Here is a 144,179-nt window from a genome sequence, read left to right on the forward strand (position 1 = left end):
TACATTTCTGTTTTTACACATGTGAAAATAAAAAAAATGGTTCTGAATTAAGATGTTTGCAAAAAAAAGTTAAATGTTCATTTTTTCCTTCCACATTGTTTCAGTTCCTGTGAAGCACGTAAAGAGTTAATAAACTTCTTGAATGTGGTTTTGAGAACCTTGAGGGGTGTAGTTTTTAGAATGGTATCACACTTCGTTATTTTCTATCATATAGACCCCTCAAAATGACTTCAAATGTGATGTGGTCCCTAAAAAAAAATGGTGTTGTAAAAATGAGAAATTGCTGGTGAACTTTTAACTCTTATAACTCCCTAACAAAAAAAATTTTTGGTTCCAAAATTGTGCTGATGTAAAGTAGACATGTGGGAAATGTTATTTATTAACTATTTTTCGTGACATATCTCTCTGATTTAAGGGCATAAAAATACAAAGTTTGAAAATTGCAAAATTTTAAAAATTTTCGCCATATTTCCGCTTTTTTCATAAATAATCGCAAGTAATATCGAAGAAATGTTACCACTAACATGAAGTACAATATGTCACGAAAAAACAATCTCAGAATCAGCGGGATCCGTTGAAGCGTTCCAGAGTTATAACCTCATAAAGTGACAGTGGTCAGAATTGTAAAAATTGGCTTGTTCACTAAGTACCAAATTGGCTCTGTCACTAAGGGGTTAAATCCCTTAATCCCTTAAAAAAAAGCTAATGACTGCATTTGGGCATATAAAAAACCAAGAGTGGCTGGTAGGTTACTATATTATCCTTATGAATTTGGGGGCATGGGTGCCCCTAACTTACATGCTTATCATAAAGCGACGGTATTAACGGATATTAGAGACTGGTGGTTATTGGATAGGACACATAGGTGGCTTCAGATTGAGTCATTTTATTCTAAATTGACCTCGATGAGACTTACGTTGGAAATGGAAGCTATTACATTTAGTAACTACACCCCGTTTCTACCTACCGCATTAACAACATTACATTATTGGAGGAAATTAGCTTCAAGCCTTCTAAATATCCCTTTAACTAATATTCCCTTAAAAGCTTTGAAAATGCATATCCCCTTCATTAACTTGCAACGCTGGTCCACAGCAGGAATTAAATCTCTCCAAGACCTGATAGATGACTCTCTTGTTATCCCATTCGAGCAACTTTGTTCCAAATTCCCCGGTATTAGGCGTCTTTTTTACCAGTACCTACAGATCAGACATCTGCTCCAAACTATGCCAGGTGTTGTCCTATGCTTCTTAGTTACAGTGTAGGGAAATATTAATGCCTTAGCATTCTATGTAATTAAAAGTATTTATTGTTCTTGTTTCATACTATTTGGATCATATTTACAAGTAAAAGTGACGAGAAGGAGACTTGCAAACATAGTTCACAGCAATGTAACACTGGAGAAGATTTATTCGTTTTGTCTAATATTTACACAGCGTACCCAGCCAGTCTGCAGAAAAGCTGCATTTATAACATTCACTCACATTGTAGAATACATTTTATGTAACTTGCTAAACATTTTTGTCTATCTTTACCCCACTTATTGTTTGACTTAGTTTGTGCCTATAGTTTACACAATTTGTTGTGTTTTAGGCCACAAGAGAGGAGCAAAAAATGTCTGAAACACAAGAGAAGTGCAGTTTAAGGAATGTATGCCATATTTTGGGAGTACAAAATGAGACAGAATTTAGCCATATTTAGCTAGTACAGTTTCCTCCAATTGCACGTCATTCGTCTATACTGAAATACCATACACATTCCCATCTGAGTTTATGTGTATGTCTCATTACCGGCATTTAAAGGGATTTTGTCAGCAGGTTTTTACTAGGTAATCCAAGAGCAGCATAATGTAGGGCAAGAGATTCTGATTCCAACGATGTATCATTTATTCGACTGCTTGGTGTAGTTTTGATGGAATACCTTTTATTCAAGCCCACACCTCTGATTGGCAGCATCTTGTGTACAGAGTACATTGTCAGCAAGCTGCTAATCACTGTTGGAGGCGGGGTTACACAGACTAGCCTGACTGCTGTGCATGTGAGACCTAGTCAGGCTGTGATAATCTCCTCCTGATAAAACACTGATTGTATTGAAAATACAGCACACTGCTTAGTAATGGACACATCCTTGGAATCAGGCTCACTTGTCCTATATTATGCTAATCTCAGATTAAATTGGAAAAACCTGCTGACAGACTCCCTTCATAGGAAATCTACAACCAGGCTTTTGTTACCTATATGAGAGCAGCATGAAAAAGGGGCTGAGATCCTGATTTTAGTGATGTGTCATTTACTGGGCTGCTGATTACCACTGGTTGGCAGCTTTTTGTGTATACTGTACATAGGCAGAAAGCTGTCAGTGGTTGGGGGGGTTATAAAGAGTTCAGAAATATTGATGATTACATGGTGATAGGTTTACTAGTCCTCTACAGATAATCTTATGTTAATAAAATTGAGATTGTATCAAAAGGACAGCAGCTGGGATCTGGATCTCTGTCTCGTTAAAGGTATTAATGAGGTAGGATTAGGCACAAATGTCTAGTAATGCATTTAATAATATTGTCTCCCATTATGTTAATGAACTAAACACAGTAAACAGTTGAGTACATCAGTTCTGCACGTGTTTTCCATATTTCACGTCTGCACTGAAGCCTACAAAATACATAACATTAGAATTAATACCCAATGAAAATGGCTGTAGTCTCTTGTGGATGACTGTACACACCTAAGTTCAGCAAATGAAATATAATCCCGTGACAGTGCAGTCTGATTGTAAAAGGAGGTAGTACTTGAATTGGTGACAACAGGGAAATCAATTGAATGGTCGAGGCCGTCACATTATCGGTAGGTAAAATAGAGGCAAGGAGTGCAGGTGCTTTATTGTAAGAGTTATTCGGTGTGACTCACTTTGGCATCAGGAGGTAAGTGGTGTCGATACTTTACAGATATCTGCGGGGTCCGATGCGCGTCTGACGTATGCTACACCTGCCTTATAGTAATCACTAGAAAAAGATAGGGGCATGATACCGGCCAATATCAAATGGATCCCAGCAGGTATCTGTGGATGTGATGTCTTCGGTGCTCTCATCTGCTGCACCAGAATTCCCCAGTAAGCAGCCTAGTGAATACATGTAAGGTCTGATAAAGGCACAGGAAGGTACAAGTCTATAACACTCAGTTATTTTCAGTCTTCCGAATGAATGTAGTGCAGTTCCTTTTCAGAATGACGTGGAGCCAAAGGCATCTGATACCGGATATTTTTCCAGAACCTTGAGCTAGGTGAAAGAGCCGCTTCTGTTAGTCCTCCTTTCCATCGCACAACACCTTGCTTTTGCTTGATGTATTTTATAGATTCAGGCATGTTTGTGTAGTCTGTTATTTTCTGCATTTCAATCAATATTACTTTGACTTTATTCCGAATGAGAGCGTCATACATGGCTATTTTCTGTTCAAAGTCCTCACCGTGCTTTTCACAGAACACGTTACCCAAGACAATAATTACTCTTCTGCTTTGTGAAATGGTCTCATCGACAAGGTCTGCCATAGCTGAAAGCACATTAAAATAGAATTACATTTTCAAAGGTAAAAATTATATTCAAAGTTTGTTTTAGACATTTAGGTGGAAATTACACCACATTTTTACAACCTGTGGAACCTTTTTTTTTAATCAAAATTGCATTATGATTTCGTAATATATAGATTCTAGTTACTGTGCGATGTGCACAATGACAGTGCACGCTCTTGCTGGCGCTGATTATAAGTAAGGAGCCAGAAAGCACATTAAAATAAATTTACATTTTCAAAAGTAAAAATATATTAAAAGTTTGTTTTAGACATTTCGGTGGAAATTACACCAAATTTTTATAACCTGCTGAATCTTTTTTTTTTCCTTCCAAAATTGCATTATGATTTTGTAATATATAGATTCTAGTTACTGTGCAATGTGCACAATGACAGTGCACGCTCTTGCCGGCGCAGATCATAAGTAACGAGCCACAAACAAAGCGTACTGTCAGTGCTCATTGTAAGAGGATTACCAGGACAGCAGAGACCAGCGCCGTCTCCGCAGGTGACAGAATTGCACAATGATAAGAATCTACTGAACATCCATTGGAATTGAAAACCTAATAAATCAGCCCCTGAAACAGAGGTAACTGATGCTTTGTTTCAGGGAGGGGATGCACATTAAGACAGTGACCACAGCCCCTGCGCCTTCATGACACTTTGTTTGAGTATCCCAGTGTCAGAAAACCAAAACCTCAAAGGTTATAAAAATAAATTGATTGGTTTTATCCTAACATGACAAGATTATATGAAGAACATATGATGCATTGATTGTGTTTTATTTTTTTAAATAAACAGTTTTGCTATTTGAGTTTGGCCTCCTATCCAGAAGAGATTTACCCAGTGTATGTTAAAAGTTCCACATGATCTTTCATAATGATTAGTATGGATCTTTATAGCCAATACTGCCAAATATCATATTGTCTTGTTCACTGTAGCATCAACAAACTTTGTAGAAATCATTGACACTGTAAAAGTGAAAATAAGAAACTTTCAAGTAGCTTCTTCACAGTGGAAGAGGACGTGAACTGTAGTGACACCTAGTGGAAGAGACAGTATAGACCCTTTATCGAGACTTTCCACATGAGTTAAAGGGCCACTGTCACCCCCTCCAGCCGTTATAAACTAAAAGAGCCACCTTGTGCAGCAGTAATGCTGCATTCTAACAAGGTGGCTCTTTTAGTTTTAGGTTCAAGTATACCCCAAATAAAGTGTTTTTATACTTAGCTACAATTCCTGTCTCTAGCGAGGGAGGCGGGTCCTCACTCCCAAGCTCTAACCGCTCCTCTAAAGGCAGCCCCCCACATATATTGACTGTGAGTAAAGATGAAAGTCACAAACGCAGAAATGAAACAGGTTTCAGCAAAGGGAGGCCAGACTTACTAAATAGACAGAGGATAGGAAAGGTAGTTTTGCGATCAGCACAAAAAACTACAAAAGACCACGCAAAGTGTGCAAAAAAGACCTCCGCACCGACTAACGGTGCGGAGATCCCACTCTGCATCCCAGAGCTTCCAGCTAGCAAGACAAAATCATGATATCCAGCTGGACAAGAAAACAATGAACGAATTAGATACTATCAGGAACTTAGCTTCTGCTGGAGTAGACAGGTCACCAGAAAGATCCAAGAGCGAACTGAAGCAATGCAGAAACATTGACAGCTGGCATGGAGTAACGATCTAAGTGGAGTTAAATAGAGCAGCCAACCAAAGGATAAACCACGTCACCTGTGTAAGGAACCTCAGAAGCAGCAGCTCCACTCACAGCCACCAGAGGGAGCCCACGGACAGAACTCACAGAAGTACCATTCACGACCACAGGAGGGAGCTCGACAACAGAATTCACAACAGTACCCCCCCTTGAGGAGGGGTCACCGAACCCTCACCAGAGCCCCCAGGCCGATCAGGATGAGCCAAATGAAAGGCACGAACTAGATCGGCAGCATGAACATCAGAGGCAAAAACCCAGGAATTATCCTCCTGACCATAACTATTCCACTTGACCAGCTACTGGAGTTTCCGTCTTGAAACACGAGAATCCAAAATCTTCTCCACCACATACTCCAACTTCCCCTCGACCAACACCGGGGCAGGAGGATCAACAGAGGGAACCATAGGCGCCACGTATCTCCGCAACAACGACCTATGGAACAAATTATGGATGGCAAAAGAAGCTGGAAGGTCCAAACGAAATGACACAGGATTAAGAATTTCAGAAATCTTATATGGCCCAATGAAACGAGGCTTAAACTTAGGAGAGGAAACCTTCATAGGAACATGACGAGATGACAACCAAACCAAATCCCCAACCCGAAGTCGGGGACCAACACAGCGCCGGCGGTTAGCGAAACGTTGAGCCTTCTCCTGGGACAATGTCAAATTGTCCACCACATGAGTCCAAATCTGCAGCAACCTGTCCACCACAGTATCCACACCAGGACAGTCCGAAGGCTCAACCTGCCCTGAAGAGAAACGAGGATGGAAACCAGAATTGCAGAAAAAAGGAGAAACCAAAGTAGCCGAGCTGGCCCGATTATTAAGGGCGAACTCAGCCAAAGGCAAGAAGGACACCCAATCATCCTGATCAGCAGAAACAAAGCATCTCAGATATGTTTCCAAAGTCTGATTAGTTCGTTCGGTTTGGCCATTAGTCTGAGGATGGAAAGCCGAAGAAAAAGACAAATCAATGCCCGTCTTAGCACAAAAGGACCGCCAAAACCTTGAAACAAACTGGGAACCTCTGTCCGAGACGATGTTCTCCGGAATGCCATGCAAACGAACCACATGCTGGAAAAACAATGGCACCAAATCAGAGGAGGAAGGCAATTTAGACAAGGGTACCAAATGGACCATTTTAGAGAAGCGATCACAAACCACCCAAATGACCGACATCCTTTGAGAAACAGGGAGATCAGAAATAAAATCCATGGAAATGTGCGTCCAGGGCCTGTTCGGGACCGGCAAGGGCAAAAGCAACCCACTGGCACGAGAACAGCAGGGCTTAGCCCGAGCACAAGTCCCACAGGACTGCACAAAAGAACGCACATGCCGTGACAAAGAAGGCCACCAAAAGGATCTAGCCACCAAATCTCTGGTACCAAAGATTCCAGGATGACCAGCCAACACCGAACAATGAACCTCAGAGATAACACTACTAGTCCATCTATCAGGGACAAACAGTTTCTCCGTTGGACAACAGTCAGGTCTATCAGCCTGAAACTTCTACAGCACGCGCCGCAAATCAGGGGAGATGGCAGACAAAATTACCCCCTCTTTAAGAATACCCGCCGGCTCCGGAACACCCGGAGAGTCAGGCACAAAACTCCTTGACAGGGCATCAGCCTTCACATTCTTAGATCCCTTAAGGTATGAAACCACAAAATCAAAACGGGAGAAAAAGAGCGACCATCGAGCCTGTCTAGGATTCAACCGTTTGGCAGACTCGAGATAAGTCAAATTCTTGTGATCCGTCAAGACCACCACGCGATGTTTAGCTCCTTCAAGCCAATGTCGCCACTCCTCGAATGCCCACTTCATGGCCAACAACTCTCGATTGCCAACATCATAATTGCGCTCAGCAGGCGAGAATTTTCTAGAAAAGAAGGCACATGGTTTAATCACCGAGCCATCAGAACTTCTTTGCGACAAAACAGCACCTGCTCCAATCTCAGAAGCATCAACCTCGACCTGAAACGGGAGCGAAACATCTGGCTGGCACAGCACAGGGGTAGAAGAAAAATGACGCTTCAACTCCTGAAAAGCCTCTACAGCCGCAGAGGACCAATTGACCACATCAGCACCTTTCTTGGTCAAATCAGTCAACGGTTTAGCAATACTAGACAAATTAGCGATGAAGCGACGGTAAAAATTAGCAAAGCCCAGGAACTTCTGTAGGCTCTTCACAGATGTCGGCTGAGTCCAATCATAAATGGCTTGAACTTTAACAGGGTCCATCTCGATAGTAGAAGGGGAAAAAATGAAACCCAAAAATGAAACCTTCTGAATTCCAAAGAGACACTTAGACCCCTTCACAAACAAGGAATTCGCACGAAGGACCTGGAACACCATTCTGACCTGCTTCACATGAGACTCCCAATCATCCGAAAAGACCAAAATGTCATCCAAATATACAATCATGAATCTATCCAGGTACTCTCGGAAGATGTCATGCACAAAGGACTGAAACACAGATGGAGCATTAGAAAGCCCGAATGGCATAACCAGGTACTCAAAATGACCATTGGGCGTATTAAATGCTGTTTTCCATTCATCGCCCTGTTTAATTCGCACAAGATTATACGCCCCTCGAAGATCTATCTTGGTGAACCAACTAGCCCCCTTAATCCGAGCAAACAAATCAGACATCAGCGGCAAAGGATACTGAAATTTGACTGTGATCCTATTAAGAAGGCGGTAATCAATACAAGGTCTTAAAGAGCCATCCTTCTTGGCCACAAAAAAGAACCCTGCTCCCAATGGTGACGACGACGGGCGAATATGACCCTTCTCCAAGGATTCCTTTATATAACTCCGCATAGCAGCGTGCTCTGGCACAGATAAATTAAACAGTCGGCCCTCAGGAAACTTACTACCGGGAATCAAATTAATAGCACAATCGCAATACCTATGAGGAGGTAGGGCACCGGATTTGGGCTCCTCAAATACATCCCGGTAATCTGATAAAAACTCAGGGACTTCAGAAGGAGTGGAAGGCGAAATTGACAACAATGGAACATCACCATGTACCCCTTGACAACCCCAGCCGGAAACAGACATAGATTTCCAATCCAATACTGGATTATGGACCTGTAGCCATGGCAACCCCAAAACGACCACATCATGCAGATTATGCAACACCAAAAAGCGAATATCCTCCTGATGTGCAAGAGCCATGCACATGGTCAATTGCGTCCAGTATTGAGGTTTATTCTTGGCCAAAGGTGTAGCATCAATTCCTCTCAATGGAATAGGATACTGCAAGGGCTCCAAGGAAAAACCAAAGCGCCTGGCAAACTCCAAGTCCATCAAATTCAGGGCAGTGCCTGAATCCACAAATGCCATAACAGAATAGGACGACAGAGAGCAAATCAGAGTAACGGACAAAAGAAATTTAGACTGTACCGTACCAATGGTGGCAGACCTAGCGAACCGCTTAGTGCGCTTAGGACAATCGGAGATAGCATGAGTGGATTCACCACAGTAAACACACAGCCCATTCCGACGTCTGTGTTCTTGCCGTTCAGCTCTGGTCAAAGTCCTATCACACTGCATAGGCTCAGGCCTATTCTCAGAGAACACCGCCAAATGGTGCACAGCTTTGCGCTCACGCAAGCGCCGATCGATCTGAATGGCCAAGGACATGGACTCATTCAGACCAGCAGGCGTGGGAAATCCCACCATGACATCCTTAAGGGCTTCAGAAAGACCCTTTCTGAAAATTGCCGCCAGGGCACATTCATTCCACTGAGTAAGCACAGACCACTTTCTAAACTTCTGACAGTACACCTCCGCTTCATCCTGACCCTGACACAATGCCAGCAAGATTTTCTCTGCCTGATCCACGGAATTTGGTTCATCATAAAGCAATCCAAGCGCCAGAAAAAACGCATCAACATCACGCAATGCAGGATCTCCTGGCGCAAGGGAAAATGCCCAGTCTTGAGGGTCACCACGCAACAAAGAAATAATGATTTTTACTTGTTGAGCGGGGTCACCAGAGGAGCGGGGTTTCAAAACTAGAAACAGTTTACAATTATTTTTGAAATTCAGAAACTTAGATCTATTCCCAGAAAATAAATCAGGAGTAGGAATTCTAGGCTCTAACATCGGATTCTGAACACAAAATCTTGAATGTTTTGTACGCTTGCAGTGAGATGATCCACACAAGAGGACAGACCTTGAATGTCCATATCTACACCTGTGTCCTGAACCACCCAAAGGTTTAGGGGAAAAGAAAGACAAAACACAGTGCAAAGAAAAAAAAAAGGTCTCAGAACTTCTCTTATCCCTCTATTGAGATGCATTAATACTTTGGGCCAGCTGTACTGTTATAAAGGCACAGATGATTGGCCTCGGGGAGGGGGAGACCAAAACATCCAACACCGCGGAGACACCATCACGTGTTTCTCAACGCAGTGATTCCAGAACACTGCCCCCATCCCTTATGGGAAATATGCAGATGCATGTAAAGAAGCTGCGGAGACACCATCACGTGTTTCTCGACACAAGCAGTGAATAGCCAGGCCTTTCCCCGGGAAGGAACGACCACGGGAAGGGCAGCATCCTATGAAGGAAAGCCACCTATGCCAAGCATGGTATCCATCCACAGACAGCTGTTTCGGGGTTTTTGCCCCTCATCAGTGTGGAGTAGGAATCTGGCTATTAGGAGCAGTGCCTAGTAAAAAGGCTATAAAGGCACAGATGATTGGCCTCGGGGAGACCAAAACATCCAACACCGCGGAGACACCATCACGTGTTTCTCAACGCAGTGATTCCAGAACACTGCCCCCATCCCTTATGGGAAATATGCAGATGCATGTAAAGAAGCTGCGGAGACACCATCACGTGTTTCTCGACGCAAGCAGTGAATAGCCAGGCCTTTCCCCAGGAAGGAACAACCACGGGAAGGGCAGCATCCTATGAAGGAAAGCTGCTTTGGTCTCCCTGAGGCCAATCATCTGTACCTTTATAGCCTTTTTACTAGGCACTGCTCCTAATAGCCAGATTCCTACTCCACACTGATGAGGGGCAAAAACCCCGAAACAGCTGTCTGTGGATGGATACCATGCTTGGCATAGGTGGCTTTACTTCATAGGATGCTGCCCTTCCCGTGGTTGTTCCTTCCCGGGGAAAGGCCTGGCTATTCACTGCTTGCGTCGAGAAACACGTGATGGTGTCTCCGCAGCTTCTTTACATGCAGCTGTACTGTTATGACCTGGTGGTTAGGAGCACCAGGAATGACCTGATAGTTAAAACTCACACAGGACAAGCTCTGGGATGTGGGAGCTCTGCTGACCGCAATCCCTAATCCTATCACACACACTAGAAATAGCCGTGGAGCGCTACTGATGCTCCCTAGGTGCCTCGTCACAGGCTAAGAGCTAGCTAGCCCTAGAGATAGAAAATAAAGCCTACCTTGCCTCAGAGAAATTCCCCAAAGGAAAAGGCAGCCCCCCACATATATTGACTGTGAGTAAAGATGAAAGTCACAAACACAGAAATGAAACAGGTTTCAGCAAAGGGGGGCCAGACTTACTAAATAGACAGAGGATAGGAAAGGTAGCTTTGCGATCAGCACAAAAAACTACAAAAGACCACGCAGAGTGTGCAAAAAAGACCTCCGCACCGACTAACGGTGCGGAGATGCCACTCTGCATCCCAGAGCTTCCAGCTAGCAAGACAAAATCATGATATCCAGCTGGACAAGAAAACAATGAACGAATTAGATACTATCAGGAACTTAGCTTCTGCTGGAGTAGACAGGTCACCAGAAAGATCCAAGAGCGAACTGAAGCAATGCAGAAACATTGACAGCTGGCATGGAGTAACGATCTAAGTGGAGTTAAATAGAGCAGCCAACCAAAGGATAAACCACGTCACCTGTGTAAGGAACCTCAGAAGCAGCAGCTCCACTCACAGCCACCAGAGGGAGCCCACGGACAGAACTCACAGAAGTACCATTCACGACCACAGGAGGGAGCTCGACAACAGAATTCACAACACCCACCCTATAAAACTCTCCCACTAGTTAACCCCTTCAGTGAACACTGTAAAAAAAAAAACGAGGCAAAAAACAACGCTTTATTATCATACTGTAGAAAAAAAAATTGGAATAGCGCACGATCAAAAAGACGGATATAAATAACCATGGTACTGCTGAAAACGACATCTTGTCCCACAAAAAACGAGCCGTCATACAGCGTCATCACCAAAAAAATTAAAAAATTAAAGTCCTCAGAATAAAGCGATGCAAAAATAATTATTTTTTCTATAAAATAGTTTTTATCATATAAAAGCGCCAAAACATAAAAAAAAAGATATAAATGAGGTATCGCTGTTATCGTACTGACCCGAAGAATAAAACTGCTTTATCCATTTTACCAAACGCGGAACGGTATAAACGCCCCCCCCCAAAGAAATTCATGAATAGCTGTTTTTTGGTCATACTGCCTCACAAAAATCGGAATAAAAAGCAATAAAAAAAAGTCACGTGCCCGAAAATGTTACCAATAAAAACGTCATCTCGTCCCGCAAAAAACAAGACCACACATGACTCTGTGGACCAAAATATGGAAAAATTATAGCTCTTAAAATGTGGTAACGCAAAAAAATATTTTTTGCAATAAAAAGCGTATTTTAGTGTGTGACAGTTACCAGTCATAAACATCCGCTAAAAAACCCGCTATAAAAGTAAATCAAACCCCCCTTCATCACCCCCTTAGTTAGGGAAAAATAAAAAAATTTAAAAATGTATTTATTTCCATTTTCCCATTAGGGTTAGGGCTAGGGTAATGGTTAGGGCTAGGGTTAGGGCTAGGGTTATGGTTAGGGCTAGGGTTAGGCCTAAGGTTAGGATTTGGATTACAATTAGGGTTGGGATTAGGGTTAGGGGTGTGTCAGGGTTAGGGGTGTGGTTAGGGTTATGGTTGGGATTAGGGTAAGGGGTGTGTTGGAGTTGGGGTTAGGGGTGTGGTTGGGATTAGGGTTAGGGGAGTGTTTGGGTTAGGGTTTCAGTTAGAATTGGGGGTTTCCACTTTTTTTGGCACATCAGGGCTCTCCAAACGCGACATGGCGTCCGATCTCAATTCCAGCCAATTCTGCGTTGAAAAAGTAAAACAGTGCTCCTTCCATTCTGAGCTCTCCCATGTGCCCAAACAGGGGTTTACCCCAACATATGGGGTATCAGCGTACTCAGGACAAATTGGACAACAACTTCTGGGATCCAATTTCTCTTGTTACCCTTGGGAAAATAAAAATTTGGGGCACTGAAAAAACATTTTTGGAGGAAAAAAATGATTTTTTATTTTTATTTCACGGCTCTGCGTTATAAACTGTAGTGAAATACTTGGGGGTTCAAAGTTCTCACAACACATCTAGATAAGTTCCTTGGGGGGTCTAGGTTCCAATATGGGGTCACTTGTGGGGGGTTTCTAATGTTTAGGTACATCAGGGGCTCTGCAAATGCAACGTGACACCTGCAGACTAATCCATCTAAGTCTGCATTCCAAATGGCGCTCCTTCCCTTCCGAGCTCTGCCATGCGCCCAAACGGTGGTTCCCCCCCACATATGGGGTGTCAGCGTACTCAGGACAAATTGTCCAACAACTTTTCAGGACCAATATCTCCTGTTACCCTTGGGAAAATACAAAACTGGGTGTTAAAGATAATTTTTGTGTAAAAAAAAAATGATTTTTTATTTTCACAGATCTCCGTTATTAACTGTATTGAAACACTTGGGGGTTCAAAGTTCTAACAACACATCTAGATAAGTTCCTTGGGGGGTCTAGTTTCTAACATGGGGTAACTTGTGGGGAGTTTCTACTGTTTAGGTAAATCAGGGGTTCTGCAAATGCAATGTGACGCCTGCAGACCAATCCATCTAAGTTTGCATTCCAAATGGCACTCCTTCCCTTCCGAGCTCTGCCATGCACCCAAATGGTGGTTCCCCCCACATATGGGGTATCAACGTACTCAGGACAAATTGGACAACAACTTTTGGGGACCAATTTCTCCTGTTACCCTTGGGAAAATACAAAACTGGGTGTTAAAGATAATGTTTGTGGAAAAAAAATGATTTTTTATTTTCACGGCTCTGCGTTATTAACTGTAGTGAAACACTTGGGGGTTCAAAGTTCTCACAACACATCTAGGTAAGTTCTTTGGGGGGTCTAGTTTCCAATATGGGGTCACTTGTGGGGGTTTCTACTGTTTAGGTACATTAGGGGCTCTGCAAACGCAATGTGACGCCTGCAGACCATTCCATCTAAGTCTGCATTCCAAATGGCGCTCCTTCCTTTCTGAGCTCTGCCTTGTGCCCAAATGGTGGTTCCCCCCACATATGGGTTATCAACGTACTCAGGACTAATTGGACAACAACTTTTGGGGTCCAATTTCTCCTGTTACCCTTGGGAAAATACAAAACTGGGGGCTAAAAAATTAATTTTGTGGAAAAAAAAAGAATTTTTATTTTCCCGACACTGCGTCATAAACTGTAGTGAAACACTTGGGGGTTCAAAGCTCTCACAACAGATCTAGATAAGATCCTTAGGTGGTCTACTTTCCAAAATGGTGTCACTTGTGGGGGGTTTCAATGTTTAGGCACATCAGGGGCTCTCCAAATGCAACATGGCGTCCCATTTTAATTCCAGCCAATTTTGCATTGAAAAGTCAAACGGCGCTCCTTCCCTTCCGAGCTCTGCCATGCACCCAAACAGTGGTTTACCCCCACATATGAGGTATCAGCGTACTCAGGACAAATTGCACAACAACATTGGGTGTACAATTTCTTCTGGTAACCTTGGGAAAATAAAAAATTGGGGGCCAAAATTTCATTTTTGTGAAAAAATATTATATTTTATTTTTACGGCTCTACATTATGAATTTCTGTGAAGCACTTGGTGGGTCAAAGTGCTCACCACACATCTAGATAAGTTCTTTAGGGGGTCTACTTTCCAAAATAGTGTCACTTTTGGGTGTTTCAATGTTTAGGCACATCAGGGGCTCCCCAACGCAACATGGCGTCCCATCTCAATTCCAGCCAATTTTGCATTGAAAAGTCAAACGGTGCTCCTTCCCTTCTGAGCTCTGCCATGCATCCAAACAGTGGTTTACCCCCACATATGAGGTATCAGCGTACTCAGGACAAATTGCACAACAACATTGGGGGTACAATTTCTTATGGTAACCTTGGAAAAATAAAAAATTGGGGGCCAAAATTTCATTTTTGTGAAAAAATATTTTTTATTTTTACGGCTCTACATTATAAACCTCTGTGAAGCACTTGGTGGGTCAAAGTGCTCACCACACATCTAGATAAGTTCCTTAGGTGGTCTACTTTCTAAAATGGTGTCACTTGTGGGGGGTTTCAATGTTTAGGCACATTAGTGGCTCTCCAAACGCAACATGGCATCCCATCTCAATTCCAGCCAATTTTGCATTGAAAAGTCAAATGGCACTCCTTCCCTTCCGAGCTCTGCCATGCGCCCAAACAGTGGTTTACCCCCACATATGGGGTACTCAGGACAAATTGTACAACAACTTTTGGGGTCCATTTTCTCCTGTTACCCTTGGTAAAATACTGTAAAACAAATTGGAGCTGAAGTCAATTTTTTGTGAAAAAAATTAAATGTTCATTTTTTTTAAACATTCCAAAATTCCTGTGAAGCACCAGAAGGGTTAATAAACTTCTTGAATGTGGTTTTAAGCACCTTGAGGGGTGCAGTTTTCAGAATGGTGTCACACTTGGTTATTTTCTATCATATAGACCCCTCAAAATGACTTCAAAATTTTCGCTAAATTTCTGTTTTTTTCACAAATGAAAGCAGGTAATATCAAATTTTTTTACCACTATCATGAAGTACAATATGTCTTGAGAAAACAATGTCAGAATCACCGGGATCCGTTGAAGCGTTTCAGAGTAATAACCTCATAAAGGGGCAGTGGTCAGAATTGTAAAAATTGGCCCGGTCATTAACGTGCAAACCACCCTCGGGCTTAAGGGGTTAAGCTTTGATATTTATGAGTCTTTTGGGATTATTAAGAACATAGTTGTTGATCAATAATAAAAATAATCCTCTAAAATACAACTTGCCTAATAATTCTGCACACAGTGTATATATAGGAGAAATGTGCAGTTTACAAATTCTACAATTAAGAATAATTGCTGTGCCATTGAACATATATATATTTACCATATATACGTATATCAATGTATATGGAGCCTCACGTTTCTTATAACATTTTTTGTTTTTGTTGTACCTGTTCATGAGCATTATAGGCACATACGCTGTGGAAATACTTGCCTTGGCCTGGTAAATCATCCCGTCCAATTATGAACAAACGGTAAGAACACTGTTTCTCCAGAACTTCTGGCAGCACTTTCAGTACAAATATGTCCATTTCACATGAATTCGTTCCGGTGGAATTTTTTGGGTATATTATGTAAGCATCATACTGTTTCCCATCTGCATCTGTGTCAACATTGATATGAACAAAACTTTTAGACTGGGATATACGAGTCCTATATATTTCTACAAGTCGAGTATGACTGCAAAAACTGAAATAATTATCAATTGTTTGTCTAAGTATCATAAATCTGAAACAGCTAAACAGAAAATATTAAGATGTATACATAGTGTAGGGTCTACATAATTGCTAGACATTTCCATGCACCTTTGATTTGGCTGCAAACATCTGACTGATTTCTAGGCTATGTATTCCTTCCTTACAAAAATGATATTTGGCAATGAGACCTCAGCTAAAACATACCCAAGTCCAAAATGTTTCTTGACGCTGGGAACTTGGAAGGGTTTCAGTCACAAATATAATATAAAAAGGGGTTTTCTTAAGATTAATCTTCAGAAAAGCACCAACTCTGGCCCTCTGCCATTCTTGAGAACAGAGAACATTTTTAATAAGAAGAAAATTTAAAAGTTTCTTGTTTTTACAAGCACTTTGCAATTTTCGAAAAAAAGATGAGGAATCCAGCTCAACGAGGTAGTGAAAAAAAAACACCTTTCTTTATTCACTTCAAATCATGTTCAGTGGAGGATAAAACATCAGCAGCAACAAGGAATAAAATGAGATATCAACGCGTTTCTGGTGAACAAGCACCCTTAATCAAGACTAATCACTACCTCATTGAGCTGGATTCCTCATCTTTTTTTTCGATTCCTCCACGCCCTGACACAGCGGTTCCGTGCTCCGAGTTCATAAGGATGCCGATCATGGTGAGCTGGACTTTGTTTTACTTTGCAATTTTACCTACAGTTGTGCTCAAAAGTTTTCATACCCCAGCAGAATTACTGCTTTCTTGGCCTTTTTTCAGAGACTATGAATGATAACACCAAAACTTTTTCTCCACTCATGGTTAGTGGTTGGGTGAAGCTATTAATTGTCAAATTACTGCGTTTTCTCTTTTTAAATCATAATAACAACCCAAAACATCTAAATGACCCTGATCAAAAATTTACATACCCCATTTCTTAATACCGTCTATTGCCTCCTCTAATATCAATGACAGCTTGAAGTCTTTTGCGGCAGTTGTGGACGAGGTTCTTTATTTTCTCAGATGGTAAAGCTGCCCACTGTTCTTGGTAAAAAGCCTCCAGTTCCTGTAAATTCCTTGGCTGTCTAGCATGAACTGCGTGCCTGAGATCTCTCCAGAGTGGCTCAATGATATCGAGGTCAGGAGACTGAGATGGCCACTCCAGAACCTTCACTTTGTTCTGCTGTAGCCAATGACAGGTCGACTAGGCCTTGTGTTTTGGATCATTGTCATGTTGGAACGTCCACATACGTCCCATACGCAGCTTCTGGGCTGAGGAGTGCAAATTTGCCTCCAGTATTTGCTGATAACGTGATGCATTCATCTTACCATCAACTTTCAACAAGTTTCCTGTGCCTTTGTAGCTCACACATCCCCAAAACATCAGTGATCCACCACCATGTTTTACAGTAGGAATGGTGTTCCTTTCATCACAGGCCTTGTTGACCTCTCTCCAAATGTAACGTTTATGGTTGTGGACAAAAAGTTAAATTTTGGTCTCATCACTTCAAATTACCTCGTTCCAGAAGTGTTGAGGCTTGTCTCTGTGCTGTCTTGCGTATTGTAGGTGAGATAATTTGTGGCTTTTGCGCAGTAATGTCTATCTTCTGGTGACTTGACCATGCAGCCCATTTTTCTTCAAGTGCATCATAGTAACATAGTAACATAGTTATTATTAAGGTTGAAGGAAGACTTTAAGTCCATCTAGTTCAACCCATAGCCTAACCTAACATGCCCTAACATGTTGATCCAGAGGAAGGCAAAAAAAACCCATGTGGTAAAGAGTAAGCTCCACATTGGGGAAAAACAATCCTTCCCGACTCCACATACGGCAATCAGACTAGTTCCCTGGATCAATGCCCTATCAAGGAATCTAGTATATATAACCTGTAACATTATACTTTTCAAGAAAGGTATCCAGTCCCCTCTTAAATCTTAGTAATGAATCACTCATTACAACATCACACGGCAGAGAGTTCCATAGTCTCGCTGCTCTTACAGTAAAGAATCCGCGTGTTATTATGCTTAAACCTTCTTTCCTCTAGACATAGAGGATGCCCCCTTGTCCCTGTCTCAGGTCTATGATTAAAAAGATGATCAGAAAGGTCTTTGTACTGTCCCCTCCTATATTTATACATTAAAATAAGATCACCCCTTAGCCAAACTAAATAGCCCCAAGTGTAATAACCTATCTTGGTATTGCAGACCCCCAGTCCTCTAATAACCTTGGTCGCTCTTCTCTGCACCCGCTCCAGTTCAGCTATGTCTTTCTTATACACCGGAGACCAGAACTGTGCACAGTATTCTAAGTGTGGTCGAACTAGTGACTTGTATAGAGGTAAAATTATGTTCTCCTCATGAGCATCTGTGCCTCTTTGAATGCATCCCATTATTTTATTTGCCTTTGTAGCAGCTGCCTGACACTGGCCACTAAATGTGAGTTTGTCATCCACCCATACGCCCAGGTCTTTTTCATTGACGGTTTTGCCCAGCGTTTTAGAATTAAGCACATAGTTATACATCTTATTACTTCTACCCAAGTGCATGACCTTACATTTATCCCCATTAAAGCTCAATTGCCATTTATAAGCCCAAGCTTCTAGTTTACATAAATCATCCTGTAATATAAAATTGTCCTCCTCTGTATTGATTACCCTGCAGAGTTTAGCATCATCTGCAAATATTGAAATTCTACTCTGCATGCCCCCTACAAGGTCATTAATAAATGTTAAAAAGAAGAGGGCCCAATACTGACCCCTGTGGTACCCCACTGCTAACCGCTACCCAGTCTGAGTGTGCTCCATTAATAACCACCCTTTGTTTCCTATCCCTGAGCCAGCTCTTAACCCACTTACACATATTTTCCCCTATCCCCATTATTCTCATTTTATGTATCAACCTTTTGTGTGGCACCGTATCAAAAGCTTTTGAAAAGTCCATATACATTACGTCCACTGGGTTCACTTGGTCCAGTCCAGAACTTACCTCTTCATAGAAATTGATCAGATTAGTCTGACAGGAACGGTCCCTAGTAAACCCATGTTGATATTGGGTCATGAGGTTATTCCTCTTCAGATACTCCAGTATAGCATCCCTTACAATGCCCTCCAGGATTTTACCCACAGTAGAGGTTAAGCTTACTGGCCTATAATTTCCGAGTTCAGTTTTTGTCCCCTTTTTGAATATTGGCACCACATTTGCTATACGCCAGTCCTGTGGTAAAGACCCTGTTATTATGGAGTCTTAAAAGATTAAAAATAATGGTCTATCAATGACTGTATTTAATTCCTGCAGTACTCGGGGGTGTATCCCATCTGGGCCCGGAGATTTGTCAATTTTAGTGATTTTTAGACGCCGCCGTACTTCCTGCTGGGTTAAGTAGGTGACATTTAATGGGGAATTTTTGTTATCACTGATCATATTGTCTGCTATGTGATTTTCTTGTGTAAATACTGATGAAAAAAAGTCATTTATGAAAAAAAGTCACAATAGGCATCCTTATTGTGCATCTTGAAACAGCCACACCACTAGTTTTCAGAGAGTCCTGTATTTCAGCTGATGTTATTTGTGGGTTTTTCTTTGCATCCTGAACAATTTTCCTGGTAGTTGTGAATGACATTTTTGTTGCTCTACCTGACCGTGGTTTTGGTTTTACAGAGCCCCTGATTTTCCATTTGTTAATGACAGTTTGAACGCTGCTGACTGACATTATCAATTCTTTGGATATCTTTTTGTATCCCTTTCCTGTTTTATACAGTTCAACTACCTTTTCCTAAAGATTCGTTGACAATTCTTTTGCTTTCCCCATGACTCACAATCCAGAAATGTCAATGGCTAGATGAAAGATGCAAGAGTCTGTCTGGATCCCAGAAACTCACTCAGCTTTTATGCACACACACTGATTACAAGCAAACAGGTCACAGGTGAGGATGTTACCTTTAGTAGCCATGCAAACCCATTTGTGTCAACTTCTGTGCATGTTATCAGGCCAAAATCACCAGGGTATGTGAACTTTTGATCAGCGTCATTTGGATGTTTTGGGTTGTCATTATGATTTAAAAAGAGAAAATACAGTAGTTTGACAATAAATGGCTTCACCCAACCACTAACTATGAATGGAGAAAAGGTTTTGGTGTTATCATTCATATTCTCTGAAAAAAGCCAAGAAAGCAAAAATTCTGCCGGGGTATGTAAACTTTTGAGCACAACTGTATAGATGAACTTGAGACAAATCACTTCAAGTACGTTGACATAACCTTTTGCTTGCTTTATAATCTGAATAGCCAGGAAGCAAAACAGTATTGTATCTTGTATAATGTTCTTTACATTGGCCTCAGATACCATAGCTACTGTATGTTCTTGAAGACAAAGCACATACTAGATAATTGTAATATTAAATGTACTTGTGGCAAAGCTGATGAGTGGATGTTTGTGCTCAAAGGGGTTTTCCTGGCTTTAACGATAATTTGTGTGTGTACCTAGGCTGCAGAATGCTAACCATTTTCAATATACTCTTTGTCTGCATTCTGGATGGTGTCCCAGGTACACACACAGTCATGGGAGCAGCTCTCTCATGATTCTTGAGGAGCAGCTCACTCACCAACTAGAGCTTTCCAGTCTGGCAGCGACTGGTCCTAACCACCCCCAGTCTGAGCCAGACCCTCCCCTTCCTGCCCCAGCCTCCCCGCAGAGCACCCAGTGCAAGGAAGCAGGGGAATGTTTGCAGGCAGAAGGGGAATGTGTGCAGGCAGTGGGGAATGTGTGCAGGCAGCAGGGGAATGTGTGCAGGCAGAAGGGGAATGTGTGCAGGCAGAAGGGGAATGTGGACAGGCAGAAGGGGAATGTGTGCAGGCAGCAGGGGAATGTGTGCAGGCAGCAGGGGAATGTGTGCAGGCAGTGGGGAATGTGTGCAGGCAGCAGGGGAATGTGTGCAGGCAGAAGGGGAATGTGTGCAGGCAGAAGGGGAATGTGTGCAGGCAGCAGGGGAATGTGTGCAGGCAGAAGGGGAATGTGTGCAGGCAGAAGGGGAATGTGTGCAGGCAGCAGGGGAATGTGTGCAGGCAGCAGGGGAATGTGTGCAGGCAGCAGGGGAATGTGTGCAGGCAGCAGGGGAATGTGTGCAGGCAGTGGGGAATGTGTGCAGGCAGCGGGGAATGTGTGCAGGCAGAAGGGGAATGTGTGCAGGCAGTGGGGAATGTGTGCAGGCAGCAGGGGAATGTGTGCAGGCAGAAGGGGAATGTGTGCAGGCAGCAGGGGAATGTGTGCAGGCAGAAGGGGAATGTGTGCAGGCAGAAGGGGAATGTGTGCAGGCAGCAGGGGAATGTGTGCAGGCAGCAGGGGAATGTGTGCAGGCAGCAGGGGAATGTGTGCAGGCAGCAGGGGAATGTGTGCAGGCAGAAAGGGAATGTGTGCAGGCAGCAGGGGAATGTGTGCAGGCAGAAGGGGAATGTGTGCAGGCAGAAGGGGAATGTGTGCAGGCAGCAGGGGAATGTGTGCAGGCAGCAGGGGAATGTGTGCAGGCAGCAGGGGAATGTGTGCAGGCAGCAGGGGAATGTGTGCAGGCAGCAGGGGAATGTGTGCAGGCAGAAGGGGAATGTGGAGGCAGCAGGGGAATGTGTGCAGGCAGCAGGGGAATGTGTGCAGGCAGCAGGGGAATGTGTGCAGGCAGAAGGGGAATGTGTGCAGGCAGAAGGGGAATGTGTGCAGGCAGAAGGGGAATGTGTGCAGGCAGCAGGGGAATGTGTGCAGGCAGCAGGGGAATGTGTGCAGGCAGCAGGGGAATGTGTGCAGGCAGCAGGGGAATGTGTGCAGGCAGCAGGGGAATGTGTGCAGGCAGAAGGGGAATGTGGACAGGCAGCAGGGGAATGTGTGCAGGCAGCAGGGGAATGTTTGCAGGCAGAAGGGGAATGTGTGCAGGCAGCAGGGGAATGTGTGCAGGCAGAAGGGGAATGTGTACAGGCAGCAGGGGAATGTGTGCAGGCAGCAGGGGAATGTTTGCAGGCAGAAGGGGAATGTGTGCAGGCAGCAGGGGAATGTGGACAGGCAGCGGGGAATGTGTGCAGGCAGCAGGGAATGTTTGCAGCCAGAAGGGGAATGTGGACAGGCAGCGGGGAATGTGTGCAGGCAGAAGGGGAATGTGTGCAGGCAGAAGGGGAATGTGTGCAGGCAGCAGGGAATGTTTGCAGGCAGAAGGGGAATGTGGACAGGCAGCGGGGAATGTGTGCAGGCAGCAGGGGAATGTGTGCAGGCAGCAGGGGAATGTGTGCAGGCAGAAGGGGAATGTGGACAGGCAGAAGGGGAATGTGGACAGGCAGAAGGGGAATGTGTGCAGGCAGCAGGGGAATGTGTGCAGGCAGAAGGGGAATGTGGACAGGCAGCGGGGAATGTGTGCAGGCAGAAGGGGAATGTGTGCAGGCAGAAGGGGAATGTGGACAGGCAGAAGGGGAATGTGTGCAGGCAGTGGGGAATGTGTGCAGGCAGCAGGGGAATGTGTGCAGGCAGCAGGGGAATGTTTGCAGGCAGAAGGGGAATGTGGACAGGCAGCGGGGAATGTGTGCAGGCAGAAGGGGAATGTGTGCAGGCAGAAGGGGAATGTGGACAGGCAGAAGGGGAATGTGTGCAGGCAGCAGGGGAATGTGTGCAGGCAGCAGGGAAATGTGTGCAGGCAGCAGGGGAATGTGTGCAGGCAGAAGGGGAATGTGTGCAGGCAGCAGGGGAATGTGTGCAGGCAGAAGGGGAATGTGTGCAGGCAGAAGGGGAATGTGTGCAGGCAGCAGGGGAATGTGTGCAGGCAGCAGGGGAATGTGTGCAGGCAGCAGGGGAATGTGTGCAGGCAGCAGGGGAATGTGTGCAGGCAGCAGGGGAATGTGTGCAGGCAGAAGGGGAATGTGGTCAGGCAGAAGGGGAATGTGTGCAGGCAGAAGGGGAATGTGTGCAGGCAGCAGGGGAATGTGTGCAGGCAGCAGGGGAATGTGTGCAGGCAGCAGGGGAATGTGTGCAGGCAGCAGGGGAATGTGTGCAGGCAGAAGGGGAATGTGGGCAGGCAGCAGGGGAATGTGTGCAGGCAGCAGGGGAATGTTTGCAGGCAGAAGGGGAATGTGTGCAGGCAGCAGGGGAATGTGTGCAGGCAGAAGGGGAATGTGTGCAGGCAGCAGGGGAATGTGTGCAGGCAGCAGGGGAATGTTTGCAGGCAGAAGGGGAATGTGTGCAGGCAGCAGGGGAATGTGTGCAGGCAGCAGGGAATGTTTGCAGGCAGAAGGGGAATGTGGACAGGCAGCGGGGAATGTGTGCAGGCAGAAGGGGAATGTGTGCAGGCAGAAGGGGAATGTGTGCAGGCAGCAGGGGAATGTGTGCAGGCAGCAGGGAAATGTGGGCAGGCAGCAGGGGAATGTGTGCAGGCAGAAGGGGAATGTGTGCAGGCAGCAGGGGAAGGGGAATGTGTGCAGGCAGAAGGGGAATGTGTGCAGGCAGCAGGGGAATGTGTGCAGGCAGCAGGGGAATGTGTGCAGGCAGCAGGGGAATGTGTGCAGGCAGCAGGGGAATGTGTGCAGGCAGCAGGGGAATGTGTGCAGGCAGAAGGGGAATGTGGTCAGGCAGAAGGGGAATGTGTGCAGGCAGAAGGGGAATGTGTGCAGGCAGCAGGGGAATGTGTGCAGGCAGCAGGGGAATGTGTGCAGGCAGCAGGGGAATGTGTGCAGGCAGCAGGGGAATGTGTGCAGGCAGCAGGGGAATGTGTGCAGGCAGAAGGGGAATGTGGGCAGGCAGCAGGGGAATGTGTGCAGGCAGCAGGGGAATGTTTGCAGGCAGAAGGGGAATGTGTGCAGGCAGCAGGGGAATGTGTGCAGGCAGAAGGGGAATGTGTGCAGGCAGCAGGGGAATGTGTGCAGGCAGCAGGGGAATGTTTGCAGGCAGAAGGGGAATGTGTGCAGGCAGCAGGGGAATGTGTGCAGGCAGCAGGGAATGTTTGCAGGCAGAAGGGGAATGTGGACAGGCAGCGGGGAATGTGTGCAGGCAGAAGGGGAATGTGTGCAGGCAGAAGGGGAATGTGTGCAGGCAGCAGGGGAATGTGTGCAGGCAGCAGGGAAATGTGGGCAGGCAGCAGGGGAATGTGTGCAGGCAGAAGGGGAATGTGTGCAGGCAGCAGGGGAATGTGTGCAGGCAGCAGGGGAATGTGTGCAGGCAGCAAGGGAATGTGTGCAGGCAGAAGGGGAATGTGTGCAGGCAGAAGGGGAATGTGGACAGGCAGAAGGGGAATGTGTGCAGGCAGCGGGGAATGTGTGCAGGCAGCAGGGGAATGTGTGCAGGCAGCAGGGGAATGTGTGCAGGCAGAAGGGGAATGTGTGCAGGCAGCAGGGGAATGTGTGCAGGCAGAAGGGGAATGTGGACAGGCAGAAGGGGAATGTGTGCAGGCAGCAGGGGAATGTGTGCAGGCAGCAGGGGAATGTGTGCAGGCAGAAGGGGAATGTGTGCAGGCAGCAGGGGAATGTGTGCAGGCAGAAGGGGAATGTGTGCAGGCAGCAGGGGAATGTGTGCAGGCAGCAGGGGAATGTGTGCAGGCAGCAGGGGAATGTGTGCAGGCAGCAGGGGAATGTGTGCAGGCAGCAGGGGAATGTGGGCAGGCAGAAGGGGAATGTGGGCAGGCAGCAGGGGAATGTGTGCAGGCAGCAGGGGAATGTGTGCAGGCAGCAGGGGAATGTGTGCAGGCAGAAGGGGAATGTGTGCAGGCAGAAGGGGAATGTGTGCAGGCAGCAGGGGAATGTGTGCAGGCAGCAGGGGAATGTGTGCAGGCAGCAGGGGAATGTGTGCAGGCAGCAGGGGAATGTGTGCAGGCAGAAGGGGAATGTGGACAGGCAGCTGGGAATGTGTGCAGGCAGAAGGGGAATGTGGACAGGCAGAAGGGGAATGTGGACAGGCAGCGGGGAATGTGTGCAGGCAGAAGGGGAATGTGTGCAGGCAGCAGGGGAATGTGTGCAGGCAGCAGGGGAATGTGTGCAGGCAGCAGGGGAATGTGTGCAGGCAGCAGGGGAATGTGTGCAGGCAGCAGGGGAATGTGTGCAGGCAGAAGGGGAATGTGGACAGGCAGAAGGGGAATGTGTGCAGCTAGAAGGGGAATGTGTGCAGGCAGAAGGGGAATGTGGACAGGCAGAAGGGGAATGTGGACAGGCAGCGGGGAATGTGTGCAGGCAGAAGGGGAATGTGTGCTGGCAGGTGGGAAATGTGGGCAGCCAGAAGGGGAATGTGTGCAGGCAGAAGGGGAATGTGTGCAGCCAGAAGGGGAATGTGTGCAGGCAGCAGGGGAATGTGTGCAGGCAGCAGGGGAATGTGTGCAGGCAGCAGGGGAATGTGTGCAGCCAGCAGGGGAATGTGTGCAGGCAGTAGGGAAATGTGTGCAGGCAGCAGGGGAATGTGTGCAGGCAGCGGGGAATGTGTGCAGGCAGAAGGGGAATGTGTGCTGGCAGGTGGGAAATGTGGGCAGCCAGAAGGGGAATGTGTGCAGGCAGAAGGGGAATGTGTGCAGCCAGAAGGGGAATGTGTGCAGGCAGAAGGGGAATGTGTGCAGACAGCAGGGGAATGTGTGCAGGCAGCAGGGGAATGTGTGCAGCCAGAAGGGGAATGTGGACAGGCAGCAGGGGAATGTGTGCAGGCAGCAGGGGAATGTGTGCAGGCAGAAGGGGAATGTGTGCAGGCAGTAGGGAAATGTGTGCAGGCAGCAGGGGAATGTGTGCAGGCAGCAGGGGAATGTGTGCAGGCAGCAGGGGAATGTGTGCAGCCAGAAGGGGAATGTGTGCAGGCAGCAGGGGAATGTGTGCAGGCAGCAGGGGAATGTGTGCAGGCAGCAGGGGAATGTGTGCAGCCAGAAGGGGAATGTGTGCAGCCAGAAGGGGAATGTGGACAGGCAGCGGGGAATGTGGACAGGCAGCGGGGAATGTGTGCAGGCAGAAGGGGAATGTGTGCAGGCAGCAGGGGAATGTGTGCAGGCAGCAGGGGAATGTGTGCAGGCAGAAGGGGAATGTGTGCAGGCAGCAGGGGAATGTGTGCAGGCAGCAGGGGAATGTGTGCAGGCAGCAGGGGAATGTGTGCAGGCAGAAGGGGAATGTGGACAGGCAGAAGGGGAATGTGGACAGGCAGAAGGGGAATGTGGACAGGCAGCGGGGAATGTGTGCAGGCAGAAGGGGAATGTGTGCAGGCAGAAGGGGAATGTGTGCAGGCAGCAGGGGAATGTGTGCAGGCAGCAGGGGAATGTGTGCAGGCAGCAGAGGAATGTGTGCAGGCAGCAGGGGAATGTGTGCAGGCAGAAGGGGAATGTGGACAGGCAGAAGGGGAATGTGTGCAGCTAGAAGAGGAATGTGTGCAGGCAGAAGGGGAATGTGGACAGGCAGAAGGGGAATGTGGACAGGCAGCGGGGAATGTGTGCAGGCAGAAGGGGAATGTGTGCAGGCAGAAGGGGAATGTGTGCTGGCAGGTGGGAAATGTGGGCAGCCAGAAGGGGAATGTGTGCAGGCAGAAGGGGAATGTGTGCAGCCAGAAGGGGAATGTGTGCAGGCAGAAGGGGAATGTGTGCAGGCAGCAGGGGAATGTGTGCAGGCAGCAGGGGAATGTGTGCAGCCAGAAGGGGAATGTGGACAGGCAGCAGGGGAATGTGTGCAGGCAGCAGGGGAATGTGTGCAGGCAGCAGGGGAATGTGTGCAGGCAGCAGGGGAATGTGTGCAGGCAGCAGGGGAATGTGTGCAGGCAGAAGGGGAATGAGTGCAGCCAGAAGGGGAATGTGTGCAGCCAGAAGGGGAATGTGGACAGGCAGCAGGGGAATGTGTGCAGGCAGAAGGGGAATGTGTGCAGCCAGAAGGGGAATGTGGACATGCAGAAGGGGAATGTGTGCAGGCAGAAGGGGAATGTGTGCAGCCAGAAGGGGAATGTGTGCAGCCAGAAGGGGAATGTGGACAGGCAGCAGGGGAATGTGTGCAGGCAGCGGGGAATGTGTGCAGGCAGAAGGGGAATGTGTGCTGGCAGGTGGGAAATGTGGGCAGCCAGAAGGGGAATGTGTGCAGGCAGAAGGGGAATGTGTGCAGCCAGAAGGGGAATGTGTGCAGGCAGAAGGGGAATGTGTGCAGGCAACAGGGGAATGTGTGCAGGCAGCAGGGGAATGTGTGCAGCCAGAAGGGGAATGTGGACAGGCAGCAAGGGAATGTGTGCAGGCAGCAGGGGAATGTGTGCAGGCAGAAGGGGAATGTGTGCAGGCAGAAGGGGAATGTGGACAGGCAGCTGGGAATGTGTGCAGGCAGAAGGGGAATGTGGACAGGCAGAAGGGGAATGTGGACAGGCAGCGGGGAATGTGGACAGGCAGCGGGGAATGTGTGCAGGCAGAAGGGGAATGTGTGCAGGCAGCAGGGGAATGTGTGCAGGCAGCAGGGGAATGTGTGCAGGCAGCAGGGGAATGTGTGCAGGCAGCAGGGGAATGTGTGCAGGCAGAAGGGGAATGAGTGCAGCCAGAAGGGGAATGTGTGCAGCCAGAAGGGGAATGTGGACAGGCAGCAGGGGAATGTGTGCAGGCAGAAGGGGAATGTGTGCAGCCAGAAGGGGAATGTGGACATGCAGAAGGGGAATGTGTGCAGGCAGAAGGGGAATGTGTGCAGCCAGAAGGGGAATGTGTGCAGCCAGAAGTGGAATGTGGACAGGCAGCAGGGGAATGTGTGCAGGCAGCGGGGAATGTGTGCAGGCAGAAGGGGAATGTGTGCTGGCAGGTGGGAAATGTGGGCAGCCAGAAGGGGAATGTGTGCAGGCAGAAGGGGAATGTGTGCAGCCAGAAGGGGAATGTGTGCAGGCAGAAGGGGAATGTGTGCAGGCAACAGGGGAATGTGTGCAGGCAGCAGGGGAATGTGTGCAGCCAGAAGGGGAATGTGGACAGGCAGCAAGGGAATGTGTGCAGGCAGCAGGGGAATGTGTGCAGGCAGAAGGGGAATGTGTGCAGGCAGAAGGGGAATGTGGACAGGCAGCTGGGAATGTGTGCAGGCAGAAGGGGAATGTGGACAGGCAGAAGGGGAATGTGGACAGGCAGCGGGGAATGTGGACAGGCAGCGGGGAATGTGTGCAGGCAGAAGGGGAATGTGTGCAGGCAGAAGGGGAATGTGTGCAGGCAGCAGGGGAATGTGTGCAGGCAGCAGGGGAATGTGTGCAGGCAGCAGGGGAATGTGTGCAGGCAGCAGGGGAATGTGTGCAGGCAGAAGGGGAATGTGGACAGGCAGAAGGGGAATGTGGACAGGCAGAAGGGGAATGTGGACAAGCAGCGGGGAATGTGTGCAGGCAGAAGGGGAATGTGTGCAGGCAGAAGGGGAATGTGTGCAGGCAGCAGGGGAATGTGTGCAGGCAGCAGGGGAATGTGTGCAGGCAGCAGAGGAATGTGTGCAGGCAGCAGGGGAATGTGTGCAGGCAGAAGGGGAATGTGGACAGGCAGAAGGGGAATGTGTGCAGCTAGAAGAGGAATGTGTGCAGGCAGAAGGGGAATGTGGACAGGCAGAAGGGGAATGTGGACAGGCAGCGGGGAATGTGTGCAGGCAGAAGGGGAATGTGTGCAGGCAGAAGGGGAATGTGTGCTGGCAGGTGGGAAATGTGGGCAGCCAGAAGGGGAATGTGTGCAGGCAGAAGGGGAATGTGTGCAGCCAGAAGGGGAATGTGTGCAGGCAGAAGGGGAATGTGTGCAGGCAGCAGGGGAATGTGTGCAGCCAGAAGGGGAATGTGGACAGGCAGCAAGGGAATGTGTGCAGGCAGCAGGGGAATGTGTGCAGGCAGAAGGGGAATGTGTGCAGGCAGCAGGGGAATGTGTGCAGGCAGCAGGGGAATGTGTGCAGGCAGCAGGGGAATGTGTGCAGGCAGCAGGGGAATGTGTGCAGGCAGAAGGGGAATGAGTGCAGCCAGAAGGGGAATGTGTGCAGCCAGAAGGGGAATGTGGACAGGCAGCAGGGGAATGTGTGCAGGCAGAAGGGGAATGTGTGCAGCCAGAAGGGGAATGTGGACATGCAGAAGGGGAATGTGTGCAGGCAGAAGGGGAATGTGTGCAGCCAGAAGGGGAATGTGTGCAGCCAGAAGGGGAATGTGGACAGGCAGCAGGGGAATGTGTGCAGGCAGCGGGGAATGTGTGCAGGCAGAAGGGGAATGTGTGCTGGCAGGTGGGAAATGTGGGCAGCCAGAAGGGGAATGTGTGCAGGCAGAAGGGGAATGTGTGCAGCCAGAAGGGGAATGTGTGCAGGCAGAAGGGGAATGTGTGCAGGCAACAGGGGAATGTGTGCAGGCAGAAGGGGAATGTGGGCAGGCAGCAAGGGAATGTGTGCAGGCAGCAGGGGAATGTGTGCAGGCAGAATGGGAATGTGTGCAGGCAGTAGGGGAATGTGTGCAGGCAGAAGGGGAATGTGGACAGGCAGCAAGGGAATGTGTGCAGGCAGCAGGGGAATGTGTGCAGGCAGAATGGGAATGTGTGCAGGCAGTAGGGGAATGTGTGCAGGCAGCAGGGGAATGTGTGCAGCCAGAAGGGGAATGTGTGCAGGCAGAAGGGGAATGTGTGCAGGCAGCAGGGGAATGTGTGCAGGCAGCAGGGGAATGTGTGCAGCCAGAAGGGGAATGTGGACAGGCAGCAGGGGAATGTGTGCAGGCAGCAGGGGAATGTGTGCAGGCAGCAGGGGAATGTGTACAGGCAGCAGGGGAATGTGTGCAGGCAGAAGGGGAATGTGGACAGGCAGCAGGGGAATGTGTGCAGGCAGCAGGGGAATGTGTGCAGCCAGAAGGGGAATGTGGACAGGCAGCTGGGAATGTGTGCAGCCAGAAGGGGAATGTGGACAGGCAGCAGGGGAATGTGTGCAGGCAGCGGGGAATGTGTGCAGGCAGCAGAGGAATGTGTGCAGGCAGCGGGGAATGTGTGCAGGCAGCAGGGAATGTGTGCAGGCAGGAGGGGAATGTGTGCAGGCAGGAGGGGAATGTGTGCAGGCAGCAGGGGAATGTGGACAGGCAGTGGGGAATGTGTGCAGCTAGAAGGGGAATGTGTGCAGACAGGAGGGAAATGTGTGCAGCTAGAAGGGGAATGTGTGCAGCCAGAAGGGGAATGTGGACAGGCAGCTGGGAATGTGTGCAGCCAGAAGGGGAATGTGGACAGGCAGCAGGGGAATGTGTGCAGGCAGCGGGGAATGTGTGCAGGCAGCAGGGGAATGTGTGCAGGCAGCGGGGAATGTGTGCAGGCAGCAGGGAATGTGTGCAGGCAGGAGGGGAATGTGTGCAGGCAGGAGGGGAATGTGTGCAGGCAGCAGGGGAATGTGTGCAGGCAGCAGGGGAATGTGGACAGGCAGTGGGGAATGTGTGCAGCTAGAAGGGGAATGTGTGCAGACAGGAGGGAAATGTGTGCAGCTAGAAGGGGAATGTGGGAAGGCAGAAGGGGAATGTGTGCAGGCAGGAGGGGAATGTGTGCAGCTAGAACGGGAATGTGTGCAGACAGCAGTGGAATGTGTGCAGGCAGCAAGGGAATGTATGCAGGCAGCAGGGGAATGTGTGCAGGCAGCAGGGGAATGTGTGCAGGCAGAAGGGGAATGTGTGCTGGCAGGTGGGAAATGTGGGCAGCCAGAAGGGGAATGTGGACAGGATGCAGGGGAATGTGTGCAGCTAGAAGGGGAATGTGTGCAGGCAGCAGGGGAATGTGTGCAGGCGGCAGGAGAATGTGTGCAGCCACAAGGGGAATGTATGCAGGCTGCAGGGGAATGTGTGCAGGCAGGAGGGAAATGTGTACAGGCAGAAGGGGATTGTGGGCAGGCAGCAGGGGAATGTGTGCAGACAGAAGGGGATTGTGGGCAGGCAGCAGGGGAATGTGTGCAGGCAGGAGGGAAATGTGTGCAGGCAGAAGGGGATTGTGGGCAGGCAGAAGGGGAATGTGTGCAGCCAGAAGGGGAATGTGTGCAGGCAGAAGGGGAATGTGTGCAGGCAGCAGGGGAATGTGTGCAGCCAGCAGGGGAATGTGTGCAGGCAGTAGGGAAATGTGTGCAGGCAGCAGGGGAATGTGTGCAGGCAGCGGGGAATGTGTGCAGGCAGAAGGGGAATGTGTGCTGGCAGGTGGGAAATGTGGGCAGCCAGAAGGGGAATGTGTGCAGGCAGAAGGGGAATGTGTGCAGCCAGAAGGGGAATGTGTGCAGGTAGAAGGGGAATGTGTGCAGGCAGCAGGGGAATGTGTGCAGGCAGCAGGGGAATGTGTGCAGCCAGAAGGGGAATGTGGCCAGGCAGCAGGGGAATGTGTGCAGGCAGCAGTGGAATGTGTGCAGGCAGAAGGGGAATGTGTGCAGGCAGTAGGGAAATGTGTGCAGGCAGCAGGGGAATGTGTGCAGGCAGCAGGGGAATGTGTGCAGCCAGAAGGGGAATGTGTGCAGGCAGAAGGGGAATGTGTGCAGGCAGCAGGGGAATGTGTGCAGGCAGCAGGGGAATGTGTGCAGCCAGAAGGGGAATGTGGACAGGCAGAAGGGAAATGTGGACAGGCAGCGGGGAATGTGGACAGGCAGCGGGGAATGTGTGCAGGCAGAAGGGGAATGTGTGCAGGCAGCAGGGGAATGTGTGCAGGCAGCAGGGGAATGTGTGCAGGCAGCAGGGGAATGTGTGCAGGCAGCAGGGGAATGTGTGCAGGCAGAAGGGGAATGTGTGCAGGCAGAAGGGGAATGTGTGCAGGCAGAAGGGGAATGTGTGCAGGCAGCAGGGGAATGTGTGCAGGCAGCAGGGGAATGTGTGCAGGCAGCAGGGGAATGTGTGCAGGCAGCAGGGGAATGTGTGCAGGCAGCAGGGGAATGTGTGCAGGCAGAAGGGGAATGTGGACCGGCAGAAGGGGAATGTGTGCAGGCAGAAGGGGAATGTGTGCAGGCAGAAGGGGAATGTGGACAGGCAGCGGGGAATGTGTGCAGGCAGAAGGGGAATGTGTGCAGGCAGAAGGGGAATGTGTGCTGGCAGGTGGGAAATGTGGGCAGCCAGAAGGGGAATGTGTGCAGGCAGAAGGGGAATGTGTGCAGCCAGAAGGGGAATGTGTGCAGGCAGAAGGGGAATGTGTGCAGGCAGCAGGGGAATGTGTGCAGGCAGCAGGGGAATGTGTGCAGCCAGAAGGGGAATGTGTGCAGCCAGAAGGGGAATGTGGACAGGCAGCAGGGGAATGTGTGCAGGTAGCAGGGGAATGTGTGCAGGCAGCAGGGGAATGTGTGCAGGCAGCAGGGGAATGTGTGCAGGCAGCAGGGGAATGTGTGCAGGCAGCAGGGGAATGTGTGCAGGCAGAAGGGGAATGTGTGCAGCCAGAAGGGGAATGTGTGCAGCCAGAAGGGGAATGTGGACAGGCAGCAGGGGAATGTGTGCAGGCAGCAGGGGAATGTGTGCAGCCAGAAGGGGAATGTGGACATGCAGAAGGGGAATGTGTGCAGGCAGAAGGGGAATGTGTGCAGCCAGAAGGGGAATGTGTGCAGCCAGAAGGGGAATGTGGACAGGCAGCAGGGGAATGTGTGCAGGCAGCGGGGAATGTGTGCAGGCAGAAGGGGAATGTGTGCTGGCAGGTGGGAAATGTGGGCAGCCAGAAGGGGAATGTGTGCAGGCAGAAGGGGAATGTGTGCAGCCAGAAGGGGAATGTGTGCAGGCAGAAGGGGAATGTGTGCAGGCAGCAGGGGAATGTGTGCAGGCAGCAGGGGAATGTGTGCAGGCAGCAGGGGAATGTGTGCAGCCAGAAGGGGAATGTGGACAGGCAGCAAGGGAATGTGTGCAGGCAGCAGGGGAATGTGTGCAGGCAGAAGGGGAATGTGTGCAGGCAGTAGGGAAATGTGTGCAGGCAGCAGGGGAATGTGTGCAGGCAGCAGGGGAATGTGTGCAGGCAGAAGGGGAATGTGGACAGGCAGAAGGGGAATGTGTGCAGCTAGAAGGGGAATGTGTGCAGGCAGAAGGGGAATGTGGACAGGCAGAAGGGGAATGTGGACAGGCAGCGGGGAATGTGTGCAGGCAGAAGGGGAATGTGTGCAGGCAGCAGGGGAATGTGTGCAGGCAGCAGGGGAATGTGTGCAGCCAGAAGGGGAATGTGGACAGGCAGCAGGGGAATGTGTGCAGGCAGCAGGGGAATGTGTGCAGGCAGAAGGGGAATGTGTGCAGGCAGCAGGGAAATGTGTGCAGGCAGCAGGGGAATGTGTGCAGGCAGCAGGGGAATGTGTGCAGGCAGCAGGGGAATGTGTGCAGGCAGAAGGGGAATGTGTGCAGCCAGAAGGGGAATGTGTGCAGCCAGAAGGGGAATGTGGACAGGCAGAAGGGGAATGTGTGCAGGCAGCAGGGGAATGTGTGCAGGCAGAAGGGGAATGTGTGCAGGCAGAAGGGGAATGTGTGCAGCCAGAAGGGGAATGTGTGCAGCCAGAAGGGGAATGTGGACAGGCAGCTGGGAATGTGTGCACCCAGAAGGGAAATGTGGACAGGCAGCAGGGGAATGTGTGCAGGCAGCGGGGAATGTGTGCAGGCAGCACAGGAATGTGTGCAGGCAGCGGGGAATGAGTGCAGGCAGCAGGGAATGTGTGCAGGCAGGAGGGGAATGTGTGCAGGCAGGAGGGGAATGTGTGCAGGCAGCAGGGGAATGTGAACAGGCAGTGGGGAATGTGTGCAGCTAGAAGGGGAATGTGTGCAGACAGGAGGGAAATGTGTGCAGCTAGAAGGGGAATGTGTGCAGCCAGAAGGGGAATGTGGACAGGCAGCTGGGAATGTGTGCAGCCAGAAGGGGAATGTGGACAGGCAGCAGGGGAATGTGTGCAGGCAGCGGGGAATGTGTGCAGGCAGCAGGGGAATGTGTGCAGGCAGCGGGGAATGTGTGCAGGCAGCAGGGAATGTGTGCAGGCAGGAGGGGAATGTGTGCAGGCAGGAGGGGAATGTGTGCAGGCAGCAGGGGAATGTGTGCAGGCAGCAGGGGAATGTGGACAGGCAGTGGGGAATGTGTGCAGCTAGAAGGGGAATGTGTGCAGACAGGAGGGAAATGTGTGCAGCTAGAAGGGGAATGTGGGAAGGCAGAAGGGGAATGTGTGCAGGCAGGAGGGGAATGTGTGCAGCTAGAACGGGAATGTGTGCAGACAGCAGTGGAATGTGTGCAGGCAGCAAGGGAATGTATGCAGGCAGCAGGGGAATGTGTGCAGGCAGAAGGGGAATGTGTGCAGGCAGCAGGGGAATGTGTGCAGGCAGAAGGGGAATGTGTGCTGGCAGGTGGGAAATGTGGGCAGCCAGAAGGGGAATGTGGACAGGAAGCAGGGGAATGTGTGCAGCTAGAAGGGGAATGTGTGCAGGCAGCAGGGGAATGTGTGCAGGCGGCAGGAGAATGTGTGCAGCCACAAGGGGAATGTATGCAGGCTGCAGGGGAATGTGTGCAGGCAGGAGGGAAATGTGTACAGGCAGAAGGGGATTGTGGGCAGGCAGCAGGGGAATGTGTGCAGACAGAAGGGGATTGTGGGCAGGCAGCAGGGGAATGTGTGCAGGCAGGAGGGAAATGTGTGCAGGCAGAAGGGGATTGTGGGCAGGCAGCAGGGGAATGTGTGCAGACAGAAGGGGATTGTGGGCAGGCAGCAGGGGAATGTGTGCAGGCAGCAGGGGAATGTGTGAAGGCAGCAGGAGATTGTGTGCAGCCACAAGGGGAATGTATGCAGACAGCAGGGGAATGTGTGCAGGCAGGAGGGGATTGTGTGCAGGCAGCAGGGGATTGTGGACAGGCAGAAGGAGAATGTGTGCAGGCAGCAGGGGAATCTGTGCAGCCAGAAGGGGAATGTATGTAGGCAGCAGGGGATTGTGTCCAGCCAGAAGGGGAATGTGTGCAGCCAGAAGGGGAATGTGTGCAGGCAACGGAGGAATGACTTAGCTTATTGGCTGAACCAGGAAGGAAAAGGCTTCTACATAGGTTATTAGAATATGCTGTGTGCATCCACCCCTTATCCATTCATCCACACATCACTGTAGTCTGAGGTTCTGCAGCAGCTGAGGTCTATTATGTGGCAGATATGTAGATATACACACACATACCCTCTTGCACACACTCCACCACAGACTTCACTTCAAAATACGCATATATGGGTAATGTGGAAACGTGACGCTCTATCACCACTGTGAATGTGATGTGGGGACATGTGATGCTCTATCGCCACTGTGGATGTAATGAGGGGACATGTGATGCTCTATCACCACTGTGGATGTGATGTGGGGACATGTGATGCTCTATCACCACTGTGGATGTGATGAGAGGACATGTGACGCTCTATCACCACTGTGGATGTGAGGTGGGGACATGGATGCGAGGGGACATGTGACACTCTATCACCACTGTGGATGTGATATGGGGACATGTGATGCTCTGTCACCACTGTGGATGTGATATGGGGATATGTGACGCTCTATCACCACTGTGGATGTGATATGGAAACGTGACGCTCTATCACCACTGTGGATGTGATGTGGAGATATGTGACACTCTACCATCACTGTGGATGTGATGTGGGGATATGTGACGCTCTATCACCACTGTGGATGTGATGTGGATACATGTGATGCTCTATCACCACTGTGGATGTGATGTGGGGACATGTGATGCTCTATCACCACTGTGGATGTGATGTGGAAACGTGACGCTCTATCACCACTGTGGATGTGATGTGGAGACATGTGATGCTCTATCACCACTGTGGATGTGATGTGGAAATATGGCGCTCTATCACCACTGTGGATGTGATGTGGGGACATGTGAAGCTCTCTCACCACTGTGGATGTGGTTTGGGGACATGTGAAGCTCTATCACCACTGTGGATGTGATGAGGGGACATGTGACGCTCTATCACCACTGTGGATGTGATGTGGGGACATGTGAAGCTCTCTCACCACTGTGGATCTGGTGTGGGGACATGTGAAGCTCTATCACCACTGTGGATGTGATGTGGGGACATGTGAAGCTCTATCACCACTGTGGATGTGATGTGGGGACATGTGAAGCTCTATCACCACTGTGGATGTGGTGTTGGGATATTTGATGCACTATCATCACTGTGGATGTGATGTGGGGATATGTGATGCTCTATCACCACTGTGGATGTGATGTGGGGATATGTGACGCTCTATCACCACTGTGGATGTGATGTGGGGACATGTGACGCCCTATCACCACTATAGAACCAGTAACACATGGGCTACTTGCACATTGAACAAGTCTGTAGGAACATGTTCACACACCACCAAGAAACTTGAAGACACAAAAGAGCACAATGAGGCCAAAAATACTCTGTTGTAAAAAAAATCACAGTAATAAGCAAGTGCTAGTCAAAAGATGAAAAAAACAACAGGGTATTTAGTTGATACGTTTTTTTGCAAAAAAATGTATACTAAGCTGCTCCACCAATCGTCAAGGTATACCCATATAGAGCAGTCCTAACTAACGTATATAATCCCTATCTGATGTATTTAAAAACCTGATCATCTGTATAGTATCTGTATAAGCAGGGTTCAGAGAGGGAATATCCATGTGGACATGCTGGATGGAACAGCTTTAGTGCAAATGACCCAAAAGGAGTGGTGGACTCCCCAGTCTTGTAGAAACAAGAGAACAATTATAGAACCAGAAACACACGGGCTACTTGCACATTGAACAAGTCTGTAGGAACATGTTCACACACCACCAAGAAACTTGAAGACACAAAAGAGCACAAGGAGGCCAAAAATACTCTGTTGTAAAAAAAAAAACAGGTGGAGCAGCTTAGTATACATTTTTTTTGCAAAAAAAGTATCAACTAAATACCCTGTTTTTTTTTCATCTTTTGATTAGCACCTGCTTATTACTGTGATTTTTTACAACAGAGTATTTTTGGCCTCATTGTGCTCTTTTGTGTCTTCAAGTTTCTCGGTGGTGTCTGAACATGAACCTACAGACTTGTTCAATGTGCAAGTAGTCCATGTGTTTCTAGTTCTATAATTGTTCTCTTGTTTCTACAAGACTGGGGAGTCCACCATTCCTTATGGGTCATTTGCACTAAAGCTGTTCCATCCAACATGTCAACATGGATATTCCCTCTCTGAACCCTGCTTATACAGGTACTACACAGATGATCAGGTTTTTAAATACATCAGATAGGGATTATATACATTAGTTAGGGCTGCTCTATATGGGTATACCTTGACAATTGGTGGAGCAGCTTAGTATACATTTTTTTGCAAAAAAACGTATCAACTAAATACCCTGGTTTTTTTTCCATCTTTTGACTAGCACTTGCTTATTACTGTGATTTTTTTTACAACAGAGTATTTTTGGCCTCATTGTGCTCTTTTGTGTCTTCAAGTTTCTTGGTGGTGTGTGAACATGTTCCTACAGACTTGTTCAATGTGCAAGTAGCCCATGTGTTTCTGGTTCTATAATTGTTCTCTTGTTTCTACAAGACTGGGGAGTCCACCACTCCTTATGGGTCATTTGCACTAAAGCTGTTCCATCCAGCATGTCCTCATTGTGCTCTATCACCACTGTGGATGTGATGTGGGGACATGTGACACTCTATCATCACTGTGGATGTGGTGTGGGGACATGTGATGCTCTGTCACCATTGTGGTGTGGAGTGCAGTGATTGTGCTGCTTTCCACAGAAGAGGACAGCTGTTGTTTCCAATACTGGAGTGATGACAGAGATCAGTGCATGGGCAGATTACTGACAGCCAATGAGTGTGCAGTGGGCTGGCAGAGGGCGGGGCTGGACACAGGCTGGGCGGTGCCATCTTTAGCTGTGAGGTTAGATAAAATAAGGCACAGGGAGCTGTCAAGTTTGGTAGAGCTGCAGGTAAAAAACAAAGTGGGTGTAGGAAATGATGAGAATTTCAGGAGGAACGAAAGGCAGAAGCAAAAAACAAAAGGAATAGGGGGAAACTGCATCAGGCCACTTGTTTCCTCTATTGCAGAACTGTAACATTGCACGCTGGCCATTTAAATGAATTGCTGTCCATGTAAGACACGCTGATTTCACCCTGTGTTCGACACTTTTGCATCCATATGCCCTAATGGGAAAATGAGACTGAGGACATTTTTAGAAGACAAACTCTGTTTCGTATGGATAAATAAAACATACCCTTTTGATCTGTTTTAGCAAAGCAGGAACCTCGATACCAAAGGACAATGTCAACTTTAAAGATTCTTATAGCAATAATAGCTATAACTATAACGAAGAACAGCGACACAAAAAATGCAATTAAGAATCCTTGGAAATTAGGATCTGCAATCAACAAAGAATACAGGAGGAAATTAGAAAAGTAAAAACATTTTGTTTGTAAAAACATTATCAAACTAGCAATGGCATTTGAATGTAAAAAAAAAAAGTTATAGAGTGTGTATAGATATATATATATATATATATATATATATATATATATATATATATATATATACTAGTGATGAGCGAGTGTACTCATTGCTCGGGTTTTCCCCGAGTATTTGTTAGTGCTCAGAGATTTAGTTTTCATCCCCTCAGCTGAATGATTTACAGCTACTAGCCAGGCTGAGTACATGTGGGGGTTGCCTTGTTGCTAGGGAATTCCCACATGTAATCAAGCTGTCTAGTGGCTGTAAATTAATCAGCTGCCTCGATAAAAACTACCGTAAATCTCCGAACACTAATAAATACTCGGAGGTCACCCGAGCGTGCTCGGAAAAACCCGAGCAACGAGTATACTCGCTCATCACTAATATATATATATATATTCACACACACATATATATATATACATACACATAGGCACGCTGTATATATTTCTATTTAATTCACCCATTATTGCCATAGAACCTTCAGATTACATCCTAAACATACACACTTTAAAGACCAAAATCTTAGCTTTTAATATATATTGGACTATTTATAAGTACTGTGCAATTATTATTATTATTATTATTATTATTAATCCTAACTACTTCAGAACATCCTCCATACATATACAGTTCACCTTGCGAGTGGGTTTATGGAGAGAGATCAGAAGCTGAGCCTGTGCCATTCCCGGCAGATGATGGCTGCATTATCTGCCTCTAATAGGTGGGGATAGTTTTTGATGCTGTATATTTTCAGTGCGCAAAAAAAAATGTAGCGTTTTATAGTTCAAGTAAAGTGAATGTGACTTTGGGAAATCTCATGGCCACTGTGCTTTTTTACGCAACTTCACTGCCCTAACACACCGAGCACACTAAAATCTATGCAGTTCACAAAAGTGTATCAATAAAGTTTTGTCAAAGGTAAATACCAAAAAGTGCCAAAAACAAAGCATCTAAAAAGTCCATCTGAAATTTCAGTCCATTTGAAATCACTTGTTAGCGGCTAGCCTGAAAAGAAAGAGCTGCCCTGTTGACGTGAGGTCACTGGGAGCAGGACAGTCCTGACCAGGAGAGATCGTCGCAGGGCAGAAGAGGCATAAAGTCAGCAACTATAATACCTGCCAGTAAGTTCTTAGCCCCATATGAAAGAACAACCCAAAGTCCACGATAACCCCCTTAATAATGTAATAGCTTTCATATTGTGAAATCTGGTGATTTCCAGCCCCTTATGCTGAAATTGCTTAACTCCTCCATATATTTTACTTGTGAAAAAAAGAGCTCAATACATACCTGGTCTTTTGAACGTAACATAGAAAAAAATGTTGAGTTTTGAAGAAATGCCATGACAGTAAAATTGTCTGTTGTAATCCTCTTCAACAACTTTTGTAAAGTTCATAGTTTTTAAATATTGTGTCTCATTTTCTGTAGATATTTCACTAAAGGTAAAACAAAGTATTTTATCACTTTCTATACATGTGACAAACTGAAGATTCCAAACATAAGAATAATTAAAGAATAAGATATCAAAGATGATAAAAGTTGTTGGCACGAAAAGAAACATGACATGATAAGTAATCAAGTATCCTTACAATCCTGGCACGATACACAGTTGCCCTTGCTTAAAGGGTACCTGTCATAAGTAAAGTGCTGTGCAATCTGTAGGCATCATGTTATAGAGCAAGAGGAGTCGAGTAGATCGATAAGTAATTTTGCGACAAAAGATTCAGTATAACCTGTGTATTAATCATTTAATCACCTTCTCTTTCTGGGTTTTTGGTTCACTAGGCGGTCCTATCAGCTTTCTTGGTATAAGTGTGCATACAGAGACAGCTGTCAATCACTGATAGGACCGCCTACTTGACCGAAAAATAGAGGTATAACTGACTAAATCACAAATTATACTGAATCTTTACAAAACTATATATCAATCTACTCAACTACCTCTGCTCTATAACATGGTGCCAGCAGATTGGACTGCGATTTCACGTTGACAGGTTCTCCTTAAATAGGAGGACTCATCACAAAGTATACTATCTTATAGTAGGGCAGTGGAAAATTTAACTAAAGCTTGAATAAATCACACTTGGAATCACAATGACTATAAATTAAAAAAAATGTATTTCAATACTTTACAAAATAAGCCTCAATAATGATTTCTAATATACTATTTGCAGCATGGCAAGACATTTCTAGTGGCTGTTGGCAGCTGAGAGCTGTAGTTTAGTAATGGATTCTGTTGCAAAAAAGCACCACCCCTAGGTTCATCAGATTATTCCTGAAAACACCAATACTTTTTTTTTTTATTAATTATTTTAATTTAAAGATTGTATTACCTTTTATTACCTTTCATTTTTACATTAATTTCAAGGCTACAATGTAAGTGAAAACATTTGGCAAGTTTTAGGAACTATAATTGTACAAAACATATTTAAAATTAAAAAAAAAAAGTACTTACTCTGTTGTTCCTACTTTAACTCTGTCATTTTCAGCATAATAGTCCATAAAAGTATCATTGAAAGCCCAGTACAGAAACAGGTTTTTGTTATACAGCACTTTACAGGTAAGTTCAATAGCGGCACCTGGTAAAATCTTATGTTAGAACATCCAGTAACAAGGACAAAATCCATTAAATATGGTCGTACAATGGCTAGGTATAGTTATGGACAATTCACAAATCTATGCACATGATGCAAAAACAACCCCCTCCACATGGATATTTAGTGGCAGAGATTTTGGTAACTCCTCTGCCACATATGAGCACAGCCCATAATAATGGTGGCAAATTAGATGTTGGAGGGCAAGAAATCCATATACGATACGTACACAGGGGCCGCTAAAAGACATCTCTGGTATATAAATTATAAAGGATATATTCAACTACAGCTCATATAATTATATAAGTTTTATTTTGCTTCCGCTTTTCTTTCTTCTTTTACATTCAACATTTTCTATTGCGCTTTTCGCACAATGGACTCAAAGCTCATTCACCCTGAATATGATTAAAACAACCTTCCCATGATTCTATATGAACTAAGAGCTACATAAAAGCATAGAAGACGCCTCATGTACCTCAGAGGGAATCCTTTAAAGGAGTTCTCCAAGAATGTAATAAAATGGACTTATCAAGTGATTCAAACGGCAGCTCATTCAAGTCACACGTCAGGAGAAACTGCAAGTCTACAGAAGCACGACTGAGAGAAGGTCAGTATCATAGGATCACATAGCTCCGAGAGCCAAGGAGAAGGGCTGCCACATCAAAAGAAATAAATCTTCTCATCAGCTAGCTGTACATGGAGAAGTGGAACTGGAGGAACAAATACACTTTGTGCGCAATCAGCTGAGGAGAAGATTTATTTCTTCTCATGTCACAGCCCTTCTCCTCTTACGAAACAGCTCACCTGTCAGTTAACATGCAAGTCTCGAGAGCTGTGCTTCTTCTGACTGCAGGCCACACTGACATGTCATTAAGATGGGCTTCCAGTTTAATTAGGTGACAGGGGCCACTTTATTACATTCTGGAACAACCTCTTTAATGGTTCCACCCAATACATTGCTCATATAGCTATGAGGCAGATAATTCAATTATATCTATAAAACTAGAGGATAACTCACCTAATTCCACATCAATGATGGTATTTGTCGGGAATAGCATGACAGGTTCTATTTCTTTTGGGGTATCTAAAGAATAAAATATTGAAAAATGATATCAGTGCTTGGCTTTCAACATAGCAGAGTCGTTTAAAAAAAAAAATAAAGGAGAAATCTGTTGGGTTTCTATGAGCAACAAAGACTATTTTAGATTGTTTTGTTGCGCATATTTCTATTTTAACTACATCAACCCTTTGTATGGTTTCTTTTATTGTATATGCAATAGAGATGATTCTCATCTAGAATCTTAGATACGGTATATGGGTGTATGCAGAGATAAAAGAAATGAACTCTAATCAGATAAATAAATCCACAGCATAAATAATGCGTATAATACAATTCCCAATATTTACATCAGATATCCTAGCATTGACAATATAAAAATTTAAAGGGGTTGTCTAAAAACAAAATATCACATATCCACAGGTGAGCTACAGGTGATCAGTGTGTGTCCCGCCCCTGAGATCTGCACCAAATGGAGAACTTTAATCTCTATTAAAAAATGGAATGGCAAACCGCCGCTCCATTGATTCTCTATGGGGATGCCACAGAAAGTCGAGAGCAGCACTGGGCAACTTAATAAGGAATTAATAGAACACAGGTGGCACATGAGCATTACCACTCCATTTATCAGCGATAATAATTCCGCCATCTAACCGATGGATGCAGATCCCAGCAGTGAGACCCTTACCGATCAGAAAGTTATCACCAATCCTGCAGATAGGTCATAACTTATTCCAGTATAAAACCTTCAACATAAGGTACTTATAATTGCTTCCTCAAACTTTAGTAACACTTAGTGCATTACTCCTACTATGCTGATTGCACGCACACTTTGTGTTAGTCATGTTTTGTACTATACACACTAAATAGAGTGACTGCAGACTTAGGCCGGCGTCACACTAGGCGTAAGTAAATACAGTCCGTTTTTTACGGCCGTAATACGCAGTAATTGTCCCAAAACACTGTTCCGTATTCAATGCGAGGATGCAATTTTTACGCAGAAATTTATCCGTATGACATCCGTATGGCAATTTTTTTTTTTTTTCCTTGCAGGCTTGCAAAATGGACATATCATGGATCCATCGGCTCAAATATTCTTAAAAACATATATACAGTCTCTCTCTCTCTTTTTTCTTTTTTTTTTAATTAAATATACATATATATATATATATATATATATATATATATATATATATATATATATATAGTCAGTGAGACACATATATATATATATATTTAGATTTAATTCAGCGCTAGATAGCTTTAAAGCCGGTAATTCAATTGCCGGCTTTTCCTATCTCCTTCACAATCCCGACAGGATATGAGACATGGTTTACATACAGTAAACCATCTCATATCCCTTCTTTTATTACATATTCCTCTTTAGTAATGGAAGAAGTGTCTTTGTGTCAAATTTGGGGTCTCGAGCTATTAAATTAAAAGGTTAAATCCCGGAAAAAATTGGCGTGGGCTCCCGCGCAATTTTCTCCGCCAGAGTGGTAAAGCCAGTGACTGAGGGCAGATATTAATAGCCTGGAGAGGTTCCATGGTTATTGGCCCCCCCTGGCTAAAAACATCTGCCCCCAGCCACCCCAGCTCCCACGCCAATTTTTTCCGGGATTTAACCCTTTAATTTAATAGCTCGAGACCCCAAATTTGACACAAAGACACTTCTTCCATTACTAAAGAGGAATATGTAATAAAAGAAGGGATATGAGATGGTTTACTGTATGTAAACCATGTCTCATATCCTGTCGGGTTTGTGAAGGAGATAGGAAAAGCCGACTATTGAATTACCGGCTTTAAAGCTATCTAGCGCTGAATTAAATCTAAATATATATAAATATATACAGTTAGGTCCATATATATTTGGACAGAGACAACATTTTTCTAATTTTGGTTATAGACATTACCACAATGAATTTTAAACAAGACAATTCAGATGCAGTTGAAGTTCAGACTTTCAGCTTTCATTTGAGGGTATCCACATTAAAATTGGATGAAGGATTTAGAAGTTTCAGCTCCTTAACATGTGCCACCCTGTTTTTAAAGGGACCAAAAGTAATTGGACAATTGACTCCAAGGCTATTTCATGGACAGGTGTGGGCAATCCCTTCGTTATGTCATTCTCAATTAAGCAGATAAGAGGCCTGGAGTTGATTTGAGGTGTGGTGCTTGCATTTGGAAGGTTTTGCTGTGAAGTAAACATGCGGTCAAAGGAGCTCTCCATGCAGGTGAAACAAGCCATCCTGAAGCTGCGAAAACAGAAAAAACCCATCCGAGAAATTGCTACAATATTAGGAGTGGCAAAATCTACAGTTTGGTCCATCCTGAGAAGGAAAGAAAGCATTGGTGAACTCATCAATGCAAAAAGACCTGGGCACCCACGGAAGACAACAGTGGTGGATGATCACAGAATAATCTCCATGGTGAAGAGAAACCCCTTCACAACAGCCAACCAAGTGAACAACACTCTCCAGGAGGTAGGCGAATCAATATCCAAATCTACCATAAAGAGAAGACTGCATGAAAGTAAATACAGAGGGTTCACTGCACGGTGCAAGCCACTCATAAGCATCAAGAAGAAAAAGGCTAGACTGGACTTTGCTAAAAAACATCTAAAAAAGCCAGCACAGTTCTGGAAGAACATTCTATGGACAGATGAAACCAAGATCAACCTCTACTAGAGTGATGGAAAGAGAAGAGTATGGGGAAGGCGAGGTTCAGCTCATGATCCAAAGCATACCACATCATCTGTAAAACCTGGCGGAGGCAGTGTGATGGCGCGGGCATGCATGGCTGCCAGTGGCACTGGGTCACTAGTGTTTATTAATGATGTGACACAGGACAGAAGCAGCCGAATGAATCCTGAGGTATTCAGAGCCGCCATACTGTGTGCTCAGATCCAGCCAAATGCAGCCAAACTGATTGGTCGTCGTTTCATACTACAGATGGACAATGACCCAAAATATAAAGCCAAAGCAACCCAGGAGTTTATTAAAGCAAAGAAGTGGAATATTCTGGAATGGCCAAGTCAGTCACCTGATCTCAACCCAATTGAGCAGCATTTCACTTGTTAAAGACTAAACTTCAGACAGAAAGGCCACAAACAAACAGCAACTGAAAACCACCGCAGTGAAGGCCTGGAGGAGCATCAAAAAGGAGGAAACACAGCGTCTGGTGATGTCCATGAGCTCAAGACTTCAGAAAGTTATTGCCAACAAAGAGTTTTCAACCAAGTACTAGAAATGAACATTTTATTTAAAATTATTGAACCTGTCCAATTACTTTTGGTCCCTTTTAAAAACAGGGTGGCACATGTTAAGGAGCTGAAATTCCTAAACCCTTCATCCAACTTTAATGTGGATACCCTCAAATGAAAGCTGAAAGTCTGAACTTCAACTGCATCTGAATTGATTTGTTTAAAATTCATTGTGGTAATGTCTATAACCAAAATTAGAAAAATGTTGTCTCTGTCCAAATATATATGGACCTAACTGTATATTTATATATATATATATATATATATATATATATATATATATATAATGTGTGTGTGTCTCACTGATATATATATATATATATACCTATTCTATGTGTACACATTTATTCTACCTATTGGACTGTAAGCTGTCAGTGTGATTTTACTGTACACCGCACTGAATTGCCGGCTTTTCTCTCTAACACTGCTGCGTATTTCTTGCAAGTCACACTGTTTGTCCGTGTGTAATCCGTAATTTTCTCGCCCCCATAGACTTTCATTGGCGTATTTTTTGCGCAATACGCTGACAAACGCAGCATGCTGCGATTTTCTATGCCCGTAACATATCGTATATTACGGATGCGTAATATACGGCAGATAGGAGCTACCCCATAGAGAATCATTGGGCCGTGTGCAATGCGTATTTTCTGTATGTATTTTCTGCACTCATACGTCCGTAAAACTCGCTAGTGTGACGCTGGCCTTATAGTTTTAGACTAAACAACCCCTTTAACATAAGTAGGCACCAACCACCATTACATATAATGGTTACCTAAATTTACATATTTCACGTGTCATTTTGTACTAGAGATACTGTAACACAGTAGTGCGGATTGCACATTTTATTTGATATGTTGACTATTTTTACTTGCTTGCTAGGCAGATAGCGTGCCACTCACTGCAGCTCTGTGTGTGTATTAAGGTGGAAGCGCTGGTGTATTTTTGTATATTAAAAAATTACTAAGGAAAACCACTTAATAGTTTGGGTTGTGGTCATATTTACCTGTAATAGTGCAGGAAATGGCACGGGAGAGGTTATATGTTACACCTCTGTATGTAAATGGCACTTCACAAGTGTAATTCCCACTATCATGGACTGACAAGTTTTCTATAGTCAGGGTGTTTCCGAAAGCTGAGTAACGCTTACCATCCAGATGCAATGGCTGGCATTCCTGTAACCAAAGACATGACACTCATCAAAAATGGATGATCATTAATTGGATATCTCTCTGAATATTGTTTTTCAAACGTTTTTATTGGTATTTTCAATTTTAAACAGGTAGAAATGAGAGAAAGGGGAAGGAAATAAACATAGGGTAGGGAAAAGGAAAGGAATCCCCAAGTGAAATGGGGAATGAAATATCAGGCATTAGAAAACAGACCATAAATTGGTAGCTTAAATATACTACATATATATGTCACTAACAAAGGGACGAAAATTAAATTAGTCTTGCGATGCAGTATAGTAAAAATAAGCATTAGCAGTAAAGAAAAATGTTGCTTAATAACTAGGCCCAAGAGAATAGACAAAAGTATACAAGTCAGAATTAAAGTAGCCTGTGCGATGAAGTAGAATAATAATAAGCATTTACAGTAAAGAAAAATGTTGCTGAATAGCTGGGCCTAAAAGAGAAAACAACCATATACATGTCGGATTCAAAGTAGCCTAAGTATAGAGATATACTGTATGAATATGATGCCTACTTATAAACACAATAAGTGGAATATCAAATAACGTCGCTGAAAAGTCAATATTATATGATGCTCAGTAATATTAGTATACACGTTTTTTATAGCCTGTGAGATAAAAGTAGATTAAAGGTCGCATAATGTGTGAAATAATGCCTGCCCAAGTCCCAGAGTGCACATGGCACCCCTAAGACCTAGTGGAGGAAAGTTCGGTTTTGATCCAAGAAACAATCAAGTAACGAAAAAAAATTTTTTAAAAAAACTTTTAGAATGGAATTAAGTTGTTACAGCTAGTCAAATAACAGATCTTTGTAGATTGTTCAACCAGAACAGTTACCCTTCAAGTTGTTGGTAGGGAACTGGATGTGGCTTCAGAGGAGTTGATTCCAATGCGTTTTAAAAATTCAATACCCTCGTCTGGAGAGGCAACATGAAACAAACCTGACGGAAGTCTCACCCGGAGGGTTGATGATCTTGTCCAGGAGTAAGAGAGTGCACGCAGTAGTTCTCTTGTGGTATGCGAAAAAACTCTCCTGTTTTGGAGAGTGACTTTAGACAAATCCTTATAAAAAACCAGTTGCTTGTAAGGGGAAGAGAGAAATCTCTGATTTTTTTAGATACCTAAGAGCGCGTTCCTGACCCAATTTGGGTAAAAAGTAACAATGACGTCACATGATAAATCCCTGGGAAGCGTGGGTGGTCTGCGTATTCTGACAACCTTTTCTATCAGAGGGCCTTCGGTAGAGTTAGGAAATAAGTTAGAGATCATTGATGATACATAACTCTCCAACTGGGAAGCCTGAATTGAATCTGGTATACCCCTGATCTTAACGTTATTCTTCCTTCTAAAATCCTCAAAGTTGTTTAAATTGGCCTTTAGAAGATCCATTTTTTTCTGAATCCCCTCCAATAATTCTGAAGGCTTAGAGATTGCTTGAGATAAGTTTTGTTCGTTTTTTTCAAGTTTGTTTTTATATGCAAATGATTCTTGAGCAAGTGAAGTTCCAGTAGCTATGCTAGGGGGGATTGACTCAGTGACAGAGTTTACAGATTTTATTATCTCTTGGAAAAGCTTTTTTATAAAAGCTTGGGAAGCCTTTGAATTAAATGATTGTTTAGGATCAGGGATGACATCTTTACCACAAATATTCATAGTGGTCAAAAATGATTTGAGGAGATACACCATAAAACCCTCAGTTGGATAGTCATCAGATGCTGGGATCCCTTCCAATGTTAATAAAGCAGGGGAAGAGTTTTTAAAGCTGCGCTTTTTAGGCAATTTAGATGACTCACAGGGAGCCTCACTTGATGTAGAATATCCGGAATAATTATCCGTTTCATAGTCAGAGAAATTAAAGCCCTCAATATTCACAGATGACTCGTTTGATATTGAACGCTCTGATCCCTCTAAGGATCCATTACAGCTGTTAGATATATTAGTCATTACATCTTCTACTTCTTCCCCTTCCCCCTCCTGCTTTCTTCCTGTAGCTCTGTTTCTATTAAATTAAGTAATTAGGGACTCATAAAACTCAGAATTAAACCCAAGATCATCCATTATCATTTTTTGACTCCTAGATATTTCCCCTAGTGGTGTTTCATTGGGATTCTCTCTCTGCAGCTCTAAGATGTTATGGCAGGGGGGGCTTACAACAGTAGGGCTGTGCTGTAATTGTACTTCAGTAGTGTCATGTTTCCCCTTAATGCTGGTAAACCCAGCTAAGCCCCCTGCGGTGCTATTGTAAGGAGATGACTGTTCATTTAAAATGGGGTAGTGCAGCACATTGCTTACCCACACAGAAGTCCCTTGATCCTCTCCATTCTCAAGTCCGTTTGTTTTATAATCCACTCCTGTAGTAGTAGCGCATTCTTCTTTATCCAGGTTCCCTTGGTTCAGCAACCTGTCGCTCCTTTCCATATGCAGCAGCGCTCCCTCTTGTAATTCCAGTGTGAAACTTCCCTGGGGCGATCCCGTTACTGCTTTCTCTGCATAGAGCGGAATTCCTTTCTGTGACCCCTGTTCAGCGGTCAGAGTCGCGGTCTCACTCCGGGTCCCGGCAGCTGTCAGTGTCTTCGGCACAAACTCCTGTGCCCTGTGGTTTAGGCTGCTCCTCCGTGCTTGGCTGGGCAGCTGCAGCTTGCTGGGCTCCTGTAAAGGATGAGTCATCTCTTTGTTCTCATCTGCTGCTTGCTTCATCCCTGCGCCCAGTTCCACCACAGCTCCTTGCTTCTTTCTGCTGCCACTCACCAGTGACAGCACAGCTGGAAGGGGAGCTTTCTTGCTGGTCTGCACCCCGGAGATCAGCCTTACTGCAGGAGTCCTTGGTTTAGCTGGGGTCTGACAGGGTGTCGGCTTCAGCTGTGCAGATCCTCCATGCTTTCCTCCTTGCAGGGACAGCACTCCTCCAGAGCCACGGCTATATTTCTGTCCTGGAGAAGGTTTTCTCTTCACAGGACTGGGTCCATTCTTCTTGGAGTCAGTTCCAGGCATGTTGATAGAGCTTTAGGACCCAAATAATCCACTTTTTGTAGCTTTTTAGTAGCTTGGATCTGGGAAATTACAGGAGATCCTGTAAAGTAGGTCTGCTCCTGCTCCCGTGCAAACCACGCCCCCTCTCTCTCTGAATATTGTTCAGAAGCTGGAGGAAGGAAAGATGTCCTAATACATGAACACTCAAGGTACAATGGATGTGCAGGGAAGTCTTGAGAAAAATATTGCTTTAGTGTACAAAAGTAGCAAAACATAAAAAAAAAACAAGTCTACCGACTAAATCAGATCAATCTAAAGCTCCACATTTATTCTGTGCTCTACACAAAGTGCTTCCACTAACTTGCAGAAGTATTCACACCTGGCTTTTTACCAATTTTGTCACATTACAACCTGTGTTTAAATATTTTTGTAATCCGATTTGTGAGTGATACATCAGCACTAAATAGTCAAATTAAATTTATGGGATCAAATACGGTAACTAAAAATTGGCATGTGCATATTGTGAGGCAGTGAGAAGAATCATATACGAAGGTCGTTATGTGACCCCCAGGATGCGCATAGAGGTATACTGAACCCGCTGGAGTGCATTGTAATCACAGAGATTGGACTAGGTCAAACTATTTGACTAAGTCACATTTAAAAAAACTTGACATGGGCTTTTATTTTTGGAGAGATCTGTAGGATTGGTAGCAGAATGGATCTCTCCCTGCATTGTCCATGAAACCCATCTAAACTTTTAGCTGAGGTTTAGGTGTTCCAGTTCTTAGGTTTGCAAGTACATAACAGAAGCTCTGTGTATTATTGGTCTGTGTGAGTTCAAACACAGGCCAGAGCTAGAGAAGAAAAGCTACTGACGCACCAACTAAAGGAGGCTCTACAAAGTACTGACTTTAGGCAGTGAATATTAAGGCCATGTTCACACGATCCTTTTTTTCATGCGGAATTGCCGCGATTTTCCCGCTGCGGGTCCGCAGCTGTTTTCCATGCAGGGTACATTACATTGTACCCTATGGAAAACAGGAACTGCTGTGCCCACAATGCGGAAAATCAAAAAAAAAGCCGCGCTGAATAGCTGCGGGAAAAAAGAAGTACCATGTCACTTCTTTTTTCGGAGCCGCAGCGGTTCTGCACCCATTGACCTCCATTGTGAGGTCAAACCCGCAGTAAAACCCGCAGATGAAAAAAATATCTGCGGGTTTTACTGCGGTTTGTGGTGCAGAACCGCTGCAGCAGGAAGTGCGGGGAAGCGGGCGGAAGTGCGTGGGCGGAGTGTGGCTGCCCCCCCGTGCTCCGATCCCGCCCCCCGTGCTCCGATCCCGCCCCTCGTGCTCCAATCCCACCGCCCCGTGCTCCGATGCCCCCCCCCACAGTGCTCCGATGCCCCCCCCCGTGCCCTAATCTCCCCCCCTTATACTTACCCGGCGTCCCGGTGTCCGTCCGGCCGTCTTCTCCCTGGGCGCCGCCATCTTGCAAAATGGCGGGCGCATGCGCAGTGCGCCCGCCGAATCTGCCGGCCGGCAGATTCGTTCCAAAGTGCATTTTGATCACTGAGATATAATCTATCTCAGTGATCAAAATAAAAAAAAATAGTAAATGACACCCCCCCCCTTTGTCACCCCCATAGGTAGGGACAATAAAAAAAAATTAAGAATTTTTTTTTTTTCCACTAAGGTTAGAATAGGGTTAGGGGTAGGGTTAGGGGTAGGGTTAGGGTTAGGGGTAGGGTTAGGGGTAGGGTTAGGGGTAGGGTTAGGGTATTTTCAGCCATTTTAACCCTAAAAAACTTCCTAGAAAACACACAGACTCTGCATAGAAAACTGCATAAAAAAAAGGATCAAAAAAAGGATCAAAAAACGCATCAAAAAAGGACAAAAAAGGACCAAAAAAAGGACCTGCGTTTTCTGCCAAGAGCTGCAGTTTTTTAAAAAACAGTCCTGAAAAAAAAAGGATGGAAATCAGGAACGTGTGAACATACCCTTATGCACATAGAAGTTATTCTGTCCTATTTATTGTTTGCTTCACAATAAAAAGAAAACCAAATATTCACAGTAGTAGGATGTTTACATGAATTGATGCAAACTAAAATAAAAAAAAGTGAAATTCCAGGTTGTGAGGTAGGAAAACACAAAAATGGCAAGGGGGTGAATACTTTTGCAACCACTGTACCTCAGGTTTCCATCTAAGGCCGGCGTCACACACAGCGTAAAACAATACGGTCCGTATATTACGGCCGTAATACGCTGAAAAGTCCTGAAAAAAGTGGTCCGTAGCTCCTCCGTAGGCAGGGTGTGTCAGCGTTTTTTGCGCATGGCATCCTCCGTATGTAATCCGTATGGCATCCGTACTGCGTGGTTTTCTCGCAGGCTAGCAAAACCAACATACCGCTATAGAAGTGATCCATGTGTCCCAAAAAGAAAAGAAAATATATATATACTGTATATATATATATATATATATATATATATATATATATATATATATATATATGTCAGTAGACACATATATTAGAGAGAAAAGCCGGTAATTCAGTGCGGTGTACAGTAAAATCACACTGACAGCTTACAGTAGAATAGGTAGAATAAATGTGTACACATAGAATAGGTATATATATATATATATATATGTCAGTGAGACACATATATGTATATATATTAATATTTATTCCAGCGCTATACAGCTTGAAAGCCGGTAATTCAATTACCGGCTTTTTCTTTCTCCTTCCTAAAACCCGACATGATTTGAGACATGGTTTACATACAGTAAACCATGTCTTCTCTCCATTTTTTTTGCAGATTCCACACTACTAATGTCAGTAGTGTGTATCTGCAAAATTTGGCCGTTCTAGCTCTTAAAATAAAGGGTTAAATGGCGGAAAAAATTGGCGTGGGCTCCCGCGCAATTTTCTCCGCCAGAGTAGTAAAGCCAGTGACTGAGGGCAGATATTAATAGCCTGGAGAGGGTCCACGGTTATTGGCCCCCCCCTGGCTAAAAATATCTGCCCCCAGCCACCCCAGAAAAGGCACATCTGCAAGATGCGCCTATTCTGGCACTTGGCCACTCTCTTCCCATTCCCCTGTAGCGGTGGGATATGGGGTAATGAAGGGTTAATGCCACCTTGCTATTGTAAGGTGACATTAAGCCTAATTAATAATGGAGAGGCGTCAATTATGACACCTATCCATTATTAATCCAATTGTAGTGATGGGTTAAATAAAACACAAACACATTATTTAAAATTATTTTAATGAAATAAAAACAATGGGTGTTGCAGTATTTTATTCAACGCCCAATCCAGTCACTGAAGACCCTCGTTCTGTGAGTAAAAAAACATAATAAACCAACAATATACTTAACCTCCGCAGATCTGTAACATCCAACGATGTAAATCCTTCTGAAGGGGTTAAAACATTTTGCAGCAAGGAGCTGTGCTAATGCAGGCTGCTCCTCGCTGCAAAACCCCAGGGAATGAGGCTAAAAATAGATCAATGATCTATATTTAGCTTCATTTGCGGTGAGGCGCCCTCTGCTGGCTGTTCATAGATCGTGGGAAATTACCTAGAAAGCCAGGGAGCTTTCTAGGTAATTTCCCACGATCTATGAACAGCCAGCAGAGGGCGCCTCACCGCAAATGAAGCTAAATATAGATCATTGATCTATTTTTAGCCTCATTCCCTGGGGTTTTGCAGCGAGGAGCAGCCTGCATTAGCACAGCTCCTTGCTGCAAAATGTTTTAACCCCTTCAGAAGGATTTACATCGTTGGACGTTACAGATCTGCGGAGGGTAAGTATATTGTTGGTTTATTATGTTTTTTTACTCACAGAACGAGGGTCTTCAGTGACTGGATTGGGCGTTGAATAAAATACTGCAACACCCATTGTTTTTATTTCATTAAAATAATTTTAAATAATGTGTTTGTGTTTTATTTAACCCTTCACTACAATTGGATTAATAATGGATAGGTGTCATAATTGACGCCTCTCCATTATTAATTAGGCTTAATGTCACCTTACAATAGCAAGGTGGCATTAACCCTTCATTACCCCATATCCCACCGCTACACGGGAATGGGAAGAGAGTGGCCAAGTGCCAGAATAGGCGCATCTTGCAGATGTGCCTTTTCTGGGGTGGCTGGGGGCAGATATTTTTAGCCAGGGGGGGGGCCAATAACCGTGGACCCTCTCCAGGCTATTAATATCTGCCCTCAGTCACTGGCTTTACTACTCTGGCGGAGAAAATTGCGCGGGAGCCCACGCCAATTTTTTCCGCCATTTAACCCTTTATTTTAAGAGCTAGAACGGCCAAATTTTGCAGATACACACTACTGACATTAGTAGTGTGGAATCTGCAAAAAAAATGGAGAGAAGACATGGTTTACTGTATGTAAACCATGTCTCAAATCATGTCGGGTTTTAGGAAGGAGAAAGAAAAAGCCGGTAATTGAATTACCGGCTTTCAAGCTGTATAGCGCTGGAATAAATATTAATATATATACATATATGTGTCTCACTGACATATATATATATATATACCTATTCTATGTGTACACATTTATTCTACCTATTGGACTGTAAGCTGTCAGTGTGATTTTACTGTACACCGCACTGAATTACCGGCTTTTCTCTCTAACACCGCTGCGTATTTCTCGCAAGTCACACTGCTTGTCCGTGTGTAATCCGTATTTTTCACGCTTCCATAGACTTTCATTGGCGTATTTCTTGCGCAGTACGGTGACAAACGCAGCATGCTGCGATTTTGTACGGCCGTAGAAAGCCGTATAATACTGATCAGTAAAATACGGCAAATAGGAGCAGGGGCATAGAGAATAATTGTGCCGTATTTTTTGCGAGTTTTACGGACGTAGATTCTGCGCTCTTACGTCCGTAAAACTCGCAAGTGTGACGCCGGCCTAAGTGTAAAAAAAAAAACCATGCAATTCAGGAATCCCCCTCCAATGGAATCATTCGCTATAATGACTCTGTCTAGCCTCTCATTCCCTGACAAAGGCTTGCACCGAAATGTGCTTAGAAGCTGAAGCCACTTAATCATCCTTTATATAGAATATTCTTTATATACTCATCCAATTTCACAGTTTTGGGCAACTCCTGCTCCGATAGTACGTAGTTGCAACATATGTTGGTTGTTATCGATTGCTTGTTATTATGCTTATCATCTAATAACTTTGTTTTTGTGTATGTCATACTTTGCTTACATAGTGTTTATGACATTTTTGTATAATACATAAATATGCTGTTATTTTGACAGGTATTATTGTACCCATACAATTTTACTTGGCTTACACTACATTGCATGCCTATTATGATATTTTAAGTCCTGGAACTGTTTTTGTCTCCAGTTGCTGGGTTTGCTACGCATTTGTGTATGACTTACTGTTTTTTAATGATTTTTTTGTATATGTATTGGTCTATAAAAAAGTTCTATTTTTGTTGTTGGATATTATTTGCATGTGTTTTTTGTCTGACTAGTTCAAGACAAGTCACTGGTGGCTTCATATTGCAGCAAACACTTTGACAGATAGGTATATCCCTATAAACAGCCTATTTAGAGAGAAAAATGACAATAACTCTAGAGCCAATATCAAACCTTTTAGAGCCTTCACATATGAGTTACGATAAGAAGCCAGACCAGAAACTCCATTTGCAGACGTGTGTTTCAAGGTTGCCCCTCATCAGTGTAAAGGAGGTAATCAAGTTGACTGAAGTGAGAGGTCTCTGACAGAAGGTGTAAGGGATTGTTCAGTGTCAAGTTCCCGCCTCTGCACAGGGGGAATCTCCAACCATCTCTGCTGCGGTCTCCCATTCTTCTCCAGCCACAGGGGAGTCTGCTTAGTGGAGACGTCGGTCCCAGCATCTTGCTCAGTCTCACTCTGTGCATAGGGTTACTGCTGCTTTTCCTGCTTCTGCCATTGAAGCCAGTGCTGGGCAGCAGCGAACAGACGCTTTTGGGACTAAGTCCTGCTTTTTCCCTTCTGAGCATGCCCAGGGTGAGATCTCCCGTTGGAGACCGAGGGTCACATGCTCAGATGCTGCAGCGGTTCCCATTGGTCCTCCAGGAAGGTCCTGAAGGTGCAACAGCGTTAACACACGAAGCAGCGCCTACTGCTGTGACCACCAGTACGGTGCCACGCGCCATTAGAGTGCTTCTTTAACCCAAGTCAGGGTGGTTAATGGCGTCCGCCAGTACGGCACAGTTCGCACTCTCGTGCTAACTATTAGTTTTGTTACGTGCGGTACTGCGGCCCTGTGACGCAACAGGGTTCGCTTCCTTCACACAGGGTGAAGTTAACACGTGTGTGTATTCACATTGTACCGCCATATAGTCCGTCATTACTTGGCAGCAGGTTCCATCTCTGCATGGTGGACCCCGGGCTGCGAACGCACCTTATTCTATCTTATTATTTGGTGCGTTCCGCTAGCCCTAACAGGGATAAAGTTTCTTCTTTTAGACAGTACCAAGTTGGCATAATTAATAAGATCTGTTAGTCTAGGGTAGCAGGGCGGGGAAAAGCCACTGCAAATCGGCCTCAAACTAATCATCCTTAACCTCTTCACAACGTAGGACTTATTGGTACATCATAGGTCGTGTCTTGGCACTAGATGAGGGCTCCTGAGCTGAGATTGCATCTTTTACAGCACATGACAGCTGATTCGATCAGCTGTCATGTGCCCCTAACAGCCAAGGGTGGAATTGCGATCCTCCCACGGCTGTTAAATTGTTAAATGCCGCTGTTATTCCAAACAGTAAACAGCGAAACGAAAAAAATATATAAAAACGTCAGAATTACGTTTTTTTGGCAGGCACAACATTGCAATAAAATGCAATAAGAAGCGATCAAAACATCTTATCTACCCCAAAATGGTATCAATAAATACGTCAGCTCGGTGCGCAAAAAATAAGCCCTCACACGGCCCCAGATCTCGAAAAATGGAGACGCTACGGGTTTCGGAAAATGGCACCATTTCGTTTTTAGAAACTTTGGATTTTTTTTTTACCACTTAAACAAAAAAGAATCTGTTCATGTTTTGGTATCTGCAAACTGGTACTGACCTGGAGAATCATAATGGCCGGTCAGTTTTAGCATTGATTGAACAGGAAAAAAAATGACAAAAAAAAATGTGGAATTGCACATTTTTTTGCAATTTCACCGCACTTGGAATTTTTTTTTCCTGTTTTTCAGTACACTATATGGTAAAATCAATGGTGTCGTTCATAAGTACAACTCGTCTTGCAAAAAATAAGCCCTCATATTGCCATATCGACGGAGGTAATGAAAAAGTTATGGCTCTGGGAAAAAGGGGAGCAAAAGACGAAAACGCAGGGGTTAACACATAGCACCTGGCAGGCTTTTCTAAGTAGGTTTTCTCTGCAAAACATATATGACTGCAATAACATAGCCAATCTTTTGTTCATGCTGCCTGTGTTTTGGGGATGAATCCCTATTACAGTACCTTAAACCATTTGACTTTTACGTTCTCGTAGTTGACATAGATGTCTAGGTTAGGACATTCAATTGTATGTGATGGTGCTAAGATTATATCTTGTGGAAACATGACTGAATATTTATAGCAGAGACCATCATCATTGTTAAACACTTCTATTCTCCTTATCTTCTTCATGCAGAATGTTGAGTTCCTGTATGAAAAAGAAGCATTAAATCAGTACCAGCACAAAGTGAAGACAACAGATAGATAGGTAACCCTACTCACTCTAAAACTCATGTAGGTGATCATGATAAATGTCTGTTAAAAAGAAACTCTTTGTGGGGAAGTTGCTGCCTGATCTATTCTGCTACTTTCCCACAGTAGAGTAAGTGAAGTGTTGCATCGTGCCATTCAAATAACTTTTCTCAGCTCTAGTTTAAAGGGAATCTGTCAATAGGATCAGCCCTCTAAATCTGTCTACACAGGCATGTAGGTCACAGAAAATTGAATAACATGATGCCTAGATATCTGCGATATGATGTCTTATTTCTGAAAAGTCCACTTTACTCTTAATGTGTAAATGAGCTGTTAAAGGGAACCTGTCACCCCCAAAATTGATGGTGAGGTAAGCTCACCGTCATCAGGGGCTTATCTACAGCATTCTGTAATGCTGTAGATAAGCCCCCGATGTAACCTGAAAGAGGAGAAAAAGAGGTTAGATTATACTCACCCAGGGGCGGTCCCGCTGCTGGTCAGGTCAAATGGGTCTCTCAGGTCCGCTCCGGCGCCTCCCATGTTCTTTCCATGACGTCCTCTTCTGGTCTTCACGCCGCGGCTCCGGCGCAGGCGTACTTTGTCTGCCCTGTTGAGGGCAAAGGAAAGTACTGCAGTGCGCAGGCGCCAGAAAGGTCAGAGGCGCCCGGCGCCTGCGCACTGCAGTACTTTGCTCTGCCCTCAACAGGGCAGACAAAGTACGCCTGCGCCGGAGCTGAAGACCATAAGAGGACGTCATGGAATGAAGATGGGAGGCGCCGGAGCGGACCTGAAACACACATTTGACCAGACCGCAGCGGGACCGCCCCTGGGTGAGTATAATCTAACGTCTTTTTCTCCTCTTTCAGGTAACATCGGGTGCTTATCTACAGCATTACAGAATGCTGTAGATAAGCCCCTGATGACGGTGAGCTTACCTCACCATCGATTTTGGGGGTGACAGGTTCCCTTTAAGATCTCTGGATCTTAAACATAGATTTAAACATAGCCGGACATAGATCTCCCAGAGAATCTACTTCCAAAGCTTATTTTAAATGAAAACGGGAGATTTCCGTGTGAGACACATAATGACCGAAAATCTGCTCTCCCGATCTCACTGCAGATCTGAGTGTGATTATTAGTAACACAGTACAGCAGTGGTGAATTTTGTCTCATTACAAACACTTTTTGTAAACTCTGACTGTTTCACTTATTCATTCTCGTCTGGACTATTGTAACTCTCTACTAATCGGCCTCCCTCTTGCAAAACTCTCCCCGCTCCAATCTGTCCTGAATGCTGCAGCCAGGATCATATTCCTCACCAACCGTTACACCGATGCCTCTACCCTGTGCCAGTCATTACACTGGCTACCCATCCACTCCAGAATCCAGTACAAAACTACTACCCTCATCCACAAAGCACTCCATGGCTCAGCACCACCCTACATCTCCTCCCTGGTATCAGTCTACCACCCTACCCGTGCCCTCCGCTCCGCTAATGACCTCAGGTTAGCATCCTCAATAATCAGAACCTCCCACTCCCGTCTTCAAGACTTTACACGTGCTGCGCCGATTCTTTGGAATGCACTACCTAGGTTAATACGATTAATCCCCAATCCCCACAGTTTTAAGCGTACCCTAAAAACTCATTTGTTCAGACTGGCCTACCGCCTCAATGCATTAACCTAACGATCCCTGTGTGGCCTATTTATAATAAAAAAAAAAAAAAAAAAAGTTCCTCGCATCATGTTCTCATACACTTTATGCAGTATTAGCCCTCTGTGTCTGTACTGCTACATACTGGTTCATGCAGCATTACATGAACACCTGAGCCTTACACTATAGCTGGTCCGAATAACTAAAGCAATTGTTACCATCCACCTCTCGTGTCTCCCCTTTTCCCCATAGTTTGTAAGCTTGCGAGCAGGGCCCTCACTCCTCCTGGTATCTGTTTTGAACTGTATTTCTGTTATGCTGTAATGTCTATTGTCTGTACAAGTCCCCTCTATAATTTGTAAAGCGCTGCGGAATATGTTGGCGCTATATAAATAAAAATTATTATTATTATTATTATTTTGTAGTTGTACTATAACTCTCTTCTCATAGTGCTGTCGGTTCAGCTATGCCTGGCTGATTACAACTAACACTTCTTCAGCTTCCATCTGACAGCCAGCCAGTGAGGGTGGAGGAGCAATACAGCTCAGCTTGTAGCATTATGAGAGGAGTGCTACAACTGCAGATGTGTTTGTAATGAGACAAAGCTTAATTCTGCTGTAGTGTTGTGATCACACACAGCTCTGTGGGGGAAATATAAAAGAAGGGTCAGTCACTATGTCTCACATTTTTAAAGCTCATTTTCACTTAAGAAAATGAAAAAAAGCTCTAATAATTAGTAGACATTAAAAGAAAACTCTCCATATTAATATTAGTTAGCTAGGGCTAGTATAGGTGCTAGCAGGGTTGTGGAGAGGGCTGCCTGACTCATGATATTCTGTATTAGCCTTACTATCTAAACATTTGTTTTCAACACTTTATTGTTTGTGTCTAACCATTGATATTTCTGCATTTATCATAGAGTATAAATCTCCACCAATGTCTCAAGTTTTGAATAGGCAAGCGTTAACCCTTTATCACTTGGGAACACTCTCTCACCTGAAAATACATTGGTAGAAGCCATTATCCTGTAGATCCACAGGGATAAACTTTAGGTAATTTTCATCTTGGTGAACTCTTGCTTGTCTGTCTGACGTGATTTCTGTTAGCGAGTCGTTTCTTATCCAGGTTACATTGAAGTTATTTTCTTCAAATAAGAAGTACAAGGGGCAGGCAGCATACAAAGGCTCACCGACACTTGCATATTCAATGTCAAACTCCACTCCATAATCGATACAGGACTCTGCAAAATAAATAAAGCAGGAATCGATCATTAAAAACATGAAAAGTCTGGTTTTAGTAAATGTAAAGCTTTGTTTTTAAACAACTTTTGCATAAATTTAAAATCACAAAATACCTGATATTCAGAAGTATGTCATTAATAACAAAAAGAATAAGCTCAGTTACTTTGTGCCCACCATTCTCAGAAAACAAAGCTGTGAAGGCTATAAAATATAAAAGAATTTCAATTTCAATGGGCAACAAGATGCCGAATATGGTGCATACTACACTGGAACAACATAGTGGTGCACCAATTGTCACTATTCCTGTATTGGGAAGTGGGCCCAAGTTTTCTAAAGATTTTCACCCATCCCGATCTAAACATGTGGATCAAATTGAAAATAGTAGCGGCACTACGGGATGAACAAAAATCCTTCATATGCACTTGCTGCTTTGTTCAGATGTAGGGGGCGCAATTCCACAACAAATGAGTAACTACATTCAAACATTAATAGGTGTGTATTCCTTAACGGAGGGTTTGGTACACTGTGGACAACAGGATTTTTTAATCTAGAGGGGGGCCATTAAGGGTACATTTGTATTTAGCAGCACAATATGTAGCAAATTCTATATTATGAGCCACAGTGAGAGGAATCCTTTATTCAGGGTCAGATTGTGGAGCACTTTTATTCAGAGGCACAATGTAGCTCATTTTTTAAATAGGGGCATAGTGTATATGCATAGTGGCACTCAGGAGCAAAGCATATGGCATTTTATATTCTACTACACAGGGTGGGGCATTTTTTATTTAGTAGCTCAGTATGGTGAATACTTTTATTTAGGGATTACAGCAGGAGCATCTACTATATAATTGTCTAAGGGTCACTTCCATCTTTCTTTCTGTCCGTCTGTCTGTCTTTCTTTCTGTCACGGAAATCCCAAGTCGCTGATTGGTCGTGGCAAAACAGCCGCGACCAATCAGCGACGGGCACAGTCCGGCGGCAAAATGGCCACTCCTTACTCCCCGCAGTCAGTGCCCGCTCCATACTCCCCTCCAGTCAGTGCTCACACAGGGTTAATGGCAGCATTAACGGACCGCGTTATGCCGCGGCGTAACGCACTCCGTTAACGCTGCGATTAACCCTGTGTGACCAACTTTTTACTATTGATGCTGCCTATGCATCACAGATACTACGTGTCTGTGCTATATACTACGTGTCTGTGCTATATACTACGTGTCTGTGCTATATTCTACGTGGCTGAGCAATATACTACGCTGCTGGGCAATATACTACGTGGCTGGGCAATATACTACGTGGCTGGGCAATATACTACGTGGCTGTGCTATATACTTGTCTGTGCTATATACTACGTGGCTGGGCAATATACTATGTGGCTGTGTTATATACTACATAGGCTGTGTTATATACTACGTGGGCTGTGTTATATGCTATCTGAGGCAAAAAGCAAAGTAGAAAAAACCACCGCACTGCTGCTATATAGTTGGACCCTGTGGATAACAACCCAAAACTTATCAGAGAGCCAAAAACCTGTACGGGGTGCAGCTTCCAAAGTACAACATAGCAGTCCAATGAAAAAAGAGAAAAATGAAGTGCACTTACCCGTATTGATAATTCACAAAACTTTATTCGGACATAGTACAGGAAAAATGAAGGGAGGGAAGTGAAACAAACGGACAACGGCCGTTTCGTGCCTTAGCACTTCAACGGGTCCTCACACTGAATCGGAAGTGAAGGGGATCTATATCCAAGTCCAGGAAGATCTCCTGACCCTCCCCCTACCTCCGTCAGTGAGGCGATTCAAACACCTGATATTTAAAGTGAACAGTGAACAAATGCTTACACAACAATCATAAAAACAAGTTAAAACAACGCAACAATAACATGGCATCTATACAATAGAAATCAAACGGCTAGTGCTTTACTAAACCCATAGAATTTTAGAGAAACACCGTCATATCTATTCTTTCATTAAGACCGATCGGACCTAAAGCATCCGTGCGCAGGATCCACCTCCCTTCTCTTTGCAACAGCAGGCGTTGTAAATCGCCGCCCTGCCGGGATAGTGTGACCCTTTCCAAGCCTGCAAAACGCAATGTCTGCACATTGCCGTCATGGTGAGTTCTAACATGATTAATAAACCTAGGGACCCCCTTACCTGTTTTTACCGAATGGAAATGTTCTCTTATCCTGATAAAGAGTGGACGAATGGTCTTCCCAATATAAAAGAACCCGCAGGGGCATAGAATCACATACACTATGTGTGTAGATCTACAAGAGATGAATTCCCTTACTGTATGCTGAATGGAACCAACTTTTATGTGTTTTCCCACCAGATGGTAATCACAGAAGTTACACTGCCCACATTTGAAATTCCCTTTAGGGGTACCTGTCATAAGCCAATTTTCTCGACCCGAAGTAAATCTATTACGCACCAAATAGTCTCTAATATTTTTACTTCTGCGGCATGCAAACAAGGGACCTCTTTCAACAACCTCTTTTAAATCCGCATCATGTCTTAAAATCTGCCAATTTTTACGGATCGCTGTTCTAATGACAGCATCCATGGGACCAAATTCAAAGCAGAACACAAATCTTTTATCTTTTTTTCTTTTGTCTATCCCTAGATTTGTCTTTCACATCTACTGCCCTTTCTAAAGCCTTATCCAGGATGGGCTGTGGATAACTTCGCTGTACAAACCTAGTATATAAATCCTCAGATTGCTGTTTAAACCCCATTTCATTACTGTTAATCCTTTTCACCCGTAAGAACTGACTGAATGGTAACGCTTGTTTTGTATAGATGGGATGTGCACTATGATAATGTAACAGGGAGTTGGTAGATGATGGCTTTCGGTGTACTTCGGTGTACATGCAACCCTCAATTATCTGTAGTCTGACATCTAAAAATACCAACTCATCCCCCCCGAACTGGGAGGTGAAACGCATGTTCATAGTGTTGGAGGTTTCCAGGTACTCCACGAATTGCGTGAAAGTATCCTGGGGTCCCTCCCACACTATGAAAATGTCGTCCACAAATCTGGCGAAGAATTTAATATGTTTAAGAAAAGGATTTTTCACCGAATAAACGAATTCTTCTTCAAATTTAGCTAGAAATAAATTTGCTAAAGTGCAAGCTACTGGAGTGCCCATGGCTACTCCTTCAATTTGTTTAAACCAAGTGTTATCAAATTGAAATGCATTATGTTCCAGAATGTAGGACAACCCCTCACAAATGAAGGAAATCGTATTGATGCCTGTAGGGGTATTTTCTAAGATACTTCTGATAGTGTCCACACTTAATTTTTGAGGGATTCTGGTGTAGAGACTTTCGATGTCAATAGATGCCAGGTGAAAATCTTCCTGCCACACGAAGTTCTTTAGTGTGCCCAAAAAATCTCCAGTATCCCTAACATACGAGGGTATGTCCTGTAAAAGAGGGCGTAACAGCCAATCAAGATAGGCAGATAATGGTTCAGTGATGGATCCCACCCCGGACACGATAGGCCGACCGGGGGGATAAACCAAAGACTTGTGTACCTTTGGGACATGGTACCAATGAGGTTTTCTGGGGTATTCAGGAAATAATTTGTTAGCTTGTTTTTCTGAAAAAACTCTCTTTTCAACATTATGTCTCAAGAGGGAGCGTAAGATACCCTTAAATTTGGATGTCGGATCTCCTTTTAATTTCTCGTATGTCTTTGGGTCAGATAATTGTCTTAATGCCTCTTTTTTGTAATACTCCTTAGTTAATAAAACTATATTTCCCCCTTTGTCTGCGGAACGCACAATCGTATCTGTCCAACCTTGTATCTCTCTGAGCGCCCGTAATTCCCCTGTAGATAAATTATCGGGGGATTTTTTATACACCAGGGTTTCAACATCTTTTAAAACTTGAGTTTCAAAAATATCTACAAGGTTGCCCGGAGATGTCTGCGGCATGTACGTCGATTTTACTCCTCCGGTAAAGGGGAGGCTAATAGTTTCTTTTTGGGGAGCAACAGAAATAGTAGGATCCATGAGGCTAAGGAGTAGTAAAGCATCGTCTTGTATACTATCTTCCTTTCCTCCTACAGTAAAGCCCAGAGGTCCTATACGGCATGGTGTTTCTCCCGGAAAAGTCTCTGTAGGAAACTGTCTTTCCGTATTACTTTTCTTATGTGAATTAAATGATTTAAACAAATGGATTTTCCTGGTAGCTTTAAATAAATCAATTCTAAAATCTACCAAACTAAATTCTGCCGGCAGACAAAAACTGAGACCCTTCGATAGTACCGCATAATGACTTTCGTCCAAGACATAGTCTGTTAAATTTATAATCATGTTATTGTCTATTGCATCGGTCTCCAAGAGACCTGGTGCGTAATAGATTTACTTCGGGTCGAGAAAATTGGCTTATGACAGGTACCCCTAAAGGGAATTTCAAATGTGGGCAGTGTAACTTCTGTGATTACCATCTGGTGGGAAAACACATAAAAGTTGGTTCCATTCAGCATACAGTAAGGGAATTCATCTCTTGTAGATCTACACACATAGTGTATGTGATTCTATGCCCCTGCGGGTTCTTTTATATTGGGAAGACCATTCGTCCACTCTTTATCAGGATAAGAGAACATTTCCATTCGGTAAAAACAGGTAAGGGGGTCCCTAGGTTTATTAATCATGTTAGAACTCACCATGACGGCAATGTGCAGACATTGCGTTTTGCAGGCTTGGAAAGGGTCACACTATCCCGGCAGGGCGGCGATTTACAACGCCTGCTGTTGCAAAGAGAAGGGAGGTGGATCCTGCGCACGGATGCTTTAGGTCCGATCGGTCTTAATGAAAGAATAGATATGACGGTGTTTCTCTAAAATTCTATGGGTTTAGTAAAGCACTAGCCGTTTGATTTCTATTGTATAGATGCCATGTTATTGTTGCGTTGTTTTAACTTGTTTTTATGATTGTTGTGTAAGCATTTGTTCACTGTTCACTTTAAATATCAGGTGTTTGAATCGCCTCACTGACGGAGGTAGGGGGAGGGTCAGGAGATCTTCCTGGACTTGGATATAGATCCCCTTCACTTCCGATTCAGTGTGAGGACCCGTTGAAGTGCTAAGGCACGAAACGGCCGTTGTCCGTTTGTTTCACTTCCCTCCCTGCATTTTTCCTGTACTATGTCCGAATAAAGTCTTGTGAATTATCAATACGGGTAAGTGCACTTCATTTTTCTCTTTTTTCATTGGACTGCTGTGTTATATGCTACTTGGCTGTGCTATATTTCTCTGCTGTATCTGTGCATCATGAATCGTGGTATGTGTTAAAGAGGGGGGCCCGCTGAGACTCTTTCGCCCGGGGCCCTCAAAAACCTGGAGCCAGCCCTGGCTTCACTGATTGGTCACGCCCGGTCGCGAACAATCAGTGACAGTCGCAGTCCGCCTGCGAATTGGCGTGGAATTTGAACCACGCTTCGCTAATTGGTCGTGCCTGGCCGGCCGAATCCTGTGTGTAAATTGCATTTTTCTGAAAACTTCATAAATAAACTACATACATATTCTAGAATACCCGATGCGTTAGAATCGGGCCACCATCTAGTATATTTATATATGGGTACAGAGTGGCACTTTTTACTTTAAAGGCCCCATAAATGACCTTTCTATGTTTAGGAGCCCTGTACGCCAATGTGCTACAAAAGAGAGGAGTCAAAGACATCTGCGAGGCAAATTCTGCAGAAATGTACTGTGGCCAGAAGCAAGGTGGTCTGACTGAACCAGATACAGAAGAAAAGAAAGTGTGTATCCAAATAAGAGAAGGAGTCACCCGTGATTATTTTTACAGTACTGATAAGAAAAGATCAGGCCAAAATAGTCACTTGTATGGTCTACAGAGTAGTGAAGGGTAGGAGCATTACAGTTTGTAAAGACAAACAAATTAATACAGTTATACTTGGAGGTGTAGTTTTTTTTACAGTAAAAACGTTTACAGTGAGCAACCTGATGTCCTGAGGTTACTTCTGGCACTGTATTTATGTACTGAGGTTACTTCTGGCACTGTATTTATGTACTGAGGTTAGTTCTCGTACTACATTATATTATGTGAACTTATAAATACAGTAGAAGATCCAAGCTTTTTACTTGTCGTGAGTTTGTTTTAGTACAGTATTTATGAACAGAGTTTACTTAAGCCACTCAGTATACCATTAGCTTTTGTTTTGTTGCTATATCTATAGATATGATATAATACTGGTTCTGGTGTCAAATCCAATTTTGTACACGTACTTTAAACTTCCAATTTGGGCCATGGGGTGCATTATACTGTATGGACCATGGGGTGTGTTATACTGTATGAACAATGGGGTGCATTATACTGTATGGGCCATGGGGTGCATTATAAAGTATGGGTCAAGGGGAGTATTATACTGTATGGGGGATGGGGTGCATTATACTGTATTGGCCATGGAGTGCATTATGCTATATGGACTATGGGGTGCAGTACACTGTATGGAGGAATATTTTGGCGCTATTATAATATTTGTAGGGCTATGTGGGAATCTTTAAACTGTTTGCAAGTAATTACGGTATACAGTGTGTAGGTTGGTTTGTGGTCCATCATACTGTGTGAAGGGCTGTGTAGGGGCCATTATACAGTGTGAGGCATTATATTGTATGCAGGCCCATTGTACTGCATGGAGGGCTGTGTGGGGGTCACAGTTGAGGGATCATACTGTGTTGGGTCACTATACTTTTCTGGGGCAGTTGAGGGATGGGGTATAGTAGGGTAATCATACTGTGCAGGTGTAGGGTACTGTGAAGAAATTCACTGTAGGGGTATCTTAGTGTTTGTGGGGCACTTTTGTTGACATTATACTTTGAGTGCAATTAAAGGGGAGTCTTGGGCTCCAGTAGGAGGAAAATTAGAGAGCACACAGTAGGTGCAGTAATAGGGAAACATGGGGCAGCAGCGGTTCAGCATTGGGGTATCAGCAGGGTAAGGAATTTGTGCAGGTTGCAGATAGAATGAGACTATGCCTGAAATGTGAGAAATCATATGTGTCTTTCTTCTAATTTCTGCAGCTGAGTCCAGGCTGGAAGAAGTTGCCATGTTGGTCTTGACCAGATGGAAAAGACCGTAAAACTGAATGACTCCACCAGAAAGAATGTCAACTGTAAGTCACCATCAATAACTGTACTGTAATCTCGTATATGTTCTGCAGGACTGGTATCTACCATTATATGGTCACCATATGGCAGTAATATCAAAGTTGGTCTTTGCATAGAGATTTTTTTTAGTAACATCTGTCATCTGATGAGGGTCTAGTACATTCACTATTAGGGTGCTTAAGGTCTGGTTTTTCACTAGGCCACGCCAAAACATTAACATATTTCACTTCAAACCACTTGAGTGTTGCTTTAGTACTATGCTCTGGGTCATTGTCTTGTTGGAAGGTGAACATTCGTCCCAGTCTCTAATCACTTTGCTCAAGAATATTCCTGTATTTTGAACCATACATCTTCCCCTCAACTCAAACCATTTTCCCTGTCCTGCTGCCGAAAAACATCCCCACAGCATGATGCTGCCACCACCATGTTTCACTGTCGCAATGGTGTTCTTGGGGTGATGAGCTGTGTTGGTTTGGCGCCAGACATATTGTTATCTTGGTGTCAAAAAAGTTCAATTTTGGTCTCATCTAACCATAGCACCTTCATTCATATATTTGGGAAGTCTCCCACGTCAGAGGAAAAGTATAATAAAAACACATCACCGCTTCTGTATTTATCACCAACTCTTGGTTTGGCTTAAAAATTCTGAGGTAAAATACTGACTAAATACTGAACATGTGCATGAGGCCTTACCGCTGAACTTTCAACTTTGCACTATTGGCTACGTGCACACGTTGAAAATTTGGTGATTTTTTTACCTTAGTATTTGTAAGCCAAAACCAGGAGTGCGTGAAAAATTGTGGTGCTCGTGTTTCTATTTTACTTTTCCTCTGACTGTTTCACTCCTGATTTGGGCTTACAAATAATGAGGTAAAATACTGACCAAATACTGAACGTGTGAACATGGCCAAACATAAATAAACTCCATGGGGAGATTGGAACACATGGACAAAGTGCTGCAAAGCAACAATGCTAACCTCTGAGCCACCATACAATCTCCTTCTGTCACAGGTCACAGCTACTTACAGTATTCAGTGGTGAGTAATGACAGCACATCTGGGCACCAAAGCAGCTGTGGCAAGAACAGATCAGGCAACCTGGCACCATTGTACTTCTAATGAATGCCCTCCCCTTAGTGCAATCTTAGGGGGGTTGCATGATAACACAGCCCCCGTAACATTAATTGGTAATGCATGTTTAACCTACACATTTTATTATTCAGCTAAAGGGTTAATTTCTGTCAAGTAAGCTGTGCATTGCACGAGCAGGTTGATCTGGTTTATTCTGGTTTTTATGTCTCCTTCCCGCCTTTTTGTGGTTTTTTGATTGGTCAACAGGTTTTGAGCGAGAAGGAATTTTGTCTATAAAAGCAGCTGCTCGGGAGCAGTTGTCATCAGTTTACTTCAAGCAAGTTTCAAGATCCCGCCCTCCCTCCCGTTGTTTTTGTTATTTCCTTTTGTCATGTCGTTTATTTTGTGAGAAAATCGCCCGGTCGGGTGGATTCGGACGTTTCATGGTGAATTTAATTCAGTTTATGAATTGGTTATCAGTTAATAAATTTCATTTGTGTTCATCAAAAATAAACGTAAAATTATTTAACCCCTTCAGATGGATTTACAGCGTGGGAAGTGACTGAGCACCGGAAAGGTATGGGATATTGTTGCTTTTTTTTTTCTTTTACAGAACGAGGGTCGTCATTTGGACTAAGAGTATAATAAACTATTACAACACCCTGTGTCTTTATTTCAATAAAATAATTTTTTCCTAATGTGTGTGTGTTTTATTAACCCTTTACTACTATTGGATTAATAATGGAGAGGTGTCTTATTGACACCTCTCCATTATTAACCAGGCTTAATGTCACCTTACAATAGCAAGGTGGCATTAACCCTTTATTACCCCATATCCCACTGCTACTCGGGAGTGGGAAGAGAGAGGCTAAGTGCCAAAATAGGTGCATCTTACAGATGCACCTTTTCTGGGGTGGCTGGGGGCAGATGTTTTTAGCCAGGGGGGGCAATAACCATGGTCCCTCTCTAGGCTATTAATATCTGCCCTCAGTCACTGGCTTTCCCACTCTGGCGGAGAAAATTGCGCGGGAGCCACGCCAGATTTTTACGCGATTTAACCCTTTATTTTAGCAGCCAGAGCCCCCCCCAAATTTTGCACACAGACTCTACTAACATTAGTAGTGAGGAATATGAAAAAAAAGGGATATGAAATGGTTTACTGTATGCAAACCATGTCTCATATCCTGTCGGGCTTGGGAAGGAGATAGCAAAAGCCGGCAATTGAATTACCGGCTTTTCTGCTATCTAGTGCTGTATGAAATATATATATATATATATATATATATATATATATATATATATATATATATAGACTGTATATATGTTTTCACGAATATTTGAGCCCATGGACCCATTCTATGTCCATTTTGCAAGCCGGCGAGAAAATCTCGCTGTACGGATGCCATACGGATTACATATGGAGGTTTACATGCGCAAAATACGCAGCCACACCCTGCCTACGGATGACATACGGATCACTGTTTTGGGATCATTTCTGCGTATTACGCCTGCAAAATACGGACCATATTTCCCTACGCTGAGTGTGACGCCGGCCTAAGACATTTTTAAAAATTGAATGATAAATTCCCAGGTCGTGCTTCAGGTGATCATGTTTTTGGTTATTGTGCACCAAACATGAGAAACTGACCAATATTAGCCTGCGGCCATTTTACGACGAGGAAGAGGATGTAATGGCCGGCTGCTCCTGCACTCGTCTCTAATGCCAAAAAGTGCACAGAGCTGCACACAGACCCGATCACTTCTGCCATATGACTTGTCCGATAACTTCAATGTTCGTCCAACCTTGACCTTTTTTGTTTTTTTTTCAAGTTAAGGTTAATCTGCAGGTAGATTGCATTTAAAACCTGTGTAGCTGGCTGATTGGAGGAGTGGTTAAATGGAGAAAATGATGCAGTGTCGGGAGCACACACAGTCACTATACATTTAGCACAGCTATAATCACTTCCCGGCACTTTGATTGACAGCCTGCTCTGCAGTGTGTGTGTGCACCATTTGTTTCCATAATAGGCTGTCAATCACAGTGTGAGGAGTGATTATAGCCATGCTAAATGTATAGTGATTGGTGACTGGAACTACTCCCTGCAGATGCTCACTTCTAGTCATTGGAGCAGTGCAAGGAGTAACACCTTAGTTTTGTGCTTGTTACCTCTCTTCCAGTCAGCCAGCTTAATAGGGTTATAACACTAATTTACCTACAGCTATGTAAATAAGTTTTCTCAAGTTAACATGTTCCCTTTAAGCAAGGACAGATCTTTGGGCAAAGTTTTGAGGGGCCAGTGATGAATTTTTAGTAATATAATACTGTATGTTATAAAATTATAAAAATTATAATCTACAGTTGAAATAAGAAGATTGACACACAGAGCAAGATTTGTCAATAGTGTTGAAGTCATCATGCGTGAAGGAGTTAGAGACAAATTTATTATGGCACATGTGGCATTTTGTAACAATTCTCTATATGCATGTTGGGCACATTCCTACTCTGTGGCTTCTCTTCTAACACTGTCGCACCCCTCAAATCCTAAACTCTGCTGCCCAACTAATCCATCTATCCCCCGCTATTCTTCCCTGGCCTCTCCTCTATGCCAATCACTGCACTGGCTCCACATTGCCCGGAAACTCCAGTTCAAAACCGTAACCATGACATACAAAGCCATCCACGACTTGTCTCCTCCATACATCTGTGACCTAGCCTCCCAGTACTTACCTGCACGCAACCTCCGATCCTCACAAGATCTCCTTCTCTACTCCCCTCTTATCTCCTCTTCCCATGATCGCATACAAGATTTCTCCCATGCATCCCCTCTGCTCTGGAACTCTCTACCCCAACATATCAGACTCTCGCCTACTATGGAAACCTTCAAAAGGAACCTGAAGAACCACCTCTTCCGACAAGCCTACAACTTGAAGTAACCATCGTTCCACCATATTGCTACACAACCAGCTCTGCCCTCACCTATTGTATCCTCACCCATCCCTTGTAGATTGTGAGCCCTCACAGGCAGGGTCCTCTCTCCTCCTGTACCAGTTGGTGACTCATTTTGTTAAAAATTATTGTACTTGTTTTTATTATGCATGCCCCTTTCACATGAAATGCACCATGGAATAAATGGCACTATAATAATGAATAATAATTCCTCCAAACACTATTTTTTTTACCTAAAGCATTAAAGTACTTCAGTCAAAGTTTAGGTCAATTAAATTTGTAAGAGCTGCAAATATATTATTTCGGCTGTATAGTCTACAATATTGCCCTGTACTTTTTATGTGCATTGTTTGTGGTTTCACTTATGATGCAAATTGATTTTGCAAGTATTCCGAGGCACTGACTGCTACTTTCACTCTCTTCACCTCTAACTTTTATAATGGATGGATGACTTATTTCTCAAAAGTGTGACCTTTTGATATGACTCATTTTTAATATAAAATGCATATTTCTTTTAAAAGTATAAGCTTGAATCTTTGTAACAGATTTACATTTTTATTTTTGGTATTTCAGGATTACTAAATTGAGATAATAGTAGGACAAACAAATGAAAAGAAATGAAATTTGAGATGTTAAATCTGGCAAACTCAGCTATATGCAGCACCCTATGAACAAAGCCCTACTACCTCTACATGTCGGAAAACAAAATCCATTTCAGACTCTTATTCTGCATTACATTTCACTTACCAGCTTTACCAAATGGCAGACGTATCAAAGTCAGAATGCAAAGTGTGAACCCGAGCAGGTATCCTGACATTTTATGGACCTGTACAAAATACAAAAGAATACAGTAGAAATAATAGTTTAATGTAAAGTACAAGAAATTACATCGGTACCACTTTTTCTTTAAAATACTGTTCCAGCTTTAGAAAACATTATCCCATAAACTGAAAATGTATGAGTTCCTGTCCTTTCTGCCAGAAAATTAATTGTAAAAAAAACTTGCTTTGTACAGTAGACAATAAAAGTTTTTCAATGTGGTGTTTATACATACAATGCAATGTCTACAGACAAAAAAGTCGTCTCCAGGATCTTTGCCTTCCTGTTTTACTTTGTGTAGCTCAATAATCTGTGCGTTAGAAACCACAGGGAAGAAAAAAATAACTACCTTATTTTTAGTTCCATCTCTTTTATAGAAAGTTCAAAAACGTTGTCAGCACTCTGCATAGTAAGGCACGTTCACATGATGAGTATTTGGTGACTTTGATGTTGCAGATTTTCTGCGGCCATTAACTAAATTAGGTCACTTGTGTTTTTTTCATTGTGTTTTTTTAGTTCATTTTTATTACATGTATTTTAGCTCATTTAAAAAGTCCTGTTTTAAAAATAAAGCTGCTTTGTTTTTTTTTATACTTCCTTGTATTTGGCTTTGACAAAACTTTAATGAATCACTCTTGTGTTAAAAATATGCATTTTTAATGCGATTCCAAACTGGAAACGCATATTTACTTTTTCAACCTGTGAATTTTCCACATCCAATGCAACTATATGGGGAAATCCACATGTAAAAATCAGTGTATTCATAAGAGAAAAGTCTGGTCTTCAGCACTGGAGACATTGTTGTGCAGCATCAGTCAATGCTGCACAACAATATCTCTTGTTCAGTTCCTCCTTGGGGTAGGGGCCGGTATCTGTCTGTGCTGTGTACAAAAATTAATTTGCAGCTTCCCTTGAAGTCTGGTGCTCCCCAGGATTGGAACTCACACTCTCCAGCATGGTAGGCAGCAGCCTAAAGACCGGGGTCACACTTGCGAGTGCAATGCGAGAGACTCACATGAGTCTCTTGCATCAATACCCGACACTGCCGCCGGCATTCGGGACCGGAGTGTGCGGCTACATGTATTTCTATGCAGCTGAACGCTCTGGACCCGAGTGACGGTGGCAGTGCCGGGTATTGATGCAAGAGACTTGAGTTTCTCGCATTGCATTCTCAAGTGTGACCCCGGCCTAACTGTGAGCCACAGGCTGTATGTATTTGTTACATAGTGGCGTGGTATATAGAGCTCTATCACTAAGTTCCAGTACAATTTATTTACAAAGAAGGACAACATTTAGAGATGTAGCCACACAGAAAATATTCATATTCTTGAGCAATACAGCCTTTGGCTCACAGCCTATATCTTCAAGAGATACATTATTTATATATATATGGTAACCCGATGTTTACCCTGGTTACCCGGGGACCTCGGGATCGTTGGTCGCTGGAGAGCTGTCTGTGTGACAGCTCTCCAGCGACCAAACCGCGACGCTGCAGCGATCGACATCGTTGTCGGTATCGCTGCAGCGTCGCTGAGTGTGAAGGTACCTTAAGAGTTAAGTTATATGCTGCATCAATAGGAGAATTCCCATCTTAAGCATTTATGACATACAGAATATGCCATAAATGCTTAATAGATGTCAGTTTTGGAATCCTCACCTATTCAAAGAATGTTGGTCTGGTGCAGGGCCGGTTTTAGACAAAGTGGGGCCCTGTTTAAAATAGGGCAAAAATTTAAAGTGGGGACCCATGTGCTAACAAACAGTGCCATGTATGTAGAGATGTGGTTTGGGGCACCCATGGTCAAAATTACTGTTATTGTGAACAGTTAAACAAGCTTAAGATTAAATGATCTCTAAAAGGACTAAAGTTAAAGATGACACATTTCCTTTGTATCTTAGACAAAAAAAACATTATCATTTTTTTTTTCATTTAAAAAATTATGAAAAGGAAAATGGTCTGATGCAAAAGTTTGAAGATTTGTGTGCTCAGATAACTTTGACCAACATTTCTGACTTTAAGTAGCCTGCACTCCGCTGTGTTACACTTGTTCACTAACACCTTTAGTAAAGGTCAGGTGATGAAAATTTCCCAGCTTTACAAAAAGCCAGCCTCCTCTAACCTTGTGCCAAAAGACAGCAGCCATGGGTTATTCTAAGCAGCTGTCTGGCACTCTGAAAGTGAAAATGGTGGAGGCCCACAAAGCAGTTATGTTACATTGTTCTACTGTTCAGAGACACCTGCATAAATGTGGTCTTCATGGAAGAGTCATCAGAAGAAAACCTCTCCTGCATCTTCACCATAAAATTCCGCACCAAAGGTATGCAAAAGAACATTTAAACATGATGCCTGATGCATTTTGGAAAAAAGGGCACAGAATTTCAGGAAAAGAACATCTCAACAACATTAAGCCTTGGTGTGGATCAATCATGCTTTGGGGTTGTGTTGCAGCCAATGGCATGGTTAACATTTCATGGTAGGGGGAAAAATAGATTCAATGAAATCTCAACAAATTCTTAATACAAACATAACACCATCTGACAAAAACCTGAAGTTGAAAAGGTGGCTTCTACAAATGGATAATAATTCTAAACACACATCAAAATCCACAATATACTACCTCAAAAGGCGCAAGCTGAGGGTTTTATGATGGTACTCACAGTCCACTAATCTGAATATCATTGAAAATCTGTGACTAGACCTCAAAATAGCAGTGCATACAAGACGACCCAGGAATCTCACAGAACTGGAAGAATTTTAGAAAGAAGAATGGATGAAAATTCCTCAAACAAGAATTGAAAGACTTGTCTGGCTACAAAAGGCTTGAGAAAGGCTCATTTGAGCCGGGACGCCACCACGCCATGTGGGTCCAATGAAGTCCACCTCAATTTTTTGATGGGTACTGGAGTGCTGCCTCCCTTTTTCCGTCAATCTTTCGATCATATTCCTCATCACTATCTCTTTGTACATCTTTAATACATAACACTGTTTAATTTCTATGTTGTATTGCATTCCATACATGTCACACTGTCAGCACGTGGACACATGGACACAAACAGCACACAGACAAATGGACAGCATTTGAACACACAGATGTCACAGACGTACAAACAGATGGAACACGGGAACGGATCTCACCAGTACTGGTTTTTCCAGTACCAAAATAACCAGGATGTGTGAAGGAGGCTTTAAAGGGAATCTGTCACCCCAAAATCGAGGGTGAGGTAAGCCCACTGGCATCAGGGGCTTATCTACAGCATTCTGTAATGCTGTAGATAAGCCCCCGATGTATCCTAAAAGATGAGAAATAAAGGTTATAGAGACCCGTGGAAGCGCTTGGCATTAGCGCGAAACGATCGTCGTCGTCTTGCCTGTCGCACTCCTACTTTCACTCCCTCCCTTGAACCGTGAAGATGATTTGCTGCATGTTCTAATAAAGGACGTTTGAATTGCCACTGATTGGTGAGTGCTATTGCGTTTTTTCTACTTTTCTATTTAAAGGTTATATTATACTCACCCAGGGGCGTTCCTGGTCCGGCACCTCCTATCTTCATCAGATGATGTCCTCTTCTTGTCTTCAGGCTCCGGCGCAGGCATACTTTGTCTGCCCTGTTGAGGGCAGAGCAAAGTACTGCAGTGCGCAGGCACCAGGCTTCTCTGACCTTTCCCGGTACCTGCGCACTGCAGTACTTTGCTCTGTCCTCAACAGGGCAGACAAAGTATGCCTGTGCCGGAGCCGCAGCATGAAGACAAGAAGAGGACGTCATCTGATGAAGATGGGAGGCGCCGGACCACCCCTGGTTGAGAATAATATAACCTCTTTTTCTCATCTTTTAGGTTACATCGGGGGCTTATCTACAGCATTACAGAATGCTGTAGATAAGCCCCTGATGCCGGTGGGCTTACCTTACCCTCGATTTTGGGGGTGACAGATTCCCTTTAAAGTAATTTTGACTAGGGGTGCCCATTGTATTGTACCACCACAAACATTTATGCTATGACGCACATTTAGCTGAAGTGTACTGCAGCAGAGATCCATGGCTCCATACGTGGCAATACACACTGCTGGCCAATCAGAGGCCAACAGCTGACGTTGGCGTGGCAGTGATGTCATGCATTCCTGACACTTGCACACTGAAGTCAGCTGCCAGCTTCAGAAGAGGACGCCGTGCGGTGGGGAGCAGATGGGAGGTGAGCATAATTGTTTGTTTTTTTCTATGCATTTAAGAACAATGGCAGAACCGGTGACATATATACCAAGATGGGGGATATAGTATTATTTATTATAAACCATAATGAGGTCCAGGATAAGGGACATATATGCCAGTATGGGAGATTTATATACCTGGATGGGGCACAGCATAAGGGAAACATATACATACCAGGATGAGGAACATATACACCAGGATGGAGAACATACATATATGTATATATAAACCATGATGGTGTGCGGGGCAGGTGTCTCAGTCCAAATCTTGCACCAGGCCCCATCAGACTCTAGTTATGCTACTAGGCACATACATACATAGACATGAATATAGAGACAATTATGAACATACATAGAGACACATACATACAGGGACATGAATGTATGCACTTGTATCTTCACAGCATAGACAATTGCCTTCAGATGACCCTAAAGATAAAAGTCTAAGGGGGTCAGATCGGGAGACCTTGGTGGCCATTCAACTGGCCCATGACAACCAATCCACATTCCAGGAAACTGTTCATGTAGGAATGCTCGGACCTGACACCCATAATGTGGTGGGGCACCATCTTGGAGTCCTGGGTTCACATCTAAATGTTCTTCCTGTGTTTGTGTAGGTTTCCTGCAGGTACTCCTGTTTTTCCCACATTCTAAATATATAGAACTGACTGCAGAGAGTAAAGGAAGATGAATGTCTAGATGATAGCCATTGATGACACACACCCCCGCACCCACCCATTCAACAACTATCCACATGACAAGTTTCCAAGCTGCGCTTTGATTCCTTTGTTATAACTTTCATTATTCCACTGATATAACAAACTGAGCTCCTCCCCCTCCCTGTGTCCAGTGATGCCTCTTCATGCCTCTGCTACAGTCTGTGTTGGATTGGCTGCAGTCAATAACTGGGCTCAGCAGGACGTGCCATCTATAATAGACAGTACGGCTGACCCCACCGATTGTCTAAAGTGGTTATGGCATCATGGCTGCATCTGATCAACTATGACCTGAGAAGCATTGGAAAGACAGAACTGGACCTGAACAATGGCCTGCACTTATAGGCAGAGGCTTCTCAGTCATTGTCATCAAGCGGGTAGAACCCGCCGTGGACCCTCCTGTACGACTAGTCAATAGCGCAGCTTGGTCCTTGGCGGCTATTAAAAGTATGTTTTTCTCTGAAACGCTGCAGTATATCAGAGACAAACATACTGTACATGGTGGAGATCATACAGCCAATGCCTGACACATGCATCCCATGGTTTGAGCAGCATGTATCAGGTGACAGGTTCCCTTTAACTCCAATGCCATCAGTTACAGTAAGAACCCGGCTGTGGAATATAGGTACATTCCTGACAAAATCTTGCAAGTACAGTGGACTGTAACCACTTTCTCATGACAGTATGCTAAATGCGTCATCAATATTTAAGAGGTTAACGCTAAGGCTACACGACAACGTATGCACGTGATACAATTCTCAGACAAGTTGGGCAACAAAAGCATTTGTGGCTCCTGTCTGCAACTTGCTATTGTGTGACTATTTTAGAACTGTTGTATATAAAACCTGCCACTCAAAACCCTGTATTGATGCAATTTATAAGTGCAAACAATCCAAAACATAAATGTAGATGTTTTCGGTCAACACATGACCTTCATGAGTTATCTGGATTACAGCAGTGAAAGATAAAGAGAGTAGTGACGCTGTGGATTGGCAGCACGTGCTGCAGCATACTCTTCTGAGTATAGTAAACTATTAAAAATATTTTTGTTCTATAAAAGAGAGAAAAATATGCCTATTGCATGTTAGTCAGCCATTCATAAATGTCAAGACTGTTAGAATAATGGTAAGACACCTATGATGACAACTTCTCCTTTCCAAAAACAAGAAAGTCCAGGACCTGATTTTATAGCACATTTTTATAGAAATTTACAAGTGTCTGTAACACCTATTCATTCCATTGAAAATGAACACTTATGACCATTATTATATGTTTGACTAACTTGAATTTTAAAGGGAGTATGTCACCAGGTTTTTGCCACCTAATCTCAGAGCAGCATAATGTATAGGCCAAGATGCTAATTTTATTGGTGTGTCACTTACTGGGCTGCTTAGTGTTGATTTTATTAAGTCACTGTTTTACCAGCAGCAGATTATCACTAGAGGACTAGTAAACCTGTTGCCAAGTAGTCCTTCATATTCATTAGCTCTATATAGCATTGACAGCTTCCTGTGTACATTAGCTGCCAATCAGTGTACACAAGTAGCTATCAATCAATGGTATGGGCAGGGTTATGTCATGCAAGCCTTAGGACAGCCAGTGCCAACAACACTAGAACAGCACCAGCACCAAAGGCGAGTATAGCTGTTATAATTTTATAAGGGGGTAAAATAGTGATTGAGAAGTAGTTGTCCTAGTATTGTACAACTCCCTCAAATTTTCCTATCCTCAGATTAAGTGATATTTGTGTATTTTAACCAAGAATGTGTTTTTACTAAAGATTTAATCCGGATGGTACTTCCAGACTACATTCTCACCCTCTTGTTTAGAAGTGTCCTAAACAGGTGCTTTCAACCCAGCTGTGTTTAATTAAACTGATAGGACTTGATTTGGAAAGGCACACACCTGTCTATATAAGAATTCACAGCTCACAGTGCATGTCAGGCCAAATGAGAATCATGAGGTCAAAGGAACTGGCCAAGGAGATCAGAGACAGAATTGTGGCAAGGCACAGATCTAGCCAAGGTTACAACAGAATTTCTGCAATCCTTAAGGATCCTAAGAGCACAGTGGCCTCCATAATTCTTAAATGGAAGATGTTTGGGACCACCAGAAGTATTCCTAGATCTAGCCATCCAGCCAAACTGAGCAATCGTGGGAGAAAAGCCTTGGTGAGAGAGGTAAAGAAGAACCCCAAGATCACTGTGGCTGAGCTCCAGAGATGCAGTAGGGAGATGGGAGAAAGTTACACAAAGTCAGCTATCACTGCCGCCCTCCACCAGTCGGGTCTTTATGGCAGAGTGGCCCGATGGAAGGCTCTCCTCAGTGCAAGACATATGAAAGCCCGCATAGAGTTTGCTAAAAAACACATGAAGGACTCCCAGACTATGAGAAATAAGATTCTCTGGTCTGATGAGACAAAGATAGACCTTTTTGGTGATAATTCTAAGCGGTATGTGTGGAGAAACCCAGGCACTGCTCATCACCTGACAAATACAATCCCAACAGTGAAACATGGTGGTGGCAACATCATGCTATTGGGGTGTTTTTCAGCTGCAGGGACAGGACAACTGGTTGCCACTGAAGGAAACATGAAGGCAGCCAAGTAAAGAGAAATCCTGGATGAAAACCTCTTCCAGAGTGCTCTGGACCTCAGACTTAAGGTACCTTCACACATAACGATTTCGTTAACGATATCGTTGCAACGTCACGCTTTTTGTGACGTAGCAACGATATCGTTAACAAAATCAATATGTGTGACAGCGACCAACGATCAGGCCCCTGCTGGGAGATCGTTGGTCGCTGGGGAATGATCAGGACCTTTTTTTGGTCGCTGATCACCTGCTGTCATCGCTGGATTGGTGTGTGTGACGCCGATCCAGCGATGTGTTCACTGGTAACCAGGGTAAACATCAGGTTACTAAGCGCAGGGCCGTGCTTAGTAACCCGATATTTACCCTGGTTACCATTGTAAAAGTTAAAAAAAAAACAGTACATACTCACATTCCAATGTCTGTCACGTCCCTCGCCGTCAGCTTCCCTGCATTTTTAATTACAGCTTTCTGAAATCTCAGGGTATTCCGTAAAACCCCAAAGTATCCGCATTTTATGTGGACACTGAACCCACTTACCAAGCGTTATGCAAATAAATGACCATCACTATCTTTCTGTTACTACAGGTAAACCAAAAGATAAATGTTACACAAATACTTTATGCCAATTTACAGATCCAACAAACCAACTATATGTGGGAGACAATAGAATTAGTATATAGACCCTTTAACTGAGGCATTGAAATAATGTATGATGCCCAGTGATCAGCCTTTGGTATGGTTATATATTGGTACACAGGGGAGTCAAATGGTTCTATTTTGTTATAAAGAGGGTTATATTGTGCTATAAAGTTTTGTTTATTTTGAATTAAAGGGTTTATATGATGAAAATAAGTTATCACCTTTTTGAAAAATAGGTGCTAACTTTCTAATCATTGGAGGTCCGATTGCTGGGAACTGCACCTATCGGCAGAACAGGGAACTTTTATCCTAGTTATAAAACAGAACAGCTGGTCAGATGCCCGACTGTTACTCCTTTCAATCCTTATGGGCTGTCAGGAAAACCTGAGCCCATGCGCACTGCCACTCTATTCTAACTGGGATAAAAGTGGCGATTGCTAGGCATCCAAATCGTAGGACCCTTACCAATCAACAAATTAGTCACCTATCCTATGGTTAGGGGACAACTTGTTTTCACTGATCAACCCCTGTAAGTCAAGAATACACCATTCTTATCCTATTCTAAACTGACAGTTCTGCTATTTTCAAGTTGTAACAATGCACAGTTTTTGTACTCACCCTGGGTGGGATGAAAATTTTCAGTAGCTCTTCATCTCCAGCTCTAAAGCACTGAGAAGCCCAGTCTGATACCTGTAATACAAATGCAAGTCATTTAGAATAGAAAGAAAGGGATTACCCTCAACAATTACATGGTTTCCAATGAAAATGATAGTGAAACATCAGCAACCTTCTTAAGTGACCTATGACTAATATCTGAAATACATGAATTGTACTGTAAAAAAATACGTAGGAATAAAATAGATTGAAGAAAATAGTTTGAAGAGTAATCGTCATTTTAATTTTTATTTAATAAATCAATAGCACATAAGATATATCACAAAGTTGCTTAATTTCATAACAGAGGAATCTGCTTTCCCTTGCTGGATTGTTCTTTCACGCTCAGTAAAAGCTCTAATATCTGTATTCAGTGAAGACAGATTTTTACATTACTGACATAGGAGATGGCAGTTGGCGCTTTTGAAATTCTATGAGGAGGGAGAAGCTGGATGCAGACAGACATTCTACGGCAAGATCTGCTGAAACACTAGCTATCGTTCTCCATAAAACTTTGGCACCAACTGCCATCTCCTATTTCAGTAATGGGAAAAATCTGTCTTCACTGAAGACAGATTTTACCCGAGAATTGAGAATTTTGAAAATGAAAGAACAATCCAGGAGCAGAAAGCAATTTTACATAATCAAATATATTACAAAGTTTCTTATTTTCATATTTCCAAAAATTAAAATGAGTTACTCTTTTAAAGGCACTGGCAGGATTTTTTTAAAACTAAATCTGTGTATATATGTGTATGTAGTATAGTGTGTGCGTGTTTATATACTCACCTACCACCACCTTCTCGAGTATACAGCGCAGTTCTGCTCCTCTTCTCACTGACGTCACCGATCTTCAGACTCTCAGGGTCACACTGCACGCTGCATGACCCAGAAGTGGTTTTTGCCATGTAAGCCTATGGAGCATGAGAACGAGGTTCTATATACTTACATTGCAAAAGAGACTTCTCGCTCATGCATAGGACATAGAGTGAGCTGGCTGAAGTGCGATGATGTCACAGCTTGCATCCCGGAGAAGATGGCATTAGGTGAGTATATTAGCACAAATGCTACATTAAATGTCCATATAAAAAAAAAAATTTACAACAGAAAAATCGTCATGGGAGTGCTTCTTTAAAGGGAATCTGTCAACAGGATTGACCCTCCTAGGCCGTGAACAAGTGCTTCTCACAAAATCAGAATGTCATTAAAAAGTTAATTTATTTCAGTTCATCAATACAATAAGGGAAACTCAAATATTATATAGAGTCATTACAAACAGACTGATCTATTTTAAGAGTTTATATTTGTTAATATTGATGATTATGGCTTAAGGTACCTTCACACTAAACGATATCGCTAGCGATCCGTGACGTTGCAGCGTTCTGGCTAGCGATATCGTTCAGTGTGACACGCAGCAGCGATCAGGATTCTGCTGTGATGTCGTTGGTCGGGGCTAGACGGCCAGAACTTTATTTGGTCGCTGGCTCTCCCGCTGACATCGCTGAATCGGCGTGTGTGACACCGATTCAGCGATGTCTTCGCTGGTAACCAGGGTAAACATCGGGTTACTAAGCGCAGGGCCGCGCTTAGTAACCTGATGTTTACCCTGGTTACCATCCTAAAAGTAAAAAAAACAAACACTACAAACTTACCTTCAGCTGTCTGTCCCCGGCGCTCTGCTTCTCTGTACTCACTGTGAGCACAGCGGCCGGAAAGCAGAGCGGTGACGTCACCGCTCTGCTTTCCGGCTGACCGGCGCTCACAGCCAGTGCAGGAAGCACAGCGCCGGGGACAGACAGCTGATGGTAAGTATGTAGTGCTTGGTTTTTTTACTTTTAGGATGGTAACCAGGGTAAACATCGGGTTACTAAGCGCGGCCCTGCGCTTAGTAACCCGATGTTTACTCTGGTTACCGGCATCGTTGGCAGTCAGGAACCCGGCATCTGAGCTATGACTGCCAATTCTCAATGCGCCTGCCCCAGGCAGGCACACAGCGCAGGCGCCGGATTTAAGAAGAACAGCGCGCAGGGGGTGGCGACCATCGCCCCAGAAGAGATGAGTGACGGCAGTTGGGCGCTTCACAGAGGAGGCTTCAGACCCGCCTCCGTGGACAAAGATAGGTATTTTTGAAAAGTTTCAAAGCGCTTTATTTTAGTAATACATGAACACAAAACTAATAGAGCCACCTTGTTAGAATGCAGCATTACTGCTGCACAAGGTGGCTCTTTTAGTTTATAACGGCTGGAGGGGGGGTGACAGTGGCCCTTTAAGAGTTGTGAAGGAGCACAAAGCTGCTGACTCTGTCACTTACCCCCGCAGGCCACCGGTATCATTAGAAATATTAGTCTTGTAGAAAATCTTCCTTTCCTCCATACAGGGTAATATTAGTAATATATCCCATCTGGCTCATGGGGACGGGGACAAAATGGGCCTGTGTAATTTCAAATGTCAGGGCTCAATTTTAGCACCAGTCCGTACCTGCTAGGAAGTCCGTGTTACTGTTCGGGTTCGGCTGCCCGAACACTGGGTGTTTGTCGGCGCTGTCATGTGCATGACAGCACGGCAAACACCACTTCTGGTCGGCGGTGAAATCATCCCCGCCAGTCAGAGAGCCGCAGTTCCCATGCTTTCAAAAGACAGCGCGAGCACTCAGCTGTAATAGGAGGTATAGGCTCCACTGTTCATGGTTGTGGCATGACATTGTTTTGTCACGTATGTCAAGTACTGGCTAGAGTGAATCAGCTGCGGTCTTTTGTCAAATAGAAGTGGTTTGTTGTCTGCATCTGGCAAGTAACACAATAATGTCACACCAGCACCAGGAACAGCGGTTCTGTCATCACTGTGTGTGGGGGGTAGGGTTGAGCGGGGCATTGATTGACAGTTTGGACCAGTGGCCCAAACTCTGCACTCCCAAAGCTGCTAATATGAGGCAGCCTTGTCTCAACCTCAGCCAGCTTCAGTGTAATCTTTACAAGTTTGGCAGAAAAGAGCTTGTAGGCACTGCACATGTTCTAGCAGACTAACAGCGGTGGCCAGTCTGTTCTACAATGAGCTATAAACGATAAAATAAAAAATTAACTATATCTGCAGACCAGAAAGCCAAGTTATAATAAGTAGTAAATGGGAAAGTTGCTTGTTTTTACCAGTATTTTCCAATTACTCCCATCTTTAAAGATGGGAATAACCTTTTAATGACCAATCATTCGAAAATGGCAGTATAGACTGACAAAAATAAAATCAAAAGAGGACCAAAAAGTCCCCCTTCTGTATGAAGCATCTAAGTATGCTCCATTATTCTTCTAAATTGGCAGGGCCAGTCTTTCTGTAACAGTTTCTAACTTGTTAATTCACTCATGTAGTAAATGTAGATTTTGCTTTATGTGATTTAGACCTTCCATGTGGGCACCATTGATTTTTGTGCTGTCTATACTCTATGGGTGCTTACAATTCAACTTTCATTTCTCCGCGTTTGCTATGAAAAAAAACAATTCATGCCAACAGATACCAATCGATTCACTCACCAAGTGTTACAGATGTTGCAGAAACATTGCGTTTATTTGCTGCAATCGTGGTATAACGGCAATACTTGTGCCACAATTTGGGGAAATAAAGGCAAAACCATGCCTTTTGCCACCACTTGGAGTGTGTGGCTGCATGTATATCTATGCATGTATTTCTATGTAGCCGCACACTCTGCCCCGAGTGGCGGCGTCAGTGCCGGGTATTGATGCGAGAGACTTGCGTAGGTTTCTCGCATTAAACTCTGAAGTGTGACCCCGGCCTGACAAGCAAATGTAATAAATAAATTGAGCTTATGGACTCAAAGTAATTATACACATGCAGATTTCTACCAAATGTGCTCTGATCAACATTGTTACTTTTTCTTTTAGGCTGTGTGCACATGTTGCTGATTTTGTGCGTTTTTTCCTTTCAGATTTTCTAGATAAACCTGAAGCAATCCTGATGTCAGCAAAGAGAATGAGAAGCCTCACGTGTCATGCAGACGTTGAGTATTTTTGACTTGCACGTTTGGTGAAAAAAATAATCTGCAGCATGTAAATTCTCTGTGCGTTTTTGCCATGTTTTTCTCCATTGACTTCACTGAAATCAGTAAAAAACGCAGGGAAAAAGCGCATCAAAAATGCTGAAAAAATGCTCATTTTTCAGCTGCATTTCTTGCCAAGAGATGCAGAATTTTTTTGCAATGTGTGCACATAGCCTTACAGCTCATGACATGACAAGTCCAAGAAAAAGAAAATGTCTTTCACCTATTACATGAATGTCCCTTCCATTTAGGCCGGGATCAAACATACGCGTGATACGGCCGAGTCTCGCAGGTGAAAACCCAGCTCTGGTGCCGGCACTCCGGAGCGAAGCATGCAGCTCCATGTATTGCTGTGCGGCTGCACGCTCCGCTCCAGAGTGCCGGTGCCAGAGCTTGGTTTTCATCTGCGAGACTCGGCCATATCTCGCGTATGTGTGATCCCGGCCTCAAGCAGAGCTTTCCTCTCACCCAAATTATGGGTGATTAATCATCCCATCTGCTAGGAAATACGAAAGCTGCAGCTTTTATTTCATCCATGACTCACCTCAAACCAGATCTGTGACGTTGCAGTGCACACACTTTGCTATTTTTGAAGATGAGACGGCACTTTTGGTGGGAGGGAGGGAGGTGGGGATGTTTCTGGGAATCAAAATATGCTCCAGGTTTTACAGTAATGTTGTAGAAAAATGTATGTATGTACGTGGCATCCTAGGTCGTATCAATAGCGTCTTTATTATTCCCATGAATGTGTCTAACTAACCAACTGCTGATGTCTACCTCTGAGGGACAAACTACAATGTAGGCTCTGTCTTTATCATGTTTTGGCCTCCACTTGAAGGGAATCTGTCACCCGCTGGGACGTATATGACCTATAAATATGGGCATACAGGTAATAGAATGTTACACTAGTCCTACCTGTATGTCTCATATTAATGGTCTTGTTGTTGAGAAATGTTATATTTTTTTCATATGCTAATGATTTCTTCCAGTTTCCAGGGCGTGCGGTGCCTGGAAGAAATCCCTGCATCCTGTCCTCATTGTAAGGGCTCCTTCTCACTTGCGTAAAATACATCCGAGTCTGACAGGTTAAAACCGTGCTCTGGCGCCGACACTCCAGAGCGGAGCGTGCAGCTCCATGTATTGCTGTGCGGCCGCATGCTCCGCTCTGGAGTGCCGGCGCCAGAGCAGGGTCTTAACCTGCGAGACTCAGACGTATTTCTTGCAAGTGAGAAGGAGCCCTAACACTCTCCCATGCATGTCAGTTATGGAGCCAGAATCCTGCGTCTTCGCCCCGCACTCCCTCAGATATGCATACCTGATCCTCTCTTATATGGGCACTGCATTAAGGGATCTTCTGTCCATGCGCTGGCCAGTCACTGTGACCTCCGATGTGCGCAACGATAAGGCACTCTCCCCATTCCTCTCTGCATAGTCATTGCTAGGAACCATGTGTACATAGCAATGACTATGCAGAGAGGAAGTGGGGAGAGCATATTATCATTGCACACACTGGAGGTCACAGTGACTCTCTGGCGTCTGTGCAGAAGAACCCTGAATGCAGTGCCCATATAAGGGAGGGTCAGGTATGCATATCTGAGGGAGTGCGGGGCGCAGGATTCTGGCGCCATAACTGATGTGCATGGGAGAGAGGCAGTGCTGTAATGAGGTCAGGGGGCAGGGATTTCTTCCAGGGACCGCACGCCCCGGAGCCTGTAAGAAATCATAAGGAAAGAATATAACATTTCTCAGCAACAAGACCATTAATATGAGGCATACAGGTAGGACTAGTGTAACATTAATAGGTCATATACATCCCGGGGCGTGACAGATTCCCTTTAACACACCTGTAAGGGTGCTTTCACAGTGCGCTTTGTCTTATGTTTGTTGGGTCTCGTTGGGGCTTACACCCAAACAGCCTACATCTGAGTGTCTGCCTACAATAGTTGTACACTCCCAAAAATGATGTAAGTTAAGGCATATGTACTTACATACCAACTGAGACTCATAGATCTATCCTGCACCATCAAGACACATGACAATTAATCGAGCCTCCTGTTGAGCCAGAGAGGCGAAACGCGTTGAGGCTACTTAGGAACAGTAGGCAGACGGCACCTCACTATACGATGAGTAACGACTTTATACACATGCCTTTGTCTTTGGAATGCATTCCGGATGGAATTTGACATGGCTGTATGAGATACAGATTTATAATATACATGAGTCTCAGTTGGTAGTATATTTATGACATCAGACTGATGGTGGACATTAAATCTGGTCCCTAGAGTGTTCATCATAACACCGGACCGGATGTGATATGGTGGATATCTGATATCAATTTCAATGCTGGTATTTGTGCTGATAGAGGCAATTGCAGCATCATCTGCTAAAGTGAGGTCTTGTTATAACAGGCAGTGCAAATGGTATTCCCTGTCCGTCAAATAGCCTACTGCATGTTCTCTCATTGTTTTTAATACACAGGTGTGGGGTTTGAGGACTCCCTAGGTCTAGGTTGCTATATGTATAGCCTATAGGGGTACCTTTAGTGCATCACTGTGTGGGTAGAGGGACCCTTTGGGATTACTAGGGTCTTTCTAGGGACCCCAGGGCCAGCCGCCGTTGAGCGGGGGCGCCACAATGTTCCCCCTAGGGCGCCAACCCCCGCTGTTAGGCAGCTTGCAGCCTAGGTATCATATAGGGAATGTCCTGCTCCCCACCCCAGTTTTTTCACGGTGTGTTTTGTTTTTTTGTCTGTTCAAAATTTTGGTGTAGCCACAGGTTGGTGGCATGTTAAATCATATTTAATAAAAATTACTTCTGGGTTTATATGATTTTATATCCGTTTCCTTAACGTACAACGTACTGGTCAAGAAAAATAAAAACCTTAAAGACATACTGATTATTTCAGATGTGGGCCCTATGAAAAAACAAGACAAACAACATTAACGAGTAATGAAAGGAAGGGATGCTATCCCTGTTTGACATGCAGAACCTGTCCTTTAATGATAATAATAATAATAATTTTATTTATATAGCGCCAACATCTTCCGCAGCACTTTACAAATTATAGAGGGAACTTGTACAGACAATTGACATTACAGCATAACAGAAATCACAGTTCAAAATAGATACCAAGAGGAGTGAGGGCCCTGCTCGCAAGCTTACAAACTATGAGGAAAAGGGGAGACACGAGAGGTGGATGGTAACAATTGCTTTAGTTATTCGGACCAGCCATAGTGTAAGGCTCGGTGTTCATGTAAAGCTGCATGAACCAGTTAATTGCCTAAGTATGTAGCAGTACAGACACAGAGGGCTATTAACTGCATAAAGTGTATGAGAACATATTGCGAGGAACCTGATTATGTTTTTATTTTTTTTTGAATGGGCCACACAGGTATAGTTAGGTTAATGCGTTGAGGTGGTAGGCCAATCTGAACAAATGAGTTTTTAGGGCACGCTTAAAACTGTGGGGATTGGGGATTAATTGTATTAACCTAGGTAGTGCATTCCAAAGAATCGGTGCAGCACATGTAAAATCTTGGAGACGGGAATGGGAGGTTCTGATTATTGAGGATGCCTGAGGTCATTAGCGGAGCGGAGGGCACGGTTAGGGTGGCAGACTGAGACCAAGGAGGAGATGTAGGGTGGTGCTGAGCCATGGAATGCTTTGTGGATGAGGGTAGTAGTTTTGTACTGGATTCTTGAGTGGATGGGTAACCAGTGTAGTGACTGGCACAAGGTAGAGACATCGGAATAACGGTTGGCGAGGAATATAATCCTGGCAACAGCATTCAGGATCAGGACAGATTGGAGCAGGGAGAGTTTTGTAAGAGGGAGGCCAATTAGTAGAGAGTTACAATAGTCCAGACGAGAATGAAAAAGTGAAACAGTAAGGGTATGTGCACTTGTCAGGATTTCTTGCAGAAATTTTCCTGACAAAAACCGGACATTTCTGCCAGAAATCCGCATGCGTTTTTACCGCGATTTTACCGTGATTTTGATGCATTTTTTACGCGTTTTTTGTGTGTTTTTGTGCGTTTTTTCCAAAATGCATAGAATTGCGGGAAAAACGCAGAAAATCCGCAAAAATAATGAACATGCTCATTTTTTTACCGCGATGCATTTTTTTCGCGGAAAAAAACGCATCCATGTGCACATAACATGCAGAATGCATTCTAAATGATAGAATGCATAATGTATGCGCTTTTAATGAGTTTTTATAGCGTTTTTACCGTGAAAAACCGCGAAAAAAACACGAAAAAACCTGAACGTGTGCACATAGCCTAAGAGTTTTTGCAGAGTCGAAAGTAAGAAAAGGGTGAATTCTAGAAATGTTTTTGAGATGCAGATAAGAAGAGCGAGCCAGTGATTGGATGTGGGGGGTGAATGAAAGCTCGGAATCAAGTATGACCCCAAGGCAGTGGGCATGCTGCTTGGGAGTAATGGTGGAACCACACAAGGAGATGGCAATGTCAGGCAAAGGTAGTTTAGTAGAGGGAGAGAATACGAGGAGTTCAGTTTTTGACAAGTTCAGTTTCAGATAGAGGGAGGACATGATGTTAGAGACAGCGGTAAGAAAATCACTGGTGTTTTCTAAAAAGGTAGGTGTGATATCTGGAAAAGAAGTGTATAATTGGATGTCATCAGCATAGAGATGGTACCAAATCTACTGATTATTTCTCCAATAGGGACAGTATACAAAGAGAAGAGGAGGGGGCCTAGGACTGATCCTTGAGGAACCCCAACAGTAAGGGGAAGGTGAGAGGAGGAGGAACCAGCAAAAGATACATTGAAGGATCGGTCACAGAGATAGGAGGAGAACCAGGAGAGAATGATGTCCTTGAGGCTGATGGAGCGGAGCATAGTGAGGAGGAGCTGATCATCCACAGTGTCGAATGCTGCGGAGAGATCCAAGAGAATTAGCATGGAGTAGTGACCATTAGATTTAGCTGTTAGTAGGTCATTAGAGACTTTAGTGAGGGCAGTTTCAGTTTCAGTAGAATGTAAAGAGCAGAAATCGTATTGAAGAGGGTTGAGAAGACAGTTATCTGAGAGATAGCGGATAAGTCGGGAGTGGACCAGGCGTTTGAGGCGTTTAGAGATGAAGAAAATATTAGAGACAGGTCTATAATTAGCGGCACAGTTTTGATCGAGGAATTTTTTTTAGGTAATGGATGTATGATGGCATGCTTAAATGAGGTGGGAAAAATACTGGAAGAGAGAGAAAGGTTGAATATTTTTGTTAGGTGAGAGGTGACAGCCGGGGAAAGGGACTGGAGATGTGATGGAATGGGGTCACTGGTGCAAGTGGATGGGCGAGAAGATGCAAGGAGCCTGATTACTTCTTCTTCTGTAACTGGTTCAAAGTCAGAGAATGCGCTAGATGCAGTGGGGGAGAGAGGACAGTGCATGGTATGTAGGGATTGGGAAATAATTTCCTGTCGGATGTGGTCAATTTTTTCTTTAAAGTGATTGGCCAGATCGTCAGCGCGGAGATCCGTGGCTGGGGCCTGCAGTCTTGGGTTGAGTAGAGAATGAAAAGTGTCAAAGAGACGTTATTGGACAGTGAGATTATGAGGGTGTTAAAATAGGTTTGTTCGGAGAGGTGAATATCAGTATATCGTAAATCCAGTAATAACACTGATTTTATGCAGATTCAAGAATCTACTATGAGCCATAACAAAGTGCATAGAGTGTTCAAAAACAACTCACTGGTGGTTTTGGGGGACTGGAAAAGCTGAAAGAGTCCCTTTAATGTGATTGACATATCTCACTCCATTCTGCAGCGCATTGTTCAACAAAAGTGGAGTGCAAAATACCAGATTGGTGAATATATGCCTTTCTCCATACTAAGCAGCAGATATTCTGAATGCAAATCTGCAGGGGAAGAATCCACTATGTATTTGCAATGTGGGAATATACTGTATCCTGAAGCTATAAAGCCAGAAAATTGTGACTGACGGGAATAATATAAATATCACTCACATCTTTTCCGGTACTTGACAGCTGATTTAATCAGCTGATATGTGCCCCTAACAGACGTGGATGGAATCATGATCTGCCCACAGCTGCTAACATGTTAAATGCTGATGTCAATCTCAGACAGCGGCATCTAACGTGATTGCGCCGGAAGCCCGTCATTAGTTTTGCCCATCAGCATCCCTGTCCCATGACCGCAGGGCGCCGATAGGTTGGCATGACAATCCAGGGTCTGCAGGAGACCCTTGTGGTTGTCATTGGCAATCTGCTGAAGCCCTGCTCTGTGGAGAACAAGCAATTAGAAGATCGCAGCTTCAAGTCTCCTAAGCAGACTATTGAAGCAAGTATAAAGTAGAAAAAAAAGTTTTCAAAAATATTTTAAAAATTAAATATAAAAGTTCAAATCATCCCCCTTTTGCCCCATTCAAAATAAAACAATAAAAAAGTACACAAATTTGGTATCGCCGAGTTCAGAAATGCTCGATCTATAAAATATATATTTTTTAAATCCTATCAGTAAATGGCATAATGAGAAAAAAATTAAAAACGTCAGAATTAGTTTTTTTTGGTCACTGCAACATTACAATAAAACTCAATAACATACCATTAGAACATCTTATCTACCACAAAATGTTATCGTTAAAAATGTCAGTTCGGCGCACAAAAAATAAGCCCTCACCCAACCCCAGATCCCAAAAAATGCAGATGCTTTGGGTCTCGGAAAATGGCGCCTTTTTTTAACAAACTTTGGATTTTTGTTTTCACCACTTACCGTAAATAAAAAACAATCTACACTTGTTTGGTATCTTCAAACTGACCTGGAGAATCATAATGGCAGGTCAGTTTTAGCATTTACTGGACATGGTTAAAAAAAAAAATTTTGTGGAATTGCAATTTCACCACACTAGGATTTTTTATCTGGTTTTCCAGTACATTATATGTTAAAATTAATGGTGTCGTTCAAAAGTACAACTCCTCTCGCAAACAACAAGCCCTCACATGGTCATATTGACTGACGACAAATAAAAAAATTATGGCTCTGGGAAGAAGGGGAGTAAAAAATGAAAATGAAAAAATGGCACATGAGAAAAGGGGCTAAAAATTACAAAAATAAAAATAGACTGATGCAACAGTTTGGGCACCCTGCATGGTTAATACATAGTAGCACCTTTTGAAAGTATTACTACTTGTAAACACTTTTTGTAGTCAGACAAGTGTCTTTCAATTCTTGTTTGAGGGATTTTCATCCATTCTTTCTTGGAAAATTCCAGTTCTGTGAGAATACTGTGTCATATTGTATGCATTGCTATTTGAAGTCTATCCACAGATTTTCAATGATGTTCAGATCAGGAGACTGTGAGGGACTTTGTAAAACCTTCAGCTTGCGTCTTTTGAGGTAGTCTATTGTGGATTTTTATGTGTGTTTATTATCATTATCCATTTGTAGAATCCATCTTCTTTTCAACTTCCGTTTTTTCCAGATGGTGTTATGTTTGCATCAAGAATTTGCTGAAATTTCATTGAATCCATTCTTCTCTCTACCCGTGAAGTGTTCCTGTGCCATTGGTTGCAATACAACCCCAAAGTATGATTGATCCACCCCATGCTTAATGACTGGCGACATGTTCTATTCAAAGAGTTCTATTTCAACCTCATCAGTCCACAGAACTTCTCTCCAAAATGTATCAGGCTTGTTTAGATGTTCTTTTGCATACTTCTGATGCTGAATTTTATAGTAAGTGGGCAGGAGAGGTTTTCTTCTGATGACTCTTTCATGAGAACCATATTTGTGCAGGTGTATCTGAACAGTAGAACAATGTACCATAACACCTGAGTCTGCTAAATCTTTCTAAAGGTCTTTTGCGGCCAAGCGGGGGTTCTGATTTGCTTTTGTAGCAAGCCTTATGAGCAGCTCTCACTGAAATTTTGCTTGGTTTTCTAGACCTTATCTTGACCTCCAGTGTTCCTGTTAACTGCCATTTCATTTTGAACTGAGGAAAGGGCAACTTGAAAATGAACACGCTTTGCTACCTTCTCCTGCTTTGTGGGCCTCCAACATTTTCATTTTTAGAGTGCTAGGCAGCTCCTTAGAAGATCCCATGACTGCTGTTTTTAGGCACAAGGTTAGAGGAGGCTGGGTTTTTATAAAGATGGGAAATTTGAATTACCTGGACTTTACTAACGATGATAGTGAACCAGTAAAACACAACGGAGGGCAGGCTACTTAAGTTCTGAAACCTTGGTCAAAATAATCTGAGCACACAAATCTCCATGTGTGCCCAAACTTTTGGACTGGCCCATTTTCCTTTTTGCAATCCTTAAAATGAAAAAATGTCAATATATATTTTTTGTGCCTAAAATACAAATGGGACATACAGTGCCTTGCGAAAGTATTCGGCTTCCTGGAACTTTTGAACCTTTTCCCATATATCATGCTTCAAACATAAAGATACCAAATGCAAATTTTTGGTGAAGAATCAACAAGTGGACCACAATTGTGAAGTTGAATGAAATTTATTGGTTATTTTAAATTTTTGAGGAAATTCAAAAACTGAAAAGTGGGGCGTGCAATATTATTCGGCCCCTTTACTTTCAGTGCAGCAAACTCACTCTAGAAGTTAATAGTGGATCTATGAGTGATCCAATGTTGTCCTAAATGCCTAATGATGATAAATATAATCCACCTGTGTGTAATCAAGTCTCCATATAAATGCACCTGCTCTGTGATAGTCTCAGGGTTCTGTTTGAAGCACAGAGAGCATCATGAAGACCAAGGAACACAACAGGCAAGTCCGTAAAACTGTTGTGGAGAAGCTTAACGCCAGATTTGGATACAAAATGATTTCCAAAACTTTAAACATCCCAAGGAGCACTGTGCAAGCGATCATATTGAAATGGAAGGAGTATCATACCACTGCAAATCTACCAAGACCCGGCCATCCCTCTAAACTTTCATCTCAAACAAGGAGGACTGATCAGAGATGCAGCCAAGAGGCCCATGATCACTCTGGATTAGCTACAGAGATATACAGCTGAGGTGGGACAGTCTGTCCATAGGACAACAATCAGTCATAGACTGCACAAATCTGCTCTTTAAGGAAGAGTGGTACGAAGAAAGTCATTTATCAAAGATATCCATAAAAAGTGTTGTTTAAAGCTTGCAAAAAGCCACCTTGGAGACACATGAAACATGTGGAAGAAGGTGCTCTTGTCAGATGAAACCAAAATCGAACTTTTTGGCAACAGTGCCAAATGATATGTTTGGCGCAAAGGCAACACAGCTCACCACCCTGAACACACCATCCCTACTGTCAAATATGGTGGTGGCAGCATCATGATTTGGGCCTGCTTTTCTTCAGCAGGGACAAGGAAGATGGTTAAAATTGATGTGAGGATGGATGGAGCCAAATACAGGACCATTCTTGAAGAAAACCTGTTTGAGTCTGCAAAAGACCTGAGACTGGGACTGAGATTTGTCTTCCAACAAGACAATGATCCCAAACATAAAGCAAAATCTACAATGGAATGGTTCACAAATAAACGTATCCAGGTATTAGAATGGCCAAGTCAAAGATCAGACCTCAATCCTATCGAGAATCTGTGGAAAGAGCTGAAAACTGCTGTTCACAAATGATCTCCATCAAACCTCACTGAGCTCGAGCTGTTTGCCAAGGAAGAATGGGCAAGAAATTTCAGTCTCTCAATGTACAAAACTGATAGAGACATACTCCAAGCGACTTGCAGCTGTAATCGCAGCAAAAGGTGGCGCAACAAAGTATTAAGTTAAAGGGGCCGAATAATATTGCATACCCCACTTTTCAGTTTTTGAATTTTCACAAAAATTTTAAATAACCAATTAATTTCGTCCAACTTCACAATTGTGCTCCACTTGTTGCTGATTCTTCACCAAAAATTTACATTTGGTATCTTTATGTTTGAAGCATGATATGTGGGAAAAGGTTGAAAAGTTCCATGGAGCCGAATATTTTCGCAAGGCACTGTATATAACTTATTATATATACAGTTCGTGTGTGTTATGTGTATATATATCTATATATATATCTATATAGAGTATATATATATATATATATATATATGTATATATATATATATATAGATGGTGGCCCGATTCTAACTCATAGGGTATTCTAGAATATGTATGTAGTTTATTTATGAAGATTTTAGAATAATACAATACACAGAATTCGGCTGGCCAGGCACGACCAATTAGCGAATCGTGGTTCAAATCCCGCACCAATTCGCAGCCGGAGTGTGCCTGTCGCTGATTGTTTGCGGCCAGCCACATAACATATAGCACAGCCTTGTAGTATATAGCACAGCCACGTAGTATATAGCAGCCCACATAGCATATAACACAGCCACATAGTATATAATACAGCCCACGTAGTGTATAACACAGCCCACGTAGTGTATAACACAGCCCACGTAGTGTATAACATAGCCCACGTAGTGTATAACACAGCCATGTAATATATAACACAGCACACGTAGTATATTGCACAGCCATGTAGTATGTAGCACAGCCCAAGTAGTATAGTGCACAGCCCACGTAGTATATTGCACAGCCACGTAGTATATTGCACAGTCACGAAGTATATTGCACAGCCAACGTAGTATATATCACAGCCATGTAGTATATAGCACAGACACGTAGTATATAGCACAGCCACTGTTGTGAATTCTGCTTTTGGGCTCCCTCCGGTGGTTGTAGGTGGTAATGCAGTTGTCCCTGGGCTGCAGTCCTGGTCAGGTGTATCTGCTGATTGCAATTCTGACTGGGGTATTTAGGTTTGCAGGATTCTTTAGTCCTTGCCAGTTGTCAATGGTTATTGGGAGGTGTTGGACCTCTGTCTGGTTTTCTCCTGCTTAGCTGCCAATTCAGCAAAGATACGTGTCTGGTTTTTTTTCTATGGCACACATGCTTTTGATTGTATTTCTGCTCTGTGTGTAGGATTCTCTGGAGTTGCAGATATACGTTCCACGTCTTTAGTTAGATGGAGGATTTTTTTGTATAACCTGCTGTGGATATTTTTGGAAGGGTTTTAATACTGACCGCACAGTATTCTGTCCTATCCTTTCCTATTTTAGCTAGAGTGGCCTCTTTTGCTAAATCCTGTTTTTTGCCTGTGTGTGTCTTTCCTCTCCTACTCACAGTCAATATTCGTGGGGGGCTGCCTATCCTTTGGGGTGCTGCTCTGAGGCAAGATAGTATTCCTATTTCCATCTATAGGGGTATTTAGTCCTCCGGCTGTGACGAGGTGTCTACGGTTTGTTAGGCACACCCCACGGCTACTTCTAGTTGCGGTGTTAGATCAGGATTTGCGGTCAATACAGTTACCACCTACTCCAGTGAAAGTTATTCATGCGGCTCCAAGGTCACCGGATCATAACAAGCCACGTAGTATATTGCACAGCCCACGCAGTATGTTACACAGCCACGTAGTATATTACACAGCCCATGTAGTATATAGCACAGCAGTGTAGCATAACACAGCCCACGTAGTGTATAACACAGCCAATGTAGTGTATAACACAGCCACATAGTATATAACACAGCTACGTAGTATATTGCACAGCCACGTAGTATATTGCACAGCCACGTAGTATACTGCACAGCCACATAGTATATTGCACAGCCACGTAGTATATTGGACAGCCACAAAGTAGATTTCACAGCCACGTAGTACATTGCACGGCCCACGTAGTATATTGCACAGCTCACGTAGTATATTGTGCAGCCAAGTAATATATTGCACAGCCACGTAGTATATTGCACAGCCACGTAGTATATAGCACAGCCATGTAGTACATTGCACAGCCACGTAGTATATTGCACAGTCCACGTAGTATATTGCACAGTCCATGTAGTATATAGCACAGCCACGTAGTATATTGCACAACCGACGCTGTATATAACACAGCCCATGCAGTATATAGCACAGCCCATGCAGTATATTACAGCCACGTAATATATTGCACAGCCCACGTTGTATATTGCACAGCCGACGTAGTATATAGCACAGCAACATAGTATATAACACAGCCCATGCAGTATATAACACAGGCCACGTAGTCCCACATAGTATATAGCACAGCCACGTAGTATATTGCACAGCCACGTAGTATATTGCAGTCCACATAGTATATTGCACAGTCCACGTAGTATATAGCACAGCCCACGCAGTATATTACAGCCACGTAATATATTGCACAGCCCACGTAGTATATTGCACAGCCGATGTAGTATATTGCACAGCAACATAGTATATAACACAGCCCATGCAGTATATAACACAGGCCACGTAGTCCCACATAGTATATTGCACAGCCAAGTAGTATATTGCAAAGCCACAAAGTATATTGCACAGCCACAAAGTATATTGCACAGCCACGTAGTATATTGCACCCTTAGACAATTATATAGTAGATATATATATATATATATATATATATATATATTATACAGATCAAAAGTTTGGACACACCTTCTCATTTAAAGATTTATCTGTATTATCATGACTATGAAAATTGTAATGCACATTGAAGGCATCAAAACTATGAATTAACACATGTGGAATTATATACTTAACAAAAAAGTGTGAAACAACTGAAAATATGTCATATATTCTAGGTTCTTTAAAGTAGCCACCTTTTGCTTTGATGACTGCTTTGCACACTCTGGCATTCTCTTGATGAGCTTCAAGAGGTAGTCACCGGAAATGGTCTTCCAACAATCTTGAAGATGTTTCCAGAGATGCTTAGCACTTGTTGGCCCTTTTGCCTTCATTCTGCGGTCCAGCTCACCTCAAACCATCTCGATTGGGTTCAGGTCTGGTGACTGTGGAGGCCGGTCGTCTGGCGTAGCACCCCATCACTCATCTTCTTGGTCAAATAGCCCTTACATAGCCTGGAGGTGTGTTTGGGTTCATTGTACTGTTGAAAAATAAATGATGGCCCAATTAAACGCAAATTGGATAGAATAGCATGCCGCTGCAAGATGCTGTGGTAGCCACGCTGGTTCAGTATGCCTTCAATTTTGAATAAACCCCAGTGTCACCAGCAAAGCACCCCCACACCATCACACCTCTTCCTCCATGCTTCACCGTGGGAACTGGGCATGTAGAGTCCATCCGTTCACCTTTTCTGCGTCGCATAAAGACACGGTGGTTGGAACCAAAGATCTCAAATTTGGACTCATCAGACCAAAGCACAGATTTTCACTGGTCTAATGTCCATTCCTTGTGTTGTTTAGCCCAAACAAGTCTCTTCTGCTTGTTGCCTGTCCTTAGCAGTGGTTTCCTAGCAGCTATTTTACCATGAAGGCCTGCTACACAAAGTCTCCTCTTAACAGTTGTTGTAGAGATGTGTCTGCTGATAGAACTCTGCGTGGCATTGACCTGGTCTCTAATCTGAGCTGCTATTAACCTGCGATTTCTGAGGCAGGTGACTCGGATAAACTTATCCTCAGAAGCAGAGGTGACTCTTGGTCTTCCTTTCCTGGAAGCCAGTTTCTTTGTAGTGCTTGATGGTTTTTGTAATTGCACTTGGGGACACTTTCAAAGTTTTCCCAATTTTTCGGACTGACTGACCTTCATTTCTTAAAGTAATGATGGCCACTCGTTTTTCTTTACTTAGCTGCTTTTAATACAAATTCTAACAGTCTATTCAGTAGGACTATCAGCTGTGTATCCACCAGACTTCTGCTCATCACAACCGATGGTCCCAACCCCATTTATAAGGCAAGAAATCCCACTTATTAAACCTGACAGGGCACACCTGTGAAGTGAAAACCATTTTCGGTGACTACCTCTTGAAGCTCATCAAGAGAATGCCAAGAGTGTGCAAAGCAGTCATGAAAGCAAAAGGTGGCTACTTTGAAGAACCTAGAATATAAGACATATTTTCAGTTGTTTCAAACTTTTTTGTTAAGTATATAATTCCACATGTGCTAATTCATAGTTCTGATGCCTTCAGTGTCCATTTACAATTTTCATAGCCATAAAAATACAGAAAAATCTTTAAATGAGAAGGTGCGTCTAAACTTTTGATCTGCACTGTATAATATATATATACATAGTAGCATGGAAATGTTTGGGCACCCCTGGTTATTACTGTTATTGTGAACGATTAAAGGGAATCTGTCACCCCCTGCAATGCTTTTAAGCTATTAACAGGTGATAGAATTGTTAAACTAGTCTTACCTGTATGCTTATAGCTGCTGTCTTGTTGCTGAGAAATAAACCTTTAATCTTTTATGGTAATTAGTTCTTCCAAGCATACAGGTAAGACTAGTTAAACAATAATAACAGTAACAATGACAAGGGGTGCCCAAACTCTTACATGCTGCTGTATATTCATACACAAACTGTATATAATTTGTATTTACTATATATACACACACACACACACACACACACACACACACACACACACACACACACACACACACACATAGCTTTGCATCTAGAGTACTGAATGTGGACACAAAACTATATTAATTAGCACTTTTTTTTCTCTAGTTTTGGGTATTTTTAACCTGTGTTCCATTTGCACCTAATTCCTTTCATTTGTATCTTTTTAAAATATATCTTATATATGTTTGCCTGTATTTTTTTTTTAATGTTTACCATTGTGGGAAGGGTTAAGATATCTAGATGTTTTCATCTGATTCATCAATTATGACTTTTTCATGAGTTGCTAACTTCCTGTACACATATACCCCACTTTCCACACCAACCTTCCCCCCTTCAACTCCCGGAATGATTTTATGCACGGTTGGAAATTTTTCCAATTTTTGTAAAAAAAAATTGCGGAAATTGCAACTTTTTTCTTTACATAGCCGCAATAATGCATGCTAGTCAAAAATAAAAAAAAAAGTCATGAAACTCGTGCGCTATTTTAAACTTGACACAAAAAAAAATCTATGAATATCACAAATAAAAAAAAAGTGATTTTGCCCAACGTGCATACTCGTCACTGTTGTCCTTTGCAGTACAGTACACCCACCTGCATATTGAGCTCACCGTGTTTTAGTCGAAATACTCAAATTTGCCAGATTTATAAAGATCTGTTTTCTTTTGATCTGTCCATGTATGGGATAATCGTAAAGCATATATCAAGAAGAACTAGAGTCGACGCTCAATCACATTAGCTAAGCGCTTTCTATAGACAGAAGAATAAAGCGCAAAGCTGTAAACAGTATATATTGTCATATAGATATAACTATCTCATATATAATTACATGGCTCCAACACTTGATGGTCGCTGTTCCATGGGTGTCACATCCTATAGTTGCCAGCCGGGATGATCCCACAGAGCCCAGTGTGCCAGGCATACACTACATCATGACCTCCATAGGAAAGACTGGAAAAGTGACTTCTGCTCCCAGACCTGAGCCTGTGTCCTGCTCACAGTGAGAGGCAGCATTGCACAACCATTGACAGGCACTGGTATTATGACAGCTATGGAAAGAAGAAGAAAGGTACCTGCTGTATATGTGGGTGATGTGTGCCCTGTGTGGGCAGCAGCCAGCCCTGGCACTGCTAGAAGTCCCAGCCAGGGTGTCTCAATGCTCCTTCCCATCTAGCACGTTGTCTGTAGGGTGGGCAGAGATCCTTTCCTTCCTGCAGGGGAGGAGGAGACATTGCACATTTCGACATCCCAGAACAAGTTTGTACAGTTATTTCCCAGCAGTTTCAGCTCTTGAAGTCTGTGCAGCTGCCAATAGCTTCCCTGAGCTCATTAACTCTTTCCTTTCCATTAAATTCCACAGTTCATATCCTGTCAAATGAAAATAAACTACAAGAATTATAGCAGAATCTGAAGGAAATTGAAGAAATTGTATATATATATATATATATATATATATATGTATACATATATATATATATAGTTATTTATTGAAATATATATATATATATATATATATATATACGTTATCACAGTATGCCAATGTTTGCACTTTACAGTATAGTTAGGCTAAGTTCACACTGGGCGTTTTTTCTGCGTTTTTTAATGATTTTTTTCATGCAAATTTTTAGCTGCAGTTTACAGTACCAGCTATGTCTGAGAGTTCAGAAATCTCACGCACACAGCTTGTTTTTTTTTTCAGTCATCGGTATTTTGTGCTTTGCATGTTTTTTTGACATCGAGCATGTCACTTCTTTCAGCATTTTTTCAGTTTTTTCAGCGTTTTTCACCTATTGACTTGAATGGGTGGTGAAAAAAAAACAAAAACGCAGGTATCATTTTTTGTAGCGTTTTTTTTTTTTGTGCCAAAGCCTCATTCTTTGGAATAACACTTTTTTTTTCAATACTGAACTTTATCAGCATGCACAAGAGGCAAATCTAGCATGCCAAAACCGCCGCAAAAAAATGCATCAAAAATGCAACGAAAAACACAAGAAAAAACAAGGAAAACATGCAATATTTCTGCAGCTTCTTTGCTGCTAAGAGATCAGGTTTTGCTGCATAAAAAACTCCCAGTGTGACCTTAGCCTAATATTGTAACTACACCATATGGGCAAACGTATTGGGACACCCTTTTTTTAAGGTGCTTCTTTCAAGGTTCACTCTTTCCGTATCTGCTCTCCATCTAATCTCCAAATGGCTGTCATATACCGACCACCAAGCTCAGCCACTGCCTTCATTGACCAATTCTCCACCTGGCTTCTTCACTTTCGCTCTGCTGACATCCCCACCATCATAATGGGTGACTTTAATATCCCAACAGACACCCGCCAGCCAGCAGCCTCCAAGCTCCTGGCCCTTACCTTATCCTTTGGACTTACTCAGTGGTCCCCCACAGCCACCCACACAGACGGACATACACTAGACCTCATCTTCACCCGCCTCTGTTCCTTATCTAATCTCACAACCTCTCCCTTCCCCCTATCTGACCACCATCTACTCACCTTTTCATCCTTGTCCTCCTCACCTGCTCCCCATGTCCAGCGAGTACCACATCCTCGCAGAAACCTTGCACACCTAGACATTCACAGACTCTCAGACTCTCTTCTACCCCTGTCCACCATATCTTCACTCCATGACATGGATAGTGCCACTGCTTTCTATAACTTCACCCTCACATCAGCCATAGACTCAGTTGCCCCTCTCATGCATGGCAAAGTGCGACAAATCAATAGGCAACCCTGGCATAAAAACGTCACCAAAAAACTCCGACAAGCATCCAGGGTCGCAAAACGGTGTTGGAAAAAAACACGCCTGCCAGACGACTTCACGGCTTTCAAACAAGCTACACTTGCCTTCGAACTAACCCTCACTTCTGCTAAACAGACCTATTTCACTAACCTTGTATCTTCACTATCCTACAACCCAAAACAACTGTTCAGCACATTTATCTCTCTTCTCAGCCCGCCACTGCCACCTCCATCTCCCCTCATCTCTTCTGAGGACTTTGCCACCTACTTAAAAAAAAGATCGACCAAGCAAGGCAATCCTTTACTGTTCCACCGCCCCAACCACTCCATATACTAGACCTCTGCCCTTCCCTAATAACTTCCCTCTCCAACATCACTGAAGGAGAACTTACTCGCCTCCTTTCCAAATCACGCCTAACCACCTGTGCACTTGACCCAATCCCTTCCCACCTGCTCCCCAACCTTACTAACATGCTCATTTCAGCCCTAACCCATCTCTTCAATCTATCGCTATCTTCTGGTACTTTCCCCTCTGCCTTCAAACATGCCACCATCGCACCCATCCTCAAAAAAGCTAACCTTGACCTAACTGCTATGCCCTGCTATCGCCCAATATCACTGCTCCTGTTTGCTTCCAAACTCCTTGAGCAGCATATCCATGGTCAACTTTCCTCCCACCTCTCATCTAACTCTCTCCTTGATAAAATCCAATCTGGCTTCTGCCCCCACCACTCCACCGAAACTGCTCTGACCAAAATTGCTAATGACTTACAGCCAAAGCTAACAGATAGTTCTCCATCCTCCTCCTTCTCGACCTGTCCTCTGCTTTTGACACAGTCGACCACTGCTACAGATTCTTTCTTCCCTCGGCATCAAAGGCCTTGCCCTGTCCTGGATTGCCTCATACGTTTCCAACCTCACATTTAGCGTTTCCCACTCCCACACTACCTCCTCACCCCGCCCTCTCTCTGTTGGAGTCCCTCAAGGTTCTGTCCTAGGGCCCCTACTTTTTTCCATCTATACCCTTGGCCTAGGACAACTCATAAAGTCCCATGGCTTCCAGTACCACCTGTATGCGGACGACACTCAGATTTACCTCTCTGGCTCAGATGTTGCCTCTTCTGTCCAGAATCCCGGAGTGTCTGTCAGCCATATCCTCCTTCTTCAACTCTCGCTTCCTAAAACTCAATGTAGACAAAACCGAACTCATCATCTTTCCTCCATCTTGCATATCCCCACCACCTGATCTATCTATCTATCTAACACCCTCCTCTGTGGCCTCCCCGCTAACTCCCTTGCACCACTCCAATCTGTCATCAACTCTGCTGCTCGGCTAATCCACCTCTCTCCTCACTACTCCCCTGCTTCTCCCCTCTGCAAATCCCTCCACTGGCTCCCATTTCCCCATCGAATCCAGTTCAAACTACTAACACTGATCTACAAAGCCATCCACAACCTGTCCCCTCCTTATATCTCTAAGCTAATCTCCCACTATCTTCCCTCACGTAATCTTCGATCCTCTCAAGACCTCCTACTCTCCTCCACACTTATTCGTTCCTCACACAACCGCCTCCAAGATTTCTCCCGAATATCCCCCATCCTCTGGAATTCCACGCATCAACATGTCCGATTATCCATCACCCTCGGATCCTTCAGACGCAACCTGAAAACCCATCTCTTCAGGAAAGCCGACAGCCTGCAATAACCATTCTGCCGCCTCACCAACCACCCGAGCTGCCGCCTCACCAACAACCTGACCTGCAGCGTCACCAACTACCCGAGCTGCCACCCCACCAGCCACCCGAGCTGCTGCCACGTCACCAACCACCCGAGCTGACACATCGCCACCACCAGAGCTACGCCTCACCAACCACCCGAACTGCCGCCTCACCACCACCAGAGCTGCCGCCTAACCACCACCAGTGCAGCAGCACACCTACCTCCTGTCTCTTCCCCCTTATTCTGAAGAATGTAAGTCCGCAAGGACAGGGTCCTCTCCCTTCTGTACCAGTCTGTCATTGTAGATTTGTTTACTGTTAACAATATCTATAACCCTGTATGTAACCCCTTTTCACATGTACAGCACCATGGAATTAATGGTGCCATATAAATAAATAATAATAATGTAGTTAAAATTGCAAAGTGTTTGGAAAAGCAATCGACTTAGCAATTTACTTCTTATTGAAAAATGTTTCCGTTTTCAAGAAAGGAGAATTTTTTTATTTTTAGTCTACCGCTTGTAGCCTAGGTTGCTGGCCATCTCTGCAGTCTCAGAATGGCCAGGTACACATGAAGAGACCTCTGTTGGAGTAGCCACAATCCAACTGTCAAGTGGTATAAAATAATCATTTATTTATAAATATTAAAAATAAACTCTGTATACTTAAAGGTTTAACCCCTTTCTGACATATGACGTACTATCCCGTCGAGGTGGGGTGGGCCCGTATAACCACCGATGGGATAGTACGTCATACGCGATCGACCGTGCTCACGGGGGAGCGCAGCCGATCGCGGCCTGGGTGTCAGCTGCCTATCGCAGCTGACATCCGGCACTATGTGCCAGGAGCGGTCACGGATCGCCCCCGGCACATTAACCCCCGGCACACCGCAATCAAACATGATCGCAGTGTGTCGGCGGTATAGGGAAGCATCGTGCAGGGAGGGGGCTCCCTGCGGGCTTCCCTGAGACCCCTGCAGCAACGCGATGTGAACCCGTTGCACCAAGGGTCTCCTACCTCCTTCCTCGCTGCAGGCCCGGATCCAAAATGGCCGCGGCATCCGGGTCCTGCAGGGAGGGAGGTGGCTTACCAAGTACCTGCTCAGAGCAGGCGCTTGGTAAGTCTGCAGCGCAGTAAGTCAGATCGCTGATCTGACAGAGTGCTGTGCAAACTGTCAGATCAGCGATCTGTGATGTCCCCCCTCCCCCCGGGACAAAGTAAAAAAGTTTTTAAAAAAATTTCCACATGTGTAAAAAAAATAATAAAAAAAATTCCTAAATAAAGAAAAAAAAAATATTATTCCCATAAATACATTTCTTTATCTAAATAAAAAAACAAACAGTAAAAGTACACATATTTAGTATCGCCGCGTCCGTAACGACCCAACCTATAAAACTGCCTGACTAGTTAACCCCTTCAGTAAACACCGTAAGAAAAAAAAAACGAGGCAAAAAACAACACTTTATTATCATACTGCTGAACAAAAAGTGAAATAACACGCGATCAAAAAGACAGATATGAATAACCATGGTACCGCTGAAAACGTCATCTTGTCCCGCAAAACAAGAGCCACCATACAGCATCATCAGCAAAAAAATAAAAAAGTTATAGTCCTGAGAATAAAGCGATGCCAAAATTATTATTTTTTCTATAAAATAGTTTTTATCGTATAAAAGCGCCAAAACATAAAAAAATGATGTAAATGAGATATCGCTGTAATCATACTGACCCAAAGAATAAAACTGCTTTATCAATTTTACCAAACGCGGAACGGTATAAACGCCTCCCCCAAAAGAAATTCATGAATAGCTTGTTTTTGATCATTCTGCCTCACAAAAATCGGAATAAAAAGCGATCAAAAAATGTCACGTACCCGAAAATGTTACCAATAAAAATGTCAACTCGTCCCGCAAAAAACAAGACCTCACATGACTCTGTGGACTCAAATATGGAAAAATTATAGCTCTCAAAATGTGGTAATGCAAAAAATATTTTTTGCAATAAAAAGCGTCTTTCAGTGTGTGACGGCTGCCAATCATAAAAATCAGCTAAATAACCCACTATAAAAGTAAATCAAACCCCCTTTCATCACCCCCTTAGTTAGGGAAAAATTTAAAAAAATGTATTTATTTCCATTTTCCCATTAGGGTTAGGGTTAGGGCTAGGGTTAGGATTAGGGTTAGGGTTGGGGCTAGGGTTGGGGCTAGGGTTAGTGCTAGGGTTAGGGCTAGGGTTAGGGCTAGGGTTAGGGCTAGGGCTAGGGTTAGGGTTAGGGTTAGGGCTAGGGCTAGGGTTAGGGCTAGGGTTAGGGCTAGGGCAAGGTTAGGGCTAGGGTTAGGGCTAGGGTTAGAGCTAGGGTTAGGGTTAGTGCTAGGGTTAGGGCTAGGGTTAGGGTTGGGGCTAAGGTTAAGGCTACAGTTAGGGTTGGGGCTAAAGTTAGGGTTAGGGTTTGGATTACATTAACGGTTGGGAATAGGGTTGGGATTAGGGTTAGGGGTGTGTCTGGGTTAGAGGTGTGGTTAGGGTTACCGTTGGGAATAGGGTTAGTGGTGTGTTTGGATTAGGGTATCAGTTATAATTGGGGGGTTTCCACTGTTTAGGCACATCAGGGGCTCTCCAAACGCGACACGGCGCCCGATCTCAATTCCAGCCAATTCTGCATTGAAAAAGTAAAACAGTGCTCCTTCCCTTCCGAGCTCTCCCGTGTGCCCAAACAGGGGTTTACCCCAACATATGGGGTATCAGCGTACTCAGGACAAATTGGACAACAACTTTTGGGGTCCAATTTCTCCTGTTACCCTTGGGAAAATACAAAACTGGGGGCTAAAAAATAATTTTTGTGGGAAAAAAAAGATTTTTTATTTTCACGGCTCTGCGTTATAAACTGTAGTGAAACACTTGGGGGTTCAGAGTTCTCACAACACAGCTAGATAAGTTCCTTGTGGGGTCTAGTTTCCAATATGGGGTCACTTGTGGGGGGTTTCTAATGTTTAGGTACATTAGGGGCTCTGCAAATGCAATGTGACGCTTGCAGACCATTCCATCTAAGTCTGCATTCCAAATGGCTCTCCTTCCCTTCCGAGCCCTCCCATGCACCCAAACGGTGGTTCCCCCCCACATATGGGGTATCAGCATACTCAGGACAAATTGGACAACAACTTTTGCGGTCCAATTTCTCCTTTTACCCTTGGGAAAATACAAAACTGCGGGCTAAAACTTAATTTTTGGGGGAAAAAAATATTTTTTATTTGCACGGCTCTGCGTTATAAACTGTAATGAAACACTTGGGGGTTCAAAGCTCTTAAAACACATCTAGATGAGTTCCTTAGGGGGTCTACTTTCCAAAATTGTGTCACTTGTGGGGGGTTTCTACCGTTTAGGTACATTAGGGGCTCTGCAAACGCAATGTGACGCCTGCAGACCATTCCATCTAAGTCTGCATTCCAAATGGCGCTCCTTCCCTTCCGAACCCTCCCATGCACCCAAACGGTGGTCCCCCCCCCCCCCCCACATATGGGATATCAACGTACTCAGGACAAATTGCACAACAACTTTTGGGGTCCAATTTCTCCTGTTACCCTCAGGAAAATACAAAACTGGGGGCTAAAAAATAATTTTTGTGGGAAAAAACTTGTTTTATTTTTACGGCTCTGCATTATAAACATCTGTGAAGCCCTTGGTGGGTCAAAGTGCTCACCACACCTCTAGATAAGTTCCATAGGGGGTCTACTTTCCAAAATGGTGTCACTTGTGGGGGGTTTCAATGTTTAGGCACATCAGTGGCTCTCCAAACGCAACATGGCGTCCCATCTCAATTCCTGTCAATTTTGCATTGAAAAGTCAAACGGCGCTCCTTCCCTTCCGAGCTCTCTCATGCACCAAAACAGTGGTTTACCCCCACATATGGGGTATCAACTTGCTCAGGACAAATTGCACAACAACTTTTGGGGTCCAATTTCTTCTCTTACCCTTGGGAAAATAAAAAATTGGGGGTGAAAAAACAATTTTTGTGAAAAAATATGATTTTTTATTTTTACGGTTCTGCATTATAAACTTCTGTGAAGCACTTGGTGGGTCAAAGTGCTCACCACAACTCTAGATAAGTTCCTTTAGGGGGTCTACTTTCCAAAATGGCGTCACCTGTGGGGGGTTTCAATGTTTAGGCACATCAGTGGCTCTCCAAACACAACATGGTGTCCCATCTCAATTCCAGTCAATTTTGCATTGAAAAGTCAAATGACGCTCCTTCGCTTCCGAGCTCTGTCATGCGCCCAAACAGTGGTTTACCCCCACATATGGGGTATTGGCGTGCTCAGGACAAATTGTACAACAACTTTTGGGGTCCTTTTTCTACTGTTACCCTTGGTAAAATAAAACAAATTGGAGCTGAAATAAATTTTTTGTGAAAAAAAGTTAAATGTTTTTATTTAAACATTCCAAAAATTCCTGTGAAACACCTGAAGGGTTAATAAACTTCTTGAATGTGGTTTTGAGCATCTTGAGAGGTGCAGTTTTTAGAATAGTGTCACACTTGGGTATTTTCTATCATATAGACCCCTCAAAATGACTTCAAATGAGATGTGGTCCCTAAAAAAAATGTGATTTAATTGCATAAAAATTCAAAGTTGGAAAATTGCGAAATTTTCTAAATTTTCGTCAAATTTCTATTTTTTTCACAAATAAACGCAAGTAATATCAAAGAAATTTTACCACTATCATGAAATACAATATGTCTCGAGAAAACATTGTCAGAATCACCAGGATCTGTTGAAGCGTTCCAGAGTTATAACCTCATAAAGGGACAGTGGTCAGAATTGTAAACATTGGCCTGGTCATTAATGTGCAAACCACTCTTGGGGGTAAAGTGGTTAATAAGGAGTAAAAGGTGGAAGAACATCAATATCCAATAGTGTACACAGATAAAACATAAACCACATCATATTTGTTTTTTATAATAATGCAAGGAATAAATACCAGAAAGATCCATTAGGATGGAACAATTATTACAGCTCTTGCACCTAATTACCCATATTCTAAAATCTAACCTAGAGTGGGATAGAAATGAATGCCAAGTGTATTGCTTACCCATGATATGGAGGAATTGATGGACCCACCATGCTGCCCTGATGCACGTTTCATGTGATTGCTTTCTCAAGGAGAAGGTGAGAAGCACGCTCTATGATTTATAACCGGAGGAGACAGGGAGGGGCACTTCCACGCAGTGCCCTAAATGCCCTGAAGTTGAAATATCACTGGAGGGTGCTGATCCTGTTGGTTATAACACAACCATGGTTGAGAAAAAAAAGATTCCACGCACAACCATCCAGGTAGGATGGCAAAATTTTATTAGAACCGTTTAAAAAGAATTAAAAAAAGCTGACACGTTTCTGGCGCTATTGTAGCGCCCTTAGTCATGGGATGTTAAAAAGGAAATAAGAGCTAGTCCATAAAGGAAAATAATCCAATCAGCAGTGAATAAAGTTTATTACATTTGAAACACACAAGTGAGTGAGAAAATTGCAGCCTACAAATAAAAATTCAATGTATTTTGGGTATTCTGTGGAAGAAAGGTAGTAACAGATGATCAGGTAACAACCATCTTTGTTTATTGTTGATAGTACCTAATGTAACGCCCTCTTCTAGACAGTTAGTGCATAATTAAAAGTAGAAGGATGGTCAGACAACAATAATCTATATGTGGATGTATCACAGAGAATGTCATTGACCAATTTAATGTAAATCAAGGTGTCAAGAACAGTAACGCAGCCTCCTTTATGAGATAGGCATATTGTCAAGTTAAGGTTGGCTTGTAGAACACTAATGGCTCTGAATTCAGTAATCTTTACATTTCTATTGTAAGGAAACGTTTTGGTCTGTTCATGTAATAAATGAAGTCCCGTCCTACCAAAGTCTGGAATAAATCCAGTGATGGGACTCTGGATTGTAATGGATAATACGTAGAATTCTTGGGCACAATATTGATATCCTCATCTTTAATTGAATGTGTAAAATTGACCTAATCCATACATCAATTATATTAATTGGAATGCAAATTACGTAGATGATCTCATCGTTTGACAAAGTGACATTTCGTTGATTGAGGGATTTGCCAAGTATCTGAATTCTAATGAGCTCAATCTAACATTTGCAGTTGGCAGCCCTGCCATTAAATTCTTTTTTTTAAGAAGTTAATTTATCAGGTGATTTCCTAAGGGAAAAAGTGGAAACATCACTTTTCAGGAAAGATATTTCTGGGAATACAGTTTTGCTCTCATTTAGCTCTTATCCCCGCCATACGATCCATGCCACCAAGGACGGACTGGCACTGAAATTCAGCCCTGGCATTTAAACTCACACAGGCCCATTCTGTCCCCTTCCCCAAGCACCAGATGGGAATGTATTACTAATATTACCCTGCCTGGAGGCAATCAGCGATTACTGCAAGACCAATATTTCTAATAATACCAATAATATTGCTATATAAGATTAAATAATTATAATATCAATAATATTGCAATATTACAGACAAATACCAACAGACCGTAACCAAATATTATCAGAATATACAATTTTGATAATACCACCATACTTATCGTTAAAGGGGTTGAAGTTAAAGTCTGTGTAACTTCAGACTTCTGAATCCTCATAGCTCCCATTGTGAGGATTTTCCAGTGCCAGCATTGGGAATGGGCCATCATGTGACCACTAGCATGCGATTTTCACACCTCCGGCTACATCCCGACTAATTGTAATCGGCTTTACTAATTTCACTTGTATTGAGTGAGGCCGTGCACGTCTAGTTACCACGTGATCGCATGTATGAAAATCGCATACTTGCGGTAACATGATTGTTGCAATCGCACCCGGACCATGGAGCCTAGGGGGCCCCAAAAGTCCAATTGTATTAAAGACTTGCAATATTTGGGGGCCCCATTAGAGCATTTGCTTTGGGAACCATACTGTTAAAGTTAAGCCATTACACATGATCACCAATGCCCTGTACCAGCAGCGGAGAATCCTCACAGCATGCAAATCACAGGATGGAGATTGTGAACCAGGCTTTTTTTTTTATCCAACTTCAGAGTCTGATCTCACAAATGCTCTTCTGGATGAATGGGCAAAATTCCCAGAAGTAAATGCAAACATTTGTAGAAGAGTAAAACCTGTTTTATCTGCAATCTCCATATTAATCCCTATAGCTTTAGAAGGGATGTCATAAAAGGTGTAATCTGTAGATGTCCTTATATGATTGCCCATATAGTGCACAATCCTGTAGAATGATTAACGGTTAACATATTGCCTAATTACGGTATATTTGTCCACATAGCACTTTACACCTGGTAGTTAGTGTGGCTGCACAGAGCATGGCAGTAGAAAAGTGAAGCCATTCTCCTATTCACTGCATTCACTTACAAACCCATTTGTACACCGCAGAAAACTGGATTCATCAAGATTCAGGCAACGGAAGGAAAGTATAAAGATACCAATGAGTTCAATTTTTACTGGGCTACATGTGTATATAAATGGTAAGAAGAGTTAAACCTATTGACAGATTCCCTTTAAATAGTAACTACACTTTAAAAAAAAAAATCAGTACAAATGTAGATAAGAAATAGAGATGAGCGAGCACTAAAATGCTTGTTTCAAGTAACTAGTATAATGGGAGAGGAAGGGAAATCTGTGCATTTTTCTGGCATATCCTAGAAGGAGGTTTGGGGGACAGTGAATATGTTGAAATGGATGGAAAAATGCTAAATGGAAGTCAAACAGCATGGGGAAGACCTCTGGAAGCATCCACTTTAAGGACTGACAATAAAACATTCATAATCAACAAGAAATTGGAGTTTACAGAGAAAAAAAAAGTTGAAAACATTTTTTCCTTGACTTCTATATAAGGCAAAATTTAAAAAAGGATTTTAAAAAATAATAATTTAAATAAAGCAAAATTGAATTTGTTATCAAAAACTGGAAATTTCAGTGTAATTTATGAAGGAAGCAAGAAGTGCTAAAAATTAGGGACTCAGATACATCCTGTATTAAACATAAAGAAAGGCCTCAAATTGTAATATTGTGGCACTCCTAGGGGCTATGCAATAAGTGCAAAGCCAGGAAAAAAATTTCAGTAGGGTCATCCAGATATCTGTAGACCCTATAAAGCAACAACTGCTGGGCCTCATTCAGGGCCGTATTTAGAGTTTCTGCTGCCCTAGGCACTTTTAGTGCTGCCTCCCCCATTGGTGAGTATGACACTATCGGCAGTGACTTTGGCAATAATCTCTCATGTGAAAGTAGCCTTTTGCAGCAGATCGGGCAGTTTTTCAACATCTGCCACATAACGGATCACTTACAGCAATACTGCGTTCGGCCTCAATCATTCCCTATGGGACTTGCAGTTTTGCCGTGATCCAGTAAATGCGGTACTTGCAGCAATGGAAAAAAAACGCTGCTAGCAGTGTTTTTTTTGTCTCACCGCAAATGCAAAACCACATGTGCCGCACATGTCCACAAGTAACCATCACTACCTGTCCCTGCACCTTGCTAGCTCATCCCTAACCATCCCTCCCTGACCTAAAACTACACTATAAAGCTTTAGAAAAACAATTTATTACCTAACATATTCCTACGTTAATGAGGGCTCCAGGCTACCGTGTAGACAGGGACGGGCAGTCTTCGGGTCTCCATTCTCTCTCTGTGCACACCCTCAGTCCCTGCCTCATTGCCTGTGCTGCACTGTGCACAGACATCCCTCCACCGGACCTGGTAATTACCGCTCACAGTAGCATACCAGCAGAGGTGTATCTAGGTTTTCTGGCACCCGGGGCAAGAATTCAGTTTGGCGCCCCACCTCCCCCTCCCCCCCAGGACATGTGTGATTTGCACACTTGGTCATGTACCCACGAGCTCCTCGCCCTAATGCTCTCAATGTTCAGGGAAAAACTGAGAGAAGCAGAAAAGAATCTCGTTGTCACTCGACCACAAGTATGAAAATCGCATATGAGTGAAGTGTCCATGTGACGACTACTGGAACCTGTAGAGCTGAATCCTGACATTGCAGCCTTCTGAATTTTCACAACTAATGCACTGCACACTTTTAGGATTCTCCCTGGCTAGTGGACAGTCATGTTATCACAAGCATGTGATTTTTATACTTCTGACCACATTCCGACTAGACGTGCCCGGCCTCGCTCAGTTCATTTTCATTGAGTGAGGCCACACATGTCTAGTCAGCACGTGACCACATGTATGTAAATTGCAGGCACAAGAGAATCCTGACAGTGCGCAGTGCGCACTGTGAGAAGTCAGAAGTCTGCAGTCACAATGAATGACTGCAGACTCATCACAAACCTGGACATTCCCTTTAATGCTCCTAACAAAATTAAAAACATGAGTTAGTCAGTATCACAAATACCATTTACATCCAGGTACCTTATAGATGACGTCATCTCTGGAATCGTTCTCCTTCTTTTCTTCATCTTGTCGAGACCCCATGATGAGTTTTGGCATCCACAGCCGTCTCTGCAGACTTCCATCTTCTCCGCTCTTTTGCAGAAAATCTCCACATGATGCCCTTGAAGATACAAATTTTCCATTGCGGAATCGTATCACAGAAAAATACGCAGCATGCTCATTCTTTTTGCGAAATCGCAGTGATTTCACACACATAGGAATGCATTGAGATGCTTACTTTACGCATGTGTCTATGCCCACCATGCGCAAAGTAAGCAGATCATGTGCGGATGGCACCCGGGTGTGGAGGAGAGGAGACTCTCCTCCAGGCACTAGGAATAAAAAATAGTTCTAATACTCTCCTTCTTGTGGCCCCTGGATCCATCCCAGGCCTTAGCAATGCTCCCGGCAGCTCCCGTTCCCAGTGATGCCTTGCACAATGACCTGTGATGACGTAGCGGTCTCACGTGATGCTATGTCATCTGGGGTCACTGTCGCGAGGTATCGCTGGGAACAGGAGTATCACGAGGATTTTTATTTTATTATTTTTAACATTCTATCTTGTTACTATTGATGCTGCATAGGCAGCATCAATAGAAAAAAGTTGGTCATACTTGTCAAACACTATGATTGTGTGACCAACCGGTCAATCAGTTTTCCAAGTGGTTCTACAGATCGCTTGGAAAACGCTAGTGTTTAACGGGAAAACGCATGTGAATTCCGCATGCGTTTTACCCGCAGCAGGGAGTTGCGGAATTGCCACGGAAATTTCTGTGGCAGTTCCGTATGTGTGCACATAGCCTAATGCTTGCAGTCTGGGGCACTTAAAGGAAACCTGTCACCCCCTGGCATTCTTAACTTAAAGAACCTCTTTGTGCAGCACTAATGCTGCATTCTGCCAAGGTGGTTCTTTTATTTGGGGTCCCTTCGCTGCAATATTCGTTTTTTTTTCATTTACTCGCCATACCTGTAGTCTGTCCGAGGGGCATGTCTTTTGCCCCCAGACACAAATGCCTCCGAGCCATCACTTGGCCCCTTCGTGCGCCGTCTCCTTTGCCTTCATTAACGTCCCCGGTGCCTGAGCAAGTTCCCATCATGTGATGTGAATCGAAGGGCAGGACAAACTGCGCATGCCCGAAAAAAAAATTACAGCGCAGGCGCCAGGGACGTAAATGAAGGCAGAGGAGGCAGTGCATGGAGGAAATGAGTGATGGCGGGGAGGTGTTTGTGTCCGGGGGGGGGAGAAGACATGCCCCCTGGACAGACCACAGGTATGGCGGGCAAATAAAAAAAACAAATATTGCAGCGCTGGAAGGGACCCCAAATAAAAGAGCCACCTTGACAGAATGCAGCATTAGTGCTGCACAAGGTGGGTCTTTTAGTTAAAAACCAGCCAATGGGGGGATGACAGGTTCCCTTTAAGGGTTAACAAGAGGAAGCCCTTTTTTTTCTTTTCCCATCCACCCTCTCCTGTGCTTGTCTGCACCATCTCTCTAGCACTCACATGCATTTACTCCACATCTACTGTACTTCTCTCTCCTGACTGCTCCTCCCACAGTCACAGTCACACTTCAGTAACCTGAACCTGAAAAGCTCCAAGCAAGCACCAGCCATGAAAAAACTCAGCTCACTCACAGTGCAGAGCCGACTCCTTTGACAGCAGCGAGCCGCCTCTTTGTATCGGTTCCTTCATGAAGGACACATCACTACATGTTCTTCTCCCTTGTCCTACTTCTCCTTCATCCTCCCCTGTCCTCCTACTCCTCCCCCGGGCCGTCATACTTACCCTCCTCACAGCTCGCTGAACGGACTCCCTGCATCTCTGTCCCAACTCCTGGTGCTGTAGCTTCTTCCTGTGTGAGCGGTCACGTGGAACTGCTCATTAAGGTCATGAATATGCATCCAAATTCATCACCTTAATGAGCGGTACCACGTGACCGCTGTGAGCACAGGACAAGCTTCCAGTGCTGAGACCAATGGAGCTGCAGGCACCACTGGAGCTGGAGGAGGGTGAGTATGTCGTCTTAAAGGAGGGGAGGGAGTGGGGGAGGGAAGGTGGGTTGGTTAGGCATTTGCCCCAGACTTACTAAAAAAAAAAAAAAAAAGAAACCTTGCTCAGGTGCCACCCCCCACATCTTGCGGCCCTAGGCACGTGCCCTCACGTGCCTAGTGGCAAATACGGCCCTGGCCTCATTCAAATATTGGACATTAAAAACAGTTTATGTGCTGCTGTCATCTGGTGGTGTGGAAAAGTCGGGTCTAATCCAGACTGTTCACTGTTATCAGAGTGAGTCTGTCAGCACTTTCTGCTGACAGGCGAAAGTGCCTGTCTGTTATGAGCCCCCCGGTGGAACTGAAAACCCGCTCAGACAAGATGCCAGCGGCAGGGCAGCACAACACTTCCAAGTCATAGAGGGACAGCTTATGCCAGGTGTCTAGCTTTGAGACCCAATAGCTGAAGGTAGCAGAGGAATTAAGGAGTATGCTGGTTTGTTTTCCAGGTATTGCTTAACCATCTTTAAAAAAATGTCACTCCTTGTCAAAAATACCCAGTCATCAGAGCATGTACTCTGGGAGCTTGTCATGAAATTGTTCCAGGCTTTTAACAGTGTACCCCTGCCTCTGCTGTACCTAGTGTGTGCTTCCCTCGCCTCTCCTGCTTGGTTAGTCAAGTAAGCTTGCCCCCTGCTGTTAGCATTGTCTGATGGGTGTTTTTTCAATATATTTTCTACAATTGACTTCTGGTACAGCAAAATTTTAGAAGACCTCTCAGCCTCAGGAAGAAGAGATGCAAAGGTCCCCTAGTGTGGTTCTAGTAGGGTGAACAACCAGTACTCTTGGTTTAGCCAAGATGAATGTAACAGGAAAGGCAATGGTGCATAAAGTCTGCTATATGTGCCAAGCCAACACTTCCCTGTCTCCACTATGATGACTACTCTCCATCTCCTCCTCCTCCGGTTCCCTCTCTTCTTCCTCATTCCCATCTCAGCCCATCCACGTAGGAGAGATGAGTCGAAGCTTGCTTCTGCTGCACTAGCCACCAGCTCCTGTTCCTCCTCCTACTTATCCTCCACCATCTCATTGTTACCCAGTCTGTGCTGACCAGATGAGATGAGGCTGGGCTGAGTAGTATCTGCCTGTCTCATGTCTTTCTCCATCTCCAGGTGGTACGTATGCAGAGCTTCATGTTTAATTGTGCAGTAATGAGTGTTTAACTAGGTACCGAAGCCAAACTGTTGCTCTGACTATGGCGTCATCGCCACTCACCATCTTTATGGACTCCTCAAAATCTAGGAGAAACACAAAAATGTCAGAAATGTATGACACATGACCATGCCTGGTTGGAGGTTCAGTGGCAAAAGCTATAGATTTCTCTGGTCTGTTATTCCTTTACGAAACTCTTCCGTAGTGTTCAGTTTGTCTCCTAGACAAATTTGCTTCAGCAGAGCCTGTTGCTGCTTTTGCTGAGGCAGTGCTGCAGAGCTTACAACCACCGGCTGATATGGACGACGTACTCTGAAATAACACATTGGAGATGGAGGATGAGTAGGAGCAGGAGGGAGTGGAGCTACTGATGTGGGAGGTGGAGGAACTCCTGATAGAAGTAAAATCAGTAATACTTGGCTTCGGGAGCACATGTGCCATGCCAGGGTGGGACTCAGTCCAAGCCTCCACTAGGTTCACCCATTGTGCTATCAGGGAAATGTAGCATCACTGGCCACAAGCGCTTATCCACATGACAGTCATTAAGTGGACAATCCCAGTAACTGCATTGGTAAGGGCATGGGTGATGTTCGCTGACACGTGCTGATACAAGGTGGGGACACCACACCAGGAGGAAGAGCGGCAGCTGGGGGCCAAGTATTGAGGGACGGCTGCCACCATGAGTCGGCAAAAATCTTTTGTGTCAACAAGTCTAAATGGCAATTTTTCCACGGCAAGCAGTCTGGAAATGTGCCCATTTATCATTTGGGATGGTGGGTGGGTGGTTGGAAATTTTTCTTTTATTCTAAGGCCTGGGGTAGGGACAGCTGAATGCTGGGCTGAGACAAGGATTTGGAAGTGCTTGATGATGTTGTGTCAAAATGTGCAAGAACAGGTGTAGGACGGGATGCATCTGACCCAGTGTCATTGACAGGAAATTGGGAAGCACTTAGCACAGGGGAAGAGGCAATGATGTCACCTTCTGGCACCAATCATTGACCCAGGCGTTTGGCCTAACGATTCAGGTGCTTAGAAGACATGTGCTTGATCATGCTGGTGGTGGTTAGGCTCTAAGTGGTTGAGCCCCTGCTGATCTTGGCATGGTACAGGATGCAAATTACCTTTTTTGTCTCAGAATTCTCTTTAAAAAGACTGGAGATCACCTAAAGGTACCGTCACACTAGACGATATCGCTATCGATCCGTGACGTTGCAGCGTCCTGGCTAGCGAAATCGTCCAGTGTGACAGGCAGCAGCGATCAGGCCCCTGCTGTGCTGTCGCTGGTCAGGGAAGAAAGTCCAGAACTTTGTTTCGTCGCTGGACTCCCCGCAGACATCGCTGAATCGGCGTGTGTGACACCGATTCAGCGATGTCTTCGCTGGTAACCAGGGTAAACATCGGGTTACTAAGCGCAGGGCCGCGCTTAGTAACCCGATGTTTACCCTGGTTACCATCGTTAAAGTAAAAAAAACAACCGCTACATACTTACCTACCGCTGTCTGTCCTCCGCGCTCTGCTTCTCTGGTCTGGCTGTGAGCACAGCGGCCGGAAAGCAGAGCGGTGACGTCACCGCTTTGCTTTCCGGCTGCCCGGCGCTCACAGCCAGACCAGAGAAGCAGAGCGCCGGGGACAGACAGCGGTAGGTAAGTATGTAGCGGTTGTTTTTTTTACTTTAACGATGGTAACCAGGGTAAACATCGGGTTACTAAGCGCGGCCCTGCGCTTAGTAACCCGATGTTTACCCTGGTTACCGGGGACCTCGGGATCGTTGGTCGCTGGAGAGCTGTCTGTGTGACAGCTCTCCAGCGACCAAACAGCGACGCTGCAGCGATCCGGATCGTTGTCGGTATCGCTGCAGTGTCGCTTAGTGTGACGGTACCATAAGTCTTTGATGGACATGTTCACAAGTGTCGGTGCTCAGGGGAACAGTTGCCCTCCTTCCTCTTTTAGTGTTGCCGATTCCTCTCAATCAGCGCTGCTGGCCTCGCTCTGCATACCCGTTTCCCAGGTTGGGTCAGTGACTTCGTCATCCACCACCTCGTCTTCCACGAAGATTGCCTTGCGCAGGCGTGTACTACGGAGGACAGAGAATGAACTTCAATCCAATATTGCGACCAGCATGCAGCCAGCGGGTAAGGAAAGGGTGAATCAAATACCTGAAAACTCCGCCCATATGACCGAAAACCGGTCCCGCCAAATTCAGGTGACGGGTTCCCTTTAAGTCCAGAAAAAAATTTGAACGTAAATATTTTGAAAGTGTATTTGATGTACTTCTACAGTCTGCAAAACCAGGTAAAAATTATAAGGAGGGTCATCCAGCCATCCATAGACCCCTGAAATGCAACAACTGGCAGGTTTCATTCAAATATTTTTAAAATGTAGTTTCTGTACTCCTACAGTCATAAAAGCTTTGCACAAAGTACAAAGCCAAGAAAAAATTACAAGGAGGGTGATATATAAACCCCTGAAAGACAACAACTGTTGGGCCTCATAAAAATATTTTTAAATTGTAGATGCTGTAGTCCTACACTCACAAAGTGCAAAGCCAAGAAAAAAAATATTAGGAGGGTCATCTCAAACTCTGTGATAACTCACCTCTCCTACGTGTATTTACTTGGTACGTCACTCAGCTTTTCAAACTCTGTGATAACTCTAACCTCTCCTGCGTTTATTTACTCTGCATGTTTTTAAACTGATCACTGTACTACCACCCCCAATTTTCTTTATGACCTCCTTGTTTACTCTGCCTGTGATATATCTAACACAAAATTCGAATATACATACAGGTAGCCAATGAAGCAGACCGAAAGGTCAAATATAAAATCATGTTTCATTAATCATACTTAAAAATACATACAAGTTAAATGAGAGAGTGCCCAGAAGGAGGAAAAAAACATATAAATATAGAATAAATATATAATATGCAGTATGAGTGCTTAAAGTCTATGATGATATAAATCAAGCAATAACAGATCATATGAGGTATCAGCTAGCACAGTGTATGGGATCTGTCAAAGTTGCAGGAGTACCATAAAGTCAGTATGGCCAATCAAAGTAATAAACAATATGTAATAGTATCGTTGCCATATGAACCACTAGGAAGTCTGCAAAGAAAACAGCAGAATATATCCCAGGCAAATAAAGATCAGAGTATACGCACATCAATATCCAGTGAAAAATACAAGTGCAATAGAGTTTCCAAATACAATACCTAGAGTTAAAGCAGGAACACACAGTAAGAAGACTAGATGGCGCTTCCCCCTCACCTCAACACACGTTTCGCAGTTGCTTCTTTGGGTGGCGTGTCTGAGAAAGGGGTGGTGTGGTATTTTAAGCTAACAGATACCCTATTGTCGCAGGTAAGGACGGCCTATGTGAATTTATATCAGGTATCGTGGACTCAAACTGCTGGCTCCACTCTACCGTCATATATTAGGGACACCACGTCTGCCCTACAACGTATTGATCAACTTCATCTTGACCAAAATATGATCATGGTAATGACAGACTGTTAGCACCACGCTGGATCCCTGCCGTGACAGGCAGGGTCTTTGGCATATCTCTTCACTCACCCATGCTGCAGACAGATCTTCCCTTCCCCATGCTCTGCATGCTTCTAGCTGGCCCTCTAGCCATGTCCTTAGGGCAAGTGCATGGGCACACCCGCTCTCTTAAAGGGCTAGCGTGTGCACTCGCTATTTCCACCCCAGTCAATGGCTGTGGAACATTGTGTACATGTTGCTTCCTCCCCACAGGGGAGGTGCCTGAGCAACCTTCCTGTTTACAGTCTATGTTGTGCAAGGTCACATACCAGTGGAAGTCTTGTCTGCTGCACGCTAGTGCAAATCCTGCCTGCTGTGCTCTAAGTGCAAATCCTGCCTGCTGCACACTAGTGCAAATCCTGCCTGCTGCGCTCTAAGTGCAAATCCTGCCTGCTGCACTCGGACGCAAATCCTGCCTGCTGCACTCAGATGCTAATCCTGTCTGCTGTACTCTGACACAAACTGCTGCACGCACTCTGATGCAAGCTCTACCTGCTGTTCCATCCAGTCTGTCTTTCTGGGTCCAGCTGCTGCATGACCATTGGTCTCCCCTGGAGTGGCACCTGGCATTCGTCGGGAGCTAAGTCTAACCTCACCATCAGAGGCTCTAGTGAACAGTCAGTTGATCACTTAGTCATGCCCCTCCAGGCTCTCTGCGGTCCGTGGCACAGTGGTTCCACAAACCACGACCGTGACAGTTTGCTCATGCCATGGATCCCGCTGGATCCAGGATCCTGCCCATTCAGACCATGTATCAAAAAGGCACACAGAAAGAGCTGTCCATACAGCTGCAATCTTTCACCACCAAGTCGGAGGCTTTAAAATATCCCTCCTGAGTTCCAGCATGTTGAAGCAGCCGTGTCTTCTTCAGAGACTTCCCAGACAGTTTGTGTAGTTCAAGATTCTGGTCCCCGACTCGCAGCTCTACCACGTTTTGATGGCAATACGAAGCTCTGCCGTGGGTTCATCAATCAGTGCCGGCTACATTTTGAACTTCTCCCGCACCACTTTCCGTTGGACCGAAAAAAAAAGGAGCATTCCTAATGTCACATCTTGGAGGCGAGGATGGTATGGTTGAGCCCATTATGGGAGAAAGAGGATCTGATCATCTCCAATTTGCCTGCATTCCTGAAAGCGTTTCGCAAAGTGTTCGATGAACCTGGGCGAGTCACCTTGGCAGCTTCTGCTCTGCTTAAGCCAGTCTAACGCATCTGCGGGACAATATGTGGTACGTTTCCATACTCTGGCTTCCGAGTTCGTTGGAATAACGAAGCATTGGTGGCAACATTCTGGGAGAGGCTCTTTGGAATCATAAAGAATGAGCTAGCAGGTCACGACCTACCAACTACCTTCGACGACCTGGTCTCCCTGGCTATCAGTATAGACCTTCGTTTCCAGGAGCGCAACCATGAGGTGGTACATGAAAGAGGATCAAGACATCTGGCTCTGTCCTTTTAGAGACCGCTTGTTCCTCCACCCTCCCTTGTCGAGGCCTCACCAGGACCCATGCAGGTCGACCGATTTGCTCTTGCCAGTCAGTGACTGAGGGATCGTCGCGCTAAAGGCCAGTGCCTGTATTGTGGAGCTATGTGTCATTCCATTCGAGTCTGCCCAGTGAGACCGGAGAAGCTCCAGTGTCTAGGGGCGGTACGAGAGGCCTCACTAGATGGAAAGGACATCTCCCTACCTCTGACCCTAACGGTAGCTGTGACATTTGGTGAATCCCAGTTTATTAAGACTGTGTATTTGGATTCCGGGCAGCCGGAAATTTTATCCTCCAGGCGATAGTGTATCAGTTCCAAATCCCAGTTCATCTACTCAAGAACCCCCTGGCAATAACATCTGTCGATGGGAGAACTCTTTGGGAGACGGTTCATCTGGCTACTGAGCCACTAGAGATGTGTATTGGGATGCATCACACTGAGAAGATTGCCTTCTATGTTCTTTCCCGCATGTCTCACTCCTTTCTCTTAGGCCTACCATGGCTACGGAGGCATAAACCTGTGTTGGACTGGAGAATTGGAGAAATGCTCCACTGGGGACACTCCTGTCATGAGAAGTGTCTGACTCCAGTACGTCCGATTAAAGCTTAAATACTTTGGGTACAACCCAAACAGGTACACAACTTGGGTAAAAGAAAGTTAAATACCGTGTATACTCGAGTATAAGCTGACCCGAGTATAAGCCGACCCCCCTAATTTTGCTACAAAAAACTGGGAAAACTTAATGACTTGAGTATAAGCCTATGGTGGAAAATGCAGCAGCTACCGGTAAATTTCAAAAGTAAAAATAGATACCAATAAAAGTAAAATTAATTGAGACATCAGTAGGTTAAGTGTTTTTGAATATCCATATTGAATCAGGAGCCCCATATAATGCTCCATAAAGTTTGATGGGCCCCATTAGATGCTCCATATTAAAATATGCCTCATATAATCCTGCATAAAGGGTAATAAGGGCCCCATAAGATGCTCCATAGAGATATTTGCCCTATATAGTGCTGCACAAACATTATGGCCCCATAAAATGCTCCATACAGATAATTGCCCCATATAATGCTGCACATGGCCCCATAAGATGCTCCATACAGACACTTGCCCCTTATAATGCTGCACAAACATTATGGCCCCATAAGATGATCTATACAGTCACTTGCCCCATATAGTGCTACACAAACGTTATGGCCCCATAAGATGCTCCATACAGTCACTTGCCCCATATAGTGCTGCACAAACGTTATGGCCCCATAACATGATCCATACAGTCACTTGCCCCATAGAGTGCTGCACAAACGTTATGGCCCCATAAGATGCTCCTTACAGTCACTTGCCCCATATAATGCTGCACAAACGTTATGGCCCCATAAGATGCTCCATACACTCACTTGCCCAATATAATGCTGCACAAACGTTATGGCCCCATAAGATCATCCATACAGTCACTTGCCCCATATAGTGCTGCACAAACGTTATGGCCCCATAAGATGATCCATACAGTCACTTGCCCCATATAGTGCTGCACAAATGTCATGGCCCCATAAGATACTCCCTACAGTCACTTGCCCCTTATAGTGCTGCACAAACGTTATGGCCCCATAAGATGCCCGATACAATCACTTGCCCCATATGATCTTGCTGCGATAAAAAAAAGATCACATACCCACCTCTTGTCGCTCAGGACCCCGGCACTTTCAATATTCACCGCTACTCGTTCCGGTGCAGCTCCGTCTTCAGCACTGACGTTCACGCAGAGGGCGCGCACTGACCACGTCACCGCGCCCTCTGACCCTGCTTCTTCCAGCGCTGCATCTTCTTCCTGTATTGAGCGGTCACAGTTACCGCTCATTACAGTATTGAATATGCAGCTCCACCTCTATGGGAGGTGGAGTGTTGTGAATTCTGTGGCTGAATTCACTCCTGTGGTCACAAGTGGTACTGCAGCTTCTGAGCTTCCTCCCTCAGGTGTTCTGGTGAGCTCGTTAACTGCTTCATTACTTAACTCCGCCTGATGCTGCTATCCTTGCTCCTTGTCAATGTTCCAGTGTTGGATCTGAGCTTCTCCTGATTGTTCCTGTGACCTGCTGCTCTGTATAGCTAAGTGCCTTTTGCTTTTTTGTTGCTTTTTTTCTGTCCAGCTTGTCTTTTGTTTTGCTGGAAGCTCTGAGACGCAAAGGGTGTACCGCTGTGCCGTTAGTTCGGCACGGTGGGTTTTTTTTGCCCCCTTTGTGTGGTTTTGCTTTAGGGTTTTTTGTAGACTGCAAAGTTCGCTTTACTGTCCTCGCTCTGTCCTAGAATATCGGGCCCCACTTTGCTGAATCTATTTCATCCCTACGTTTTGTCTTTTCATCTTACTCACAGTCATTATATGTGGGGGGCTGCCTTTTCCTTTGGGGAATTTCTCTGGGGCAAGTCAGGCCTATTTTTCTATCTTCAGGCTAGCTAGTTTCTTAGGCTGTGCCGAGTTGCCTAGGTAGTTGTTAGGCGCAATCCACAGCCGCTTTTAGTTGTGTTTAGGATAGGATCAGGTGTGCAGTCTACAGAGTTTCCACGTCTCAGAGCTCGTTCTTGTATTTTTGGGTATTTGTCAGATCACTGTGTGCGCTCTGATCGCTAAGCACACTGTGTTTCTGGATTGCCTTCATAACACCTGTCATTAGCAAACATAACAGTACAAGGAGCCAAACTAATGATTCTCAATAGAGGGAAAGAAAAAGTTCTGACATCATTTTTTTTTTTTTTTTTTGCTCTGTGTTCACTTTTTTTTTTCCCCTAGACATTTGGGTGATTCTGGACACAGGTGTGGACATGGATTTTCAGGGTCTGTGTTCTTCAATGGATAATCTCGTTATAAATGTACAAAAAATTCAAGATACTATTGATCAGAAATCTATGTTAGAACCAAGAATTCCTATTCCTGATTTGTTTTTTGGAGATAGAACTAAGTTTCTAAGTTTCAAAAATAATTGTAAGCTATTTCTGGCCTTGAAACCTCATTCTTCTGGTAATCCTATTCAACAGGTTTTGATTATTATTTCTTTTTTGCGCGGCGACCCTCAAGACTGGGTATTTTCTCTTGCGCCAGGAGACCCTGCATTGAGTAGTGTCGATGCGTTTTTCCTGGCGCTCGGATTGCTGTACAATGAGCCTAATTCAGTGGAGCAGGCTGAGAAAAATTTGCTGGCTTTGTGCCAGGGTCAGGATGATATAGAAGTATATTGTCAGAAATTTAGGAAATGGTCAGTACTCACTCAGTGGAATGAATCTGCGCTGGCAGCTTTGTTCAGAAAGGGTCTCTCTGAGGCTCTTAAGGATGTCATGGTGGGATTTCCTATGCCTGCTGGTTTGAATGAGTCTTTGTCTTTGGCCATTCAGATCGGTCGACGCTTGCGCGAGCGTAAATCTGTGCACCATTTGGCGGTACTGCCTGAGGTTAAACCTGAGCCTATGCAGTGCGATAGGACTATGACTAGAGTTGAACGGCAGGAATACAGACGTCTGAATGGTCTGTGTTTCTACTGTGGTGATTCCACTCATGCTATTTCTGATTGTCCTAAGCGCACTAAGCGGTCCGCTAGGTGTGCCGTCATTGGTACTGTACAGTCCAAATTCCTTCTGTCCATTACCTTGATATGCTCTTTGTCGTCGTTTTCTGTCATGGCGTTTGTGGATTCGGGCGCTGCCCTGAATCTGATGGATTTGGATTATGCTAAACGTTGTGGGTTTTTCTTGGAGCCTTTGCGGTGTCCTATTCCATTGAGAGGAATTGATGCTACACCTTTGGCCAAGAATAAACCTCAATACTGGGCCCAGCTGACCATGTGCATGGCTCCTGCACATCAGGAAGTTATTCGCTTTCTGGTGTTGCATAATCTGCATGATGTGGTCGTGTTGGGGTTGCCATGGCTACAAACCCATAATCCAGTATTGGATTGGAATTCCATGTCGGTATCCAGCTGGGGTTGTCAGGGGGTACATGGTGATGTTCCATTTTTGTCGATTTCGTCATCCACCCCTTCTGAGGTCCCAGAGTTCTTGTCTGATTATCAGGATGTATTTGAAGAGCCCAAGTCCGATGCTCTACCTCCGCATAGGGATTGTGATTGTGCTATCAATTTGATTCCTGGTAGTAAATTCCCTAAAGGTCGATTATTTAATTTATCCGTGCCCGAACACGCCGCTATGCGCAGTTATGTGAAGGAATCCCTGGAGAAGGGACATATTCGCCCATCGTCATCACCACTGGGAGCAGGGTTCTTCTTTGTAGCCAAGAAGGATGGTTCGCTGAGACCGTGTATTGATTACCGCCTTCTTAATAAGATCACTGTTAAATTTCAGTATCCCTTGCCATTGTTATCTGACTTGTTTGCTCGGATTAAGGGGGCTAGTTGGTTCACTAAGATAGATCTTCGTGGTGCGTATAATCTGGTGAGAATCAGGCAAGGAGATGAATGGAAAACTGCATTCAATACGCCCGAGGGTCATTTTGAGTATCTAGTGATGCCGTTCGGACTTGCCAATGCTCCATCTGTGTTTCAGTCTTTTATGCATGACATCTTCCGTGAGTATCTGGATAAATTCCTGATTGTTTACTTGGATGACATTTTGATCTTCTCAGATGATTGGGAGTCTCATGTGAAGCAGGTCAGAATGGTTTTTCAGGTCCTGCGTGCTAACTCTTTGTTTGTGAAGGGATCAAAGTGTCTCTTCGGTGTGCAGAAAGTTTCATTTTTAGGGTTCATCTTTACCCCTTCTACTATCGAGATGGATCCAGTTAAGGTCCAAGCCATCCAGGATTGGATTCAGCCGACATCTCTGAAAAGTCTGCAAAAGTTCCTGGGCTTTGCTAATTTTTATCGTCGCTTCATCTGTAATTTTTCTAGCATTGCCAAACCATTGACCGATTTGACCAAGAAGGGTGCTGATTTGGTTAATTGGTCTTCTGCTGCTGTGGAAGCTTTTCAGGAGTTGAAGCGTCGTTTTTGTTCTGCCCCTGTGTTGTGTCAGCCAGATGTTTCTCTTCCGTTCCAGGTCGAGGTTGATGCTTCTGAGATTGGAGCAGGGGCGGTTTTGTCACAGAGAGGTTCTGATTGCTCAGTGATGAAACCATGTGCTTTCTTTTCCAGGAAGTTTTCGCCCGCTGAGCGTAATTATGATGTGGGCAATCGAGAGTTGCTGGCCATGAAGTGGGCATTCGAGGAGTGGCGTCATTGGCTTGAAGGAGCTAAGCATCGCGTGGTGGTATTGACTGATCATAAGAACTTGACTTATCTCGAGTCTGCCAAGCGCTTGAATCCTAGACAGGCCCGTTGGTCGTTATTTTTTGCCCGCTTCGACTTTGTGATTTCGTACCTTCCGGGCTCTAAAAATGTGAAGGCGGATGCTCTGTCTAGGAGTTTTGTGCCCGACTCTCCGGGTTTATCTGAGCCAGCGGGTATCCTCAAGGAAGGAGTCATTGTGTCTGCCATCTCCCCTGATTTGCGGCGGGTGTTGCAAAAATTTCAGGCGAATAAACCTGATCGTTGTCCAGCAGAGAAACTGTTCGTCCCTGATAGGTGGACTAATAAACTTATCTCTGAACTTCATTGTTCGGTGTTGGCTGGTCATCCTGGAATCTTTGGTACCAGAGAGTTAGTGGCTAGATCCTTCTGGTGGCCATCTCTGTCACGGGATGTACGTACTTTTGTGCAGTCCTGTGGGATTTGTGCTAGGGCTAAGCCCTGCTGTTCTCGTGCCAGTGGGTTGCTTTTGCCCTTGCCGGTCCCAAAGAGGCCTTGGACACATATTTCGATGGATTTCATTTCTGACCTTCCCGTTTCTCAAAAGATGTCAGTCATTTGGGTGGTCTGTGATCGCTTTTCTAAAATGGTCCATCTGGTGCCCTTGGCTAAATTGCCTTCCTCCTCTGATTTGGTTCCTTTGTTCTTTCAGCATGTGGTTCGGTTGCATGGCATTCCTGAGAATATTGTTTCTGACAGAGGTTCCCAGTTTGTTTCAAGGTTTTGGCGAGCCTTTTGTGGTAGGATGGGCATTGACCTATCCTTTTTCTCGGCTTTCCATCCTCAGACTAATGGCCAGACCGAACGAACCAATCAGACCTTGGAAACATATCTGAGATGTTTTGTTTCTGCAGACCAGGATGATTGGGTGTCCTTTTTGCCGTTGGCTGAGTTCGCCCTTAATAATCGGGCCAGCTCGGCTACCTTGGTTTCTCCATTTTTTTGCAATTCTGGGTTCCATCCTCGTTTCTCTTCAGGACAGGTTGAGTCTTCGGACTGTCCTGGTGTGGATTCTGTGGTGGATAAGTTGCAACAGATCTGGACTCAGGTAGTGGACAATTTGACCTTGTCCCAGGAGAAAGCTCAACTTTTCGCTAATCGCAGACGCCGTGTGGGTCCCCGACTTCGTGTTGGGGATCTGGTTTGGTTATCTTCTCGTCATATTCCTATGAAGGTTTCCTCCCCTAAATTTAAACCTCGTTTTATTGGTCCGTATAGGATTTCTGAGGTTCTCAATCCTGTGTCTTTTCGTTTGACCCTCCCAGACTCCTTTTCCATACATAATGTATTCCATAGGTCGTTGTTGCGGAGATACGTGGCACCTATGGTTCCATCTGTTGAGCCTCCTGCCCCGGTTTTGGTGGAGGGGGAATTGGAGTATATTGTGGAGAAGATTTTGGATTCTCGTGTTTCTAGACGGAAACTCCAGTATCTGGTTAAATGGAAGGGTTATGCTCAGGAAGATAATTCCTGGGTTTTTGCCTCTGATGTTCATGCTTCCGATCTTGTTCGTGCCTTTCATGCGGCTCATCCTGGTCGGCCTGGGGGCTCTGGTGAGGGTTCGGTGACCCCTCCTCAAGGGGGGGGTACTGTTGTGAATTCTGTGGCTGAATTCACTCCTGTGGTCACAAGTGGTACTGCAGCTTCTGAGCTTCCTCCCTCAGGTTTTCTGGTGAGCTCGTTAACTGCTTCATTACTTAACTCCGCCTGATGCTGCTATCCTTGCTCCTTGTCAATGTTCCAGTGTTGGATCTGAGCTTCTCCTGATTGTTCCTGTGACCTGCTGCTCTGTATAGCTAAGTGCCTTTTGCTTTTTTGTTGCTTTTTTTCTGTCCAGCTTGTCTTTTGTTTTGCTGGAAGCTCTGAGACGCAAAGGGTGTACCGCCGTGCCGTTAGTTCGGCACGGTGGGGTTTTTTTGCCCCCTTTGCGTGGTTTTGCTTTAGGGTATTTTGTAGACTGCAAAGTTCGCTTTACTGTCCTCGCTCTGTCCTAGAATATCGGGCCCCACTTTGCTGAATCTATTTCATCCCTACGTTTTGTCTTTTCATCTTACTCACAGTCATTATATGTGGGGGGCTGCCTTTTCCTTTGGGGAATTTCTCTGGGGCAAGTCAGGCCTATTTTTCTATCTTCAGGCTAGCTAGTTTCTTAGGCTGTGCCGAGTTGCCTAGGTAGTTGTTAGGCGCAATCCACAGCCGCTTTTAGTTGTGTTTAGGATAGGATCAGGTGTGCAATCTACAGAGTTTCCACGTCTCAGAGCTCGTTCTTGTATTTTTGGGTATTTGTCAGATCACTGTGTGCGCTCTGATCGCTAAGCACACTGTGTTTCTGGATTGCCTTCATAACACCTGTCATTAGCAAACATAACAGTGGAGCCGCATATTCATTACTGTAATGAGTGGTACCATTTGACCGCTCAGTACAGGAAGAAACTGCAGCGCTGGAAGACACAGGGACGTGCAGGGACCGCGCCAGGAGTAGGTGAGTATAATTACACAGCTGCTGCTCCCCCTCCCCTGCCGACCCCTGGGTATGAGTCGAGTATAAGCCGAGAGGGGGACTTTCAGCCCAAAAAATGGGCTGAAAATCTCGGCTTATACTCAACTACATACGGTACTTTGGGTACAACCCAAACAGGTACACAACTTAGGGTAAAATAAGGTAAAATACTTTTGATTACAAGGTCCAAGACAAATTGTTCATACTCTCTCATCTTGCCAGTCTACTCTTCCTTCAGGTGAAATAAAGTATTCTGCAAATTTGTCCCTCATTTGGGAGACTGACACAGAACTTCGAAACATAATGTTGTGATAATCAGCCAAGGTGGTTTCTTCAGAGTGGTCTTCAATAGAAATATGTTCCTTGCATATCACAAAATTCTGCAGGACAACACACGCTTTCACCACCTCATCAACAGTGTCAATCTTCAAGTTTATATCTGTCAATAGATTTCAAAAAACCTGACCGTCACATCCAAACATAGACTAAGTGTGAACAGGTGCTGAACCTAAAGTTGCCAACTCGTATATAGTTAAGTAAATAAGGCAGCACACTGCAGCGCTGAAACATGCAAACATGAAATACGAAAATTGAACTGCATTACTGCACTACAAATATGAAAAATGAGAGCGTTTAGCACATAAAAATGGCCAATTTTATGTGTACCTGGTAGCCACATTAGGGCATCTCTCTTACACCAGGTCCTAAACTTGCCTTTCCTCGCTGAGAATAAACGTCTCCATCTGAATGGGTACATGTGAAACCTCTTCTTTGACTAAAATTCTCTCTCTCTGTGGAGGGGTATGGGACCTGCTGTAATTAAAACACCTGTGACTAAGAGACGGGAGTGCTCAATCAGAAGGCTAGAGAATACATTTCAAAAAACCTGACCGTCACATCCAAACATAGACTAAGTGTGAACAGGTGCTGAACCTAAAGTTGCCAACTCGTATATAGTTAAGTAAATAAGGCAGCACACTGCAGCGCTGAAACATGCAAACATGAAATACGAAAATTGAACTGCTTTACTGCACTAGAAATATGAAAAATGAGAGCGTTTAGCGCATAAAAATGGCCAATTTTATGTGTACCTGGTAGCCACATTAGGGCTTCTCTCTTATATCATGTCCTAAACTTGCCTTTCCTCGCTGAAAATAAACGTCTCCATCTGAATGGGTACATGTGAAACCGATTCTTAGACTAAAATTCTCTCTCTGTGTGGAGGGGTATGGGACCTGCTGTAATTAAAACACCTGTGACTAAGAGGCGGGAGTGCTCAATCAGAACGCTAGAGAATACATTTAAAAAAACCTGACCGTCACATCCAAACATAGACTAAGTGTGAACAGGTGCTGAACCTAAAGTTGCCAACTCGTATATAGTTAAGTAAATAAGGCAGCACACTGCAGCGCTGAAACATGCAAACATGAAATATGAAAATTGAACTGCATTACTGCACTAGAAATATGAAAAATGAGAGCGTTTAGTGCATAAAAATGGCCAATTTTATGTGTACCTGGTAGCCACATTAGGGCATCTCTCTTATACCAGGTCCTAAACTTGCCTTTCCTTGCTGAGAATAAACGTCTCCATCTGAATGGGTACATGTGAAACCTCTTCTTAGACTAAAATTCTCACTCTCTGTGGAGGAGTATGGGACTTGCTGTAATTAAAACACCTGTGACTAAGAGGCGGGAGTGCTCAATCAGAAGGCTAGAGAATACATTTCAAAAAACCTGATCGTCACATCCAAACATAGACTAAGTGTGAACAGGTGCTGAACCTAAAGTTGCCAACTCTATATAGTTAAGTAAATAAGGCAGCACACTGCAGCGCTGAAACATGCAAACATGAAATACGAAAATTGAACTGCATTACTGCACTAGAAATATGAAAAATGAGAGCGTTTAGCACATAAAAATGGCCAATTTTATGTGTACCTGGTAGCCATATTAGGGCATCTCTCTTATACCAGGTCCTAAACTTGCCTTTCCTCGCTGAGAATAAACGTCTCCATCTGAATGGGTACATGTGAACCCTCTTCTTAGACTAAAATTCTCTCTCTCTGTGGAGGGGTATGGGACCTGCTGTAATTAAAACACCTGAGACTAAGAGGCGGGAGTGCTCAATCAGAAGGCTAGAGAATACATTTCAAAAAACCTGACCGTCACATCCAAACATAGACTAAGTGTGAACAGGTGCTGAACCTAAAGTTGCCAACTCGTATATAGTTAAGTAAATAAGGCAGCACACTGCAGCGCTGAAACATGCAAACATGAAGTACGAAAATTGAACTGCATTACTGCACTACAAATATGAAAAATGAGAGCGTTTAGCGCATAAAAATGGCCAAATTTATGTGTACCTGGTAGCCACATTAGGGCATCTCTCTTATACCAGGTCCTAAACTTGCCTTTCCTCACTGAGTATAAACTTCTCCATCTGAATGGGTACATGTGAAACCTCTTCTTAAACTAAAATTCTCTCTCTCTGTGGAGGGGTATGGGACCTGCTGTAATTAAAACACCTGTGACTAAGAGGCGGGAGTGTTCAATCAGAACGCTAGAGAATACATTTAAAAAAACCTGACTGTCACATCCAAACATAGACTAAGTGTGAACAGGTGCTGAACCTAAAGTTGCCAACTCGCATATAGTTAAGTAAATAAGGCAGCACACTGCAGCGCTGAAACATGCAAACATGAAATACGAACATTGAACTGCATTACTGCACTAGAAATATGAAAAATGAGAGCGTTTAGCGCATAAAAATGGCCAATTTTATGTGTACCTGGTAGCCACATTAGGGCATCTCTCTTATACCAGGTCCTAAACTTGCCTTTCCTCGCTGAGAATAAACGTCTCCATCTGAATGGGTACATGTGAAACCTCTTCTTAGACTAAAATTCTCTCTCTCTCTGTGGAGGGGTATGGGACCTGCTGTAATTAAAACACCTGTGACTAAGAGGCGGGAGTGCTTAATCAGAAGGCTAGAGAATACATTTCAAAAAACCTGACCGTCACATCCAAGCATAGACTAAGTGTGAACAGGTGCTGAACCTAAAGTTGCCAACTCGTATATAGTTAAGTAAATAAGGCAGCACACTGCAGCGCTGAAACATGCAAACATGAAATACGAAAATTGAACTGCATTACTGCACTAGAAATATGAAAAATGAGAGCGTTTAGCGCATAAAAATGGCCAAATTTATGTGTACCTGGTAGCCACATTAGGGCATCTCTCTTATACCAGGTCCTAAACTTGCCTTTCCTCGCTGAGTATAAACTTCTCCATCTGAATGGGTACATGTGAAACCTCTTCTTAAACTAAAATTCTCTCTCTCTGTGAAGGGGTATGGGACCTGCTGTAATTAAAACACCTGTGACTAAGAGGCGGGAGTGCTCAATCAGAAGGCTAGAGAATACATTTCAAAAAACTTGACTGTCACATCCAAACATAGACTAAGTGTGAACAGGTGCTGAACCTAAAGTTGCCAACTCGCATATAGTTAAGTAAATAAGGCAGCACACTGCAGCGCTGAAACATGCAAACATGAAATACGAAAATTGAACTGCATTACTGCACTAGAAATATGAAAAATGAGAGCGTTTAGCACATAAAAATGGCCAATTTTATGTGTACCTGGTAGCCACATTAGGGCATCTCTCTTATACCAGGTCCTAAACTTGCCTTTCCTCGCTGAGAATAAACGTCTCCATCTGAATGGGTACATGTGAAACCTCTTCTTAGACTAAAATTCTCTCTCTCTCTGTGGAGGGGTATGGGACCTGCTGTAATTAAAACACCTGTGACTAAGAGGTGGGAGTGCTCCCTATATCTGTCAATAGAACTCGCAATTTGGCAGAAAGAATCCCAAAAGCACACTCCACCATTCTCCGTGCTGGTGTGAGGCGGTAATTAAAAATTCTTTTATTTTGCGTTAATCCACTACTGGAGTAAGGTTTCAGAGGTGTTCCTGCAGTTGGAAGGCTTCACCTCCAACACAAACAAATGGCATTGGTGGCCCAGAAGTTTGAGGCAGTGGTCTTGGGGGGGGGAATTGGAATGTGTTTCCATAGAGATGACAGGCCATATCAGACAATTTGAAAACTTGGGAATCATTGGAGCCGCCATACGCCCCAATAGCCACCACTATAAATTTGTATTCCGCGTCTGCGATGGCCATCAGCACAATGGAGAAGTATTTATTATAGTTAAAATATTCCGAGCCAGATCCAGCCGGTTTCACGATGCGGATATGTTTCCCGTCCACAGCACCCAAGTAATTGGGAAACTGACAAAGTTGCTGGAATTGATCAGCCAACTCTCCATTGTTGGATGTGGTATAAATTCGCCGGGCAAAGAGTCCCACAATGCACGGCAGGTGTGCTTGACAATTCCCGATATGGTGGAAATTCCCATCTGAAATTGAAAATGTAGTGACGAAAGGGATTTTCCAGTTGCAAGGAATCTGAATAAAAGCAAGGCAAAAATTATTACAAAATGCCAGCAATAACATTACGGTTATAATGCAGCTTTATCTGTATGAAATACACTAAAAATTATTCTAAAAAAATACCAGCAACAACATTGTTAAGTGTGCTTTACAGGAGGAGATACAATAAAAATGGCTTACCGAAGAATGACCATCGGACCCTCCGCCGGTGAAATGGAAATTCGGCAATACGTGTCACTCCTTCAGATGAGATGTCCAATTTGGTCCACCAGTAGATCGAAGTTCTCCGCTTTCATCCACACAGAGCTGAAAAACTTCTCTGGGTCTCCTCGTAGCTCCATGTATAAAGTAGAATAGACTTCCCGCGTCATTCTCTAGGCCGTCGGCACAGACGCATAATGTGCTGTTTCTCTCGCTCCTTCTCCAGAACTATTGTTTTCAAGCAATTCACCTCCACAGTAAAATCCACTTTGATCTTCAGAATATTCGCAATAACGACATCCATCTTGCTCTCCAAACACTTGCTCCTCTACAACCTGTCACAGATGGGCTGAAGGAACACTGTATATATAGGTTTTCAGTAGCCAATCACATTTGGGTGCCTCCCAAGGGCGTTTTTAAAAACCAGATCTGTCAAAAAATGGATAAAAAACAGAAGAAACAGATGCAAAACTGATGAAATGGATCCGTTTTTTCACCGGTTCCGCTAGTGGGATCCGGATGTGGAAAACCAGATCAGTTTCATCAGTTTTCCACATCCGGAGTGACGTCGGAACTGACATGACAGCAAAAACCTGATGTGTGAAACTAGCCTTAAATTTCCCACATGTGATAAATAAAATAAGTAAAGAGCTTGAAAAATGGAAAAATCTCCATCTCTCTCTGTTTGGCAGACGTCACCGCTCTGCTTTCCGGCTGACCGACGCTCACAGCCAGTGCAGGAGGAGTGCAGAGAAGCTGAGCGCCGGGGACGGACAGCGGTAGGTAAGTATGTAGTGTTTGTTTTTTTTACTTTTACGCTGGTAACCAGGGTAAACATCGGGTTACTAAGCGCGGCTCTGCGCTTAGTAACCCGATGTTTACCCTGGTTACCAGTGAAGACATCGCTGGATCGGTGTCACACACGCCGATCCAGCGATATCTGCAGGGAGTCCAGCGACGAAATAAAGTTCTGGACTTTCCTCAGCGACCAACAATCTCCCAGCAGGGGCCTGATCGTTTGTCGCTGTCACACAGAACGATTTCCTTAACGATATCGTTGCTACGTCACAAAATGCAACGATATCGTTAACGATATCGTTATGTGTGAAGGTACCTTTAGAGGTACAAAAATTACAATCAGTGTTTATAAAATTTCTACAGCAGGGTAAAAGACCCAGAATTGTATATTGGAAGATTGCTTTGTTCAAATTGGAAGGAGGAATCCAACTGCCTCTTATACGAGATTATAACTTAGCGGCATTAACAAGACATATCAGACACTGGGCTCATGGGTCAAGTAGCTTTTCCAATACTATTTAAGGGAGGGAACGTACTGCTCCTAATGATCTCCTACATCTAAAATTTGGTGAACTACCCCCTCATATCAAACATAGCATCCTTTGGAAAGTCACTATAGGTGCATGTATAGCTTTGAGAAAACTATATACATTACCATTTAATTTATCTAAAATAGTGCCTTTATGGGAAAAACATAGATTTACTCAGGGTAAGCAAAATAAACTTTTTGAACAATGGGAACAGAAAGGCATTTTGTTGTGAGATTTAATAAGGGAAAATGAAGGGAGGTTACACACTTGGCAGGAATTATCAGAGATATATAAGCTAGGAAACCATCATTATTTACAATACCAGCAAGTGATCAGTCATTATCAATCTATGCTGGAAAAGGTCAGAAAAGTAGAAATAAAAAGGGGGTTCTGACTAATTGATTGGACCTAGAACAGACACAGCTCCCCTGTCCACAATTTACCAAAAGATTTGAAAACAAACTCTATACGGGTTATCACATGGCATCTTCACTCATTGGAGTATAGAACTAAAAGATGACACTTCGGGAGAGAAGATTATATTGGGTTGGAGCAAGGTTAAAAAAGCAATGATTAATGAGTAATGGAGAGAAATGCAATAGAAACTGGGGCACAATGCAATTTATGCTTTCAATATTTCTTACAAGGATGCTCCATCTCATTATCTAAGAAAATGTCCAAAATGCAGTTTGCCCAGGGCAAATCTGCTTCATGGCATCTGGGATTGCCCCTACACACAGAGGGTTGGGCTGAGGCTCTTGGATATATTTATAAAATTGGGAAAATCAAAGACCCAAATACTCCCCTAGCTTGTTTATTTCATAGAATTGTATCCACTCAAATAATACACTTAGCTCTTCTTGTAGTCAAAAAGCGCATACTTCGATATTGGTTAAAGGAAGAAGAACCTCAAGTGTCTGAAATGATAAATACTCTAAAAACTCTAGTGGTATATGGCAAATTAGACCTAGAGAGACAAAACGAAAAGTCAACAAATTATTCCACAAATGGAGATCCTATATGGACATAAATGTTTCTTAATTTGGTTTCAATTTGGTACTTAATGACCAAGCCACTTTTTACAATTCTTTCCACTGTCATTTTATGAAATTATAGCTCTGGAACACTTGTATCCCACTGATTTTGAGATTGTTTTTTCATGACATATTGTACTTCATGTTAGTGATAAAATCTCTTCGAATTAACTTGCTTTTTTTTATGAAAAAAACGGAAATTTTGCAATTTTCAAACTTTTACTTTTTGTACACTTAAATCAGAGAGTTATGTCAAAATAGTTCATAAATTACATTTCCCACATGTCTACTCTACATCAGCGCAATTTTGGAAACATATATTTTTTTTGTTAGGCTGTTATAAGAGTTAAAATCCTGCTGATACCACAATGCTGAGCCACTGCTTCCGTATGTGTCCATATTTTTGCACATACTGTTTGGTACTGTGTGCCCTCTAATATTCCTCCTATTATTGCACTCAAAGTATAATATCAACAAAAGCGCCCCACAGACCCTAAGATACCACCACAGTGAATTCCTCCACAGTACTCTCCACACGCACAGTATGATGAACCTACTGTACCCCACAACTCACCCAGAAAAGTATGATGACCCCTACATCATATGATCGCCCAACTGTGACCCTCACACAACCATACATACAGTATAATGCACTGCATGGTCCTCAACATAGTATAATGCACCACATGCTCCTTACAGTATAATACACCCGATAGTCTTCTGTATAGTATAATGCCCCCCAAGCTCTATATAGGATAATGCATCCCATAGTCCTCTGTGTAGTATAATGCACCCTATACTCTATACATTACAATGCACCCCATAGTCCTCTGTATAGTATAATGCATCCCATAGTCCTCTGTATAGTATAATGCATCCCATAGTCTATACAGCATAATGCACCCCATAGTCATCTATACAGTATAATACACCCCATAGTCCTCTGTACAGTATAGTGCACCCCAAGATCTATATAGGATAATGCATCCCATAGTCCTCTGTGTAGCATAATGCACCCCATAGTCCTCTGTGTAGCATAATGCATCCCATAGTCCTCTGTGTAGCATAATGCATCCCATAGTCTATACAGCATAATGCACCCCATAGTCATCTATACAGTATAATGCACTCCATAGTCCATACAATATAATGTAATACATTGTCCATACAGCATAATGCACCCCATAGTTTATACAGTATAATGCATCCAGAGTCCTCTGTATAGTATAATGCACCCCATAGTCATCCACACAGTATAATGCACCCCATAGTCTATACAGCATAATACACCCAATATGTTATACAGTATAATGCACCCCATAGTCATCCACACAGTATAATGCACCCCATGGTCCTACATTTGGAATCATGCACCCCATAGTCCATACAGAATAATGCAACCTATAGTCCTAAAAGCAATGTCAGAATTCTTTTTTGATTTTTACAATTTCTCCTCGCTTGGAATTGTATTAAGTTTTCCTGTACACTATGTGGTGAAATGAATGGTGTCATTCAAAAGTGCAACTTGTTCTCCACAACACAATCCCTCATATGGCTATGTGGACAGAAAAATAAAAAGTTGTGAGTTTGGGAAAAATGGAGGAAGAACAAAGACGCAAAAATGAAAATTGACCTTGCCACTAAGGGGGTTCAATAATGACTTTACAGCGAGCAAGAAAGCAAATGACAATTATTCTCTTACTCCATACACAATGGACGATCTAGTGAACATGTTACACATCACACTTCTCTCATCACGACTTTAGTGTCACTATTACATGGGGCTTCAACTGCTGCCATTTCCCAATCATCAGTTAGTAAATGGAATAACATGAAAACTTCCTCAAATAACACTAATTGGAATAAAGAGGAAAACTACAAATATAGATATAAAAGTAATACACTGTATCTCCTTATTCATTATTAGAATGCGCTTTCACTTTAAATTTTGCGTTGCGTGCTTCAACCATCAACCAATAGCATCGCAGGATTTGAACTCAAAGAAAGAAAAAAACCGTCAGTTGGTGCCAGTCTGCGATTGCTCTATTAGAGATACGACAGGCTCCTTACTGATTACGAGAAGCGACACTTTTTGGATTTGTACCCGGATCGTTACCTGCTGATTGGGAGACAACCGCCACCGGCCGCTCTACAGAGGTGAGAATCATTGTGTGATGAATAAACTACCGATTTATGTCATTCCTGATACTGACAGTTGGGATCTATACTGAAAGCAATCACATATACAAACGCAAATGATTTCACCATAAATCCCAGATATAGATAACGGGGTGTTTATGGAGAAACGCGATAAAATTTGGTGACTTTGAATAAATATTTAAATATTTAAAATGTGGATAATGATGTGTAATATTAATCTGAAAAACACGGGGCCATTTATTTTTCCTAGAACTTCCCAGATCCAATATGTAGAAGTGCATGGCCATTATTAGCCTGTATATAATAGTTATATCATACATGTAGTGGAGATATGACGAATATTGTACTGGATCATCAGTCACTATACAGGGAGGTAGCGGATATATGCTTTATAGGTTTATATGGCGGTCACAGTGCAGTCAGTATAATGTAGATATGTGTAGTCTTTCCTTATCATAGGACATGAAATCAATCAGGGTAGGCATCAATGACCGATTATATTTTTTTAAAGCACCACTGCAGCGGGTTTTTTTACTGCACCGCGGGAGTGGTGCTTTTTAGGTAATTCTCCTGGCCCCTGTCTTATAGTCACCTGCCGCCCCTTCACCCTTTTCCAGTGTTGGTCCTATCAGTCTCCGGTGGATTGTGAGCGGCCATCAGCTCCAGTGTTTCATGGAGCGGCGCAGACGTCACTTTTCAATACCTCTCTATGAGAGCCTCGTTCTGGCTCTCATAGATTTGCATTAAGCTCTTGTTACGTAACTTCTCACTTGCGGCCGGTCAGAAGCTACAGGCACAAGATGGCACCAAGTATAAGAATGTGGGCAGGGGGCTTACATTAAAAGTGCCACTCCAGCAGTACAAACAAAACAAAATGCCGGAGTGGTGCTTTAAGTAGAAAATAGGGTTTGTTTTCTTTATTAGCTACAGCGCCACTTCTGTCAATGGGTCATGTTGGGTATTACAACTCAGCACCAATCAAGTCAATAAAGCTGCAATACTGCAACCCATGTAATGCAGGCTGTGGTAGTTTGGTTTTGGGTTACACATTAGGTTGGTAGTATTACTCTACTAGGGATCCTATAGACAGAGCCATTCTCTGCATATTCAGATTTTTCCTTTTTCTGTATGTTAGTTTCCAGGAAGAAGAGTAAAGATGGCCATGAGGAAGCGGAAGAGAGAACTGATCGCCCAGTATGAAGAGGAGTGGTAAGTAGATGAGGTTACATCACTGCAGTCATCACAATCCATACACTTACACCGGCAAATCCATAGTGACCATTACACATCACCACTACACATATTTATACCATTTACAGCACAAAACTAATGTCTGATCCCCATGAGAACACCCATCAGGATGTAAGTGAATTATGTGTAGCCATAGTACGACCATGTGCATGAGGCCTAATACTATATTATCTACCTCTTCTACCACAGTTCACTGTCTGCCACCCAGGAAGTGGCCAAGAGGAGGAAGACAGAAGATGACATCCCCGAGCCAGAAGAGCGGGCAGCTTTCGCCGCACTCCTTGGTAAGACTCATTGCACATTACAAGGTTTCCAGATATAAAGTATTAGATTATATGGCATGTATTTTTATATTAATCTATTTTATGTGTATAATGGTAGAGAAACATGTAGGGAAGTGTTCTCCCACAGCCTCCTATAATTATACCTAGTATGATGCAGCAGACAGGAGCGGTCACTATGTGGTGAGCAGTGTCGTGGCTTTGGTTTCACCTCAATAGTGATGGCATATCTTTAGGACAATTCTTCAGTATCTGATCAGTGGGTGTCGGGGGCCAAATCTCCAGCAATCTGATATTGATGAGCTATCCTGAGGATAATCCATCATTAATGAAGAACTTTACAACCCCAATAATTTAACATTAATAGCATTAAAAAGGTTGTCATTACAAAGTTCATAGTGAAATAATTCTATTTTCTCATTTTTGTAGAAGAAGAATACATCAGATGTTTTCTAGCCAGGGACAGCTGTCTTAAGATTTCAGACAAGGTATTATTGTAGTGAAGGATAAGAAATCATCCAGATTTGAGAAGATCCATCATAGGGAAATAAAGGGCTTATTCTTATGTAATAGTGGCCAGATATTAACAAACATAGGAATATACAGCTATATATGTTCTGTATTATATATACCCTCTACCTCTGCTTCTCATCCCTCTAGTATCTCCTCGCCATGGTCGTCACCTACTTCAGGAGAGCAGGACTGCGATCTTCAGAATATGGAACCTTCTTCTTTCCAGCTCTGTGAGTCTCTTTTATTATTACACATTTATGTCTATAAATAACTTTATTTTATTGTAAAACCAAAATATATCTTCTACCACTCTTGTAAATACATGATAATGTATTTGTTGTTATATTTCTGTATTTTCTTCTGAAGTGGATTCTAATTTATTTGGTTTCATTTCTCTTCCCTCCAGGTTTTTAGCCAACCAGTTTGAAGAAGACGTGCCATATCAACAGGAGATCTACCGCTGGGCCCTCGAATGGACGTGGAGAATGAAGAAGGACCGACTTCTACAATTCCGCAATGTTCTTCTCACCAGGATGGGATTTCGGGCTTGGGTGGATCGAGCCACCTGTGATCAGGTTAGCAATATAAACAGTAATAATATACAGCTGATCTGTAAATAGATATCACAGCAGTATACATAAATAAATCCCTTAGATCTGATGGGGCGGTTGTACTTACTTTGAAAAGCCATGTCAAAATGGTCTTGCAATCCTTATGTTATGTAGAGCATTTTATGAATGCAGCCATAGCTGGACTCATGAAATCCTTGTTTTAATGTCAAGGAAGAAAACTTTAATAAGTAATTATGCAGACATTCTGCCATGGTTTTTCAGTCATTACATCAATATCATCAGGTCTAAAATATATGCAAATTGAATTATGATTAATGGTGATATATTCCCTTTAAACTCTGATTATAATCACTTATTTCATTCTAGATCATGGCACAAGACTCTGACCACTGGGCATGGAAGAGAGACAGGAATATCCGTCACAGCTGGGCAATTCGTTGGTTTAGGAGGAACAATGCCCTACCCTGCTCTCTCTGTAACATCGTTCCATGCAAGAAGGAGGATGATGCGAATATCTAATGCATTGAAGAAGAGCTGCTGGACCCACAAGGAGATGAACATGGCTAGAAGAGGAACATAGCTGCTGGACCTGGAAGGAGAAGAACATGGCTGGAAGAGGAACATAGCTGCTGGATCTGAAAGGAGAAGAACATAGCTGGAAGGGAAACTTAGCTGCTGGTCCTGCAAGAAGAACAGCTAGAAGACGTGACGGATGAAGAACTGGAGACAGGAGAGAAGTATTCTTAAAGGGAACTTGTCACCCCCCAAGGCATTTTTTAACTAAGAGAGCCACCTTGTGCAGCACTAATGCTGCATTCTGTCAAGGTGTCTCTTTTAGTTGGGGTTCCTTTCAACGCTGCAGTATCCATTTTTGTAATTTGTCCCTCATACCTGTCTTTTCCCCCTGGACACAAATGCCTCCCAGCCATCACTCAATACTCTGTGCGCCAGGGGCCGCCTCCACTTCCTTCATCAACGTCCCTAGCGCCTGCGCTGTAAGTTCCCATCGTGTGATGGGAGACGAAGGGCAGAGCAAACTGCGCATGCCCAAAAAAAATCTTACAGCTCAGGCGCCGGGGACATTAATGATGGAACTATATGTATGAGGGATAAATTATAAAAACGGATATTGCAGTGTTAAAAGGGACGCCAACTAAAAGAGCCACCTTGACAGAATGCAGCATTAGTGCTGCACAAGGTGGCTCTTTTAGTCAAAAATGCCTTGGGGGGGTAACAGGTTCCCTTTAATAGTCACACACAGAACATGCACATCCCACTGTACACAGACAACATACATACGTACATACACACACACACAGACACCTTCTTGAAAAGTATAATGTTACAGGTTATATATATTAGATTCCTTGATAGGGCGTTGATCCAGGGAACTAGTCTGATTGCCGTATGTGGAGTCGGGAAGGAATTTTTTTCCCCAATGTGGAGTTTACTCTTTGCCACATGGGTTTTTTTTGCCTTCCCCTGGATCAACATGTTAGGGCATGTTAGGTTAGGCTATGGGTTGAACTAGATGGACTTAAAGTCTTCCTTCAACCTTAATAATATCTATGTTACTATGTATTCCTAATAGTCACACACAGAACATGCACATCCCACTATACACAGACAACATACACACAGACACCCCATATGCTGTACACATAGACACACTGTATACTTTACACATAATTGTTATTTTTTCACAGTTGTTATATTTTATAGTGGTAACCTCCCTTAGTATGCCCGGAGGAAGGGCAGTACAGCAGCCATGGTTTCCCTACAGGTTTCCACCACTGGGGGTTTTTCCTGTCCTGAGTGTTGCTGTACGCTCTTTGTGAGTGATGGGAGGTAACCAGCACATATAAAGCATTTAATAAACTTCACACTATTTAAACTTTCAATGATGTGTCTGAGTCTTTATTTTATACTTTCATGTGTGGAAAGGACCACCATCAGATCATTACTGCCCCTACTGTTTTATGGGATCTGGTGTTTTCTGCTGTTTACTTTGCGACGATCTTCTATGTCTTTAAGAAAGTCTGATGCTTGTTCTGGTGCTGAAAATGTTTGTATTCTTCCTCCAGGTGAAAACACTTTAAGATCCGCTGGGAATTGTAATGAGAAGCGGATTTTTTTCTTTACTAGATCAGTGCATATTCCACTAAAGGCGCGTCTTTTCTTTGTTACTTCCACCGAGTAGTCACTGAAAATTAACACTCTATGTCCATTTAGCACTGGGGTGGAGAGGATTTTCTGTACCCTTGTAAGATGTCTGCATAGTTCAGGTATTTCACAATACCAGGCCTGGGCTTATAAGCAGAAGAGGTGGTTGTGGTGGGCTTCTCTGTGAGCATGATTCACTTTCAATGGTGTATTAATGCCCAAAGCTTTTGGTAGGTCCAGTGTGCATATACTTGTAAGCTGGCTACGGGTAATAGATTCTGGTAAACCAATAATCCAAAGATTGATTCTCCGGGATCTATTCTCCAGATCATCAAATGCAGTAAGATCACATCTTTAATATGCATTTAATTACTTTATTTGCTGATATAAATTTATTCAGATAAAAAATACAATTCTCTCTCAATATTGCATCAGCCCGCCTGTGCAGTAGCCTCTATCGAATCGCTGGAAGATGCTACTGCGCAGATGCCGCTGGCGCCATCTTGGTGGAGACATTTTTTTTTTCTCTAGAATACCGCCGGTGCCTGTCTGCCGAATGTGAATTTTTTTTTCAAAGCATATTATAGTCGTTGTGTAAAATAGGGGGTGACCTGACATAAGCCATCAGTATGAATAGCTAAGAAGAGCACCACATAAAGACCTCCACCACAGACCGCCCTGGAGCACGAGAATCTCATTAACTGAAAACTGAAAATAAAGATTAAACAACAACCACAAGACGGATTTCATCAACCTAGTTATCATTCGGATCAATAGTATGACGCCAACCTGACACTGTCTGTAGGCTCCTCAGCACAATCCTGCTGACAAGTTCCCTTTAAATATCCCATTCCCGTCTCCAAGACTTTACATGTGCTGCGCTGATTCTTTGGAATGCACTACCTAGGTTAATATGATTACCGTATATACTCGAGTATAAGCCGAGATTTTCAGCCCAAATTTTTGGGCTGAAAGTGCCCCTCTCGGCTTATACTCGAGTCAAGGTGGGTGGCAGGGTCGGCGGGTGAGGGGGTGAGGGCGCTGAGGCATACTTACCTAGTCCCAGCGATCCTGGCGCTCCCTGCCGTCCCACGGTCTTCTGTGCTGCAGCTTCTTCCCCTCTTCAGCGGTCACGTGGGACCGCTCATTAAAGAAATGAATAGGCGGCTCCACCTCCCATAGGGGTGGAGCCGCCTATTCATTTCTCTAATCAGCGGTAAC

General features: G+C 43.9%; 1 protein-coding gene across 5 annotated transcripts; it reads right to left on the reverse strand.

The window, feature by feature from the left end:
• Nucleotides 1-1,375: 1,375 nt before the first annotated feature.
• On the reverse strand, nucleotides 1,376-100,279 carry IL1R1 (interleukin 1 receptor type 1). Of its 5 annotated transcripts, XM_069757588.1 has the most exons (13): nucleotides 100,140-100,261; nucleotides 97,304-97,587; nucleotides 80,577-80,648; nucleotides 71,733-71,811; nucleotides 59,588-59,831; nucleotides 56,711-56,894; nucleotides 46,067-46,235; nucleotides 41,763-41,828; nucleotides 40,606-40,729; nucleotides 39,441-39,586; nucleotides 37,921-38,064; nucleotides 15,583-15,750; nucleotides 1,376-3,545 (listed from the first exon to the last, which is right to left on the reverse strand). In XM_069757588.1, exons 2-13 carry the CDS (start codon nucleotides 97,439-97,441, stop codon nucleotides 3,184-3,186), a joined length of 1,896 nt encoding a protein of 631 aa, XP_069613689.1. In that variant the 5' UTR covers nucleotides 97,442-97,587; nucleotides 100,140-100,261; the 3' UTR covers nucleotides 1,376-3,183. The 5 variants fall into 5 exon arrangements, with proteins under 5 accessions (XP_069613689.1, XP_069613692.1, XP_069613691.1 ...); XM_069757591.1 differs by lacking the exon at nucleotides 97,304-97,587 and having other exon boundaries at nucleotides 100,140-100,279; XM_069757590.1 differs by lacking the exon at nucleotides 97,304-97,587 and having other exon boundaries at nucleotides 80,577-80,641; nucleotides 100,140-100,271.
• Between the last annotated feature and the right edge of the window lie 43,900 nt (nucleotides 100,280-144,179).

The sequence above is a fragment of the Ranitomeya imitator genome, chromosome 3 (genome assembly GCF_032444005.1).
Source record: "Ranitomeya imitator isolate aRanImi1 chromosome 3, aRanImi1.pri, whole genome shotgun sequence".
In the NCBI taxonomy this organism is placed as follows: domain Eukaryota; kingdom Metazoa; phylum Chordata; class Amphibia; order Anura; family Dendrobatidae; genus Ranitomeya; species Ranitomeya imitator.

What these genes read in the sequence shown, in the direction of transcription:
- IL1R1 (XM_069757588.1), bottom strand. Translation starts at nt 97,441, where the DNA reads ATGAAGGCAAAAGGGCCAACAAGTGCTAAGCATCTCTGGAAACATCTT. An exon ending in AGCAGTCATCAAAGCAAAAG is followed by an intron (nt 80,649 to 97,303) that starts GTGGCTACTTTA and finishes TTTGTATTACAG; the next exon opens with GTATCAGACTGGGCTTCTCA. An exon ending in GGATGATTTACCAGGCCAAG is followed by an intron (nt 3,546 to 15,582) that starts GCAAGTATTTCC and finishes ATGTGCTTTCAG; the next exon opens with CTATGGCAGACCTTGTCGAT.